The sequence below is a fragment of the Eucalyptus grandis genome, chromosome 3, assembly GCF_016545825.1.
Source record: "Eucalyptus grandis isolate ANBG69807.140 chromosome 3, ASM1654582v1, whole genome shotgun sequence".
Lineage (NCBI taxonomy): Eukaryota > Viridiplantae > Streptophyta > Magnoliopsida > Myrtales > Myrtaceae > Eucalyptus > Eucalyptus grandis.
In genome coordinates, this window is record NC_052614.1 from 70,982,827 (window position 1) to 71,122,294 (window position 139,468).

At 40.7% G+C, this 139,468-nt stretch overlaps 15 protein-coding genes and 2 long non-coding RNA genes across 20 annotated transcripts in view; 8 read left to right on the forward strand and 9 right to left on the reverse strand.

Annotated features, from left to right (window-relative positions):
* Nucleotides 1–13,332: 13,332 nt before the first annotated feature.
* On the forward strand, nucleotides 13,333–16,410 carry LOC104438413 (enhancer of rudimentary homolog). Its single transcript, XM_010051561.3, has 4 exons — nucleotides 13,333–13,614; nucleotides 14,021–14,114; nucleotides 15,094–15,214; nucleotides 15,992–16,410. The coding sequence occupies exons 1-4, from the start codon at nucleotides 13,612–13,614 to the stop codon at nucleotides 16,080–16,082; spliced, it is 309 nt and encodes a 102-aa protein (XP_010049863.2). The 5' UTR covers nucleotides 13,333–13,611; the 3' UTR covers nucleotides 16,083–16,410.
* Nucleotides 16,411–19,723: 3,313 nt separating this feature from the next.
* On the forward strand, nucleotides 19,724–28,943 carry LOC104438412 (protein RRC1). Its single transcript, XM_010051559.3, is given in 18 exon segments — nucleotides 19,724–20,052; nucleotides 20,159–20,294; nucleotides 20,506–20,551; nucleotides 22,718–22,778; nucleotides 22,876–23,028; nucleotides 23,200–23,319; nucleotides 23,404–23,569; nucleotides 24,101–24,213; nucleotides 24,414–24,485; nucleotides 24,933–25,154; nucleotides 25,280–25,338; nucleotides 25,449–25,533; nucleotides 25,779–25,916; nucleotides 26,318–26,542; nucleotides 26,654–27,054; nucleotides 27,056–27,454; nucleotides 27,806–27,972; nucleotides 28,329–28,943. Coding segments are annotated over 18 exon segments (2,886 nt in total). The 5' UTR covers nucleotides 19,724–19,977; the 3' UTR covers nucleotides 28,577–28,943.
* Nucleotides 28,944–31,228: 2,285 nt separating this feature from the next.
* LOC104438410 lies at nucleotides 31,229–36,164 on the reverse strand. The gene is given in 10 exon segments (XM_010051557.2): nucleotides 31,229–31,814; nucleotides 31,817–32,029; nucleotides 32,444–32,784; nucleotides 32,914–33,064; nucleotides 33,134–33,468; nucleotides 33,770–33,920; nucleotides 34,023–34,363; nucleotides 34,768–34,918; nucleotides 34,988–35,328; nucleotides 35,991–36,164. Coding segments are annotated over 9 exon segments (2,271 nt in total). The 5' UTR covers nucleotides 35,264–35,328; nucleotides 35,991–36,164; the 3' UTR covers nucleotides 31,229–31,502.
* Nucleotides 36,165–37,301: 1,137 nt separating this feature from the next.
* Nucleotides 37,302–40,598, reverse strand: LOC104438409 (ubiquitin C-terminal hydrolase 22). The gene is made up of 3 exons (XM_010051556.3): nucleotides 39,481–40,598; nucleotides 38,900–39,018; nucleotides 37,302–38,453 (listed from the first exon to the last, which is right to left on the reverse strand). The coding sequence occupies exons 1-3, from the start codon at nucleotides 40,245–40,247 to the stop codon at nucleotides 37,669–37,671; spliced, it is 1,671 nt and encodes a 556-aa protein (XP_010049858.2). The 5' UTR covers nucleotides 40,248–40,598; the 3' UTR covers nucleotides 37,302–37,668.
* Nucleotides 40,599–43,399: 2,801 nt separating this feature from the next.
* LOC104438408 (probable steroid-binding protein 3) lies at nucleotides 43,400–44,043 on the reverse strand. The gene has a single exon (XM_039308129.1). It carries the CDS (start codon nucleotides 43,947–43,949, stop codon nucleotides 43,641–43,643), a length of 309 nt encoding a protein of 102 aa, XP_039164063.1. The 5' UTR covers nucleotides 43,950–44,043; the 3' UTR covers nucleotides 43,400–43,640.
* A 1,084-nt stretch (nucleotides 44,044–45,127) lies between these two features.
* On the reverse strand, nucleotides 45,128–48,808 carry LOC104438406 (ER membrane protein complex subunit 4). Its single transcript, XM_010051554.3, has 6 exons — nucleotides 48,577–48,808; nucleotides 48,390–48,446; nucleotides 47,756–47,909; nucleotides 46,487–46,584; nucleotides 46,280–46,345; nucleotides 45,128–45,587 (listed from the first exon to the last, which is right to left on the reverse strand). The coding sequence occupies exons 1-6, from the start codon at nucleotides 48,703–48,705 to the stop codon at nucleotides 45,549–45,551; spliced, it is 543 nt and encodes a 180-aa protein (XP_010049856.1). The 5' UTR covers nucleotides 48,706–48,808; the 3' UTR covers nucleotides 45,128–45,548.
* Nucleotides 48,809–49,894: 1,086 nt separating this feature from the next.
* Nucleotides 49,895–56,063, reverse strand: LOC104438405 (monogalactosyldiacylglycerol synthase, chloroplastic). Its single transcript, XM_010051552.3, has 8 exons — nucleotides 55,158–56,063; nucleotides 54,280–54,452; nucleotides 52,880–53,041; nucleotides 52,665–52,806; nucleotides 52,095–52,319; nucleotides 51,541–51,603; nucleotides 51,391–51,465; nucleotides 49,895–50,407 (listed from the first exon to the last, which is right to left on the reverse strand). Exons 1-8 carry the CDS (start codon nucleotides 55,689–55,691, stop codon nucleotides 50,174–50,176), a joined length of 1,608 nt encoding a protein of 535 aa, XP_010049854.2. The 5' UTR covers nucleotides 55,692–56,063; the 3' UTR covers nucleotides 49,895–50,173.
* A 2,443-nt stretch (nucleotides 56,064–58,506) lies between these two features.
* On the forward strand, nucleotides 58,507–60,966 carry LOC104438404. The gene is made up of 3 exons (XM_010051551.3): nucleotides 58,507–58,968; nucleotides 60,419–60,568; nucleotides 60,677–60,966. Exons 1-3 carry the CDS (start codon nucleotides 58,735–58,737, stop codon nucleotides 60,755–60,757), a joined length of 465 nt encoding a protein of 154 aa, XP_010049853.2. The 5' UTR covers nucleotides 58,507–58,734; the 3' UTR covers nucleotides 60,758–60,966.
* A 1,136-nt stretch (nucleotides 60,967–62,102) lies between these two features.
* LOC104438403 (zinc finger CCCH domain-containing protein 18) lies at nucleotides 62,103–65,940 on the forward strand. The gene is made up of 4 exons (XM_010051550.3): nucleotides 62,103–62,296; nucleotides 62,922–63,233; nucleotides 64,365–64,425; nucleotides 64,700–65,940. The coding sequence occupies exons 1-4, from the start codon at nucleotides 62,165–62,167 to the stop codon at nucleotides 65,686–65,688; spliced, it is 1,494 nt and encodes a 497-aa protein (XP_010049852.2). The 5' UTR covers nucleotides 62,103–62,164; the 3' UTR covers nucleotides 65,689–65,940.
* A 361-nt stretch (nucleotides 65,941–66,301) lies between these two features.
* Nucleotides 66,302–68,992, reverse strand: LOC104438402 (protein TIC 55, chloroplastic). Its single transcript, XM_010051549.3, has 3 exons — nucleotides 68,388–68,992; nucleotides 67,692–67,794; nucleotides 66,302–67,585 (listed from the first exon to the last, which is right to left on the reverse strand). The coding sequence occupies exons 1-3, from the start codon at nucleotides 68,789–68,791 to the stop codon at nucleotides 66,467–66,469; spliced, it is 1,626 nt and encodes a 541-aa protein (XP_010049851.2). The 5' UTR covers nucleotides 68,792–68,992; the 3' UTR covers nucleotides 66,302–66,466.
* A 793-nt stretch (nucleotides 68,993–69,785) lies between these two features.
* Nucleotides 69,786–77,596, forward strand: LOC104438400 (lariat debranching enzyme). Its single transcript, XM_039310003.1, has 13 exons — nucleotides 69,786–70,142; nucleotides 70,594–70,751; nucleotides 71,122–71,243; nucleotides 71,475–71,668; nucleotides 71,823–72,005; nucleotides 72,067–72,185; nucleotides 72,295–72,431; nucleotides 73,114–73,233; nucleotides 73,395–73,488; nucleotides 75,177–75,513; nucleotides 76,147–76,326; nucleotides 76,414–76,579; nucleotides 77,012–77,596. The coding sequence occupies exons 1-13, from the start codon at nucleotides 70,020–70,022 to the stop codon at nucleotides 77,425–77,427; spliced, it is 2,349 nt and encodes a 782-aa protein (XP_039165937.1). The 5' UTR covers nucleotides 69,786–70,019; the 3' UTR covers nucleotides 77,428–77,596.
* A 6,981-nt stretch (nucleotides 77,597–84,577) lies between these two features.
* On the forward strand, nucleotides 84,578–88,797 carry LOC104438399 (aspartyl protease family protein At5g10770). The gene is made up of 3 exons (XM_010051545.3): nucleotides 84,578–84,831; nucleotides 86,922–87,371; nucleotides 87,632–88,797. Exons 1-3 carry the CDS (start codon nucleotides 84,657–84,659, stop codon nucleotides 88,456–88,458), a joined length of 1,452 nt encoding a protein of 483 aa, XP_010049847.2. The 5' UTR covers nucleotides 84,578–84,656; the 3' UTR covers nucleotides 88,459–88,797.
* A 3,072-nt stretch (nucleotides 88,798–91,869) lies between these two features.
* LOC104438398 (protein ENHANCED DISEASE RESISTANCE 2-like) lies at nucleotides 91,870–93,366 on the reverse strand. Its single transcript, XM_010051544.3, is given in 2 exon segments — nucleotides 91,870–93,118; nucleotides 93,121–93,366. Coding segments are annotated over 2 exon segments (918 nt in total). The 5' UTR covers nucleotides 93,197–93,366; the 3' UTR covers nucleotides 91,870–92,276.
* A 2,077-nt stretch (nucleotides 93,367–95,443) lies between these two features.
* Nucleotides 95,444–98,634, reverse strand: LOC104438395. Its single transcript, XR_724635.3, has 3 exons — nucleotides 98,329–98,634; nucleotides 98,102–98,194; nucleotides 95,444–95,756 (listed from the first exon to the last, which is right to left on the reverse strand). It is a non-coding gene; the product is annotated as an uncharacterized LOC104438395 (long non-coding RNA).
* A 7,745-nt stretch (nucleotides 98,635–106,379) lies between these two features.
* Nucleotides 106,380–110,951, forward strand: LOC120291499 (aspartate--tRNA ligase 2, cytoplasmic-like). Of its 4 annotated transcripts, none has more exons than XM_039308951.1 (5): nucleotides 106,380–107,096; nucleotides 109,655–109,734; nucleotides 109,846–109,960; nucleotides 110,422–110,536; nucleotides 110,625–110,951. In XM_039308951.1, exons 2-5 carry the CDS (start codon nucleotides 109,694–109,696, stop codon nucleotides 110,780–110,782), a joined length of 429 nt encoding a protein of 142 aa, XP_039164885.1. In that variant the 5' UTR covers nucleotides 106,380–107,096; nucleotides 109,655–109,693; the 3' UTR covers nucleotides 110,783–110,951. The 4 variants fall into 4 exon arrangements, with proteins under 4 accessions (XP_039164885.1, XP_039164883.1, XP_039164882.1 ...); XM_039308949.1 differs by lacking the exon at nucleotides 106,380–107,096 and adding an exon at nucleotides 108,618–108,858; XM_039308948.1 differs by lacking the exon at nucleotides 106,380–107,096 and having other exon boundaries at nucleotides 109,093–109,734.
* Nucleotides 110,952–112,598: 1,647 nt separating this feature from the next.
* LOC104438397 lies at nucleotides 112,599–117,638 on the reverse strand. The gene is made up of 2 exons (XR_724636.3): nucleotides 113,553–117,638; nucleotides 112,599–113,401 (listed from the first exon to the last, which is right to left on the reverse strand). It is a non-coding gene; the product is annotated as an uncharacterized LOC104438397 (long non-coding RNA).
* Nucleotides 117,639–136,870: 19,232 nt separating this feature from the next.
* The window catches only part of LOC104438394 (uncharacterized protein slr1919), an 8,009-nt gene continuing 5,411 nt past the window's right edge, over nucleotides 136,871–139,468 (forward strand). Inside the window, exons 1-7 of the mRNA XM_010051542.3 lie at nucleotides 136,871–137,082; nucleotides 137,851–137,977; nucleotides 138,083–138,329; nucleotides 138,651–138,692; nucleotides 138,802–138,873; nucleotides 138,992–139,127; nucleotides 139,247–139,404. Coding sequence (XP_010049844.2) covers nucleotides 137,022–137,082; nucleotides 137,851–137,977; nucleotides 138,083–138,329; nucleotides 138,651–138,692; nucleotides 138,802–138,873; nucleotides 138,992–139,127; nucleotides 139,247–139,404 — 843 coding nt within the window. The 5' untranslated portion in view covers nucleotides 136,871–137,021. The remainder of the gene's footprint in view (nucleotides 137,083–137,850; nucleotides 137,978–138,082; nucleotides 138,330–138,650; nucleotides 138,693–138,801; nucleotides 138,874–138,991; nucleotides 139,128–139,246; nucleotides 139,405–139,468) is intronic.

Below are 139,468 nucleotides of genomic sequence, written 5' to 3' on the forward strand. Positions count from 1 at the left end.
TACAACCACACTAAGCAGTGTTCTACTAGGAAATATACGTATCTAGTCTAGGCAATATTTATCGTGATTGCAATCAAGTATTAAGAAATGACAAGAAAACCAACGGAATGTGATTTTTCCTCAATCAAAATATCATTAGCTCGGGTAATAGTTTGATAAAGTGAAATTGAAATGTAAAACTTCAATAACTATAATACTAGATATTTAATCCATCGGGAAAAGTGCACTAAAAGTCTTAGACCTTGGGTACATAATAATTGAGTCATAAGCATTTTAAAGTGCGTTTAGTACAACTTTCCTAATTGGCTTTCGGTTTCCAAAGTCCTCTGGGAAAATGTTGGGGTATTTGGCAAGTTTTTCCAATAAGCTTTCAACCAAATTTCAACCTTAAGAAAGCTAAAAGCTTAATACTAGTTCTTACTAGTATTTGGTGTTTAGCATTTGGCAAAATGCTTAAACTAATTCATTCTTTCAAAACCACCCTCGTCAAAACTTCAAAATTTCAACTTTGTCTCTCGTCATATTTTTTATAATTAAAAATTAAAAACCAAACCCTTTCCTAGACCGAAGATGAAGTGATAATCACTAACGAGCTAGATCTGGCACCAACGGCACACAACCCCAATGACCATTGCCTGGGTCTCGTGACCTCAAGTAGCCCTTGCCTAGGTCTTGCGAGGGTCACGTGATCATCATTGGAGGTTGCTTGACACCTTAATTGATAACCCTCGGTGCTAGATCTAGCTCGCTAGCAATCATAGTCCTTCAAGGGTTTTGATCCTTTTTAAATAAACAAAAATAAAAATATCCAAAGGCTATTACAATTTTTATTTTTGCCAAATATAAATTAAACTCAAAGTCCATTTGCAAAAAATTTTTACCAAACATAATTTGCATTTTCTCAAATAACTTTGGCTTTTAGCATTTGCATTGTGCTTAAAATCCATTTGTCAAGCTGAACCAAATACACCCTTAGTCGGTATAATTAAGTCCAAAACCTTTATCAAGAAATGCAATTGAACCATAAAAATTTTAATTAACATAATTAAATCATAAATATTTATTGAAATTGTAATTGAGTACTAAAATTTATATAAGAAATTACATTTTAATTATACCATGTAACCAACTTTTTAGTGACTCATAGAATATCTGAAATATTGTTAACCAAAATGATTTAATTTCACTTTTTTACAAAAGGTTCAACGCTTAATTGAAATAATAAGGTTCAGCGCTTAATTTTCACATTACCGTCACAAGTGAACATGCTCTGAGTCTCTTATATGATAATTTTTTTTTGGCATGAAAATGACATAGGCATAGATTATACTAGGGCACTATAAAAAGATAGGAATGATCAGCCGATGACCGAATTTTTTATGAATATCTTCCTCCATGTGTTCAGTTAGAAGAAATTCTTTCCAACTTGGATCGAAGAAATCATGACCCTTTCGATGCCATGTAGCAATCGAATGCCATTACAAAACTAAGAATTTCAAGTAATCGCACAGGATGAGACAATATTACTATTAATTTTGATTTTTTGGTCAAATTCCTTCTCAACCATTCAATCCAAATATGGAGATGGTGTTTCTCCCTTTCTCTACCCTTTTTTTATGCTAAAGCCTCGTCGTTAAGAACAGACAAGAATTTTTAAGGATGCAAATGTCTGCAGACTTATCATATTTGACCTGCCCTTGCTGTTTTTACTTAATAGATTAAATACAGTAAATGCTCTCTGACATCGATCGCTTTACACTCTTTTTTTGCATCGTCTTCCCCATATTTCTAATCTCCTCCTGAAATTTTTGCAGAGATCTCCAACTACGGTGAACATCAAATTCATGCAACCGTTCACCATCTCCGACAAATACATCATCGCCGGCTGAAAACCGAGGCATCTGCAAGTGAAGAAAATCTTGAAAACACCCTTAAAGCAAATGATGAAAAGTATTTTACTTTATCATCTGCAGGAACAGGGACTTGAAGAAAAAAAAAAAAAAAAAACCTTTCTTGTCAATGTTAAAAAGCCCAGAACTCAAACGCAACTGTACAGAACCAGAGGGCAATTTGAAAAACGTGCGAAGAAGAGAACCCAGAATCTCGTGATGCAAAAAGAAGAAACCAGCCATTGACGCGAGACAAAACAGGGGGGAAAATTAACGAGAGAGAACAAGAAAAGAAGTGAAAATCTGGTACTGGCGAAAAGGGCCGATAAAGATCCTACCTTTCTGTCACATCAAAACACAAGAAAGAACTCGTCATCAAAAAAGATTTAACAGATCTTGAAAAAAGAGGGGGGTGTGGAAAAAGAGAATTAGGGGCAGAAATTGTTGGAAGATGGGGAGGCTCAGACTCGCGTTTAGATCAGACAACTGAAAGGAACCCCGCCATGGCTGCGACCGGTTCTGGCCGCCCCGCCAAGATACGGCCGGTTCTCGGTGCCTGTCCGTGGGTTTCATATTTCTCTCCTCCGTACACCGTGCGAATCATCACAGCCTCGTCATTTTCTTTCTTTCTTTCATACGCATTCAAGTTCTTTTCCGAAGCGGAATCCCCAGACACAGATGGAGGAGAAACAGGAAGAGGATATGGGGATGAATTCTTTGGGGAGTCGTCGATGAAGATGACGATGATGATGAAGTTATGCGAGGAAAACGAAAGCAAAGCAGAAACCAGCGTCATTTCCCCTGATCATTTCATCTTTCTCGGCCTCCGCTTCTTCGTCTTCTTCTCTTTTTTTTTCTTGGGTTGGTAGATATATAGATACATACATATATAAACATACGTACACAGGAACGTTCGGCGGAAAGGCCGTCGTTACGGGGTGGCGAAATCATCGGCTCCGCCGTCGACCGGAGAGGGGGCGGCGACCACCGCCGGCGGCGGGGTCACCCAGGACCCTCCTCTCCGGGGGCAAAGCCTCCTTCCCACTGATTAAACATAAGGCCCAAGGAGCCTCTCCATCTTGTACAAGTAGAGCAGTGGGATGGAGGTTGTTATTACTCTTTTGCCCCTACCGATGGTGTTATTTGCCGGATTGCACACGGGCTTGGAGGGGATGGCGGCAGGGCGAAAAGGTGAATTCACCGTCCTTGCTGATTCGCGTGTGGAGATGGGTGAAATTGGGTTGAACGAGGTGCGTTGTGCTCTGTTTTCTTTGTTTCCCAATAAGATTTATATAACTCGCTCCTTCCCAATGTTCATGGTGTTCCAAATGAAGTTTTTTATATCTCATCCCCTTCCAAATTAGAAAATTGTAGATATTTATTTCTTTCTAAAGTTATATTAATGTTTTTTTTCAAGTTGACAATTATGAACCAATGTCGTGATTACTTTGACATTGCAAGTATATTAACGGAAAAAGATTGTCTTTGAATTTTGAAACGTGTATGCATAGCAACAACTCTCGATTAAAATTGGCTAAGTATTTCTCCATTGAATACATGCAAAAAAGACATAACCTATCAAAAGGCTCTCTTATTAACATATTTAAATTTTGAAGACATGAAAAATTAATATTTCATGTAGTAGAAATTACTAGGTGAATATGTACTGATTAGATTTTGGACAATTCATGGTCAGTGAATATGGAGATCTAACAATCCTCGCTGACATTGAGATAAGTAATTGTTCATGCACAACATAGACCTAGTATCACTAATTCTAGGAACATACCCTACAAAATAAGTTATGACCAATGGCCATGGCCAATTCTATTCTTAAGGCATATCACATGCTATGAGATGATGAGGGTCTAAAATAAGACCATGGCTTCTATTTTTTTTTTTTTTTTTTTTTTTCGTTCTTTTGTTCATCGGAATTAAAAAAAAATAGAAATATGTTTAGTAATGTTAATTAATTTTCTATTCCCGAAATAGAAAAATGACTGCAGAATAAATATGAAACAAAAATAAAAAAAAAAAAAACTTCTTATTCACGTGAATAGTTTCTAAAAATAAGTCATTTTTTAATTATCTTTTTTTCTTCTTCATTGTTCGTTGCCCCTCAACCAAGAAAAGAAAAAAAAAGAAAAAAAATATTAAAAGATTAAAAAAATCTATGTTAAAAAAATTATACATTATAATAAATGTATTTATATTCTTTTTTTATTTCGAAAATAAAAATTTCACGTAAGAAATTATTCAAAAATAAAAAAAAAAATTATTTCTAAAAAGAAATTGCTTCATAGGATATAAATGTTATCAAGCACACCATAAATATGAAGATTTTCTCTACCAAATCTTTTTTTCCCAGTTAAGATATCATTATCTTACGCAATAATTTGGTAAATGAAAAACAATCTAAAAATGAAGTAATCTCAATATAATATATTCGAAAACTATGATGCAAAACATTTAATCCATCCAAAAAAAGCGCATTAGAAATCCTAATCCTTACGTATAGAATACAATTGAGTCATGAATCTTGAAATCAATCCAAGCAATTCCCTAACCTTTATTGAAAAGTTCAATTAAATTTTAAAATTTTAAATCGTCACAATTAAGTACCTAGACAAATTTAGAAACATATATATGTTATTCTTCGTTTTCTGATAAGATTTCTTTACACTATTAGAAAAAAAAGGTCAAGAGTTAGTTGAAACTTGAAATAATTGAACGATTTCAAACCCAATTAAGGTCTAACTCGAGGTGCAGTTTTGCTTAAATAGACAAAAAAATTTCCAATCGGTACATATGGAGGGTATTCATTATAGTTTTATACCAGTTTTTTTTTTTTTTGAGCAAATAGTTTTATACCAGTTAAGGACCGGCAAAAATCTTCAAGAAATGCAAATGTCTGCATTTTCATCACATTTGACCTGCTTTACCGTTTTGCTTAACTAATTACGTACCATGAATGCTCTGATGTGATCGCTTTACTCGTGTTGGATCATCTTTCCCGAATTTCTAATCTCCTCATATTGTTGCTACTAGCTCCGACTACCGCGAGAATCAAATTCATGCAACGGCTCACCATCTCCGGCGAGAGGACATCATCGCCGGCCAAAAACCGATTCATCTGCAAGTAAAAAATTCTTGAAAACTCCCTAAAAGCAAATGACGTACGTACATCATTTTGCTTCTTATGCTTTTTATATTTTCGCTTCCAGGTGTATCTTTCCCGTGAACTCTTCAGACTCGATCAATCTGGAAACTCGTCCATGGTTAGTTTTCGTCGAATGAAGTCAGAAATTTCGAAACACAAAGGCAAACTCGGTACCACGAAGTAAGAGCAGTCAGAGAATGCAGCTTCTGCAGGAGAGAAGAGACAGGAAAAGGGACGAGCCCGGTCCCTTTCTCGTCGATGCAGAAACCCAAAACCCAAACACAACTCAAAAGCAATAAAAAGATAATTTCGAAAAAGTCATCGCCCGTCTTTTCTCTTGTGAAGGGAAGAGAACCCAGAATTCTGCAGGGCAAAATCAAGAAAAGAGGCTAAAAAAGAACCCACCTTTTTGTCACAGTAAAACACAAGAACTCAATTTAACGAGACAATCAGATCTGGGAAACAAAAAGAAATCAAGGGCAGAAATCGTTGGAAGACGGGGGAGGCTCAGATTCGCGTTTAGATCAGACAACTGAAGGGAACCCCGCCATGGCTGCGACCGGTTCTGGCCGCCCCGCCAAGATACGGCCGGTTCTCGGTGCCTGCCGCTTTAATTCTCTTCCTCCTCCGTATGCATGCGAATCATCACAGCCTCTTCTCGTTCTTTTTCACAATGGAATCCGCAAACATTGGCGGAGGAGGATTATTGGAGTTGGAAGTTCTGGGAAATTGTCCATGAAGAAGATGATGCTGAAGATTCCGAGGAAAATGAAAGCGAAGCAGAAGCAGAAGAATTTCCAATGATCTTTTTTCTACCTTTCTCGGCCTCCGCTTCTCCTCCTTCTAGTTTTCCTTCCCTTTTGATTCTCGCTTCTTTTTTTTGGGTTAGGAGAGAAGCATGTACGAAGATAGATAGATACAGATACATACACACACACACACGTACACATGAACGTTCAGCCAGAAGCCGACCGCGACGGCGACAACGACGACGACGTAGGACGGCGGACGGGGGTGGTGAGATCATAGGTTCCGCCGTCGGCCGTAGAGGGGGGCGACCGCCGCCGTCAGCGGGCCGCACCGGACCCTCTCTGGGGGCAAAGCCTCCCTCACACTACCCACCGAAAGCTCACGAAGGCTCTCCATTTGCTATAAGCAGAGAGCCGAGGAGGGGACTGGAGGTTTTTATTACTCTTTTGCCCCTCCCTGATTGTATTATTTGCTGGATCAAAAAGGCCACTTCATCGTTTTTTTAATGCGGGCGAGAAGGACGAAGTAATGGGGCCAATTCCGTCACGTCAGACGAGATTGCAGGTGGGAGTTGCTGGTTTTTTTTTGTTTTTGGTCGGAAGGTTTGCTGGTTCGGTCTTTCAAACTCTGACCTTTTTGACCGAATTGAGGGGCGTAGTTACATTGGAAACCTTCAACATTACTTTGCAATTACTCTGTTTTACAGTGAAAAGGGTGCGATTTTGATTGATTAGAGCTGCATCGAAAAGGGTGCGATTGATTCAGACGCACGTCTTGGGCACTGGTATATTCATTGGGGGAGAAGAAAGCGGAGACAAAGAAATATTCACCCCCAAAAGAAAAAAAGCTTTAATAAAAAACAGCTCTAATTCGAAAACTTTTAATTCCAAAAATACTAACTTTGGGAAACATGGAAAAACAATGATGCATCAAGAACAGCAAGATTCAAGCTTTTTGAATTTTCTTTTCATCTCCCCCTGAAAAAGAAAGAAAGACGAGCAGCATCATCATCTCCCTCGCTACCTTCCAAAGGGTTTTGACCGAAGCACAGTCCAGAGCAATAATGGCACTGCGTAAAAAAAAAAAAAAAAAAAAACTCAATAAGAACAAGAAAAAAGTCGAACGCTTTTCGCCATCTCTTTTGGGTAACCAAAAAATGACTTGAATTTTGATCAGACGAGTGAGGCTCAGATGTGAAGTATACTTTCTTTATCAGGCAAAAGCAAGAAACATGGAACCCCGCCATGGCTGCGACGCGCGCCATGCCAAGATACGGACGGTTCTCTAACGCCTGAAAAGCTCCTTTTCGTTCTACTCTTTCCAGTAAAATCTTCATCGCCTCGCACAGCTTACCCTTTTTTTAACTATAATTGTCGGAGCGGAGGAAACGTCTCGACCAGAAAAACATACCCATCTCTCTGTCTGTCTAAATATATATATATATGTATGTTCGCAAGTACAAGTACAAGCCTGCGAAGAAGGCCGAGAAAGCGCATCGTCTTGCTTTCTATCCGAAGACGGAAGCCAAAAACGCTTTCGCGAACCCAAAAAAGACGGAGGAGAACGTGTGTTGGAGCGACCAAGAACGAAGGGAAGAGATCGTCGGCTTCGCTGCCGATCGGAGAAAAAGGGGCAACCTCCGGCCGGAGGCCGCCGCGCCTCTCCGAGAGCAAAGCCGAAGCCTTCCAGCCCTTGATTTTCGCAGCAATGGCTCTCTCTCTCTCTCTCTTCTCTCTTTCTGTTCCGATCCGTGGCATTTGCCCATTTAGAGTTCCCAAATCATTGTACCCGAAATTACCAAAGTAGCCCGGCTACAGTGGTTTGGTGACTGGTGCTTCTTTTGAGACTAATCGTGCGGTCCCATCTTTCCTTATTGTAATTTCGAAACGTCACTGCCTGCCACCCAGCTTTGCTTAGGATTCCGATGAGTAATTTATGAATGAATGCCACGACAACCTCAAAAGCCGTGACCTTGTTCATTTTTCAATGCTTTCTCTGTCTCGTGCCAGGTCAGAAACCTCATCCAGTGTTCCCCATCAGAAACCCTTCATGCATTTACCACCGAGTAATTCTTGAAAACAGGAAAGATAAAATCTTTTTTTTAAGGGAAATGAAGAAAATCTTGCCTTACTTTGGCAATTGAAAGAAAATTTGTTGAAAAAATGAGCATCGATCTCTCGACCCAACAAAAATGGGAAAGACAGATGAATTCCCAAGAATCCTGACCGCCGATCGAAGATGCCGCAACGAGCATCAACTGGCGGAGCAGATCAACCAGCAATCTCGAGATCTCTTTCTCTGCCTGACCAAACAGAAGAAAGAATGGCAAAAAAAAACACAGAAAGGACACCACTTCAACTTCGAAGCAAGAAAAATAAGAGATCTTGGGAGGCTCAGATGAGAGTTTCGTATCTTATCAGGCAACAGAACGAACGAAAGAGCGGAACCCCGCCATGGCTGCGACACGCCCCGGGATCGCCACGCCAAGATACGGACAGTTCTCCAAGAAAACCGAAAGCCTGAATACCCCATAACTCATTCCTCATCGCCTCATCATTATTACTTTACCTTTTCTGCCATCGAACGTTGTCTGGGGAGGGGGGGCGATTTTTCTCGACGACGATCGAGCAAATGTTTCTGGTTTTCCCTGCTTCGCAGTTGCTGCTGCGACTGCATATGTGTGTGTATGTATGCATGTCTGGAGATACAGAGACAGAGAAGACTTTGGCCAAAACCAATATGATTTTCCCCAGAGAGAGAGAGAGAGAGAGAGAGAGAAGAGGGACGGGATCGTCCACTTCGCCGCCGATCAGAGAGGGCAACCGCCGGCCGGCGGCCGCCGCGCCTCCCCGAGAGCGGAACCTCGATCTCCAGCCTCTCGGGTTCTATTATTATTGTTATTATCAGTATCAGTTTGGAGGGAGGCTTGAGAGGCAGAGAAATTTTTATATGCGAGTATAGAAGGCTTGGCCTTTCGAGGTTTGGGCTAGGTAAGATGGCCCAATGGGCTGGGCCTTGTATATATGAATACAGATGTTTTCTATTATGTATCGTGTGACAGGATTACAAATGAACCAGTTTGTTACAATTGTTCAGAATACAATTTTTGGCTTCTTACTAATTCAGGATTCCTCTTAATGATGTGTCGCGACCAAATTTTTCGGGTGAACCACCTAGGGTTTGGCTAATGAATTGTTAAGTCTAGACTTAACTCGGGCTCTCCCAAGCCCATACTAATTCGCGACTTGGGTTTAAGTTTTTAACATGGAAGTGGATTTTATCTAGGAGTTGCCACTAATCAGTTTATAGTAGATCGATTAGACACCTAAGTAAAATAATTTGAGAATTATTTTACTTCTGCAAACCAGAAATTTTGAATTTAGGGACTTGATTACGTTAGATTTCTCTAACGTCCTTTTGATACATTTCTTTTTATTTTGAAAAATGTTTGGCAAGCAACTTGAATTGCTTTTAACTTATTTCCCTAACATGTGAGATTGCACCACCAATTTAACACCTAGATAAAGTAGTGAATAAATTGCAGGACTTACCTCATAACAACAAAAGCATCTACGTTATTAGATCAGAATTCACATCAACAATCATAAATATGATTTATAATTAACACGCAAACATTCAATTTTTGTTTTGACTTTATTTAATGAGAATCTAACCTACATGCAATGCAATGCTACTAATCTAACATGTAATGATATGGCATGGCAATATGACCTACGCTATATGACATAAATAAAATATAAGCATGCAGTCTATCCTAAAGAAAACTATCTAACCTAGATACTACATGCATTTAAAAAAAAAAAAACTATTATATCATGCAACCTTATCTAGAAAAACAACCCTAATCTACATGATATGCAAATGCAATTTTTTTTGTATTTTCGGGATAAACAAAACAAATAAAAAATAAACATCAAATCATCCATGGTCATCAAAATGTTATCCACCATTCAAATTGAAATTCAAACTTGATTATTTCGCTAATAAAATCGATAAAATGATCTTAAGCCTTAAAAATCAAGATATCAATTTTACTCCCACGTGAATAATTATTCCATCTAAAGTCTTATAGATGGAATAAAAATTTGTATGATTGCGAATTGGATACTACATCAAGGATTCCAACCATGCATCGAGAAATAAATCAAACAAAGAGACAAAATATCAAAAACTAAACAAGATAAAATAAATCTTCCTAATAAACTAAATCTAACAAATCTACCTAATAAAATAAAATAGATCTCTACCTAAATTTGAATTTTTCCAAAAATCCAATCGGTAGAATGGACCAATGGTGGGTGCGGCACGACATGGCTCGGCTCTAGGGCAACGACTGTGGTGGTATCTCGGCGTGGCTCGACAAAGCCGCAACAAGTTCGATGGGCTATAAAGGATGATCGGCAAACTAGACCGGACTTATGGTTCTGTTTGGGAACCACTTTGGAAAACCTCTTGGGGGTCCAAAGCCCATTTGCTAAAATATTGGGTGTTTGGAAACACCCAATGAAACTTGCATTCAAGGAATATTGGCATTCCAAAGGCTGAAAACTCAAGGCAGTTCCTAGGCTGCCTTGAGCTTTCAGCATTTTCGAAATGCCTATGTTATTGTTCATGAACTACTATTCATCATCTTCTTCGGCGGCGTAGACGAGCTTGAGAGGTCGGCGAGTCACGGCTTGAGGTCGGCGAGGTCGCGGCGACCATCACCGGCTAGTCGTGCGACCCCGGTGAGTCACATCGCTGCGATCTCGCGGCGACCAGATCTGGTCGTGTGGAGGTTGGGCAACCATATTTGGTCGTGTGGAGGTCACGTGACCTCCGAGGTCACGCGACCTCCCGGTGACTAGATCTGGTCGCGCGACCTCAGGCGCGACCTCTGGCGGACCTAAATCTAGGTCGGGTGACCCTTGGAGGTCGCCTAACCCTGAGATCGCCGGTGGCCGCTTGCTTGGCCAGTGAACTTTTTTATCTTTTATTTTATAATTTTTTTTAATCACCAAAGTTCTTTGTAAATGTGTAATTCTCCAAACACCATTTTACTCAAAGATACTTATAAATAGCTTTCAAACTATAATTTACCAAATACAGTTTGTATTTTGGAAAACACTTTTAACTCAAAGGTTTTTGCATTTTCTTAAAAACTTTCCCCAAAAGTCTTCTAAAAGGCACCCATAGAACGTTTAGGTAAATATGTTAATATGTATATTAATATGTATATGTAAATATTAATATTTAATATGCTTAATATTCATATTAATATTGACATATTAAATTAAATAATTAACATATTTAAATAATTATATTAACATACACATATTAATATTTGGTTCAACATAGATGAAATGGTACTTGGTTCATATTTGCCAATAATTCGGTAGTTGTATTAATTGACAAAGCCGCGACAAGTTCGATGGGCTATCGTTGGGAACACCAGAAAATCTGTGGCGTCGAGTTGAACAGGGAGCAGCAAAGATCGTCGAGTTTCACCAATGTTGGACTGGACCGTGATAGGCGCGATTCAAGGGCTGAGAAACCGGCGGACGCTTCTGCACCAATGGATGGACGCTGGAGACGATGTTGTTCAGTCTTCTTTGACGCACACCTGGAGCTGGACCATTGGCGGGAGTTGGGTTGCGGTGGGATATGATCACGAAGCACTTACGCTTAGCAACAAAAACAGCAAATTAATTGGATGTTGGGCGCCCCTCACGGACACGATCCCAGCACCCAAAAGAGCTGGCAGGCACACGTGGAGATCACCGACGTCGATGGAGTCCCATTGCTCTCCCGATCTGCACCCCCTTTCCTCTTGATTTCTCATGCGTGTTTTCTCAATTTCTTCCGTCGTCTACTCAATTGTTCCCCCCTCTGCCAAGTGATCCCCAAGAGAGGACTCCCCCTTCGTTGACTTTTAAACACCAAAAACAACCCACGACAATTCAATAGAAAGAAAACCCCTCACCATTTCTTCTCTTTCGCACGATTTTTCTCTTAATGTGCCCTTTTCTCAATTGTGGATTATGGTCGGTCCCCCCTCACGATTTCTTCTCTCTCTATGCTCTCAATTGTGCCAGTATGTTCAATGTCTGGCCTCCCAAACCCTATGCGAAAAAACCTATTTATAGGCCACCGATTAAGGTTTCAATTTTTCCAAATCGATATCCCATAAAATTTCAAATTCTTATTTTCTCACGAGATAATTTTCGATCACTTAAAAAAAAAGGGTTTTTGCCAATTTACTCTCTTCGTGAGCTTAGTCTAACCCGCCAAGTTAAAGCTTAGAACCGCTAATTCCAACTCATTTGTCATTGGTCTAATAAATAAAATATAAAAAATGCAAATTAAAAAATAAATGCACCTAAATCTATATGCTATGCAATTAATATTTTTTCAAGGATAAAATTAACCCATAATTTTCTATACAATAAATAAATGATCAGATCGCTAAAATTTAGGTGTCAACATGATGGAATTAAAAAAAAATTAGTAGATCTATTCCACCCAAAGTGAGAATGGCCTGGGGTTATGAATTTATAATCTATACTATGATAATCAAGTCGATTCTATAATTATAAGTTTGTTTAATGCTGGACTAGGCTAAGATATGATTATAGACGTTCTAATTATGAGAACCATAAAATTAAGATTCCTCTTAATGATGGAACTTAAAAAAGAAAAAGCAGATATGTCCCACCCAAAGTGAGAATGGCCTGGGGTTATGACTTTATAATCTATACTTTGATGATTGAGTCGATTTTATAATTATAAGTTTTTTTAATGTTGGATTGGACTAGGATATGATTATAGACATTCTAATCACGAGAACAGGTCAATCATTATCAACTAGGTTTGCCTTGTGTTGCGTCTTGAGATTTGCTTCTCACGTCATTCTTTTTAAAAAAAAAATAACTCAAGCCAATAGAGAGTTTTAATTGATTTAATCCCATTTTCTAGAACCCTAATCTTGTGTCAGGGCTTACGAGTTGGGAGGTAATCTTAGGTAAGCAATTCCTATGGAGTGTAGGCCTTCCCAAAGGTAAAGAAAGTGCGCAAAAGTTTTCTTGGGCAGGAAGAAAATGAGCCATTGATTGCAAAAGCAAAAGGTAGCTTGACCATAAGACCAGCGTGTCAAATAGGGATGAAAGTAACCGGCCTAAGTAATCCGATGGTGCCGAATAAAAGAGCTGTTGCTTAAAAGAATTAAAGTTACTCTAGAGGTAGCCGGCCGATATTCCTAAAGACTTCACGTCGACATCGACAGCAAAATTCGGCACATTGAAATCGGCTCTTCGCCACTAAGGTAACGTAAATGATCCACCGACTTTACTCTCACCCGACAAAGGCACTTGATTTTTCACGGACAGCCGCGCGTCCGAAAGGCGACAACCTTATTGACTTGAAGTCAAAACGAAAGAGGACAAAACGTTCAAAAAAGAAAAAGAAAAAGAAGAAAAAGCTTCAGGTTTCGCAGAAGGCCCAGCGTCTTTTTCGTACAAAGGGAATAAAAATGAATTTCGCGTTAGCTTCACAATCTGAAAACGGGAAAAAGCAGTCCCTCCTCCCCAATCCCCGAGGTCTTCTTCCTCTTCCCTCCTCCTCCAGCTAGGGTTCCGGATCAGTTCCTTCCATCTCTCTCCTTCCTTCGTTTTCTCTCGGCAGGATCGCTTGCGTACGACGCCGCTCCCGGCGGACCAGATCGCCGGCGATCGAGCGGTTCCCGATCGAGTTCCCGTTCGCGTCCGGCCGGCGCCTCGGTTGGGAGCTCCGACTTCCGGAAAACAGGGAGAGATTATGGTAAACACGCGCCCCCGCGGCGAACTCGATTCTCGTCGTCTCGTAGGTTCGGCTTGAGTAGGTTTCGATGCCGTACGGCGGGTTTTGAGTGAAATTCGAGTGGATACTTAGATGGTCTCGGTGTTGCAATGATTGGAAATTTGTCTTCTGTCGTAGTGGTTGTCCAGTTTGCAGTTCGTACGCGCTTTCAAAATCCGTACTTTGAATGCTCGATTTAGAGTTCCGATCGGTTTATAGCATAGGAGAGAGTCTTGCGACCCATAGGGAAATGGCTGCTTATGCTGTTATCGTTGAATGTGTAAAATGGGTCGGCGGTGATGGTATTTTGCGGATGTTATACGGTTTCTGAATAAGCATTGGGTGTGCTGAATGCTGATGGGCGGTTCTTCGTGCTTTTCCGTGACAGGCGAACAGGCACACGATCATTCTCATGCAGACTTCTCAAAACAGGGCAAGCAGGACTTTCATGGACTATGGCTCTGTGAGTCAAGCTATGGATGGTAAGAATGCTAGATATCGCACTGATGTTTCTTGATAGTTCTAACCACCATCGATCTTCCTTTATTAGATGAAGAAAAGTGAATAGCTTTCGACGAGTTTTTTATCTGTGTTTTTTGCATTAAGCATCACCAGAGACGCTGCTTTATCTTACCAGCATAGCTTGTAGATTTTCTCTCATAATCTCTGTATGTGCAAAGCGCATGTAAGGGATAAGAAACAAGAATTTGATTCTGCTTGTCCTGGGATAGAAGGCATTTGCTAGTCCTGTTTTATTTTGTCATCACTCATTCATCGGCAACTGATTTAAGGAAGAGAAGTTCTGAGACTTGGAAATATCTTGTTTCATGCATTGATTGTCTATGATGCCAAGAGTATGTGTCTGCAATTAGAAGTGGAGCTGTGAGTTTGTTGAAACTTCCAGCAAACAGATTATCTTCCAGCAAGTTGACAACGCATCAAAATGGTGCATATTTCTCATTCGAGTCTGAAAGATTAGGGTGAAAGATGCTTATTAGAGCAGTATGATTTCAGGTTTTGTGTACTTTGCTTTTCTAAGTGGGTGAATGGGCGAACTTTGCCCTCTCGAGTGAAAATCATTAAAGTGGCTGATACCTGATTGAAAGAAGGGTCAAGTTTGTTCCAATATTTGTTGTCCAGCAAGGCCTGCCATAGTATTTATTACAACCAAACCAAATGCATGTATTTTAGGATATAAATAGATTGAAAGCAATGCACAGTGTCAGTGTCCTTGATGGAGCTATGTTAAATAGGCTGCCACTCATTAGTCATGCACCGAATTCATAGTCAGTGGAAATCTATAGTTTAAACTCACACAGGTGTGGTCAAGGAAAGGGCCAATTCCTCTATTTTCTCCCAACACCACCCACCTCCAAACAGAAAATGAAAATTGAGAACATTTCACAATATTAGAGGGCTACTATATAGTTAAATACTCTAATTGTATGCATTTTTGTGCAGGTATATGTGGATTATATGAAAGAAAACTCAAGGAGCTAAATCCTGCCATCAGAAACATCACTTATGATATTACAGATCTTTACAATTTCATGGATGGTCTCACGGACTTGAGTGCTCTAGTGTATGTATCTCTCTCTCTCTCTCTCTCTCATGCTTTATGCACCATGCAGTATGCTTTCTCATCTGCCTAAAAAAGGATTGAAATACTTGTTCTGTTGCTGAATAGGGCTTACCTGCTGAAAAGAAGTTCTAGGATTTTGCATGGAACAACAGAAGAGTTTTAGCTATTACGATATTGTTTCTCCTTGTTTTAAGTTTTCATTTAAATCTCTTTTCCTCATAAATCTAGAGAAGGGACTTTCTTTTTATGTTTGTCTTTTGTTGTACCATTGAGAAGTGCTTTGCTTGTGGATACTTTAATATATGGGACGTTCTTTTAAAGAAACCTTCAATTGTGTACATTGACTGTGTGCTTTGCAATAGAAGTGATTGGTTAATTGGATTTGCCTTGGTTTCTCCATTCTATCTATTTTTCAGATTTAACACTCTGCCTATTTTTCCAAGTAGAACAATGCCTCTTCTATTTCATGAATTTATCTTGAAATTTGTCTTCTTTGATTGTCTATACATCATTCTACTGGCCACCAGTAAATTTTGAACTTCTGCTAATCTAGGTGAAGTGTTTACCGGCAGAATACATCCTAGAAAATTACTTTCATATGTTTACAGAAAGGAATGCCAAGAGGCTTCTGTGAATATTTATTACTCAACCTCTTATGTTACCAGACTCCATCGTGCAGGAACAGTGGATGTTGTGTTAATCCTATTATTTTATGTGATAAGGCCTTATTCTTTCGTCATAATGCTAATGTCCTTGCCTTTTTATTTGGACCTGCAGTTATGATCATAGTACCCAGGCATATCTGCCCTATGACAGAGAGTGGATTAAACAACGCACCTTTCAACACCTGAAGAAGATGGCGCGATGAGAGTCTTGCTCGATTTGGCAAAGCAGTATTTGGTAATCGTCTGTGTAATATGTAGAATTTGGTTTCAGGAGAGATGGTATATGCGCGAGGTTCTTTGAGAAGTGTTTTTACTGCCTTTTATCATGAAGATGTATGGCTGGTCTCAAGCCCTGATCACGACTTCCTTTTCCATGGTTTATACTCGAGAATAGCAAGCGATGTGAGATCTGGTTTCCGATTATTCTATTACAAGGTCCTTAAGTTGCCTGAGGAGTTGGACCTTGGATTTGAAGATTGTAAACTCGTGTTACTAGAAAACTATATGATATTGTGAGAATATGGCTCTCTCTCTCTCTCTCTCTCTCTCTCCCTCCCTCTCTGTGGGAGACTCCATTTGTATGTATATCGAGATAGTTATTGAACCATGTGCTTGGCATTACTGATACAAAAGGTGTTTCGCCAGTTGATCGATCCAGTGTGCGAGTTGCCGGAGTAAAATTTGCAGATTGCGCTCCAGCTTATAAGCTTGTCCACATGCTGAGGTAGGAATGGCTTCAGCTCGTGAAAGGAGTAACGCGAAGCTGATCCTGCAGTAACAAGGCACTGAATCCGCTGGCTCCTGGGTGTTTTTCGATGATTGCATCTCGCGAGTTTGCCTCGTCCAGTAGAAGCACCGGTAATTGCATACTTCATAGCCCTTTCGAGTCAAGTACAACCTAAAGATCCAGAATTTGCAGACAAGAAATTCATCTACAAAAGTGGGCAGTCACTTCAAACTCCCTTAGCCAAGCAAAACATCGTAGGGGACAAAGGAGCTAAAACCGATTTGAGTACTAGCACAATAGTCCTGCATCGACTGTACCTGTGCCTCAAAATTATATGTAAAAAAAATATTGGTTAGCTCTATGTCATGGCGTACTGACCAGATCTGTCTGAGTTTTGGGCTCTCCCAGTTTTGTTAAAAATTACACTGTGATTAGGACAGATGCGAATTGTTTTTCTAGTGATGCTATCAAGATTATAAAACGTCGCTCTGACCAGAATGGGAAGCGAGGCTTGTGTAAGCTTGGTTACTTACGACTCACGCTTAGGGCTTCTCAAGGCCGATGCAGGTTTTTCTGATACGATTGATCCTCGAGCTGCATTTTCCAAAAACCAAAATCCTCGCTGTTGACCTGCTCAATCTTCACCTTCCCTTTGTGTATCGTTGCACTTTCGCCATTCCTACAAATACCATTGTCAGGAATGCGAAAGTAAAAGAGGAAAGTAAAAAATCATGGTGCTGTACTAAGCAATTTCTTTACCATCACTATCAATATTAGAGTTATAAGTTATCATTATAAGTAATATCGTCTATATATATATATATAAAATATATAATAAGTATTTAGGGCATACAAAGCTAAGGTTGAAATTACATATATGTTCTTAACAGTTAAAAAAAAACTTTCCTTTCATATAATACTTTCCTGGTCAAGACTCCACAATTCCATCAATCATAATTTGGCCATATGTGCTTTTGTGCTCATCTAACAAGCGAACGGTCTATGTCAACGAAGATTGACCGACAAATGAAAATGTATAAGAGATTGACTATGTCGTAATATTTTTAAAAGTAAAGAGACACTTTTGATAAAAAGAAAAAAGAAGAGTAGAAGAACACTTCGGTGGATCTCCGGTGCCGTTTTCCTAAATGTTATTAGTCGTTTTTTTCCCTAAAGGAAAATGCTATACTGCCAAGAGACCTCACTAAAACATCCTTATATCATGGCAAGATTTCTATCGGACATATTTAAGAAGTTAATGATTCAATGCACGAGTCCTACTAGTTTAAACACATAATTGAAATTTGCCATGGTACTTAGAATATTATAATAAGAAATGACTCTATCAGGTGGGAAGAATCTCTCCACTACTATGGTTTTCATGGCGATAATTACTTCCTATATGGCAACTTAATAATCAGATAAAGATTAATATATTTTTCCAACTAGTGATAAGTTAGAAACTCATTTTTTTATATATAAGAAAAAAAGACAAATCGTGTTTAGTTAGAGAAGTTTTCAGGATCCCTCCGACTCCAAACAAGGTTGCATTGCTTGTCAACCTCTGCCTGATGATCTGAATATTTAAGCAAACTCCTAGAGCTCAAATGTTTTTATGTACTTTAAAAAAAAAAAAGGAATGAATTCTCCGAAAATCCATTCGTTAAAAGCCAGTTTCCATGCAAAACACCAGAAATTATAAATTTTTTATTGAAAAATGAATTCTCTAAAAATATTTTTCATGAGTATCAAATTTTCCGCAAATCATAAAGAGTTTGAAACCTTCGTGCCATCTTTGTTTGGCAATTGCAAAGGATGCTGAAACAAGCACAACATTCATTACTCGGTTATGAAATAAAAATTAAAACCCAAAAGAAGATAATCATCAATATTAGGAGATTCTCATGGATATGGATGGAATATTTTTGGGCATCGTTGAAGGTTAAAACTTCAAAGAGTGCTAAATTTATAATACGAGTAAGAGGGGAAAATTTTTTACTGAGTTAAATTGCTTGAATTGCTCTAGATTGTCAAGTAATGAAAAGCCCCTTTTATATGAACTAAGACCGACTCTAAATTTTTATGATTTAACAGGTCGATAATACTCCTTAAATTTTTATGGCTTTGTAACCTTTATGTGTGTTAACCACTGGGGTTCGCCCTAAGATAATACATTCTCGGGGAGATGGGGTAAATGCATTTTCGAGAGAGGTGGCTTTGTAACCTTTATGTGTGTTCATATTGTTTTATCATGTTATATCAGTAAATCAAATTTAAATAAGTAAAATTTATAACTTACATAAGGTAAAATTTCAAATAAGAACTTGAAGTATTATCATTTTTTTTCAAATAAGTATTTAAAGTGGATATTATCTCAAATAAAAACATGAAGTGTCCTCATCTTTTTAAATAAGTCTCAAATAAGAATTCGAAGTGTCATTATTTTCTCATATAAGGACCTAAAGTATACTTTATTTCAAATAAGTGTTTAAAGTGATCATATTAGTTTCAAATAAATGTTTGAACTTATTATTTAGTGAAAGGATAATTTGGTTTTTAAACTTTTTTCATTTTTTTTCCAAACTGAAAAAAAAACACACGAAGAGGGAGGACTCCGTCCTTGCTTGTGGCTGCCACCCAATCACTAGTGAGGTAGTGGCCATGGGGCGACGGTCACAAATGGGAGGGATGACTTCCTCTTGGATCTATTTCAAGCCTTTATTTAAGAAAACAAGGGTATATGGGAGCCCTTATTTGATTTTTTTTTTTGGTGACCCAGAAACTCACGCACCATATCAATATGGATAGCCCGAAAGGCCCGGGTTAACGAGGCCGGGTTAACGGGAGTAAACACTGGGCAACACGTGCTAGCCACCACATATGTGCCATCGGGTAAGTCACCTTATGATGCCCTAAGAATCAAGCTCCTACCTTTGCGTTAGGGGGAAAAGCTCGCCGCCAATAGCGCTAACTAGGTGGGCGGTCCCTTACTTGGATTTTTCACTTTGTGTAATGCAGAATTGCAGGCCAGCGTTAATTAGTCAAAAAAAGAAAAAAAAGGGCCAAAGCCTTTCTCGATAATAAGCTTTTAAAAATCTCGAAACGGTAGAAGAAGCCCAAACCCGTGAGCTTCCTCTTCCCCTTCCTCTTCCTCTCTTCTTCTCCCGCTGCAGCTGCTGGCCTAGGGTTTCCAATCAGTCGTCTTCCTCCCTCCTCCTTCTCCTCCTTCTTCCACCAGTCGAATCTCTCCAGAAACGCCACGTCCCGGCGATCCGGATTGCTCCAATCGCCGGCCGACGAACGATTCTGGAAACCCTGATTGACTCCGAGTGTCCGCCGGCGACACGTGGTTCCGGCATCCTCATGCGAGGATGAGCTCGTTCTCCATTACCCGCAAGAAGACGCCCTTCCAGAAGCACCGCGAGGAGGAAGAGGCGAAGAAGAAGGTGACTCCCCTCTCCCTCTCCCTCTCCCTCTCTGCGGAGCTCTGTAGAACTTCTCGAGTTTCCGTTAGCAATCTGGTGTTTGCCTCATCTGATGAATTTCTTGCAGAGGGCCGAAGATGAGACGGCTCGCCTCTACGCCGAATTCGTGGAGTCCTTCCAAGGGGACAATGCGCCCGGGTCGAAGGCGTTCGTTCGAGGAGGGCTGATCAATCCGAACGAGCGGGCGAAGGCCGATTCCGAAGGTTAGCTCGGCAGTCTGAATCTGGTTTTTTCGACGTTTTTTTTTCTTAAGTTACGGGAAGCCTGTGTTAAATGTCAGTTTTTTTTTTTTTTATTATTATTATTATTATTACTTATCCATGCGATGTATAAGTAAATGAGTGATTTTTATCATCTAATCTGGGGACAAATTAATAAAAGTATGGGCCTTTTTCATTCATTCACGGATGGCAGGTGAAAAGTCCAAAGATGGGATGCCTGTTCCAAAGAAGGGAAGTAGGTAAACAAGTACTTTTTAACTGACCGTGCACTACGATCCTCTGTCGTTGAAGGCATCATAAGTAGAAAAAGAGACACATGGAGATGACATTGTCATGTATGCCTTTTTCGTAATTATTTAGGTCCTCAAGTGTAAGATTATTTGTGAGTGGCTTAGTTGATGTTATTTCCATTGATATGTATTTTTTGTGTTCCCCTCTTTCCTATGCCAATTGCCTTTTGCTTGCGCTGTTGTGAAGTCGTATATCTCAAGACGAGATTAGCTTGTAATCTCAGTGTTCAAGAAATAGTTCTACATTATGTGGTTGCTGCATGTGAGCTTGACCAGCGCTACCTATCGTGTTTGTCATTCTTGAGGGACATTGGATTGCTATGGTCAATTTCCATGTCTTGTGACCTGATTGCATACTGGCATTTAAAAGATGGGGGTTAATTTTGTTAGCTATTGGCATCGCGCGATCATTGGGTTTGTAATATCAACATTGAAATTGCTATTACATTATGTTTTAATCACGAATGAACTTGGAACATCTTTTAGTGTGCATGAGCATATTTAAGATATCTATACTCTTCGCAATATCTAAACTTAATTTGGTGCTCTACCTATGGGTAATATGTCCCTTGGTCATTGGTACTACTGTGCTACTTAGTCTCAATAGTTACTGGCATGGTTTAAGCAAATACTTGAATTTCGAGGAAAATCTACACATAGGGGAGAATCTTATATGGGCCAAAAATTGGATAGATGCACGAGACTACTGAGCTTAAAAACTATTTCCTTCTGCTTTTATTTATTTATTTATTTATTTAAATCTGACATGATTTAGAATTGTTTCCTAAATTTTACTCTTATGCCATGTCCCTTTTTTCAAAATAATTAGCCAATGCAAGGAATCTAATGGTTTATACATATTTAATAGGGTTCCGATTATTAGAGCTTTGTTTCTATGGTTCTGATCTGGAGAGGTTGCTAAACCTTGGATTTGGGTTTATTTGTCTTTGGGTGCTGGCTCTGCTACACAAACGTAAAAATTGTAGATATCCTTTATAATAATCCCTTGGAGCCTTCCTTTTCTCCTGGATTTTACACAAGAGATGATATTCTATGCTTGCATTTGATTTCCTCTATTAAAGCAATCTATGCTCTAGCTGTTGAAGCTTGGTAAGATGGCATAAGGCTTGGACCAATATTAACAGTCTTTGATGTGATGAAGCATGTAGGGAATCTCTTCATAAGTTGATGTTGCACTGTTTCTGTGTGTTCACTTCTAATAGTTGAATGAATGGTTTATATTTTTTTGCACAGTGCTTTATATGACGTCATGTGCTGGTCAGATAATTCCAGGTGCTTGATTTCATTTTAGGACTGCCAATGAGCTTGTAAATTTGAAAATAGTCTGTTACTCTGGGTAGGTGGATGGCAATGTAGGTTTTGTATATGGCTTCATTTTCAAATATTAGAGGGCGTAGTTTGGAAAAAGTGACTGCAATCTTCGCTTTGCATTCTCTTTTCTATCTAGTTTTGTGAATAATTTTAGATTCAGTCGTGAGCAGGCTTAGGAACACTTAAATGGTTGGAATCATAGTATGCAAAGTGTAACTATGCATACAATATGGGATGGAAAATATATGTCATTATTTGTTTGATGAAAGAATAATTCCCGTGTTTAATAAGAATTTCATTTAGCTTTGGGCAATCTATGTCTTTCTCCATTCTCTTCATGGGTATTATGTGTTTAGTTTGCTTTTTCTTAATCATGCGGTTGTTGAACATACTGGCACTACTTTCCTGGGAAGGTTCTATGTGGGTACCACTCGTGTTTAGCCCAAAAGAAAAAAGAAAAAGGCAAAAAGAAAAGATGCATTACTGTCTGGTCCTTTTTCAATGCACCAAGTTCTTATGCAAATGATAGTCGCTTCTTTCGTGTTGCTTTGCTATTATGCTTATGTTTCGCATTATACTTTGAACTTCAAAATCTAATTCTAGCTGATGTAGTACACCTGGAGAAATTCCCTTATATTATAGTTTTGACTGAGTCAGCATCTCACCTACTTCTTGCAAGTGATATTGTTATTGTGATATTCTGTTCTTCTCTTCTGCAATTGTTCTAATAATGTGACAGAAATGTTTTAGTGGACATAGGTATTGATATATCCTTCTTCTCAGGTATGTTCCTTCTTTCATACCACCCCCTCTTTCATCCAAAGGAAAAGAAACTGAAAAGAAGGTATCTGTTATGGAGACTCTTTTCCTTTTTCTTGATTGTGATTTTTTGATTGACTTAATTCAAATATTCTGCATTAATATCTAATTGAACATTTTAGAAAGACGAGGAGAAGACAAAAGAGAGAGAGAAAGGGAAGTCACGAAACATAGATCATTTCATGGAGGAGCTGAAGCATGAGCAAGAACTGAGGGAGAGACGGAATCAAGAGCGTGAACATTGGCGCGATGGCCGCCCGAGTGAAAATTCTGCTGTATGTGCCTTTAATTTTGGACCCACTTTCTGGTGTTCTTTAGCTGATACAGTTCATTTATCAGAATGGAGCGGGTGCAAGAAAGAGAGTGATGAAAAAATTGTGCATTTTTCTCGGATTCTTCGTTATGCTCGTATTTAGCTTTTGGTGCGATTCTCTTTCTCTTTACAGCCATCTACCCGATTTGATGAACTGCCTGATGATCTCGATCCAAGTGGAAGGTTTCCTGGATCATTTGATGATGGTGATCCACAGACGACGAACCTCTATGTTGGTAACCTTTCACCTCAGGTATGATATGCTTGAACTTTCTCTAATATTCAGTGCTATATTTGACCAAAGCTAATAGTGATTTAACTTATAATGTTGTGATAGGTTGATGAGAACTTCCTTTTACGGACCTTTGGAAGATTTGGTCCCATAGCAAGTGTAAAGATAATGTGGCCTCGGACAGAAGAAGAGAGAAGACGGCAGAGAAATTGTGGATTTGTGGCTTTCATGAACAGAGCTGATGCACAGGCCGCAAAGGACGAAATGCAAGGTCCGAAATTTGTAGTTCTTACTTATGATTGGTGTAATTAATGCAGTGGTTAATGTGCTAAGGAGGATATCTTGGTGCTTTTCTATCTGTTCTGTCCCCTTCTGTGCATTTTATATGGCAAAATAGAATGTTATGGCAGTTTAAAGAGCTATGCAAGGGCGATCCAAGCGGCCATGGGGACCAAATTCGTTCTGTCACACTGCCAATTCACCAAGCTTCTCTCATTTAGTTGCTGGCCTCTCTCTTAAAATTTAACTTCGTCCATCATATGGTTCTTTGCTTCCTCATCTTTATGTTTTGTCATGGCTATACAAATGGACTTAAATAAATAAGTATGGTTTTTATCAACCCGAAGGCAAACCAAATGTATGACTAGCTGCTATAACAAACTGTTAAAGCCCCAGCATATTCATGACGTATTATATTCGTTTATAGGGCCTGAAGGCACGTTCATTTTTGAGTTAGTGTTAGTATTGCATGGAGCTTTATAGTTTGCTGTTTACTCATATATAATAACAAATTCTTGTGCAGGTGTCGTTGTTTATGAGTATGAATTGAAGATTGGATGGGGTAAATCTGTGGCTCTCCCATCACAAGCTCTTCCTGCTCCTCCACCAGGGCACATGGCCATAAGGAGTAAGGAGGTCTGGTTTCTTACTTTTGCTTCAAAAGCAGACCGGTTGATTTGCTTGCTGTAGATTTGGTGCTGATATTCCTCTTTGAGCTTGTACTTGAAGCCAACATCTTTCTCGATATAAGTCTTGAAATTGCACTATTGAGTAGCCTCATAGCTGAAATTGTTGAAGGCTGAGAATGAATAACTATTCTATTTCGTGCTTTACAGGGCGCAACAGTGATTTTGTCTGGTCCATCAGGTCCACCAGTTACCACAGTCCCTGCTCAGAACTCCGAGTTGGTATGCCTTTATTATCCTGTTCTTCAGTGCAGTTAAATCATTTGCAATATTTGCGTGGGTCATGTAGGGAACTGCTCTTTCATATGCTCATTTGAGCTTTCTGGTTGTTTCGTACTTGTGACTTGGGAAGGTGCCTCATCTCCCACGAGCCTCTTTCATGTGATTGATTACTTTTTTTTTCTTGCCCTGCAGTAAAAAGACCAATGGTCAATTTTAATCTCTTTTTGTGGTTTAATTTGCTTTTGTTGGCATTTCATATTTGTAGTCTCTTTAGTATCAGGGTGGATTTGCTTAATGCTGAGAAACCGTGTTGCTAATTATATGCATGTTCTTGACTGTTCCGTTTTATCCTTCTCACAACCAATTTCTCATCGTGCTTCCTCTTCTGATTTGATGAAAAGCTGGACAGACTTAAAAGTATTTTTCGATGCTTTGGTTTCTCTGCAGGTTTTGACTCCTAACATACCTGATATAACTGTCGTTCCACCGGAGGATGATCATCTCCGGCATGTGATTGATACAATGGCATTATATGTATTGGATGGTGGATGTGCGTTTGAACAGGCTATTATGGAGAGAGGTCGTGGGAAGCAACTTTTCAGTTTCTTGTTTGAGCTTGGATCTAAAGAGCATACCTATTATATCTGGAGGCTTTATTCTTTTGCTCAGGTGAAACTTACTGATATAGTCTAGTTGGCATATTAATCTGGTTTTGAATTGAGAGGCAAACATTAGGCTTCACTTTTCTGGCCCAAGAGAAGAACTATAGTCATATTCTGTCTTGTCTATTGCAGGGCGACACTCTTCAAAGATGGCGAACAGAACCTTTCATCATGATTACTGGTAGTGGAAGGTAGTAAGTTGTGCTAGTACATGCTACCATGTCACTGCCTGTGATCTTTTGGTTGTTTGAGAGTAATGAACATCCTGGAATTTGATCACATCACTTGATTTATTTCCTAGATGGATACCTCCACCCTTGCCTATTGCCCGAAGTCCTGAACATGAAAAAGAATCTGGCACGACATTTGCTGCTGGGAGAAGCAGGGTATCATCTCACTTTCCTGGGTCTTCAATCCTTCTCTCTCTTCCTTTGCCTTGTTTCCATGCTGTTTGTGCTATTGGGTGTCCAGCATGCCTTTCGTTTTTCATGAATATGCGAACTGCCTCTTGCTTGTGATTGTGTCTGAATCAATTGAAAAGATAGCTGGAATTGGGGTATGTGCACATTATGGCATTCAAAATTAATTCTTAATGTGAAATTGCTCATTGTCATTTTCTTTTTCTTTGCAGCGTGTAGAGCCAGAACGTACACTAACTGATTCGCAGAGGGATGAATTTGAGGACATGCTGCGTGCATTAACGTTGGAGAGAAACTTGATAAAGGAGGCAATGGGTTTCGCTTTAGACAATGCTGATGCTGCCGGGGAGGTGATATGCCCATTAAGCGATTCATAATTCTTTTTTTGTTTTTTGTTTTTTCACTTTAGTTCTCTTTCTAACTAATTAGTGGGATGGGGATTAACTGTTTATCATTGTTGTAATGCGTGCCTTCAGAGGTCTTTACTCATTACAAAAATGCTTTTAAGTATGAATACCTTCTCAAATGATAATCTGTTAGTATTTCATGTGGTGGCTTGTGAGCATATTACTTGTTACGTCTGTATTTTACTTATGTTGCCTTTTGCCACCTGTTGTTCTCAACTCACCACTTTGCCTCTGTTTATACCTGTGTATGACATAAGATGGAGTGAGATTTGCATCCTACCTAATTTGGAGTTTATTTTATGATTATTCGTTTTGACTCGCCTATGATGATTGTTGGAATGCAGGTCGTTGAGGTTTTAACAGAATCTTTAACACTTAAAGAGACACCTATCCCAACTAAGGTTGCAAGGCTTATGCTGGTTTCTGATGTCCTCCATAATAGTAGTGCTCCTGTGAAAAATGCTTCTGCATACCGCACTAAATTCGAAGCGACACTGCCTGACATAATGGAGAGCTTTAATGATTTGTATCGGAGTATAACTGGAAGGATCACTGCCGAGGCCCTTAAGGTAATTGTGATAGGTTGCTTAAAATTTGTTTTTTGAGGAAATTGTTGACCAATTCTCTTGATGCGTTTCTTTAGGTGTTTTACCTGTGTGATTCCTTTTTGAAATCTGCAGGAACGAGTCCTGAAGGTTTTGCAAGTATGGTCAGACTGGTTTCTGTTTTCTGATGCTTATGTGAATGGATTACGGGCTACTTTTCTCCGATTGAGTAATTCTGGGGTGGTCCCTTTTCACTCTCTATGTGGTGACACACCTGAAATAGAAAAGAAAGCAAACTCAGAAGAGTCGGGTGATGGAGTTAAGGTCAACCAAGATGCTGCCTTGGCAATGGGCAGAGGAGCTGCTACGCAAGAGTTAATGTCTCTTCCCCTCGCTGAGCTTGAAAGACGCTGTAGGCATAATGGATTGTCTCTTGTTGGTGGTAGAGAAATGATGGTTGCAAGGTTGTTAAGTCTTGAAGAGGCAGAGAGACAGAGGGGCTATGAGTTAGATGAGGACTTGAAATTTAAGCAGAGTAGCGAGCACTGGGAGATATTCAAGTGGTCAAAGAGATAATAATGTTGATGCTGGGCCTGTAGGATTAACAGGATGGGGTCGTTATGGGGAGGATGAGGTGGCTGCAAAAGGAGAAGAATCTGTTACATTGGCTTCAACCATCCCAATTCCACCACCTGAGCTGAAAGCTTTCACGAGGAAAGAGAAAAATGATCTTGTTTTGCCATCTTCAAAGTGGGCTCGAGAAAATGATGAAAGCGATGATGAACCGGAAGGAGGTTCTAGAGGCCTAGGGTTAGGCTATTCATCATCTGGAAGCGAGAATGCTGGGGATGCTCCTGGCGATGTTGATGGGATTGAGTTGGCGGCTGATTCAAGCATTCCATCTCAGTCAGACAGCGGAATGAGTGAAGAGCAAAGGTTATCTCTCACCTTAACTAGGTTTGAAATTCCATTTATATCTTCTTTTGGAGAACTTGTTCTTGTATGTTTGCTTGAAAAGTCTTCCTCTAAGGATTCTATAACTGTTGATTGTAGACAGCAGTGTAGCTTCTCTAGTTAATTTCTTTTACTACCATTAATGTTTTCCTCTGGCAAGGAGAAGATGTGTGTCCACAAATAAGATTAGGATTTGCTGTATGATGCCTAGAGAAGAAAGTAGGTGGATTTGTTTTGGGTACTATGGTGCATTGCTGTTGATAGGTCTTTGTTACCTGTACATATCTTGCTTTGATCCATTTTGTATTGGTTGATTGACTTCTCCTATTACAGACAAAAATTGAGGCGTCTAGAGGCTGCTTTGATAGAGTATCGTGAATCTCTGGAAGAACATGGAATCAAGAATGTGGAAGAAATCGAGAACAAAGTTGCCTTGCGCAGGAAACGGCTGGAGGTGGAATATGGATTATCAGGCTCTAGTGATGGTGTTTCTGGGAACAGTAAGTCATACTGCCAATTAGCCCTTAACATACACGCTTTCCTTCTCCTTTGCTTTATGTTCTTACTCTACTTGTCATTGATCTGTTGGAGAATTTTTGTGAGGGTATTGTTAAGGAGTTCCCCTGGGGCATTTGTTGAATATACTTTATTTGAAATAATTTAATTTTTCTGGGCACTGATGGTGCATTACGCTAGGACTATCAAATGTAAAAGTTTAGTTAATTGGTTGCTTAACAAGTGCCCAGTACTCTCTAATAAAATACTTGGTGCAAAGCGTCGTTTATTGTAACTACTAGATTTTGGAAGAGCTACTTCTCTGCCCCCATCTAAGGTTATCCTGCCTCGTTAACTCCAGGGAGATCTTCATCAGAGAGGAAGGACAGAAGAGATAATTCCCGTGACTCTTCCAGAAAACGTCATCGTAGCCGAAGTCGCAGTGCTAGTCCACCTCGAAGATCATCTAACCGTGACAGAGATGGTAGGATGCATCACTTAGACAGTGAAAGAAGTAGAGATCGTGAGAAGAGTGGCAGCAGAGAGAGGGATGATTATGACAAGGATAGAGGTAGAGAGAGAGAGCGTGATAGGAGAAGACGGACGTGATCAAATGGCAATTTATGGGTGGACTGAAAAATGACAGCTTGGCCATTAATGACGGGCTAAATTTCTGTCACAAAGTTGGTATGCAGAATCCAAGCGAAGTGGAGATAGGACTGCATTGTCACTTGACGCGTTTCGTATCTTGTCCATGTACAAGGAAAATGTTAGGTCTTTTTCTCTGCAGTGGTTTGTTTGAAGAAGAATGGTTTGCCATTGAAAATCCTGGTGTAGCCCTGTCATGGGCCCTGTCATGGGATTATTGCATTTACTGAAGAGCACAATTTAGTGAATGGAGTCAAATTTTGTATAATGTAAACTGCGGATGTTCCGTGTTTCCCCCTAATGAATTGTTAGGATTTCTTTTTCAGTAGAGCCGCTTGACACCTCGTTCTTATTACTGCTTTTGATGCTGAAAAGAGAATCCGAAGCATAAGGAGGAAACGGTCTTATTGTAAATCGAGACCCTGATTTTGAAACCCGTTCTTTCCCGCTTCAATGCTTCGTATACTTGATGCAGGAAATCTATGCTGGACCTGAAGTGTAATTGTACCCTTATGGATAACTCTTATCATCATGTACAAGACATTCTCTTGTCGAGTTATACCGATCAGTTTCCGGGCAATATTATCTTTAGCTATTAAGAGTGAAGAAAGGTCAGTTCTCGGGCCTTGACAGAAGTTACTTCAAACTGAAAAATCTTTCATTAGCCCCTGCCAAGTAAAAAAAGGGCAAAAATACAAGCAAAAGAGGAAGGAACTCAACGAGTGGACTCGGCTTTTGCCGCTGTTGGTATGGAGGGTTCGAACCTCTGGCCCTTTTAGTTTTCAGATATATCTTGCAGTGTGCAATTTTATTCCTACATATTTTTTTAGCCAATCAACCACATCGGGAATACCAACGAAGGCTATTCTTATGGCATCTTATCTCCCGTAAATTTTTCGAAAGACGACGAATGAAACATGCATAACTGGCCACACCGATAAGTCCAAAAAATTAAAAAGAAAAAAAATACAATCATGACAGCAAGGAATCAAAAGGGCAATCATGTCAGCATCAGCAAATCAAAAGGTAATAATGACAGTAATGGATCAAAATAACAATTATGTCTGTAACTAAATAAAAAGACAATCACGTCAGCACATTGTATCATCACATACCAATCACTGTACTATGGGACCTAAGGCTGATTGCACTATAAAATAGCATAGATTTTCACTTGTATTAACAGAACTTACTATTGTGTTTTAAAAATCACACTTGTTGTATTCCTCTACATTATAAATTTCTCACAACCATTTGCAATCTTTGGCTTAAATTCACAAGTTTTCATGCATTTTCATTTGTTTCACTTTCGGTTGAGAGTTGGTAAGTAAATTTTTTTCATAGCTTTTGTCTTCTCTTTTCTTTTTGATATAAGATGTGTTTAGCGATTTTCAAAGGTTATTTCTTTTATGTCCGATCCTTGAACAATATAAGGAATTTAACTCTTGCTATTGTTATTTTTTTTTTATCCATCTGAAAAAAAAAAGATAAAAAATTTGGTTCTAATGAAAATTCTTCAAGTCTAATATCTCCTCGAATGTTGTTGCGAAATGTTCAAACAATTGAACATGGGAATTTATTTCCAAATGAATTTAAACATTATCATTATGTTGCACTCTCAAATTTTACTAGGTCACGTATATGTATCACATTTCAGAGTTGATTTTATTTAACCAAACACAACAATATATACGGATATGTGGCCATAGTGCAAGGGATGATTCTTTTTATTGATATAAACATTTATCATTCAAAAAGAGTAAAAAGAAACATTTCATATGAAAATTGATTTTTTTTGCGAGTTCAAACTTAAAAGGTTTTACGGATGATTCACTCATGACGAGCATTGTGGACGGTCTAAGTAACAAACAACTTGTTTACCGTTTTTTTTTTTTTTTTTTTAATAAAAAATTGATGCAGATTTATTTTGTAGTCATCTAGGCCCATAATTAGTGAATCTATGTACTATACAATAAGTATGTGGACTTTTCTACACATTTATAGTCTTACTTAATGGATTTGTTAAAACTTCTTTTAACAATTTGGACGATGTGAGTTAATGGAATCTCATTCTTCTCTAAACATTCAGTATTTTAGAATCTTAAGAAAAAATAGAAAAAAGTTGATCTTTTATTCCCGGAACAAGTTTACCAAACGAAGGATTCTTTGATCAATTAATTGTTTGCCTAATTCTTTCAAAGTTCAAAATGATATAATTGTTTTCCTAATTCTTTCAAAGTTCAAAATGATATAAGCGAAAAAGATGGGTTCATGTGATCCAAAAAATTCCATTTCCAATTGTTTTATTTTGCTCGATTTAGAAATTATTTTGAAGGGATATAATATCAAATAAAATAAATAATACTGACTCTAACAAGATAAAAGAGTGTATTTCTTAATTGCTTTTTAGAAATGTCACAATTTATTACTTGATTTATTGTCTATTGTCATGTTCCTTGCATCGCACGGGCTCAACTCTAGCAAATGTGAAACAAGATGAGATTTCCAGAGAGCAAATATTCTTTTATTTTACGTGCCATACAACCTCGTTCTTAAAATAATTATTTTAAAGAAAAAAATTTTCAAATTATTTATTTTCCGTGAAATACAATGTTTTTCTTTACCCCATTGGCCTGGTCTTATCTCAGTAAACCTATTATCATGAGCAACCAAAGCTTCAGAAAGCTTAAGCTTCCAAACCTAGACTAACATCATTCTATACAAACTGGAGGCAATGGTTAGTGTGAGTTTCCTATCTATTAACATTCCAGATCCTGCTCCTAACAAAACTCACCTCCAAAAGAATTTGAGTCTCAACCATTTCTGCCTTCATCTCCCAAGTTCAGGACCATAAACCATCCGTAACACTCAAATTGAAGAGCGAGGACTATGGCCGCAGCTTTCTTAACAACCATTTCTTCCGCAGTGGAGCATCGAGTGCCAAGAATGTCCTGGCTTTTCTCTCGTCCTCCAAAAGATCGCAACCATCCAGCAGGACATCGTCGTCTATGTCCGGTATCTCCTGAAGTGCACTAATAGCACCTTCAATTGTATAGCTCTTCTGCTCACTCCGACCCAAAGAAATAGGAATTTTGTCCCCAGTAGCACCTTCAATGCCATGGCCTGAGAGAACTCCCTGCATCTCATCAGTTTTCTGCAGTTTACTAACAGGACCAGGTTCATGGGATGGCGTGCCTGGTCGCTTGCTCAGTGGATGAGAAATGTGATAATCCCTGATGGAGAGCGAGCATCTGTACATCCAGCATCTCCCTCCAGATTTTGCGCATCATGTATACCACATGTTCCAGGATCCTCACCGATGAAGTTTCCATCCACCATATTAGAGTAAATCTTGCGTAAATCGTCATAGCAACATAAAACTTTATCTCTGTATGCACAAGCATCTGGATCAACCTGAAAATTTCACAACTCACAATTAAGTAGCTCACAATTATGGCTCACAAAGGAGCACCCAATTCAATACCTCAAGTATAAATTTCTGCAAAGTTTTCTCTGTTAATATTTCATTTTAGATGGACTGACAAAGATTTCAATTTCCCTAAGTTAAACATGCTATTCTAATTTTGAGTGGGAATAGTTAGAAATGCTCCCCATAGTTCCAGAATAGAAACCTTTGCCAAAAGACAAATATTTCTCAGTCTTCTGTGCTACATTCCTGAGATTTTTACCAAGAGATCATGCGAAGAACTGGGAAGTGATTTGCCAAGAAAGAGATGTAAGCAAAGCTGCATCATGGCTGAATGCTGGAGCAGGAAGTCAAGTGATTAAAATAAAAATATTCCAAAACACTCATAAAAGGAACTTTACCTTCATATAAGCTTCCCAAACCTCACCATCTGCAATTACCATCTTCTGCATTTCATCCCATGCGAACCCACCATGACTAAGAAGTTTGCTGATCTCATCATACTGCTTCATCAAGAAGATATACCGACTTTCTAAGTCAGATCTGCCACATTGAAGTCCGAATTGTTTATTGAAAGATGTAATCATCTGAACCCAGGCTACATCATCCAATGTTGAACCATTCTTATTCCCTCCATGCGTCATCTCTATCAAAAGGTCAGTAAAATAACGATCCATTTGTTCTGTCCACTCTACCAGTGAAGATTCATTCCTTGGGGAGTACAAATCATTAAGCTCGTCACCTACAAAGAGCAAAAGAGGCATCATTTAGAAAATCTGATTTGATAAAGTGAAATGCAAATCATTTGTTATTCTCATCACTAATAGAACATCAATGGCGAACACACTCCAAATTCCCAAGAATTACATACCGGTCATCAAGATGGGTATTTCACAGCTGGGATCTGTACTATGAGTGACATGGTTATATCTTCCATCAAAACTCTCTTCTCCAAAAATCACACACAGTTTGTGATAGCTTGGGACTGTTCTTACTCTATAAGATCGAGCATCAGGGTGTTCCTATAATTATGCACATAAGAGACTGCATAACAGAAAAAGACAATCTGATATGATGAGCATTAAATTCACCTTGATATAAGCATCCCACAACTGGTCATCAGCTGTTATCATTTCTCTTGCTTCATCCCATAAAAAGCCATCCTGTTTGAGAATATTTCTTATTTCATTGAATTGCTTCCTCAAGTATTTGTACCGGTTCTTCAGAATATCTTTCTCATAGTTAGATTGAAAATTTGCATTAAAATGAGCAACCATGATGGTCCAAGCCTGTGTTATAAACGTCTGACCAAGCTTATTTCCTTTGAGAGCCTGGTCCAGTAGCAGGTCAATGAGGTAGCGGTCCATAGGTGGTGTCCAGTATGTCCTTGTGCGGTCACTAGTACAGGATTTGTCCCTAGCTTTCCCTTCACCAAAAAATAGGAAGACGGGTCATATAGACATTCTACTAGTTACAAAAGAAACCATGTACACATCAACCAGATATTTCAAGCATTTTGATATGTATGAACTACAGACATATATATCAATGAGATTAGGCACAACATATTGGCAATTGAAAAAATAGGCATATGAGAAAAAAGCAAGCTGTAAAAGGAGACAAACAAGTCAAGAGTCTCCTTGAGTCTTCATATGGACCAAAGACCAAACCTCATAATTACTCTAGGAGATGAGAGAAACTAATAAGAAAGAGATAATCCGTCTTACCGGACTTTCTTCCGATGTTGTCATCTTCAGAGTTCTTTTGCTGATCAAGTCGACTCTGAGTCCCATTGTCAAATGCACTGCCATAAATTAGGACCAGATCATCATAGTTGGGCAGGACCTTGGTCCTATATGTCCGTGCATGCGGGTTCGCCTATAGTCATTGTATGAACATCAATTATTTTGAAACAGAAGGGAACACAAGAAACAGTGAAGTAAGGAGAGAGAACCCTGTACTCATCTGAAGACCACGTACCTTGATATGGGCATTCCATACATCATCATCAGCAGTGATCATTTGGCGTGTTTTATCCCATGAAAATCCATCTTCTTGAAGAAGAAGGGTGGCATCGGAGTAGTAATTCCATAATTTCTTGTATCTATGCCTCAAAACCCTCTTTCCATACTGAGGACCAAATTTTTCATTGAACAAATGAAGCATGTCCGTCCATGCCTGCTTGGTAAATGTATCACCGGACTTATTGCCTCTCCCTACTTGGTCCAGCATAAGCTCAAGGAAGTACTGGTCCATTGATGGGGTCCAGTCTGTTCTTGGACGTTCATTATTTGATAGTACGTGACTACCCACTCCATCTCCTAGAGATTGAGATGTAGAAACTTAGTATGAGTTTGACATATTCTACTAGTTGAAACAAGATTTCTCTGAGAAAATAAAAATCACTTTGACACGGCCATCTCCTCACCAAGAAATGTTAGATATTTGCTTAGTAAAAGCATGATGTGTCTCAAATTTAGTCTATTGACTGCATACTAAAAATATAAAACAAAAATATACGGTATTTAACATTGAGCTGAAAGATTTTGTCCACATCACAAATAACCAGTCTGAGGCATCCAAAGTTTTTTTTTTTTTTTTAATGTTAAATGACAGTTAAATCCTTCTGAAGGTAAATCCCAACATAAACCATTGTTGCTCCTACACACTGAGGGATGCTGCATGAGGTAAATTGACCATAATCACGAGGTGAAAAAGAACCAACCCATATTTACTCTCTGGATTTCATCATCAAAGTCCACGTCATGGCTTGACCGGCTGTATCTTCCATCAGCGGATGTATATCCATAAATTAAACATAAGTCATTAAAGTTCAGAACTGATTTTGTCTTGTAAGTGCGCACTTCTGGGTGAACCTGCATCATTTGAATAAAGTTTCAAATCAAGGCATAGACCCCTACTAAGATGTAGCCGAGGTAATTCACCTTGAGATAAGCATCCCAAACATAGTCATCAGCAATCACCATCTGTCGAGTTTCATCCCAAGAGAATCCATTCTGACCCAGAAGATTCTTTACATCGTTAAATTGCCTCCAGAGATTTGTATAACGGAGTTTGAGAGCATCTTTATCATATTGAGATCCAAATTTAGCATTGAATACGGCAAGCATGTCTGTCCAGGCTTGCTTATTAAAAGTATGGCCGATCCGGTTTCCTCTGTGCATGTGCTCTATCATAAGATCAATAAAATACCGTTCCATTGTAGGTGTCCAATATGTCCTTGAACGATCATTGCTCACAGGGATTTGACAGTCCATTTATCTTCCTAGATATTGGATAGACAATGAGAAACCTCATCAGAAGCAAAGAGAGGCATAAGTGCATTTTAAATCGACTCATAGATATTAAAAACAAGCATGGAGGAGACTATGGCAAAAGAGTTAGCTGTAATAAAACTCTCTGGGTTAAGCTCTCTTGAAGGCAGCCTTAACATAGGAAATTCAAGTGACAACAGTGTAGCCACCGTATGGATACTAGACACCGAGATGCCTCTGGAAATAATACCATAGAAGAATGTCCAACGACATTTTGCGCAAGACAAGAATCTTATTCTGATCTCGTCATCGAAGTAGGCGCACTAACTCAGCCCAGAAGCACATGGTTCAGGGAAATGCAATGAAGTCGACTGCCATACTACTCCGAGATTAAATTGAATTCAGGGCACGTCAGAACCACACCAACCCATCTCACAAGACATTTCATATTTTACATTGGAATACAGTCACGAAATCAACAAGGAGAGCAAAGGAAACAAACGAAAAAATCCGCTCGACAGACACTCCGACGCTGCACAGATATGATCCTAGCATCACGCATTGTTAAAAAAAACCACTTTTTCTGTAAAGGGTATCGAGAAAGATTGGATCTTTTCACACGCGGGAACGGGAAACGTTGAACGCACTCAAGGGATGTCCTGGTTTTTTTTACCTGGACGATACAGTGGAAGAGGAGGGGGAGGAGGTGATTGGGGAGTGGCACTTCTGCGGAGTTTTGGCGCCTAAAGGGACCCTGCCGTACGAAAGCGAAGAGGAGTTAACCCTAATCCGGAATAACGCCCCCTCAACAGCTGTTTGGTTACAGACGCAATCTCCTTCTCTCTCTCTCTCTCTCTTACCAATCCAACGAAAGAGAACGCAAATTGCAGTCTTTAGGGCGTTGGAACAATGCTGGGCCTGAAGCCCAATATGGAGGATGTAATCTGATAATCTATAGTTCATATACAGTTAATATCATGAAAAATTCTAAATTAATATATTTATAATAAATATATCTCAAATTAATTTTTTTGACAACTAAAAATCTCAAATTAGTATAATTTTGATCAATTTACCCCAAATTGGTATTACTTCCGACAAATTTATCCTATGTTAGCTTTTGTTAAATTTTATAATCAAATTGCCGAGTTGAATGACATTTAACATTTGACTAATGTACCAACCGTTTATTACAATTATATCTATTTTGTGGTTTTTTGTATGGTATTAATCCAATTTAAAAGAGGGTATATTTATCATAAATGTATAAGTTTAGGGTTTTTAAAGGTAAAAAAAATTAATTTGGGATTAATTTGTCATAAACGTATTAATTTAGGATTTTTTTTTATGATAATTCGACATACATTTGTCACAGATATATCGGTTTGAAATTTTTAGTGGTCAAAAAAATAATTTAAGGTAAATTTATTATAAGTTTACGAATCTAGGATTTTTCGTGGTATTAACACTACTTCATACTCATTACTCTGTTCTTTCCTTGTCATAGCCTATTTCACCTCTCAAGCCGGAAAAGAACAGAGAGAAACCATCAAAGGCTTGATTTCTGAAAACTGAACTGAACAAAGATCCAGAATTTTTACCTATGTCTGTAGATTAGGTACATGCCTGCGCTGTAAGGCCGTTTCCCCGACTCATTTTGGGAAAAATTTGTAGAAAGATGTGTATAGTTTGCAATAAGCATGTAATGCACTAAAAGCATTTGGCAAAGAGAACAGGAACTAGAGAAAAGCAAGCGAAACACTATATGTTCTGATCTGAATGCTTAGAATGGTTGTTTCGTTTGGCCTGAAGCGGAATGTGAGTTTTCATTGCTGAGGTAAATAAAATCGACACATCCTTGGACGCTATGCTGTGCCTCAGGTTGGAAGGCGCGGAAGCAGAAAGCCAGAAACCCTGTGATATGTATCCGCAATGTCTGTGCATGGGCAAAAAAGCGCGCGCACGAGAGAGAGAGAGAGAGAGAGAGAGAGATCTTGGAGACATCAATAATCAGAAAGAAAGCGGATGAAACATGGAAGCAGAGGGGACTTAGTCATAATGTTGCTGTGTATTAGTAGTGAGGACAGAGGACACTATACATGAATGAATCCCATCAAAGAATACTAAGCACTTAACAGTGAGTCTGATGAATCTGATGATCACTGTCCAAGCAGGGGATGCTGTTAAATTATCTTTGCATCTTTTTCCCATTTTGGGCTCCACCTCCATCATTTTATTGAAGGGCGATCTACATAAACCTCCGTCCGTCCGTCCTTTTGTCAACCATCACATGCAATTTGTGTTGATCTCCACAACCACCCTATGAAAACACCCATCAACATGGTCTTTCTCTAGCAGTAACCTACTACTGACATAAGTGAATCCCTCCGTGAGGAAGTTGGTGCACAACCAATTTCTTCATTGGCTTTGTGGTACAGCATCTTCTGCACGTAGAAGGTCATGTAACATTGTGAAGCTCGGACAGTCGCCTCATCGACCTCAGTTATCCAAGCATCGTCACATTTATACCATTGGTTTCTTAAGCGCAGATAAGTCACATAGTGTCCCGATTCCAGCATGCCAGAATGTGTAACAACAGCAAATATCTCATATTCAGCTGAGACATCAGATTCGTCGCCATCAAAAGAAATCATTCTATTCCCAAGCCTCTTTCTGATGATCGAGGAGGACAAGTAGGGGCTCATGTCCAAAGAGAATGGGAACTGTAAATGCCAATCTATTTTCCTTGATGTTTTCCTTATGAATGAGTGCTCAAACCTTTTTACCTGAAGACACAATGCCAAAGGGAGCCTCCCAATGGACAGTTGCTTCGAAGAATCTTGCTTTTCTTGACAATTTTGGCAGTGTAGTTTCTGGTCCGATCCCAACTTTTCCGGTTTCGTGAAAAGATCCAAACATCCAATGAGGGTTGATGTAGATATGCTCGTGCTTCCATTCAATTTAGAACCTTTGTTAGTTGTCTCTGTTGATGAACAAGGACTCGAATCCAAGTGAAGTGAAATGTCCATAAAAGGGTCATAGGTTGTGGAAGTGAATCCACAAGTCAGACAGGTGACATCTGATCTTAAGAGTCCAGAAAATACCCTGTGAGCTATACATGGGCAATCTCCAGCATCTGAGAAAAAGAAAAGTATCATTAGCATGCAAGGGATAATACCTAGGCAACTTCATGACAGTGCTGATTTATCTTCAGACCATTAGACCAATCTTTAGGTGAATCTGATCTCTGCTTGCCACTTGTAATATGCAAAATATGCAGAGAACTTCATATGTGCAGTCCATAATGTCATGCTAATTTTGCGGATCCAGGTATGTATATAAGCACTTACGTAAGACAATGTCCATATGGAATTGACAAACATACACGTGCACCCAGCTCAGAGCCAAAAGTTTAAAGCATATTAATCAGAAACTTCTTATATTGCCCTCATGAAAGACTGCAATTTAACACTCTGTATTGATGCTCCCAAATTCTACTGCAGCTAGCATGAATCTGCATTGTGCACGGATGAATAACAGATGGCATGACCAATCAAGCATGAGTGTGCAAAGCTACTATACCTTTGTTCGTGTCCCTTAGTTTGTTCTCCTTTTCATGGATACCATCCAACAGCGAAATGAAAAACTCATGAGCATCTTGCTGCGTGTAACTAGCTAGATTTGCTGAATGCTGCCACCAGCTGCAATACAACAGATTCAGTCATGAAACATTAAACAATGTCATGATTAGATCAATATTTTGAAGAATTAGACACTATACATAAGCTGTGGAACTGATGAGGAAGAACACATTCGAAACACCACAATCAATCCTTCTTAACCAAAGTCGAACTAATTACATTCAAACCCCTCCAACCACAAAATGGCACCGCCACATTTCATTCAATCAGGGAACTAAATCTAGTCAGAGTGCTGCACACAATCCATGCTTCATCAAAATTGCTGATTTTCAGCTTTTATCTTGAATAAGTCAATTAATCTGATGAGACACAACCAAGAGTACTAATTTGAGGCACAAGTGATGATATCACAACCATACACATGAACACAACTGGCAGATCTCTCTTCAAAGATTGATTCTTTAGGAGCTGGAAAATTGAGCTAAATCCAAAGGATATCATATGCAGATAACAAGTACACACCTGTAAAGAAATTGAGCTGGGCTATATGGACTCCGATCACCCGAAAACATGGCCGAGAAGATAATGTCAATGTCACAAAGCAAACAGAATCCATCTAATGATCTCCTCTGGCAAGTTTCGCGGTTATGCCTACCGCTAAGGAAGTAATTCCTCAACGGAGGGGCATGTAACAATGCTTGCAACACAGAATTCATGAAACAGGTGTTCCCCAAATTATTCAATCCTCTCAACCCAATCGGATACCAAGACTTGGCCCTCTGATCTCTTATACAAGGCAGCTCCTTCCACTTCTTCAAATCCAAATCTATCGCAGAACTCAATCTCCTCCTCTTACTCGATCTCTCCCCAATACTCTCAAAAGCATTTCTGCAAACTATCAGGTCCTTCTTATACTTACTCACCACAGCAGTGTCAAAATCAGCATCATAGACCTGATCATGACATTTCCCACAGTAAAGCTCGGATCTTTTGACGTCGACAGCTATGTCGTTTCCACAATCAGATCGGGAGTGCAAGAGGGTGTGATCCAAGCAAGAGACCGAAGAGCAAACTAAGCAAAGGTAGAGCCTTTCGCGATACCCATCACAGAAAAAGCATCTGGGTATCTTCCTATCGGGCGTACAAACGATCGTCTTCCCATTCGAGCCAGTGACGAAGTTGTCCTGGAGGGAATCGTAGCCCGCCAGGCCGTATTTCAGCTTGTAATCAGCTAGGTGATTGCAGGGTTTGGGGACGGAGCATCGAGGCTTGGCTGAGGACGGGTCCATGGGTAGAGATCCAAAAATCGGAGTCGTTCACGAGATGGGTACGCGCAGATTAATCGAAAAAGGAAAGAAAAAGGGTATCTTGAAGGCGTGAATCGGCGGCAGGCAATGAATTTCAACAGCGGACAAAAGGGGGAAAAACGCAAGAGGCGATCGAGACGATGCTAAGAAAGAATGATCCGAAATGGATAGGAAGAGTTGGAAAAGGAAATGGATTGGATTAGAACTGCTGCGTGTAGTTGCTGTGGATTTGAGAGAGAGAGAGAGAGAGAGAGAAAGAGAGAGAAATCAATTCTTTGGGAATGACTTAATGGAGGGGAGAGGAAGGTTCTGCCTTTTTTATTTTTTGTTGATCGATAGACGAAGACTGACTTTGCAAATGCCACTGTCTCCACAGTGATTGAGCAGGCCGGTCTTTTTGCTTTTTCTCCCGCAACAACGTCAAAAGCGTCTTGTGCCAACGAACCTTTCCCCACGGCTAAGAAAATCACCAACTAAAGTTATTAAAGTGATCGATCCTGGAATTTCAATTCAAGAATTTTTAGAATTTTCCTCACGGAATGATCATTTCATTACATTGGTCACCCAAAAACCATTTATAAAGAGTAATTGCATGTACCATATAAATGATCATTTTGGATATTTAGATCCAATGTAAATCAACATAACATGCATGTTTGTTAACAACAAATCTATGTAAGCTATCCAATTTGAGACACTAGTATGTGAACATGAGGTGCTAAGCTCGTTTGTTGCCAAGGAGAAGGGATCAAATTTATGTCTTTTGTTTCAATGTTGAATGCCGTCAACTCAATGTAATTTGATTGTTTCTACGATGGCAATATATGTAACCATCAAAGTGCTATGTTTTACAAAATTTATGGGCTATATAGATTCCAAAAGTTTCTTGGAAAGAGACTTTAGAGTTCAGCCCTCTTTATTTCTCTTACCAATTCATATCTTTAAACTCAATTCGGTATCTCCCTTGAATAGTACTTGTATTGATCATATGAATCTGATGTATCGTAGGGAAGCATCGCCACATGCTCGTATCATCTTACATAGGAGCATTGTCAACGAAAGGAGCCATGCTATTACAACATAATCTATCGGATGGACACCGATTTGGAAAACAAAATCTGTTGAAAAGGCAAGTATTTTGGCAATGGTGAGTCTCTCTGAAGCTTTATAGTATGTAAGGTATTGATAAAGGTCCTCATCGGCAGGTGTTGGATTGCCAAAAGCTCGAGACAACATTAAAGCTATCCAATCATGATGTCTCGACGTGGAGTTAATGAGTGTGGATGTGTAACTAGCGGCTGGAAAAAGGAGAGACACAAGCAGTATCTTCTTTAAGTCAGCTATGGCCAACAGAATCGATGGAAGTTCATGCGCCTTCTTGCAGGAAGAAATTGGAGATGGCATGACAGTGTAGTGATACTAGACGATTCTGTACCAAGATGGTCGATCCAAAGCCTGTGCGCCACATCTCAACATCAACATAGCACCACATATGCCCTAGCAAAGGAGGAAAACTGAAACATTCGCCGCTCGACTGTCTCAAAAGATGCGCATATTCAGGAAAAATGACGCATATCTGTGCAAAGCAGCAAAGTAAAGAACAGAAAATGAACACAAATAGCCAGAAATAGCCATCGCTCATCTGTAAAGGTGGACCCATGTATGCGCAGACAATGTCAAAAACTTAGACACGGGGTTATGGCTCTCATTGGATCTGTGTGTAAAAATTGAATAAAGGTCACGGAAGATCTCCTGAGAAATCCAATTCCCAACAGTCCTTACATGGTAAAGTCACAAATAGTGAACACTTTATAAGAGTACATACAAGGGTGAGGTTGCTTACTCATCCATCACAAGAATATACTGTGAAGGTGGGACATGTCATTGCTTTCTTCCAAAAAATTGAAAAACTGAATCTGTTGAAGATTTAAATACTAATCTGGTGCGGTTTTGGTTACCAACTCAAGCATTAAAAAAATGCTGTCCCAGATCCAACCAAATCAAGACATTGACTCCAACTCTAGGCATAATCAAATCCCAATTGGACATGTAGCTTACATGCTATCCACGATTGAAACACTCAAGCACAGGTGCACCTGCCATGGCAAATTTACTTTTTTGGGAATTAGCTAGATTTAAGCTAAAACAGGATATCATCTCCACTAGATCTCGGAGAGAAATCTTGGTTGAGAAACCGGATGTCCAGATTCTCTGGTTCTTGGGGAGGAATCTCGGACAGGCACACTTCATTAGGACGAGTGTACCAAAACATACTCTGGCTGTGTAGTTAGAGAATCCTCTTTTGCAACTCAAAAGAGAATGATCTCCAACATAGATTAGCTATACAAAGATTTTATCAAGCTCTTAACACTCCTTGGTCACAGCAATACCTTTACAGGCATGGGGCACACATCTATTGTCATTAGTAGTCCAGCATGTGAGGGTAACTATTAAATTTCCCCACACTTCAGAGATCTCTGTCACGCTCCTCTCTTTTCTGGATTTTCCATTCCTATAAATAATGGCAGAACATGCAAAAATGAGGTTAATGGCCGGTGAGCGACTAACTGACATGACTTTGGAGGCGTGTGGGCATCTAAGAGTTGTTCTCTCCTGAAAAGGATAAAGGAACCTACCATAAATGGTCTGCTGACATCTAGGCAACACCGCTAGATGATCATCGCTATTTAAAGAAGATGAGGGAAGATGAAGAATACAATCGAAGTTCATCTGAATGGATAGAATCATTCTTTATAGCAGACCGACAGTGACAGTAGTCAAAAGGAAGATCACTCCTACCATACTCAAGCAAACTTAGAGGCACCTGAGACATTCATTACCATATGCGCACGCGAAGGCCAAACCCAGGATCACACAGACCTGAACCAGCACGGCACAAAAGAACTCATCAATGCACTGGATAGCTTCCCTATGAGATGATGCCGCCATTTCTGCTACCAATAGACAAGCATCAGACAACATATTGCAACAAACAATCTCAGAGCCACAGACCACATAAAAGGGCTTCAATTCTTTCGAAACCCAACAAAATCTTTCATCTCGAGTTAGGCGATACCCAGAATCCCTTCAACTACCGACAGATATACGGCGAAAGTATAACGCACTCGGGCACAATCAGACAACCAACATCTTCTTCATTTTCCTTACTAGCGCAAATCTTACTTAACGGTCAAAAGCCTTAAGACATTACAATCCATATCGAATATCCATCCGTCATATTCACCCAAACGACACAACGGAAGCCTTATTATACCATACGAGGAACTCCAGTAACAACAAGACAAGACAAAGAGAGTAATTATACATAACGAGCATCAGCATCTAATATCTCGAGTAGAGATTTTCAAGGGACTTTCAAGAGGAGGCGACGACGCGGCCGACAACCGGGTACTTGGCCTCGAACTTCTTCTCCCAGTCGTCGAGGACGCCCATCTCCTTGTCGGAGAGGCCGTCGAGGGAAGCGGAGACGTCCTCGTCGTTCTTGCTCATCTTGGCGAGGGCCCGGCTGGCGTCCTTGCCGGAGAACGCGGCGTAGGCCCCGCCGGGGCCGTAGAAGGACTTGCCGGCGGTGACGTCGAAGACCCGGCCCTTGATGGCCACGTAGATGGGCTTGGAAGGGTCGGTGCCGTTGAACTGGATCAGCTCGCTCGGGGTGAACTCCATGGCTACAGCTACAGCTCGATGGATCCGAGGATGATGTTGGTACTTGGTAGGTGAGAGAGAGATTTTGCTCTTCGAAGATAGAAGAGATTGCTTGGAATAACAGCTGCCGGCAATAATGAAGCGGAGTGGGGGCCAGTGGAATCTGACGAACGGATCTGATACGGTAACGAAAGTATACTGTAATTTCGGTCAGCGACGTGAACGCTTCTTGAGTTTGAAGAAAAACAGAAGTACACTTCCTCATTTAGGAAAAATTACCAGAACCAAATATCCTAAATTTATTATATTTATGTCATTACAAACAATTTCAATTTAGTCAATTATTTTTTAGATATGAGCTTTTTGGTAATTTGTTGATTTTGGGCAGAAATCAATAAAGTGAACATGAATGAACGGCGGACGTGAATATTTTTTTTTTAAATTTTAATGTTTTGCTAAATTTTTTACAATTTTTTTATTTTTATTTTATGTTTCTTTGATTCCCTTTTTTTCTTCCTACAAAGTCTAGCAAGGGTGGCGGCCGTCCCTCGCTAGGCCGCTAGGCAGTAGGCAAGATCTTGCTAGGCTTTGAAGAAACGAAGGAATAAAAAGAAATCACAAGAACGAGAATAAAAGAGTTATAAAAATTATTTATATTAGCAATGGCCTTATCACGTAGAATGATTAATATACATGACAGCAATTTCTGATTAAAATTGGTTAAGTTGACTAAATTAAAAAATTATTTAAATTTTATATTTAAATTAAAAAATAAAAAATTATGATTGAATCTATATAAATATAAATTGTTTAGGACTTTTTTAATTTTCTCCTAATGATTTTCTGAATTTTCAATTATTCGAACTAGGCCCAGTGTAGGGATCATTTAATTCTCACATTTTGCAACTTTCTTCATGATTCAACCCATTTAAAATCAGATTTCCTTTTTCACACATAAGTAGAAAAGTCCCCCACTTTTTCTTTTATCATTTAGCATTCCAACACACTGATTTATGAGAGCACCAAGCCTTCAATAAATTCATTTGAGTTATGCCAGAAAATTTACCATATTGGGGATTTACTCTCAGCCTAATTTGAGTTTATTGGAACCCTTTGCCAGAAATCCCAAGCCATCATGATCGGCATCTGCCTAAAACCACTCACAAAATGCATACATCCATACCGGCAATTGCTTTTGCTTAGCCCATATATCGTGCTTACTATAAGATCAATAATCTGTCACATAAGGAAATAAGAATCTGATGGATGCTTGATAAACTACAGTAATGGCAAAAGGCCTGAACAGAGTTAAACCATCCTGACAAAAAAAACAGTCTTAAGAGTGATAATAGATGAAACAGTTGATGAACCATCATTTTCAGATGGCGCCTTCTTGATGCAAAAGTAGCATTAACTGGGGAACTAAATTTAGCATCAGTCACCATCCAACTAGTTTACTCGACAACTACAGCGATGCTGACAAGACCTCAGTAGATGATCGACCAAGACTGAACCACTCTGCCAGCGATGGATCCAAGGATCAAAATGGATAACAGAGAAAAATTCATTCCAGCACTTCCATACTTGGAGATCGATCTTGAAATTGTAGGCCCTGTTGCGTTAATGTAGAGGGATGCCCCCACCTGAGTATTCGACCTCCTAAAATAAGCAAAACCTTTTTCACATTAGCCTTCATCAAAGATTAATACCATGTAGTGGCCAAAAAGAAAAGGCATATCATGCAGGAAATTAACATTCCCTTTGGCCATCTATGTTGAGCAATAAATTCACGGTAACATAAATAAGTAGATTAACAAGCTAAGTCTGCAAAAGCCAGCTTTCAGGGTATTCAAGCCCCAACATTCTGGGGGAAAAAACCCAAGTCATATCCTACTAGTGTCTACTTGGTTTAGCTATGGTTGTGGTAGACTGAAGTAATGCCATGAATTGACATAACTTGTATGTATGATGAGATGTGTTCTAAAATTGAAATATCTAAAGGCTGGGCAACACAGCTTCCTACAAAACATATGTAAGCTAATGCAGATGTGTTGCCCAACACCTCCCTGAAACTACAACACCTCGTTTTACAGCTAAGGCTGCCTCTATGATCCTATGATTCCTACTACACTGGTATGTAACAATTAATGTTATGCAAAATTCCTTACAGGAAGGAAATCAATTATAAGCTAAACATTTTCGAACTTCTATGATTCATACTGATATCTCTGCCACTGACTTCCTATGAACCATAGACTTTTGTTGAGAAGACAATACAGTACAAAGGTTCATCCAAAATGAAATTTTCAGTCACAGTTTCCTAAGCAAGTGCATAATTAGTGGAACCAAACCTGTGCTGGAGGTAAGGATGAGACCCAATCTGATGCATGTGTAGGAAGTAGGCCAAGTGTATTAAGCTGCAAAGAAGAAACAAATTAGCACAAGGAAACATGCCCCAGATCTTACTGTTCTCCACATCTGCAGGACCAAGAAAGGACCCTCCTCAAGAAATGCTTCTGTGGGTACAGCAGAAGAAGTCCCTAATATAAGCATCTCACCTTCCAAACACCAAGTGCTAAACCTCCCAGATTAAGGGCTATATAGAGTAACTTTGGTACAAGAAGCTCAACCTTATTGTCCTTGTATGGCTCAAAAACTGCCAAGTGACAAAAAATGAACTTTCCTGAGTATGACAACCAACTAAAATAAAATACAACAACCAGAATAAGTTGAGAAAATTAAGGTCCTTTGCAAACAGTCCATCCGACAATCCACTTTCAAAATAGTTTCACAAACCATTCATGTACTCAAGCAGCAACCCCAAGTAAATATCCACAAGTGGCAATTTGATAACCATATTTTTAGTAGCTTGACCTTGTATTGCTACTGATTCACCTGCTACTGGATTCATGCCCATCTGGCAACCCTTTGCAACCCCATAAAAGCATTTAAATCAGAAGGAAAAAAAGAAGGGGGGGGCCCTCATCAATTTTTATGACTACACAGGCAATTCACTTCACAATATCGACGCAAGGGTAGATCAGCCCCACCAGATGTTGTCAGGCACCTGACTTGCTACCATTGATTACTATTATGTCTTGTAACAATATTATCCAGAGCTCCATCACAAAGGTCAACTTCTTGCGAGTTGCTGATTTTGGATAAAATCACAACACATTTAGTAGTCAGAAAACCAAATCAGCAACTCGCAAGAAGTTGACCTTTGTGATGATGTCGCATCTCTAACTTAGCATGCGATTGAAAACTTACAGAGTCATTTTAAAGGCTATTGTTGTATGTTTTGACCATATACCAAACACATATTCAAGCAGACAGTACAAGTTTGACACAAGCTAAAAAGAAAAGAAAAGACTTGAGCAGAACTTATGCAAGATTCATTACTTGCACATCCTGCTGGGCCATTCAGATGTTAAGGCATCAGTTAATCATGTTTGATAGTCCATGCATCCCCGAGTCAATGCGAACAAACAAACGTTTAGCCCAATCTGTTACTTGAGATTTGTGCACATTTAGTACTTCTTTCCACGAAGACAATAAATTGTAGTGGCAAATGTAACAGGAGTACTTCAAGCCATTAAAAAACCACATGCCAACCTATCTACTTGGCACGTACTAACTGGATTCACATACATGGAAACTAAAAAAGAAGAAGAGGACAAATACATAGGATTAATACTAGTTTCCATATGGATTAGGAGTATTCTTGTGTAAGATTAATAAAGAAATAACGTCATAATCTAGACCCAACAGTATGCTTTGAGCTAACTGATAAGGAGCGAATCATTCATGATCAGTAATAAGCTCACCTTTTCCAACTCCCTGAAGAGCGCTTAATGGCTGCCAAAGGGCCGAAAACGTGATACCAATGCTAAAGAGATGGACAGTGCTTCCAGACATCCACATCATGAACCCCATCATCATCAAATTCTTGAACGGGGCCTGCGCCACCTCCCATGCTTTCTGTTCACAAAATCACAGCAGCACAATTCACAGCTTACCTCATCGATCCTTGGATCAAAACTCCTCCCCCACATTAAATCACCCCCCCCAAAAAAAAAAAAAAGAAAACCAACCTTTTGTTTGTTTAATTTGTGTAAGACTAAAATATGTCGACTTTTTCTTTCCAAAATATGATCTTTTCTATATCCTGATGCCGAGAAAACCCAAAAATAATAAAAAAACCAACCTTTTGTTTAATTAATTTGTCTAAGACTAAACTGTATCCACTTTCTATTTACAAAATATGGTCTTTCTTCTATATCCCGATGCTTAAACTGAGAAAAGAAGGGCCGAAATCTACACGCACAAGCGTCAGAACTGAATCTCAACACTCACACCGGAAATAGTGGTCCAAACGACATCCTTCTCATACAGTTTCAAGATCCGAAGATCCACACAAGACTAGTAATAGCAGTCCCGGAAGTGGAAAAGAGGATTTACCTGAGATTTCCAATTAGCCTCGGCGTCCTTCTTCTGTCGGGAGACTGCAGAATCATCCTGCGAACGAAAGGTAAAAAAAAAAAAAAGAATGGGAATTGATTGAAACAGAATAAAGAAAACACACGAATTCGGTGCCCAAACCGGACAAATCAGGAACACGGGAGAGCTCAATTGCGGGGGGGGCTACCTGATCGAGGGAGGCGCGGGAGAAGCCGAGAGGATCGGGGACGTCGCGGGAGGCCGGGGAGGTCGAGTTGTCGGTGAAGTCGACCGCCCACCGCCGCCCCGCTCCCATAACGCCTTTCCCCTTCTCCATCGCTGCTGCCGGCGGCCTCGGTCGCTTCGCTCTCGATCTTCGCCGCCGATCTTCGCTGGTCTTTCTTCTTCCTCTTTTCTCTCTCTATCTCTCTCTCTTTCTCTCTCGTGCAGTGGCTTTTTCCTTGAGAGGGAAGTCGGAGCAGGCCTTGCTGATTTTGATGGGCCGAACGGAGAAGATGATGGGAGGAAATCGTTGAGGCCTTTTTCGGCCCAACGTCGGCGTCTCCTTTCTATTTCTTATTTATCTTTTTCAATGTAGATATTCAAGGTTTCTATTTTAAGGAAAAAAAAAGGATTTCATTAGCGAGTTATTTGGGTTTTTTTTAAATATAAATAAATAAAAAGTTTGAGATTCTCAGCGTTCTTCGTGTCAGTGTGAATAAGATTTTGGAAATCGAAAAATTGTCTGCTAAAATCGATAAAAAAAGGATTGAGATTCCTCTTTACCATTTAGGCATACTAAAATGTTGTATAATAAGATAGATTTGCTAATTTGTGGTTTAAATTTGAACTGGGTTACTTAATGAAAATCATGAAACATCTAAGCAATATTATGCTATCAATATTAATGTGAGTTAAATGGGTTAATTTAAGTTGGATCATTTTCTTACGAGCCCTGACCAAAGAAGGTTAATATGGGTTAATCTAGAAACCTCTGGTTTTTAACAAAACTAATATCTTTATGCTAATTTTTCTATCTAGCCATCCCCCCCCCAAAAAAAAAAAAAGCTAAATTGAACTGCCCAAAACAATTAATGTCCTTCAGGTGAGAAGTAAAATCAATTTGGAACTTGAGATTTATTTTTCCTAGTTACACATTTTCCTTTATTTTCCTAAAGAATAGAACGGTATTCGAAGATGATGCTGAGAAATCATTAGAATCTACATTTCGGTTCACTAATTAGGTCTTTCTTAATATGTTCTAAAGTGTCCTTGAATGATGACATTTTGTTAGAATCATGGACAGGAGGTTAGAATATATTCCTCTGGTGAAAAACAGACATGAAATCCAAGAGGCTGGCCTCTTTGTAAGCCATTGTTTCCAGGCATGGTAGGATGACCATGAAGGGCCTGATACCAGGACAAACCTTAAAAAGAGTTCGAAATGTTTACCTAGTCAAAACAGAAAGATTTTCTTGCTTCTTCTCATTTAGTTCTTCAGCATTGAGTGAGAAATCTGCATCCAGTTAAGATGGAAATCCGCTATATTGAACTAACTCGGCAGTACAATTGGGTTCTTGCTGCACTGTCTATTGCATGTATCCAATGCTTTTTGCTTTTTATTGGTAGGAGGATAACTCACTCCTCCCTGAAGGATTACACGGCGTATGATTCGGCGATGAATATGAGACTCTACTACTGTTACAATGAATCAGTATTGTGGCAAAAATCTACAATATCAAAAAGCCTCTCGTCCATGTTTTCCATCAAACCATCCCGCTTAGAACTTGGTCCAGGAGATCAAGCTATGTCGTGTTGTACTGAGGTACGAAGCTTCTTTGCTTGACCAACTCGTCGAGATCGTGAACGATCTTAAACACGGCATCAGGCCTAGCCAGCTTCAGTGCATTTTGTGACATGGCCTTGAGCTCATCTGCTTTTGGGCCAAACCATTCTGCGACGATGTTGGCTATCTCTTTTGGTGATTTCGAGAACTTCCCAAATCCGTTTTCCACCACATACGGCACATTTCCCACTTCCTGTCATGGAGAGGTTTTCAGAATTCAGCCAGCAATCATTAAGAAAGTGCCATGGAGATACGCTCACAGGGAAATGGATTTAAAAAAATTCACACATTCTGCAATGGCAACATATAAGCCGGGTTTCAAACCCCAGCAAAAAAAGAAAAAAAAAAAGATTAAGCTGGGTTTTCATGGAAAACCAGGAGCCTTCAGATCATCAAGACCATTTGGTCCTTCAACAATGCCCCACCATGTTCATGAGCGTTTCTCAGTCATTCCCTCGCAAAAGACAACCACCTAGTGTGCCCTCTCAATCCATTCCCAGTCGGAGCTACTTCCAATTCCCTAGGCAGTAGGAAGTGCCCACACATTCATTTTTCAGTAATTCCTTTACTCAGACAACATTTTCATCTTTGTCATCAGATAAAAATCACAGCAGTATGGTTTTAGCAGCACTAATTTTCTGAATATAGCTTTCTTCAAGCACTTGATATTCAACTCCGTAAAGCATAGTTCCTATTCTGACAGAAAAAAGAAAAAGCATAATTTTCTGTCTCGAAGGTGATCAACTCAGAGAGGCCCTAGAAAAGAGGTACAAAATATTACATCTGAATGCTATCTATATAGTTCATGTTGTCCAATGAGCATCTATGCCACTTCACAACCTCCAGTCGTTCATTCATAACCATGTCAAACATCCACAGACAACATAACAAAGTAAGGAGATCCTTGCATGTATTTAGAAAACTTACATATTCACTTTCTAACTTTATATCTGAAGAACAATTTTTCAGAAGAAAGTTTCAGCATTCACTTTCATGATTCATTTGTCTATACAGAAATGCTGCTCCTATGCTGTGAAGTAAGGTTCCTTCGATGGGACAATTGAGTGTGACTTAAATCAACCACAAGATGCACAATCGATTCCGAAATGAGGATACTTTGAAAAGATGCTGAACTGAATAGGGAAAAAGAACATTTTACTTCAAGCCAAGAATTACCTGCCCTGCTATATAATCATTAAGAATGATAGGAAGACCTCGAATCATCGCCTCTGCAATGGTCCCAGGGCCCGCCTGAAAAGAGACTTATCATTAGACAGTTAACATACAATAAGAGAATCACACATTCAATGGTCCTGACAGGTTTACCTTTGTAATGATGCAATCACAAGCACCCATGCATTCCTCCATTTTGGTGACAAACCCCTTCACCTGAATAATTAAGCAATTTCTTTAGCACATAATGCAAAAACGCACGGAAGAACAGAAGCATGCCAGTTAATTCACGTTTCTTTCATTTCCAACAATCCTATTACTTGACCTTCTGCATTATGCATTGCAATGAAGTCATTTTAACAGTGAAGAAAAGGATCCACTGGTAGCATATAAAAAGGGTAGAGGGCAAGAAAAATGTAAAATTAAGCTTACAGAAGGACATAGAAATATGTCAAATCCAAGGGACGTTATTAGAAAATCAAAACCAGTTTTCCTTCATTTCAAATTTACACTTGAAAAGTTAAAAATAATCATAGCATGCGAGGTTCATTTGCCTGATAGAATTATGGCTACAAGCATGAAAAATGGTGGTAAAAATATGCTATGCTAGTATTTTCGTTTCAATTGTACGCAGTAGGCAACACATTGACAAAGGCAGATGTGATCAGGGCTCTAGTAGTGACTTGAAGGATTGACACATCAGATACCTGCACAGGAATCTTCCAATCAATTGAAAGCAATCTATTGGGGAGTTTTTTGTTGCGGCCACAAATGACGAGGATCTGACCAATTGGCTTCATAAGATGCTCATCATACAATGCATCCCCTAGTGCACGAGCAGTGGCTTCAATTGGACCCATTCCTTCTCCTCCTCCCATTAACAAGACAGCTGGAAGATCCTCATCCATACCCAGTTCTCTCCTTAGTTCATCCTATCGTTAAAAATGAAAATATTGAGTTTACGGCACATGGATCTTCCACAGGAATCAAAATTGTAGTGAAGCGGTTTAATAAAAAAGGCATGTACTCAACCCATTTTCAATTGATTAATCATAGTTTAAAAGAAAAAAAAGAATATAACTAAAGTTCAAGACTCCATGTTACTGTCAACAAAAGCCGGGGCACATTCATAAATGAATGTTCCTAAAATATTTAAATGCAAACATAAATTTTTTAGGACACAATCCAGATCCAGAATATAATTACAGATACAGCCAAAAATGCCTCAAATCTGTCAAGGATATAAGGCAGTTAACATATGGAACCAAGTCACCAACCTTTGGCCTGACAGGCTTAACGAATGAAGGTCTCACAGGAAGGCCATACACCTTAATCTGTGAAGGCTGCAATCCAGCTTTTAAGGCCCTCTTTGCTACCTCTGCTGACGGGCAGTAACACCTAGTCACAAGCTTATGAAACCTGGCAATAGAGAAATCCAAATCAGAACCACCATGAGAATCTGTATTAACAAGAGCAACAATATTTGACAGACCATGTAGGATGGCAAGTGCTTAAATCTGTGATAACCGTGGTAAAAACAATCTTCTTTAGAAGACCCTTCGCCCTTAGAATACGAAGCGGAACATGTTGCATAAGAGGATGTACACTAATAATAATGTCAGGTTGGTACTTCATTAGTCCTTTGGCAACCTCTCTGCAAATAAGCAACAGAATAAGATGAGTATTTATCATTGTCACGACATAGCCACAAAAGACCACATAATTAAATCAATAGAAACACTCTTCTAACATTATGCATGAATGCTTTGTCGTAAAACATAACTGCTTGGTCACCAAGCACATCTGATTATCTTTCTTCTCTTCTTTAAGTGAGTTTGAACAGGTTTCCCTTCACATTCCAAGCCAAATAGGGCTCCTCATTTGTGAGAAGTGATTTGGAGGTTTGCCTTTGGTTACCATAATTCAGCCACATACTCAAATTAATTGGCAGCAAATGATTCTATCAATTGACAGGACATGCTCTAAAAGTAATTAACCTTGTCATCTTTAATTCTTCAAACCTGAAGAGTTAGATTTAAAGGATAGTGAACAACTCCACCATCAGCTGAAGTAACCCATTGCAAAAAGAAGGATGGTCAAAATTAATAGATTAATTACAAAGGATCCTCCCATTGTCCGATGCAACTCCTAAAGGCCGACCAATGGCTTACAGCAGGACTTATTATTACACCAGGGCTGTGACTTTCAGTGGGAATGAGGAGACTTAACCTGCTACTGTCCAAAGAGGGACTTGTACCATGGCTAGAAAGTACTGCTAACTGTATGGACGAGAAAAGGGCTCAGCTTGAAGAGGATTGTATCATGAGAAAAGAAAGGAGATCAAACTCTTTCTTTCAAATATAAATATACAACATGGATTATCTTGTGAAGTTACCCATATAAACTAGTGCTGGTTGGGATAAAATCTTTTCTACTCTTGCTAAAAATGCAGTGTTAAAATTCAATTTATAATGCATCTTGCATAAACAACTCAGGTGAAATTGGCGAGAAGAGGCTAAAGGAGAACCATGATGCCATACTTCTATGAAGCAAAGGAGTAGGACTAGGAGAATTAATGACAAAATAAATTCTGCTAAATGAATGCCATTTATATGTCACAGTGTGCCTGTACATGAATTTTGTAGAAAATACAGCAACAAAAAATTGAGGTACTTCCACAAAAGCAAAAACTTGCAAGGCCATAATTACTAGTTCTACTCCTAGTACATCTAGATATGGGCTTTCACTGAGTATGAACCATATCTGCAGATGCCTAGTAGTAGTGGGACCAAGGGCTCAGCAAGAGTAAGTGTTAGCACGTATTAAAGAGATTAAGTGAGATAAAGTTGAGAAGGGGAATATTGGCAGAACATGCCTATGACAGAAGCTCACCGAGCTATAAAGGTTGAAGTTGCAGCAAAGTTTGATTGATGAATAATTCTTGGAGCACTTGCATAATAGGTCATCTTCCACAAGGGCCCGTGTTTCACCAAGAAGTTATAGCTTCTAGGCAACTGGTTAAATGGCCAAGGTGTATGGTCTGACCACAAATCAGTAACAAATACCTGCAATGAGAACTCTTCAGAACACAACATATTTGATCAACTAATCTGCCATTTGCAACACACATCATTTTCCCTAAAAATTATTTTGATCAGCAAATTTGCAAGCCGGTAAAAGATTGTGGATATGAAGAGTGAAGAAACGCATAAAAACTTTTGTCCACTTTTGACTTAAATCCCACATGCAGCTTTTGTTGTCACTAAAAGATCTTTATTTCTTTCGTTTTCATCAGATATACGAAGTGCCTGCCACCTTGTTGAGCATTAGCCAAAGTCTATAGTTGATTTTAGACCTCATACTTGGAGACTCAACAATCTAGAATCATGTCAACCTTACTTTACATTCCTTCAGCAACTACCATAATTCAACAAAATGAATCTTATGCATATGCTAAACTCCCATGATTCATTAGCCATTCATTTTTATCAACACTTCCTGTGTAAGAACTTAATCCAAATAAAATCAGACAATCTTTGCAAGCACAATTAAATTTAACATTAACAGGAATAAACTTGACAGCGTTGTAACCTTTTTCCTGTCATGACAATATGAGCCAGACGAGTGCATGAGCTTCACACCCGCTTATTTAGGACAACAAGAAGTTGATCAGGCAAAGGCATTGTTCATGATCCCTCGGCAACTAAGCAAAATCTGGATAATGAAACTAAGTCCTAAGAGTTCCTAAGAGTTAATCCACCGAAACTGACCTGATAATCATCCCCAAATTCTTCGTGAAAAGCTGCCTTGATAGCCTCTGCAGAAGCCCGATGGCCGCCGCCGGTATCACTCATTAAAATGAGAACTTTCTTCGGGGTATCAGCCTCAACGCCATTGACATGTACCCCATCATCCACCAAGACACCACAGGCATCATCTCTCAACCCATTATCGTTATCCCCATTATTAATACTACTATCCCCATTACCGTTCCCCGAATCAACCCGAACGGAAGCGAACCCAATTGGTATTCTCTCACAATGGAACCTAACAGCCTTATTGAAGTCGCTTAGGAGCCGGCGAATGCTCGAAGCACTGCCTCTGGTGCTCAAACTCAAGGAAGAAGAAAGCTTCGGCCTCTTAAAACCGATTGAACCGTCAAAGTAGAGATAGTTAGACAAAAACGAGGAGTACCCTTCAGAATTCAAGGCGCGGGAGTTCGAGTTGAGCGCGAGGTGACCCAACTGGGACACCAAATCAGAGAGAACGCGGGGTTCTTGACGCACGGTCGAAGGGTGACTCATGGTCGGTCTTTTCACCGATTCAAAAGGTCTCAAAACAGCAGCTTTTTTCACTCGGCTTGATCAGTCCATGGTGGTCCTTTATCAAATGGGAATTAGCCGGAGGCACGGAGGAACAGAGTGGGAGAGCTGGGGAGCCTGGAAGAGAAGAGGGTCGAGCGAAAGGAGGGGTTTTTATAACTGGGCATTCAAGAAGAGTAGGAAATGACAGGAGGAAAGAAATTTCACAGAGGGGTTTGTAGCCACATGGAGAGGATTTAGGGAGAGGGAGAGGAGATTTGGGAATTGAAGAGATAAAAAAAAAGGGGACCTTTATTTAAGTGGGATGGGGAGGAGCAACCAAGGTAAAAAGAGCAAAAGAGCAAAGAGCAGGCCGAATCATGGAGGATTGGGTTCGGTTGTGTTTGGCTGGTAGCCTTTTGAGCCATTCAAAACTTGTGTCTGAATTTGGTGGGGGAGCCACCACGGTCTTGTCTCTGGCCGTGGGGAGCAAATGGGTGCACACCACGTCAGACACCGGCTCCATTTGTCCTCTCGGTGATGGTGATGGTGATGATGAAGACGATGAATGACTCGAGACCTTTCTTGGGTCTGTTCGATGGTGGTGCGGTCTATGTTGCGTTCGATTATCATTTTCGGTCAGTTTGAAAATGAAATGACCACGGGGGACGTGCTTGGAGAAGAATGAATGCAATGCCCATGGACATCTCACTCGCGATGAAGGAAGTGTGACTTTCCGTTGAGGAGTTTGAAGGGAAAGGAAAAGTAGCTTTTGCCAATTATTTGTTATGGCTTTTCATTGGGGACTTTGCATTCGATGATCTTCACATTAAATTTTTGCAACAATCAGATTGCTTGGACAACGGTAAGACTTTGGTCGAGAGATGAGTTCGCATTGATCGGACCCATGAGCTTAACTTTGAAATCAACTCGACTTTGCAAGAACCGAAAGATGATCTTACAAACCCAACTCATTTGGATGCAAAATAAGAGAAAGAAAATCTGCTCCACATTCAAAACAAACACAGATCATCTTGCATTATGTATTTTCCTTTAAACTTAAAGTAGGTGGCTAGGTGAGGATTGCACAAATACCAATGGTCAAATAAACAAGCAAAGCGAAATGATCTTGCTCAAACTTAGTACTTCGTAGTGCTTCATCAATTTTTATTTTATGCGATGTCAGATTTGATATGAAATGCACGCCAATGTTAGGTGAAAGGAAAGTTTAAAAAATAATGAGTAACATAATTAAAGCTCCTTTAATATATCCTCGGCTCTTTAAGCATCTAGACTTTTGGTTTTGCATATGATTCAAAAGAATATCATTTTCATTTGCTTCGATAGGCCTAACACTCAGCATATCAGGAAAGACCACAAGAACCAATCAGCATTAGTTCAACTCTCCTCCAGTCATGGTCATACTGGTCGACCTCTTGGACCCATCTCTTTTTCTTGGAAGATGATGGTGCAATAGCACTTGGAATATGGCATGGCGTGAGAAAATTGCAAGCACCACGCTTGATCCACGATCAACCAATAGCGCAGAAGGAGAAGGGGTGAATTTTTAATTTTTTGCATTGAACACGCGCATGTGGTACACATGCCATGGACTGAGACCTCTTTTCATGGGGAATTTGAAAATCTAGAATGGGATGACTCACCGTCCATTCCATGATGGTCAACTGAATTTGGCCTCTTATCCACCGTCCTAAAGCTCTAGGTCGTGACCCTCGTTTTCATATGCGTGCTTAGACAATAAAACGAGACTCACATCTTCATTTCTTGCTTTTTTTTGTACATCCCCCCTCAACGATAATGCAGAAGAGGGGAATTGGAAGTTAAGGAAGGCGAGTGATTGGGATGACACTTTTGTTTATGTGTGCTCAAAAATGGGAATGAGTGAACATTACAACCTAGAGATTGATGGGACCTAATTTGATGAAATTGGCTCAATTGCCATACTTTGGAATATGCTGTATATGAAGCGTCGAAACTTATTTTTTTAATTATTATCAATATATAGAGATTTTCTTTTTGCTGAAATTTTTTGTAGGTAAGAGTTAGTTGTTAGAGGCACTTACCAAAGTTTCCATGAATGATGTCCTCGGGTGAATTCGGACCTCTCCAATGTAGGTGGGTCTGCATTTCCACTCTCCTATTCCCTTTTCAGTCTCAAATGTAGAAATGAAATCACACTGGGCTTGAATCCATTATCCAATCCACTCACTTGGAAGGTGGATTTGCCCTTCATCCCACTCTCCCTCCCTACAAGAAACAGTATCACCCAAATTCAGAGGGGAAAGAAGATTGGATATTATCATCAAAAAAATATATCTCACATCACTTAAATTAGAATCACACAAGCCTGCACTATCCACATGGAGTCACTTTGCGTGAAATAATTTGACAATTTGTATCAGATACACAATTCGTGTGACTAAAATTCTACATCAATCTCGCGAATTCACGACATATGTTGTTAGCAACAACTTTTGGAATCATACACGGCAAATTTCTGTAGATTTTTATGGGCTAGAAAGAGCGATCGTTGTGACTACTTTCTCATACGCATTAGATCGTGCAAGAACGAGAAATCCTAGCTTGGATATTTCGTTAGGACATTGCGACAGACATGGACCGAATCTTTTCAAAGCCCAAATCGAACAAGTCCATAGGATGTGAAATGCGTGAAGCATGAACCCACCATGTTGTCGTTGAACGTGTCAAGTTTTTCGGCTTTCAACTTCCTTCCGGCAAAAGCCCAAATTGTGGAGAAGAAAGATCGTCGCCGCACTCCGAAAGCTTTGATTTTTCTAGGAGGTCCGAACAAAGGTGGTCCCGAGGACAGCGTTTGCGTCCGCTCGCAGTTAAATCTTCTGTCTTGGCAAGGGAAAAAAAACTAGCAAACATTCGTTAGGATTTCACCTCGTTCGCCCACTGGAATCGTCCACGCAAACCCATCAAGAAAGTTTTGATTTTTCTGTCGTTCTCTGCTATAAATTGGCTTCTTCGAGCGAATTCTGTAGATTTTCGAGAGACCCAGATGATGAGCTGCGTCTGCAGTTGTAGTTGCGGACCCTTAATTGTTCCCAAGTCATCCGTAGGTCGTGGGAGTTCACGGGCCCGTCGAAATGCAGTCGGTGTAATTTCTCCTCACGGTTCGACGGGGAGGGGTGAGAGGTCTGGGTTCGTCGGTGTGAGAGCTTCAATGGTGGATTCGTATGAGAACTCCTCTGATTTCGCTAAGCGCATGGAGCAGGCCTGGTTGATTTCTCAGGTACCCTTTGGTTTCGTATGTTTTGATTTTCTTGTATGCCTGTATGTCTATGCGTATGATCTTTTTACATATACTGTTTGATTTTTTAGAGTGATTGAGCATGTTAACTATGGGCCTTTAGTGTAAGATTGAGAATTCGTTGAATAATATATATCTCATTTTTTCTATGCTTGCTCAATTGTTTTGGATGTTAGAATCGAGTGGTAATTTCTTTGCAGGGCATATTGCCTGGAAGAGTTCAGAATAATGAGGGACCGCTTATGTTGAATTGAGCATGCTGAAACAATGAATTGAATTGATCGAATGAGTGGGATGAATTGAGTATCGAGTCTACTCGAATTGTTGTTGTTTTTGCTTAATGGGTTGTGTAAGTTAAACAAATTTGGAACTTTCATACTGGAGTATTGCTAAGGTCTCTGGATGTGTAAGTGCTGTCTAGTTTATTGAGGAGTTAAATGGTCTTATCTCCCATTGAATTGTGCAAGCAACACTGTATTAGCATTTAGCATGAACAATTCTCAGTATGTTCATTCATGTCAATGTCCTGGAGAAAGAGCTGCAATATCAGCATCGAATTACCCTTGCCAAGAAACCACATCTTGCTTTGCTCGAACAGAAACCTCCTCAATAGAAGACCAAAAACTCCTTATGTTTGCGCCTCATAGATCCTGCTGTGACTAGTACTTCGTTCACTTTATAAGTTAGCAGTTGATGGGCAAGTATGCTTGAAGAGCTCTTTAATGATTCTCAAACACCTTCTTTTCACAACTGTTGCAGCAGTACACGATATATATAGCCATGACTCATACAGATATTTTATGATAGAAGAGAGTAGTTTTCTAATCTAACTTTGAATAGCCCTCAATTTATCTATTAACGATGTCATAGTTCCTGTCCTGTGTTTGTTGCACCATTGCGCATCAGTTAATTGATTGAGATTGATTCTTGTGCTTCAGCGTTATGGCATTTGATTATGCTTCCTTGACTTCTGGGACTGTACTTTCTACTCTTCTAGCTTCATTGGAGCCTTTGTAATGGATGAAAAATATCAAGGGCAACTTGCTGCTTTTGGATACTTCGTGCACTAAGAATGTTACAAACTTGGTTGAACAATGGGTATATCTGGGGACAATTTTATTGGTGATGGGCAAGAGAGTCCCTTAGTCCCCTATGATGCATTTTTGTTAAAGAAGTCTAGTATTCCATGACTTCCGAAGCATATTAGAAACAAGTTGTCTGTTAGAAAGTTTGCTATATGTAAGAATATGTGCTTGAAGCTTTTCTCATTCTTTGTAAGTTAGAGGATTTGATGGTTTGTCTGAACAAATGCAGCTAAAAGGTGTTATGGTGTTTCTTAATAGTTAATCAGATACTTGTGATGTTTGACAGAATATAAGGAAGAACAATGTCACCTTCAGATCTTATAGTGTTGTTTCAATAATGCATGCAGCAACCTAGGCCGGTAGCTTGTTCCTCTTGCAACTCAAAGGGGCATGTAGAATGCAAATGGTGTGCAGGTACGGGTTTCTTCATCCTTGGAGACAACATGCTCTGCCAAGTCCCTTCAAGAAACACAAGCTGCGTCATATGTGGTGGAAAGGTAAGTGCATGGCTCAATTAAAAGAACGCTAATTACAGAATCTAGTTTGTGCAATATCAAAGGGACAATCAAATACAATTCTTAAGGGTGTGATCATGAATTTTATAGGGTTCAACGTGCTGCTCAGACTGTAAGGGGACAGGGTTTCGAGCCAAGTGGTTGGGACAGCCTACCACTTTGAAGGAGTGATGTGCTACTTGGTGAATGTACCGTCGCTTTATAAACTACCTCAGCTGTACTGTTTTAGTTGTTCTCTTTTCCCTTTTCACAGTCTAAATTCAGAGAGTTACGACACAGTTTTGTTGTTTTAAGACCTCACCATTCATTTCGGGTTTCACACTGACGTGTATCCTGTAAGATCTCTTGTTAAATAAGATGTATTATTCTTTCTTAGCGTATTCATTGTTGCCGGCGAATGGTCTAAATTTTTTTGTCTCGGAGATTGAAACTGAAAATCTGTGTACCAGTGTATGGAGCCTCTCAAGTAAAAGTGCTCATCTTGCCTGGAGAAGCAAAAGATGATATGTAGGTGTAGGATCAAAGTTCTGAATGAGGCATTGTGTTATCTAGTCTTATGGGATGGACATGATTTCTGAATTCATGTAGAAGCAAGCATCTCCCGTGGACTTGAAATTGCGAGGTCGGGTAGTGTAAGCCGGAAAGCTAGGACCTCGGTTCGGACGAGGTCATGCAGTCTATAGGGTAATCTAGATCCAGAGTTAATCCCAAGGGACCCTGACCTAGCAGTTAGAAGGTTGGGCCTCAACCAGCGCAGCCATGTGTGGGTGAGTGAGATTATGTACTGTTAGTCTCTATTAAAATGGATTAATCTCATGAAAGATCATAAATTGATACAAAAATTTATGACAAATTTATTTCAAATTAATTTTTAAAAAACTTATAAACATAGGGTAAAAAAAATTCAAATTGGTATACCTGGATCAACTAATACGATAAACCATCTAATTTAGTAAAATTTAATGAAAATTAATGGAAAGTAAATTTGTCAAACATGTAATGATTTTGGATTTTTGATGGTCAAAAATTCAATTTGAGGTAAATTTATCATATGTGTATTAGTTTGAGATTTTTTTTAATATTAACTCTCATGAGAAAAGTGGATGTATGATACACTAATGCACATGCATTAAAGGATTAGTTCAGAGTGAATTGTTTTCTTTCATGTGTCAGTTTTCATAGTTTTCCCTAAATATGGATAGACAAATAACATCATTTTTTCGGAATGCCAATTAGCGTATCAACGTCTAAAATTCTGTTCATGGATGATTTTGGAATTCATATTTCGGCCAATTTGATTGCTATTACCTTTTTGGGCCTCGGTTGTTCTTGATCATGAATATAGTCATATAATTTCCCTAAAGAAAATCATTGTTACGTGAATCATTTTTTTTTAATCTAAATTGTAAAATCATCGAAAATCCATAGGGCCATAAAACGGGAGAACGTTTAATCTCCCAGAGCCCACAAAGCTAAAGACGGCCCGTCGTTTCGTTCCCTTCTCCTTCACCTGGCAATCTCCGTACCAAGCGTTGAATCCATTTTCCATCCTCCATAAGCAAAAGGCAGAAAAGGCAAATGGCGAGCGACGAAGAAGAAGAGAGAGTTCTGGAGGTTCAGCTCGAGCTCCAATTGCAGGAGCAGAGAGACTCCCTTTCTTCGCTCAATGAAGCCCTTGCCTCCGACCCTGCCAACCCCGAGATCCTTGCGGTGCGTGCGCTTCTCCTCTCCTCCCTCGTTCGTGTTCTTGGTTTCGGTTTTTTTCCCCTTTCTGGGCACCGCTTTTGGCCCTTGGAAATTGATGTATTCTGGGTTTTTGAGAGCTTTCTTGATCTGGGTTTGGTTGTTCATTAGGGAATATGCGTCTTGGGGAGTTGCTTGTTATCTGGGCCTGTTTGTTTTGTGTACTCTATTGCTTTGCTTGTGATGTTTGATTGATGCTGAACTCAGTGGAAGATGGTGAGAACCCCAAGTTACGATTTTGATCATTTTTTCGATGAGTGCTTGAGAAACCCAAGAGCAATCAGGAGAGGTTTCATTATGTTAGAGGTACTGTTGTGTTGGGCATAATTATGATCAGCTTATCTCTAGCTGCGGGTTATGGAGGGAGTATGCATTTTGAGTTATGTCTATATTGGATAAAGATACTTGTTGGCTCTAGTTTCTGTGTGTTGCGTCAGTTAATTGTGCGTTAGCGGTCAATGCTTTAAGATGAACTCTATTTGCATGATGAAGTAAGTACATGTGTGTAAGGTCCTCATCCATGGAAGGGGGTGCTGGTGGTATTTTTTTTTTTTTTTTTTCCTTTGGGTTCCAATATACTCTACTTCCGCAGGTTCATGAAGAGCTGGTTTCTGCAATAAGAGATGTGGAGGAAGGGCTTTTTCACCTTAAGCGTGCACGGTTGTTACGGGAAGTTGATTCGGTGGTACAGAAGTCAGATTCTGCTGTTGAGGATGTTAAGGTGGAGTCTTTGGATCCAAATGATGTTGAAGCTGAGCCTCTGGAGGAGCAAAGGTACTCCATTGGGTCAAAATGTCGATTTCGCCACAGCGATGGTCACTGGTATAATGGTCAGATAGTTGGATTGGAGGGCTCACAGTTGGCCAAAATCTCTTTCCTCACGCCGAAAACTGAAAATATGCTGGTCAGTGCAGCTTTCTTTCTTTTCTCCCCCATTACTATAAGCATAGGCTTATGTATTAAGTTCCTTTCAGGACAACTGAAGAAAATACGATTAGTTGTTCATGTCACTATTTAAGTCCTTCATTGAGATCCTGAAGAAAATACGATTGTAGGATCTTCCTTTCTGAGATAATTCAAGCTGATTAACTGCTATCGCTGGCCACAGTATGAAAGCAATGGGGGATTCTGAACCTAGCCTCTGATTATCTTATGGGAAAGTTCTTGAGCAAGTGTTCACTGAAATTTTTTTCTTACCTGGATCAAATGAAACCAACTAACTGATTGTGAAGAATAAAGTGAAGCAAACTTCCATATGAGCAAGTATGGATAAATTAGACAGAGAGCTTTAGCCTTAATTGAAGCTCTTGCACAACCTGTATAATCTTTGGGATGCATAATTTGTTATTTGTAGATTTTGTTCATTCCTACTATGCATGAAAGTATGCTGCCGTTTTTTCAATCTTTGTGCAAATGGAATCATCAGCCATTCTAGGTGGTATTTCGCCAGAAAAAAAATGAATTCTATCCTATCTCTTCTTTAACACTTATTGTGACAGCGTCCACAATTTGTTGTGCTTTTGTGTCCTGTATTGTCTGGATCAGGTTGTACTTTGAATCAAACTAGTTAGGTAAATGGAATATCATGCCCACATCACATACTAAACATTAGAAAATATGTTAAAATGAGAATATGGGCCACTTCTTCGTCCTGGTTAAATGTCTAAAGTGCTTCTCAACTGTTCATTGCGAAGATTATGATGTTAGGCACTGGGTGTAGATTCTATTAACGCCCATCTTTAAGTTCCCATTGGCCATCTGCATGTCTTTTTATTGGGCTCGACACTATTCTAATAACTGCATTAATGATTCTCTCTTTTAGGTGTCTTCTCTATAAGTTTTCCTTTGATCTATCTATACAGCTCTCGGATGAAATATTATTTGCACGTTCTTTGGTGAATGTGCCAAAAGAACGATTCTTCATGTTTGCTTGACACCGTGATTAGTGTCACATAGTGGATCAAAAGCTCCCGATTATGGTGTGAAATTTGACTAGTTATTATGAGACCACTAATGCTAGACCACCAAAGTGCAGATATGCAAGTTCTTTCTGCAGCAACGATGTCGGTTTGGTACTAGCTGCCGCTTATCACATGGTATGTTACAACTAAAAGAACAAACACAACCTGCAAAGGGTCCAGAAAAATTATAAATTTCCCTTGTCTTTGCTACAGATTCTTGTCACCCTAGCCATCTGCATTTGTCTGACAGTTTTTCCATGTTGCTTCTTTGGCAAGATATGTAGTTCCTTTATTTTATTTTTCATCTTGTAGCTGTATCTTGTCCCAAATACGATACTGATCTAAATCCTGATATTTTATAGCATCTTTTTTGTTAGCATCTCCTACCTGACATTCATGTATGTCTCAGGAGTAGATGTTCCATTGTCATCCTTAAAGAAATTTGTCCCAACAAGTTGGGAGCAGTCATTGGTGGGGTCCAGTATATGGGCAACGTCAGATAGTAAAGCTGGTGTATGGAGAGAAGCTGAGCTTGAATCATGGGATGATGAATGTGGTCTTGGACAAGTTGTTTTCCGGGATGATGGAAGCTCTGCAAAGCTTGGCATTGATTGTATAGCGCTATCTGAGTATGCGGAAATTGGTGATGAAGAAGAGAGTGATTCAAGCTCAGAGCAATCTGACTCTAGTGACTATGAAGAAGAGGACCCTCAGGGTCTGGGATTTCTTGAAATCACTGCAAATCAGAGGGGTGTCCAGACAGAAACTGCCATCTTTGCTAAGTGGGAGAATCACACACGTGGCATAGCATCCAAGATGATGGCCAACATGGGCTATCGTGAAGGGATGGGTTTAGGCAGATCTGGGCAAGGAATGGTTGAACCCATTCCCGTGAAAGTCCTTCCACCAAAACAATCACTGGATGATGCCCTGAAGTCTAATGAACAAGACAAAGATCATGAAAGTCAAGCAAAGAAGCGCAGCAGAGGTGGAAAAAGGAAACGTGAGAAGAAGTTTGCTGCGGCAGCTCGGGCAGCAAAAGATGCCGAAGAAAGAAGACCAGATGTCTTCAGTCTGATCAATACCCAACTTGCAATGCATGGGGAGGCGTTGAATGGGAAGTCTGCAAAGAAGCAGCAACTTAAAGACTCTGGGGAGAAGAAAATAGATAGGCAGGCTCTTGTTGCTTATGATGACGAGATGAAAGAATTGCGAATGCGAGTGGAGAAGCTTGAGGAGATGGTTGTTAGGAACAAGAACGACAAGATAGTGTGTGAGGCGGCCATGAGGAAGTTGGCCGAAACCCGCAAAACTTTGGCTGAGGCTGAAGCAGCTCACGCTTCTGCATCTCATGCGATTATGTCCAAGGAGAAAGAAAAGAAATGGCTGAAGTTTTGATATTAGGTATCGTGTTCTTGTATACTACTTTGGTAACACGCTCTCTAAGATGTAGATTTGAAGGGGGGCCATGGTGCTTGTATTCATGCATTAACGAGGGGTTGTCTTTTCCCCCCTTGAAAATGATTCTCAATTATTCTAGTATGTTCATCAGACCAATGATTAGATGAGTATACACCTTTCTGCAGCTGTAAAATTGATGAGATGCTTGATGTGGCTACCGTTGAATGGTATAATCACAAAATCCTTAGAGAGAACCAGTAAAATCTGTGGAACTGGTAGGGGTTGAGTATGTTTGGGAGGATATTAGAGCTCGTGGCAGGATAGGTTTCACCATTTGGAGTTGCATAAAGCGGAATATGCTTTCATGTAAATTCATCTATTGAACGATGGGTGGAAGTCGATTTGGTTCTTTATTTTCATTTCCGATTGTATAATTTTAGGATTACAATACTATTCGTTCACGAGGTCCTTTTCCCCAGAACTTGTGGACAGTGATATGCCATTCCGCAATCTTCAGCCAAAAAAAAAAAAAAAAAAAACTTCAACGAATCAACCGTAACTAAAGGAAGACAGTCCCGATTAGAGTCGAATGGCACGACCATAACGGTAGTGAACAGATAATCAAGCATTTGGCAAGGTTTCATTGTCTAAGGAAGAGCATTACATTCATGTTCAAGTAACTAAATACAAGTTTGCTACAGCAACTACATTCTATATGAAAGTACTTCTTGTCATCCTAAAATAAATGGAGACATAATGTGCAACGATCAAGGACTCACAATCTCCTGTGAGTCCTGACGAAGTTTGTAGTATTCATAGCAATAGCTGTTGAACACACATAAACTCCACCGAAGCATGCCGTTGCTGTTACCAGGAGTATCACCTTCCACTGTCTAGCAGACGCTAAAATAGCCAATGCAGTCAAAGCAGCAGCCAAAGCAAAGAGCCCATTTTTCCAAGCTTCAAACGCTTTCACTACATTTCTGCATCCTTTGCAATGGATCACATGCCTGAAGTATCTGTTGGCCAAATTAGGAGCGTGCATTGTCCCAATACCTCCCTTGGCAGGTGACGACGCAGAGGCTCTGGCGACTAAACCAGCCGGTGCATGTTCCACCACAGCAGGCTCCTTCGGCAAGGAAATGGTGCTGTGCCCAAAATGATAAGGCATTCCGTGCCCTACTTTGTCCATCCACTTCCTGTACTCCGCTACCCATGTGTCTGAGGACCTCAAGTTAAGGTAGAGCTGCTTTGTGGGAACCTTTTCTTTTATCAAGACTTCATTTTGTGATGAAAGAAATCCCATATCTTGCTCGAATACTTTACTCGCGTTCTGGTGGAAATACCATTTAGGGAAGACTTTAGCCAGAGGAGATCTCATCGTCCCTCCAAACCTCACAATAAGCATGGACTTCCCTTGTCCAGTTGGTCTACAGAGGAATAGACCAGTGAAGTAGTGTTTTACTCCATTCTTGTCGACGAATTCTCTGTTGTTTTGAAGAACACATGGTGCTTCAAAGCGCAAAAAGTTAGGCAATGACTCATCTTTCTCTTTACCCCACCATCCTGCAAATCCTCGGTCCGTCCGTTCAGTTACTTGGAAACATAGGGGTTGGGCATCTTCCCTTTTCGCTGTCCAATCTGTTCTATCATGCGAAATGGGGATATGGGCTGGATCCATAAGGTTCTCCAGAAGTATGGAATGATCGTAAGGAAGCTCGTGGGTAGTTGAAGTGTCTTGAAAGCCCGGCCTTGCAAAATTCTCGAACCATGGTATCTTGCTGAAGTTTGGTGGTGTCTTCTGAGACATCCACACCCACACAACTCCTTGAGAATCCCTCACCTCATATGTCCTAACACAAGCTGATTGCGGAATTTTCGCGTCCGCTGGCAGCTGCAACATTAATAAAGAAACATTACTTTCATTTTCCATCAGTGGATAGTGTGGTACAGATATTTCTTGGAACGAAAGAACTAGGTCAACATAAGCAAGGACGAACCTGAGGTATCTTGACACATTTTCCCTCGCCCTCGAACTGCCAACCATGGTACAAACATTCCAACCTCCCATCAATCAGCTGACCTTCTGATAACTTTGCCAGCCTGAAGAAGCGATTCCCCGTCAAAAAATTAAAACACCAACGATCATGTAAGTTAAGTAAAAACTATTATCCTCATAAGGAGATGTAAGTTGACGCTAAAGCCTGTTATACCCGAAACACTTTCCTTGAACTGTAATTGAACATAGGATCTTCAAGCAATCTATAAATCTAGCTTAGCTAGATTGTAAAGACAGGAAATGCAGGAGCTTGTTCCCCACTTAATTAGCTAAAGCTCTATCTCGAGAGGCAAAGCAGACGAGAAACCAAGGCCATGACGAACGCTAAAACAGCTCACCTCCCAAACTTTTCACATTTTAAGAGCCACAATATAGCTAGAATATCCGAGTTAGCTCAATAGATCAAATGCTTCAAAACTAGATACACCACTCATGGATGATCATCACTCATCCCTTCTTCTCATGATATTAAGGAGAGAAGACTCAAATTTACCTCATCTTTAGCAAGTTGCACAGCTGGAAAAGAATTCCGAGAGACCAAATCGATAAACTTTATTATTCCCATCAATCAAGCTCAGAGAATGACAAACATCCACACGAATACCATACGATCAGGCCCTGAGAAAGACGGCGCTACCTGTGGGGACAGCGATCTTCGTAACACCGGAGCAAGCCGTCGCCGTCCCTGTAGAGCACGAGCTGCTTGTCGAACACGGTGAGGCCCAGCGGGGCGTCGTCGGGGACGTCGTTGGCGAGGTAGAGAGGGTACCACTCCTCCGTCCAGTCGTAGTCCGCCACCACTCTCTCCCCCCTCCGCTCCTCCTCGCTGGCGGGGCCCACGAGGACCTTGGCATCCTCGTCCTCGAGCGAAGAAGCAGCGTCCCTGAAGCCCGTCGAGACCGCATGCAGTCTGAAGCTGGAGGCGGGTCTCGAAGGAAGGGACTTGAGGGGCTGTGTTGGCAGGGGGAGAGGGAGCTTGGGGAGAGAGGAAGCGCCGGCGGTGGCGGTGGGGCGTAAGGGGTGGAAGCGGAGGAGAGACATGGGCGCGGACGTGGAGTGGAGATGCGAGAGTGGAGGAGGGAGTGGTGGAGAGAGGAAGGATGGCAGGGAAGGAGTGAAGAAGCAGGAGGAGAAGAAGAAGATGAAGCCATGGGAAGAGGGAGAGAAGCACGAGTAGACAGGACAGGAAAGGAAAGGTCGTTGGTCTTTTGCTTGGAGGATCGTTGCACTCCTCTCCTCCACACAAATTTTTGGCTGTTGCCTGTGTCACCCTTTCTCTTTTATTCGAGAAGGGCATTATACCAAAAATGGTTACCCTACACAATTATTAAAAAAAAAAAAAAGAAGATCAAATTTATTGAAAAGAATTAAAACTATAATAAAAGATGAAATGTCATTGTTCTTTGTACTTACTTTGATTGCAATATCACGCAGAGTTTCATCAATTATGGAAAATTATGTTGAAGGTCACTAGCTGCCGTTTCGAGGGTGATTGACATTTAATTAATTGTAGAAAAAGAAGATTTTGCAACCCGATCATGGTGATTACGTGTTAATCTTTTGAAGTCAAGTAAAGGCACAAAGGAACTGATATGGACAAAGAGCCTCGACACATTCAGCTGTCCTATCTACCAACTATATTTCCTATTTTAATGCTAGCCCACCAAACAAACCATTAAGGGATAATTATATAAAAAGTCCTTAAACTTTTTAATTTGATTGATATGGTCCTTGAACTTTACTTTAATGTGTAATGTTGTCCATAAACTTTAAATTTATTAAATGCAATCTTAAAATTTTGGTAATTATTCAATATGTCCCCTAAAATATATAAAAATACCAAATGTTATTTTCTTATTAATTTAAAGTTAGAGACAATATTTGCCATTTTTATATAGTCCAAGAAATAGATTGAATACGTACTTATAATGTTATGGATCATACTTACTTTTGTCGGACGACAAGACCATTGGATGATGTTCAAATTAACATTGTGATGGAAAAGAAGACGGAAAACAATGTGTTGGAATTCATTTTGGGCCTTTTGTATTGGTCCCTCAAGCAGGATGTAGGAAAAGCCCAATACCGGCAACGAAGACGAATTTCGCTCTCGTCTGCCGTTTCACCTCCACCGGGCGGGCGGCGGCGGCGGATGTTTCTTCCGTTCTCCCGAAACCCGGCCATCGACGGCGGCGATTCGGTGATCCCAAAGCTCAAACCCTAGACCCTCCACCTTGCCCGTGAATCCCGGCGACATCAGAAGTTCGCGATGAAGATCGCCGTCGAAGGTTGTATGCATGGAGACCTCGACGGTGTGTACAAGACCCTTCAGTACATCGAGCGTCAGCGCGGCATCAAGGTCGACCTTCTCCTCTGTTGCGGCGACTTTCAGGTAGGGCTTCGACACTCTCGAGCATTCTCAGTTCGTGTCCTGTCGTAATTCCCGCTCTGCTTAAGCTCCGTGGGAAAAAAATGGTTTCTTTCAGCGCAGATAAGTTCTGTTCTTGAAGATGAAAGTGTTTGAATTTGTCGGTTCTGGAACTTACCCTGTTTTTCCGGTCTGGTTTCAGGGTCTACCCAAGAACCTGTTTTATTTTTTATTTTTTTTCCTTTTTTTAGTTCATTTTTTACAGCAAAATCCTCTTTTACACGCGTGAGGTGAGCATTGTCAGTTTTGGTCCTGTCGTGATGTCAACTCGGGTGCCCGGTTGCTCTTAGCTCCGTGGAAAAAAAATTGTTTCTTTTAGCGTAGACAAGTTCTAATCTTGAAGATGAAAGTGTTGGAATTTATCTTTGGCTGAAGAGATGATTGACTTGATATCGTGTCGATGATGGATGTTCAGGCTGTGAGGAATGAGAGAGATTTAGAGAGCTTGAATGTGCCCAGGAAGTATCGAGCGATGAACTCGTTCTGGAAGTACTTTTCCGGGGAGGAGGTCGCACCCGTTCCAACTATATTCATTGGCGGGAATCATGAAGCTTCCAATTACTTGTGGGAATTGTGAGTGGATCTTTCTTTTTCAACATGAGATCGTTTTTGGTGTCTTTCTTCTTTTTACCCCTTAAATCTTCCACGGGAGAATGTTGACTTCTTGAAGTTGGCGATGTGTGAAGTGTTGTGAAGCAGCAGTTTCCCTTAGAATTTGATTAATTGAAGCTCGCTCATTTCAGTTGCTCTGTCTATCTAATTATAGGTGCAACTAAAAGTGGTGCCTGTACTGACATATTTGGTCTTTCCTACGTTTGGAGGCCTTTAGTCTTGTCTTTATTTAACTTCAAGTGTATGGCTGATTGTATTTGTTGCGCTGGTTGACTTGATGGTTTCACTCCTTCACTTCCAGACTATTCATGGTGGGTTTGTTGTATGCTAGGTACTATGGAGGATGGGCAGCACCTAACATATACTTCTTGGGGTTTGCTGGGGTGGTCAAGTTTGGGAACATCCGTATTGGTGGACTCTCTGGAATTTATAATGCACGTCATTATCGTTTAGGTCAGTTTTTCTTCAACCAAATCAATTGAGACCAGATGACAGATCAGTGCAGGAGCCACTCGTTTGCTCATGTGACTAATCTTGGTCATGCACTGCGTCTGCTTTTCAAATGAAGTAGGCATTTGAATGCAGAGTTTTAATAATGCTTCATATAGTATGGATTTGTACCCATAAACCCATAAACATCCAATTGCCCTTTACGATTGAACCAAATTAGTGTTTTGTGAACAGGACACTATGAGAGGCCCCCTTATAACGAGGAGACCATCAGGTCTGTTTACCACGTTCGTGAATATGATGTGTACAAACTTATGCAAGTTGAGGAACCAATCGACATTTTTCTTTCCCATGATTGGCCTCTTGGAATCACTGACTATGGAAACTCTAAAAAACTCATACAGCAGAAGCCATTTTTTGAGAAAGAGGTAACAAGACATTTTCATAGTGATGCCATCACGATTTAAAATGCCTTGAGGATTACTCTCCCTACCTCCCTCCCTCCCTCTCTCTCTCTCTCTCTCTCTCTCTCTCTCTGTGTCTGGAGAATTGCTTAACTCATGCTTGAGAATTGCTTTCCAGATTTTTCAAAGGACTCTTGGAAATAAGGCTGCAGCTCAACTGCTGGGGGAGCTAAAACCAGCTTATTGGTTTTCTGCCCATCTACACTGCCAATTTGCTGCTTCAGTTGAACACGGTGAAGGTGGCCCAGTGACCAATTTTCTTGCACTGGATAAGTGCCTACCAGGCCGCAAGTTTTTACAGGTATGATCTAGTCTTTGACCAGCTTTAACAAATTGGAAGCTAATGTTGCTGGTGTTATTAGATTGTTGATATTGAATCAGAGCCGGGACCACATGAGATTTTGTATGATGAGGAATGGCTAGCAATAACGCGGAAGTTCCATTCTGTCTTCCCTTTGACCACTAAAAGTGCAGATTTTGGGTTCGTGAATGTGTTCTTTTTGCAATTTCTTTACATAGCCCCTCCATGTGGGCAAGCATTGTTCTCTGTGTAATGACTAGCTGGTGAATCATTTACTTCACTATTACAGGGCCGTTCAACTTGACATGCAAGAATGTCAACAATTGGTCAGGAGCAGACTTCAAGAAAGAGGTGCTCGACCTTTTGAATTTGAAAGGACAGTTCCATGTCACAATCCCTCTCAATCCTCTCCTAATGGTTCTCCAGGTAGGAGTTCTGAGGTCATCAATATGACTTCTCTTTGATTTCTAGACTTTAGTTTACAGTAAGAATATCCTTCCATTTGCTTTTATGTGCTAGCTCAGTCTGAATGCAATCAGATTGTGTTGGAGAATTGCCTGAACAAAAATATTTAGCAGGCTTATTGGCTTATGATTTGACATTGGAACCTTGAGTTAATGCCACTTGATTTGTAAATAATCTGTCATGTTGAGTGTTACTTTACACCTTTAGAGTGAGCTGTTATCATTGATATATGAAATTTCCATGGAGATATGCTTGGTTCAGGACGTTTTGATTGCAGAACGGTAGTTTCTTCTGAAAGTTAAGGAATGTCTTGGCTTCAGCAAAGATGTCTTCATGAGGGTTAAGGGAATCCTGAAATACATATGCTAAGTGCAATGGCTGAGAATTTTTGGCAGTGGTTGTTACGTTTTTCAAATGCATGAAAATAGATTACTTTATTTATGCTATTGATTTGGTCGTATCGCAGCCATATTTCCTCATGTGAATAAGCCCCGGTGATCTTTTGACTCTGACCTACAGTCTATTGTTTTCTCCGATGACCACCATTTAAAGCGTATAAATTGATTTTACACAAGCAAATGTGATCAAGCTTTCATAGATTATGCTGACCTTTGGCTTTGATCATATTCATGTTCTGCTGCAGCATTGCCTCGAAACCCTCAGACAGAATCTTTATTGCAGCTACTGGAACTTCCTTATCTTCTTGATCTCACATCAGAATCGAGGGATCCAATCAGCAGTCCTGCTTCAATGATCTACCGAGGCAAGCATGCTCTATCTTATGTGTTCATACCATTTTCTGCTTTGTTTGCCAAGAGGGAGAGACATATTTTAATTTATATGGACTCAGTCTCAGTGTACATAACCTAGGCCACGCTTTACTGTGACTCTTAATAAATCTAAATTTGTTTTTATATGTCGTAGGTTCTTTGGGCGCTGATAGTGAAGAAATTCCTATTGATGATATTGATGAATTAGAAGAGCATGCAGAAGACAATGTTGAAACTGAGGATGAATAGTCATGAAGATCATGAATATGTGCTAACTTAAGTCCTCTGTGAAGTAGTTCACTCCTGGCCTCCTTATCCTTGGGCACCACATGTCAGCAGTAATGGATTTTAAGCTGCAGTTCCAACTACACATCGATTACGGAGGTTCGTCAGCCCAAAGAGGGGAAAGGATATCATGACAGGGCCCGTACTCTGGAGGTTGACAACTGGACATTTGCTTCACATCAATGTTCATAGTTAACTTTTCATTGAATATTCTAAATTTTACCAGCAAACCTTCATGATGAAGTGTTGTATATGTGCAAACTATTGTCTGGAAGTTACCGTTGTAACTTGCGGCGTATCTTCAAAATTTGAATTTGAATATGAGAAAGTACTCTCAATTGACTGAGGAAACTACTTTTGCCATCGTTATAATGTATACACCAATGATGTGAGTAATTCTGTTTCCCGCCCGAAGGGAGAGACAGCTCTTTATAACTGTCATGCGAAGGAGTATGTGACAAATCAATTTTGTGCAGATCTAGTGAGAAAGGAATTCGTAAAACCTGAGCCTCATCAGGATGCGAACTTTATGGAGCCAAGACCCAAGAAGCGCTGGCTTGATTTTGATTGAGGTCTTTACTCAACTATCCAAGGAAGTCATGGGGAAGAGCACACTACACAAGACTATAAATGAGCCTGTGTTACCATTGGCCTCTTTATCATATCAAAACCATACCTTCCACATGCACGCAAGCGCGGCTCTTTGAAACTGATTACATTATAAGGAATTGGTTAAAATAAGGATTTTATAAAAAGGGCCTCAGGGCATAGATGATAAATCAATACCTGAACAATTGAAAATGAAGCCAATTTATGTGAGGAAAAAGGTAAAGAATGAAAGTAAAACCAGAAGGTAAGAATGATGAAGAGGCAAAGGTGGCTTCACAGTTGCCTTTTGGTCGTTGAATAACCGTGCCCGTACGCTGGCCACGGTTCGCATTCATCACTCAGAATAACGGGTCCTACACGTGTATGCTCTATTAACTAGCCCTTTATAATCTTAGTTCTGTACGCCCTTCAGTGGATAGAACTTTTTCTGGAGCGAACATATCGTAATGATTTTCGTATCTATTTTCACTCATTCTATGATGTCTTGCAATGGATTTATTCAAATTAGTCTTAGCAACATACCTTCTTGAGTGAAGCAACAGAATTTTCAGTGAACTGGTGGATTCGTTAAAGTTGTCTTGCAAATGCTACCAGCTATTCAATCAACCTTGTAAATTAACACCAACATGGCAGTGAATGGCGGCTTTGTATTACGATTCAGAAGGACTCTAGGGGAAAGCACAGGCAAATCTTGGACGGTGCCCCTGGTTTACAAGACCCATATATCTCTCGCTAATATTGCTGCGTTGTCATGCAGTTGAGACTGAGAGCGCATTAATTGCACTCTGATGTTGTCAGAGTTCTTGACGAAAGCGGGTAGATAAACGTGGAGAAAGAAATTGCAAATGGCACACGATCATTCACGACCTAGGCGTGCTTCATTATGTTGTAAGGTTGATAGAGTGTCTTTAATGTTTGCAGGGTTGTCCTCTCTTCTCCAGTGTGCAAACTTGGGTTCCGGGCTGGCTCACATGTTCATCTTTCTACAAGCTGTTAATGCATGATGACCCCAAGAACCATCTACCTTCTGACATCACCCGATTTTATTAAATGCTGCTTTGAATGATGATAAAAATCAATTTCCTCTCTCACTCCGAGTAAGTTGTTTTCAGCAGCTCTTATCACTGATAATTTCTGTGCAGGATTCACCCGAAAGCTTCATGGAGACCAGAGTTTTCACTTTGAATCATCTCATTTTTCTCGTCATCTTCCTAGCTCATGTGGTTGCCTCTTCCGCTCAGCTGTCTTTTGGCTTCTATGCTGCTTCATGTCCTGCTGCTGAATCCATAGTCAGGAACACAGTGAGATCAGCTTCTTCCAGTGACCCCACAATCCCTGGGAAGCTCCTTCGATTACTCTTTCATGACTGCTTCGTGGAGGTTAGTCTTCTTCTCTCCACTGCTCACTTTAGAAAGAGACAGATTCTTGTAGTCTTGAAACTCGTGCAAAGAATGTACTTCATGCCTCCTAGTATCCAATGGACAGCTTCGCATAATGTTTCTCAGTAAAGGACTGAACCGTGAACTTTACTGGGTTCCTACGGACGGAAATTTTAGCCAAGTTTGACTTATGTTTATTGAATCTGTATAATTCCATTTTAGCCAAAGGAAATTTAAAGCTCAAGACAGCGACTCAAATGTTCCTTTGCTTCTAGTGTTTGGCCAAGGAAGAAGATCTCATGAACTTTATAGGAAGTCCTGAAGAAGTGAGAAATCTTTCTGAGGTCATAATGGATGAATTATCCGTGGAAACTGAGAAGATAGTGACAGTCATTTCAAATACTACAGGCTTACTTTCTTCAAGCAATCTATGTTCCTAAATGCAAAGAGAAGTCTCTCCATTCATCATCGTGTATGAAATTATTCACTTGTAAATTTTCCTGTGTGCGGTCTTGCTGACACTTCATGCTTCTCCTGAGTCTGTCTCCTAACTTAAGCCAAGAAGTTAGGCCTGTTTCTGAAGTGACTGTAATTTCAATATCAATTTGACTGATTACTATGATATGGTAGTAGGGTTGCGATGCATCCGTGCTTATACGAGGAAATGGAACAGAGCAAAATGATCCAGCTAATACATCACTTGGAGGATTTTCTGTCATAGACTCAGCTAAAAGGGTTTTAGAATTATTCTGTCCAGGAACTGTTTCTTGCGCCGATATAATTGCATTAGCTGCCAGGGATGCTGTTGAACTGGTAATGCAGATTCTCAATACTACCTTTTGCCTTTCCAAATTTTTTAGTACAAGGTTTTTGCACTGAATTATGCATGCTTCAATGCAGACTGGAGGGCCTGCAGTTCAGATTCCAACAGGTAGGAAAGATGGGAGAGTTTCTGCAGCTTCAAATGTAAGACCCAACATCGTGGATACAAGTTTTACAATCAACGAGATGATTAAACTCTTCTCATCTAAGGGGCTGTCCTTGGCTGATCTTGTCGCACTGTCAGGTATAACTGGAATATATCAGCTCCTAAAGGCAAAACAAGGTCAAGAACAGTTAGTAGTGCGGGCACCATGTTCGGAAAATTTCCCTAAGAGTAGTTGTTAACAAAAATATTGATTTTTGTGTCATTTCTTTTCTAATGAAATAATAACGACAAGGCAAAGGACTTTTCTTCTTATAGCTGGAATCACATGAACAAAATATTCGCAGGTACTTGCATTCCCCTGACCATCAGAAAAGGAAACGGATTCGAGTCAATGGGAAGTTTTGGGATTGATGGGTCAACGAAAAAGTTAGAATTGTGGATAACAAATCACTTAGGCAAATCCTAGTTGCTAGTTCATGAAATGGAGGAAGTAAGGTTTAGTTTTAAAGACAAGACCATTGGAGCATCCATTGCCTACAGTTGGTAATATTATGTGCTTTGAGGTGACAGGTGCACATACCATAGGAGCGGCTCACTGCAGTGCATTCAGCGACAGATTCCAAGCTGACTCCAAGGGGAAGTTCACCCTAATTGACTCATCCCTCGACAAGAATTATGCAGAGGAACTCATGAGACGGTGCCCTGCAGGTGCTAGTCCTTCCATTACAGTTAACAACGACCCTGAAACATCCTTGTCATTTGACAATCAGTACTACCGAAATCTCTTGTTGCACAAGGGGCTATTTCAGTCAGATTCTGTACTGGTAAAGGATAACAGAACAAGGGAGAAAGTAGAGAATTTCGCAAATGACCAGGACAGTTTCTTTGCAAGCTGGGCTCAGTCATTCTTGAAGCTCAGTGTAGTTGAAGTAAAAACAGGCAATGCGGGGGAGGTGAGACAATCTTGCTCACTTATTAACGGGTGAAAATGAAAGGTTTTGAAGTTTTTTTTCTCTTTCACTTTCTCAGAAAGAAATTAAGAAAAATGTAATTCCTCATAGTTCTCTGTCCAGAGCTGCTGTCACTTGAAGATAGTCCTATTATTCATAATGTCAGTTGCCAGGAAGTTTGTGTAGCAACGGGATCTTTCTTTTTAGAAGTTTCAAGTGTGCTTAATTTTATCTGCCATTATTTTCTTTTAGGAAAATCTAGAAATACCAATGCGTTGTTCCAGTCTCTCTTTTGGTAGAAGGTGATTAAACATTGAAGAATTAAGCTGACACTAGAATTTTACGAAAACATCTGTACTGCAACTCTGGTCCTCCTCTGCATGTGAAGAGCGAATAGCTTTGTTTAGGATTGAAATTACAGATTCCTCAGAAGTTTGCAAATGAAAGATGTGATGTTATCTCTCATATCCCTGTAAGTGACATCAGTTAAAACGTCATATAATCAGCTTCATTGATGGTTGAAACCCTTCTTAGAACGCATTGTCAAAAACTCAACTTAGAGCCTCCTACATCTTCCACTCTCTCGTCTTTCCCGTAACTGTAACACGATATCGTCACAATAACGCATAACATCGACATGGGAGCCCTTCCAAGGTAACAAGTAATTGCCAAAATGACATAAAAGTGACATTCTTGATCTCATCAAGCTCCCAGAAGAAAGAAGAATGTAAAGTTCCCTGCATCTCCAACGCGAGATCAATCATATTAAGGCAGAACTCTGCTTTTCCCTTTCCCTTTCCCCATCAGTTTTCACAGTCATCATCTAGTCCTCGCAAAATCTAGTTCGTGTGATGAAGAATTCCCATCAGACGAGGAAGAATTCCAGACCTTGTTTCTTTTCAACATCAGACGAGGAAGAGTTCCCAAACTATGATGAACTGGACATTTACAGATGCGATGCTCTTGTAAACTAGTGCAACTTCAAAGGTCAACTAAAGTTCACTTAGTTAGAAACGCGAATCAAGGGATATACAGGCTGAAAATGGAGTTTCTCCTCCGAAATCAAGCTGACCACCTTTAATCTCTGATCCTACGGTCTAATTCTTCCTTAAGGGAGTCTACTCTACGATTTCTCGCATACTATGCAAAGACAAGGTTCCTCTTGAAATATGATGTCTCTCTCGGGAAAGTATAAAAAAAGTCATAAATCTATTGATTTGGTGTCAATTTAGTCCTAAATATTTTAATGTCAATTTAGTCATAAACCTTTTGATTTAGTGCCTGTTCAATTCTAAATCTTTTAATAATGCCAATTTAATCTTAAACTTTTTGAATTAGTCTCAATTTAATCTAAATGTTTTGATTTTGTGTCGATTTAGTTATTTTGGCTAATTTTGGCTAGATGTTACTAACATGGACATTGGCTAGCTTACATGACACCACTAATATCTTGACATGGATGATTTTTAATAATATTATAATAATATTTCTATTTTTTTTTTTTTCTCTCTCCTTTCTTCTTCCTTTTGTCGATGACTCAATGGCCGATCATCAACAAAAGGAAGAAGAAGAAATGAAAGAAAAAATAAGAGGAAATAATAAAAATATAAACTTTATTAAAATTTTATTAAAAAATTGTCCACATAGTGCCGGTGCCAAATAAATTTGGCAGCATCCATTCAATAGTATTTAACTAAAATTAGTTGGAATGATTGAATTAATATCAAGTCAAAACTTTTAAAACTAAATTGACACTGGTTCAAAAAATTTATGGCTAAATTGGTACCATTAACAAATTTATGACTGAATTGACATCAATTCAAAAGATTTATGACTAAATTAACATCAATGCAATAGGTTTAGGACTTTATTAACACTTTTCTCTATCTCTCTCCATGTTCATCTTAGAGTTAACTCTATCCATCAAAGCTAGCATATCAAGTTTTCTTTAATGAATGATAGGTTTGACCTGCAGCTTTTAAACACCATCAGGTCATTCGCCATGATTCGGCGATGTTTCCTTTTCGCGAATATGGGAACAGCGAGATTGACGGTAACGATTTGGTTCATTCTGGTTAAATCCATCCGCGTGGGGGCATGAACATCGGATGGGTCAGCTCATCTCCAGTCTGACAAAAGAGACTAGTTACAGCGACCGTGTATCCTAATTATGTCCTTGCCTCAACGAAAGTAGTCTAATCCACAACTTCACGAGATATAGTGTTCCACGTGGTAGCAATAATGGAGCTTAAAATAACGCGTGAAAAAAGACCATAACGTGTGAACAAGGAGAAGATCTGTCGAAGACGACAGTGTGTGAACATACTGGAGCAAGCTTTAGAAAACGAAGGAAAGGAAACTTTGATAGCTGCCAATTGACGGTGTCTTCATCTGTCTCTTCTTTTTGAAGGAATGGTTTTCTATTCTATGATGGCCTTAGGAAAATCTATGCAATCCTTCCAGTTGTATTGACTGCTGTTGAGTACTTATAGTCAGAATGCTAAACTTCCACTTCAGCCTCGCGAACATTAATTACAAGAACAAAAAAGGAGCTTATTCCTATGATGGGAACCTACCACCTAATCCCATTTTGATTGATCTTTGTGCTTCACTCAATAAAACATGATTGAGTGAATTAAATTTAAAAATGGGGACCGTGGGAAAAGAAAGCGAACCCCCTTTACCTAGTTTTTTTCTTGTTTTTTCATTTTTTTTAAGTGTGAATATGTTGAAACCCATATCAATTAGGGAGGCTGTTAACCTATCAATTCTCTGCCATCTCCCTCCATATTCGATTGATCCCAGCTTGTCTCCACCGCCTGCTTGATTGAACTGAAAAAGTTAGGTCTCTATCGATGAAGATAAACGAGATTCTTCTCTCTCTCTCTCTCTCTCTCTCTCTCCCCCTCCCTTCCTCCCCCTCTCTCCATCTATCACATGCAAACATAGATTCTATGTTGTGGCCGTCTTTAATTCCAATAGAAATGACTCGCATGGGTCCACACAAGAGAACAAGATTCCAGAGCAACAGGAAATGCTTGGAAGGTCCACCACTAAGCCCAACTTAAGAGTGAATTTTGCTGGCCATAGCCGGCAATGAAAATGATGGGGCGGTTGAAGATCGCGTGCCTTGTTTCATGTTTATCCTAGAAGCCATTTTCAGACTTATATAATGGAGAAAGATACGTTTGTGGGCTTTGCACTTAGAGACTCTAAGTGGGTATGGTGGCAATGCATGAACAAAATTCTAGGGAAGTCATCGTGGTAGAACCGTACCTAATGGAGGACAAATACATGTGGTCCGTTCAAGACCACTCCCACTTCCAATTATTTTTTTCTCCATGTGGTCTTGCGTGGAGCCAATGATATTCTGTTTGTGCTCGACATTTGCGGTTTCAATAATGTGTAGCAGCAAATCATATTAAGCATGAATCTTGTTTGTGATTGGACGAAGGATGGAAAATCTTGGATCACTTCAAATTTCCATTAGGGACTTGTAAAATCTCGTTTGTAGAGATTGGAATATCTTAGTTTCACCTTTTCTGGGTTGGAGCCATTTGTGGGTTTCCAATCTCTGCCTTGGAATGGCCTCCGTTTTGGTGAGATATCAGCCCCAGAATTTGAACGCATAGGACATTGGATACGACCAAAAGTAACATTCTTTAATCTAAAGCCCTGTTGCAAACTGATATTTGTGCATCATCTGCAGAAAAATACAAGTTTTTGGGTCGTCTAGTAATTGTATAGTAATAGAATGCAGAAGATCAATAAGAAGAAGAACTCGTCATAACAAGGTTAGCATGAACAAGTCAATCCAATTAAACAAATAGTGATCTTTAAATGATCGCTTTTCAAGGTTAGAACGTGAGCAACGAAGAAGTTTTTCTAGATTCACTTCAGGGATTATTGTAGAACAAGAAATGACGGTCAATTCGCCAATGGTTAGGCACTTAGTGAGGTTCTTCAGGACTAGTTTTGCTTCATAAACAAAGAGCATGTTGGTTCCATGCCAGCTACAATTGTCAGATGAAACCTCAAAATCCTACTTTTGTCACGGGTTATGGTTTGGTGCTACCGTTGTTTACTACACGCCATGCCTAATCCAGAGGCTTATCTCCTAATCGGTTCCTTCTTAGGGGTGAGCATGGTCCGGGTTGGTCCGGGCCACCCCCTAACCCTGTGACCAACTGCATGTGTCGGTCCCTCAATTTTGGGACCGAGACCGACCCCTCGAGCGCAGGGGACCAGGACTGCATCACCCAATGGGTGGGTTCGGTCAAGTTCTGTGGTCAACCCTAACCGATCAATAATTTATTTCGTCTTGTTTTTTATACTCCCTAAACACATCCATCGACAATGCGGCATTGTACAACTAAACTATAAATACCAATACAAGATCTCAAATGAAGCACAAAGGGTGTGTTTGGAAAGACTTTTGGGGAAAGTCTTTGGGAAAATGCAAAGGCCTTTGAGTTGAATGTGTTTTCCAAAATGCAAATTGTGTTTGGTAAATTGTAATTTAAAAGCTCTTTGTGAAGTACCTTTGAGCAAAATGGTGTTTGGGGGACAAAGGACTTTTGTGAAAAAAAAAAAAAAAAATATCAAAAGAAAAATAAAAAAAATAAAAAATGAAAACCAAAGAAGGGCGGCGGCATCCGGCTGCCGACGGCGACCCTCGCGACCTCCGACGACCCTTGATCCGGGCCGGCGAGGTCGCGCGGCCGTCGCGACCTCCGCGACCCCGATCTGGGCCGGCGAGGTCGCACGATGCCGTCGCGACCTCGGATCTGGGCCGGCGGGTCGCGCGACGCCGTCGCGACCTCCGCGACCCCTGATCCGGGTCGGCGAGGTCGCGCGACGCCGTCGCGACCTTTCGGCGACCGGATGATCTGGGCCGGGAGGTCGCGCGCGTCGCGCGACGCCGCCTCGACCTCCGAGAACCTCGATTGGCCGTTGCGAGGCTACGCAACCCTCGCCCGAGGTCGGGGACCTCGGCGAGGGCCGCGCCCGAGGTCGGGGACCTCGGCGACGGTCGCGCGACCTCGGCGACGGCCGCGACGGGTCGCGCGACCCCCGATCGGCCGTCGCGAGGCTCGCAACCCTCGCCGAGGTCACGCGACCTCGGCGAGGGTCGCGCCTAGGTCGCGCGACCTCGGCAAGGGCCGCACTGGTCGCGCGACCTCGCCCGATGTCGCGCGACCCGAGCAAATTGCCACCGAGCCACCCTCGACGGAGAAGATGAACAAAGTGCTCCTCACAAGGGCAAAAACGGAAAAACAAAAAGTTCGTAAGGATAATTTTGGAAAAAAAAAATATATGAACAAATGACTCAGCTATCGGAAAGCCGAAATGCCCAAGGTAGGGGTACCCTGCCTTGGGCTTTCAGCCTTCAAAAGGCAAGTTTTGAGCTAAAGATACTTGCAAATTTTTTTGCCAAACACCCATTTTTAGCCCAAAGAGCTTTGGAAGCCTAAAGTCGCTTGGAAAAGCCGAATCCAAACGCAGCCAAAGTAGATATCACTAGTCAAGTTGTGTTTGGAAAGCAAGGGCAAGCTGAGCATTAGGGTTTCTAACTAGGGCTTCTTCTTTTTTCCTTTTGATTTACTCGGCAATAAGTGAGGCGACCGGCGCGAGTGACAAGCGCAAGCGTCAAGTGTTGAGTGGGGTGAGCGTCAACTGGCAAGCGGCAAGCGTTTAGTGAGGCCAGCGGCAAGCGGCGAGCGTTGAGCGAGACTAGCGGCGAGTGGTGAGTGGCGAGCGTTTAGTGAGGCCAGCGACGACAGCAAAGGGCGAGTGGTGAGTGGCGAGCGACACGAGCAGCGCGCACGGTCAAAGGTGAGCGGCGCGGGCAACCAGAGGCAAGCGGGATGTTGCTACTTTTGATTTTGGCAAATTGAAGAACAAAGAAGACAAAATGGAAGAGAACGTACTTTAGGGAAGAAAGCCGTGAGGAGATTTACGGCATAAACTTCACGCCATTTTGGACGTCGCGAGTCCATGACTATGAGGAGTCCTTGGTCCTCACGGTGAAGAATGTACTCTGGAGTCTAGACTATGGAGGAGGAGGCCGTGAAGACCTTTACGGCGTAAACTTCACGCCATTTGGAATTGGATGCCGTCTGTCCATGACTATGAGCATGAGGAGTCAACAACTTTAACATCATTTTACTTAGGTTTGAATATATAAAGAATTATATATAATATAATATAACATAAATTTTACTTAGGTTTGAATATATAAAAGAATTATAAATAATATAATATAATATAATATACGGGGTTGGTCTCAGGTTGAACCGACCCAAACTCTGGGACCGGCGACCAACCCGCATAGTGTTGGTCCCCAGTTTCAGACCAAGGACCACCTGGAGCCCTTGGGAACCGGGACCAGACCGAGGGTTGTGGCCGGTCCAGTCCAGGTCGGTCCAGAGTCGACCCTAAACCACTGCTCACCCCTATTCCTTCTTCTTTTTGGCTTATGTTAGTTGTTTACTACACGTCATGCCTATTGTTTACAACTGTTGTTTACAAATTTGAACTATGTAGGTGGACCCAATTCCAACACAGATCATGCAAACATACATTACTAGCATCGTGCTAGCAAAGCATTACGGGATGGGGAGAAAAGTAACGTTATGAAGCCGAAGGCCATGCTGTCTCGTAGTCCACTTTGGTTCCATCGTATATACCATATGGAACCTCCATTAATCCATGATATGAGAGCAAGTAAGAAGACAAGAATTTTAGATTAGGAACGTTAATGTTTATCATGCTTGTTGCAATACCATATTCGGATATCAACAAAGTTGCTAAAAATTAAGTTATCTATGTGGGTTAGGTAATAATGCACGAGATATAATAATATCATCCCTGTCCCAATGGGACAAAATCATCATGGTGGGGCTTGCTTAGTTAGTGCAAGCATGTCAAATACTGTTCGATCCGAAGAATCGAGCCATAAAATAATATAATAGACACAGTATGGTAGGGATGAAATGCAGGTTTGACAAGAAAAGATAGTAATAATAATAGTAGTTACAGTAAATACGAATGTGTGGGGAAAAGAAAGCCAAAGCTGCCAATGATGGGGGTGACGTGTGATGGTGGAAATGTTTACCATGCAATTGGCAGGGTTGTATAGATGTGGTCTCCTTGAAAAAGCTTATAAAGGCAAGCCAAGATACCACATCTCATCAGAATCTGTGCTTAGAACTGGGGTAAGAGAGAGCAGCACGACAGAGAGAGAGAGAGCGAGCGAAAGAAAGATGGCGACTGCGCCGCATCATTCGATGTCCATTATTTTTCTGTTTTGCGTGGTTGTGCTGAGCTCTCTTTTTCTCGGCTGCATCTGCTCTTCTCTCGACGACGTTCATCACACCATTCAAGTCAGCTCTCTCCTGCCAGAGTCTTCTTGCAAATCCTCCCTCACCCCTCAACAAGGTCTCTCTCTCTCTCTCTCTCAGCCAGTTTGTGTGGTTATTAGCTTTTTGCAGCTTTTGTCGGGATAGGTGATGGAGATTCTTGGAATTGCTTGCTTTATCTGTTCTTATTATTGGGATATCACACTCCCCAGATTTGATCACAGAGAGGGTGGTGAGTGACAATCCAATTAACCAGCTACCATCACATAGAGTCCATGAGCAGATATATATTTACGTAGTTCATAGGAGGAAGAGGAGCCCAAGCACTTCTCAGCAATATAAAAACTTTGGAAATCATCTGTTTATAAGAGCGACGAAACCCGTTGCATAGTAGTTTAATATGAGCAATGAATTATAGTGTTAAACACATCGAGTTAAAACTTAATCATCATTTGATCAGTTTTAGTAAATCCCAATATATGACTAGTGGTGTTGTTAGTGATGGATTGAACATGATGGCCTACTTATTCAGAACTTTTTCAATTTTGAGATTTAGAAATTATCCTATTAACTTCCCTATAAAGGGAATGAGCACTTTGGTGTCAATCACGAGAGCCGAAAGGAAAATAGTCCGTGTCCACTTAAATTGGAAGGAATAAAAGGAAACAACTTTTAATTGTCTTTTTAACCCGCTCCTAAAAGTTGTCGGTTCTTAATGGTTCAAAAAGTGAATTATGAAGCTTTTTATTTACGAAAGATTTAAATCGAATGGTTGGTAGGAGTGTAAAGAGGATGGCTAAATCAATTACCAAATCTTTTAATTAATTTGCTAATTTTCTCGGCCAATTGGTCTTTTGTTGCGCACTCAGTTCTATAGTTGGGACTTTTCGGGTGCCTACTTTCCGTGGTCAGTCTCTCAGTAAACAAAGTCTGCTGCCGGTAGACTCCTTGTCCGGCGCCTACCACTTCCAATTTTCGTTTGTCAAGCTAGCAAATTCAATGTTGACAGCACAGGCGCAATAATATCACTAAATTCACATCTAAGAAATTCGTAGTGAAATCACAGATTACATGTGCATCACGTCAGCAGGGTTAGAAACGTGCCTACCCTACAACATCAATTTCTCTAGCTCAAAATTGGATGCATGTTGATTATGAAGTTGATTCACAAGTACAACGAAACTCAACTTACATACTTGGTCGAAACTCAACTTATATTGAACTATGGACTTTTTGATGATGATACGCGGGGTAGACATCATGAGTACGATCGTGGTATCTACATAAATTGATTTGACTCAATATTGTTCTTGTTTTGTTCCTTTAACTATGAAAATGACCAAGTTTAGGGTGATCTTAATGTTATATAATAATTACGTGCACACACCGGTAAGGAGTAATTAGTAATTGTCACATAAAAGTCCATTCCAAGAATTCAATCAATTCCTGTCCTTTTCATAAAGCAAAATGTTCATGTGAGTAAACAATAGGTTTCATTGGACAGATGCAGAAAAACTATAGTTATACTTTCTTGGAGGGATCGTAGGACTCTTGTTACCTAATAATCCTGCCAAAAGAAGTTCACATGCGACGTTCCTACGTTTAAGCCCAAAAGACCTTTCACTGTCAGTTCGAAAAATGAATGGACAAAGTGCAGAAAAAGGAAGAGAGAAACACTTGCACAACCCATCGAATCGCAGAGAAAAATTTCCCACTCATTTTGATGAGAGTATCATCATCAAGGAAGACGCCAGATGGAGAATTCAATGCATTGCGTGACTAAGCTCGTTTGACTAGGAAAATAAATAAAGTTTCTCAGGCTGTGGATGGTCATCCACGAAGAAGCCTCGTTCTTTTTCTGTGATGGAACTTCTTATGGTTTGAGTTCACCGAACTTCGGTGGAGGAAAAAATCTTCACAGATGGCCGACTTTATTATTGAGAACTAATAATCGAAGACTTCCTAAAGAAATGTGAATTGATATGGTCGCGTGTCTTTAGAGAATTGCGTTCTGTTGGATTCCTCGTCGTCTGTGTCCCGCTAACAAGTCCAATAGGTCATCATGTCTAGGTTGTCTAGCAAACATGTATTTATTTAATTTCAATCACAATCGGAAGCTTCCTCACTCCATGTGTTTGTTCATTGTATGAGCTCATTTTTTTTTTTCAGATGATGACAAAAGATCAAAGCTCAGAGTGGTCCACAAGCATGGCCCTTGCAACCAACTGGTTCAGGACAGAGCAAATGCACCAACCCATGAGCAAATCCTCCTCCGAGATCAATCAAGGGTCAAGTCCATTCAATCAAGGTTCTCCAAAACCACTAGTACCATTACCAGCGACACCAATCGCGTGAGGGACTCGAAGGCTAATCTTCCAGCGCTATCGGGCAGCACAGTCGGCGCGGGCAATTACATAGTGACCGTGGGCCTCGGCACGCCGAAGAAGGACCTGTCCCTCATTTTCGACACGGGTAGTGACCTCACTTGGACCCAGTGCGAGCCGTGCGTGAAATACTGCTACAAGCAAAAAGAGCCGACTTTTAACCCTTCACTGTCCGCATCCTATACCAACATCTCTTGTTCCTCCTCACTCTGCTCTGCCCTCATTTCTGCCACAGGTGACTTTTTTTACCGTCTAATGAAAATCTGGTGATCAGAGAAGATTCGACTATCTTGAAAATTAACTGGAAGAGGAACAAATATGTCATCAAGAGACAAGAATGTGTTTAACTAAACGAGCTCACATCCCTGAAGTGAAAGCTTAGAAATTGATCTTAGCCCTCAAAATCTTGACAGAATTCTGCAAGACTGATAACAAGTTTAGGGCTGCACCTCTCCGCTGAATTTATGAACTTTGCTTCTCCATGTTTGTGTGCAGGAAACACTCCGGGGTGCACATCGTCGACGTGTGTCTACGGCATACAGTATGGAGACTCCTCGTTCTCAGTTGGGTTCTTCGGAAAAGAGAAATTGACATTGACGTCCACGGAGGCATTTGACAATTTTTTATTTGGTTGTGGCCAGAACAACCAAGGCCTCTTCGGCGGGGCTGCAGGGCTGCTTGGACTCGGCCGAGACAAACTTTCTTTAGTGCAACAAACCGCGAGCAAGTACGGCAAGTATTTTTCGTATTGCCTACCATCGTCATCTAGCTCCACCGGACACTTGACCTTTGGCAGAGGCAGTGGAGCATCTAGTTCCGTAAAATTCACGCCCTTGGCTACAATCTCGCAAGGTGATAATTTTTATGGCATCAACATAGAAGGAATAAGTGTAGGCGGGACTAAACTGCCGATCTCCTCAAGTATTTTCTCGAATGCCCCCGGGATCATAGACTCGGGCACTGTGATCACTCGCTTGCCACCCACTGCATATAGCGCACTCTCTAGCGCTTTCAAGAAATTGATGACAAGATATCCAACGGCACCTGCTCTTTCGATCCTAGACACCTGCTATGACCTTAGCAAGTATAAGTCGGCGACAATACCGAAAGTCAGCTTCCTTTTTAGCGGTGGAACCAATGTTGACTTGGACCCTTCAGGAATATTGTATGCTGCGAGTGCGTCGCAGGTCTGCCTGGCATTTGCTGGAAATGGGGATGATACGGACGTTCTGATATATGGGAATGTGCAGCAGCAGAGTTTTGAGGTGGTGTATGATGTCGCTGGATTGAAGCTTGGGTTTGGTCCAAAGGGTTGTGCCTAAAGACCAGTTAGTGATGGGGAAAATCCCTGCACTAGCTCTTGATGTTTACTGATACTTACAACGTTAGTAGAGTAAGGTTTTAGAATAATGACCCGCATGCCAAAAGGAAGCGGTGTATAGATTGTTGTCGTGAGCTTGGAATCTGGTTTGGCTTTCATATATATATGTAGGTGCAGTCAAGACTCTATAGTGAAAAGGCAAATTAAAGAAAATGAGCGATAGGAAGACACTGTTACAATCAATTTGATCGCTATGTAAGACACTGTTATTCATCATTATGATGAGCCACACAGCTTTGAGATTTTACATAAATCAGGAAGCTGGAGCTTTGTGCTATCACTGCCCATTTTATTTCTCCACTCTGGCGTTGAACTATAGAGGGCATAAGACCTCTCCTGAATTTGGCCATTTTTGTGTTGGCTGTTACTTGAAATTTTCTGCTCAGGTGTTCTTGTTACCGGTCTGAAGCGAGGGCTAACAGATCAATCTCAGAGCAAGTTGGTTTCGTGTCTGAAAGCATTTGCGAAAAGACAGCGGCACAGTTGCTTTAAGATCAGCGATTGTAACAGAAAGAGAAGTGCCCAAAGTAGTTATGCCATTTTTATAAGCCTTAGATGTCGTGTTGATGTCCTTTTTCTTGCCCATTACTCCTCATGAATGGGCCACTATCGATGTGGAAGGCCATAAGCTGACAGAGGATTGTCCATATCAGTCGGTTAAATTGGAATTCTTTTATGAAAATGACGCGTATGCATTTAGAATGGAGTGGAAAAAGATAAGAAAATGATGGGTCTAGTTAAAACAAGGGGCAACCGGTTGATGATGCATCATCGTGAATCGACTTTGTCATGTCTTGATCTAAAATCTATCACATGAAACCATTATGATGTAGGATTTGTTTACTGTCAACCATGAAATTATCAAATTCAATCTGCTCGGCTTGCTGAAAACCTGGAACTCCAATTGGATGGACTCCAGGTAGTTTAGCTAGTAATTCTAGGATTCAGAACGTGTTACAAACAAAGCATCAGCTCGAGCTTTCAGGCCAATCAAATCACTCAAAACTCCCCAAGATCTCTCCCACTGAGCTGCGTCTTGTTTTGGGCAGCAGAGAGAATAACCTTGTTGGGGTGGACGCATGATGAGAAGATGACTCATAGCGGGTCAAGATGGTAAGACCCACCAGTCACCACTAGATATTTCTTAGTGTGCATGCGCGTGTTCGCGTGCTGTCGATGAAAGCCAAAATCTAATATTGTTTGCACTGAGGATAAGAGTGTCGCTGATTGACAACGACATTGCAGATTTTTGGAGTGGAGCTGGGTTTTTCAAAGGGACAAAGTTAGTGCAAGCATTCATATATTGATGGAGAACATAGAAATGGTGAGGTTCGCCCACTTTCTATGGAAAGTCCCACGATTCAGTTCATCGCCCACTTCTGGTGGCTCTTTAGCTGCAGAATCGGTTAATGGACCGGTCCTGGTTGAATCGTGCGGATTGCCCAATTGGGCTCTATTGAGGCGGGCTCTTGCTCACATTCATTTGGGCTTTGGGTTGAGGTGAGCTCGCCTCGTTTTGCTGCTTGGCTTTCTTGATTTGTTACTTGTCGAGATGGGACTCCATCAAACTCCTGGAAACATATCTCCTAATACCATGATACTTACTGCAGTGAATGTTTAGCCAATCCCAATCGAACAGTCGATGTAATTCAAACTCTAGACCGAGTGGACATACGATGCCCTAGTTTTCAGTACAGCAGTTTTGGATCTCAGTGAACTAAACCCGGCATACCACTTTGCAATCCTTCGAAACGGTTCTTTGATCGATGCACTTTGAATACCTGGTGATAGCAGCATATGGCCATAAAAGGCTTGGAACCCAATTCTTTTCTAGGCCAATTAGTATGCAACTTTCTTCTCTTGAGAATAGCAATAGCAGCACATGGCGCTTCAAAAGTCTGCTCTTTGATATGTTGGAAAAGGACGAATAGCGGCTCCTGTTTCTTGACTGTCATGGGAATAATACAACTTGCTCAAGGCATAAAAATACTGTCCATGCATTCCTTTTCAAAGTAGGGGCCGAAAGAAAAGAGAAAGAGCATGGAAATCTTGCGAAATTTGGTCTAAGCCTTTTGGGCCGGTAATGGGGCGTGTGCATCTGAGAACTGCCAACCGCATGATGACGAGGAGAAAAGCTCGGAAAAAGCGAATCAATAATGCAATGCCAAACATTATTTGTCACATAGGAATAATAATATTGGATTTGCCTTTGGATTTGTCATGTGAGTCCAGACAAAGTGGCCATCGCACTTGAGTTGGGATCAATCATTTGAGTTCGTACAATTAGCTCATCGAGAACTACCATGTTACGTTCGGTGAAACACAGTAAACAGAATGATTATGGAAAAAGAGAAGGAAAATGAAAGCTATGCCCTCGTGTCCGTACCGCATGCAAATTTGGTTCTCGCACGATGAATAGGTATCACCTTCTATTCGGACCGTGTTCGACAACACATGAACCGAGAATGAGCCGTGAAATCGATAGTTGGGTCTCGGACCCATGATCCCTGAGGCAGGCACTGTAGCAATGCCTTGCCAACTTATGCAACGGTTCATCAGTCCGCCAGAGAAATGAACGTTATGGAACAGTTCCAAAAATTCCTGCTCCCCTTAAAATAATCAACTAACGGACAAGTGATCAGTGAACCACCACGTTTCTAGGAGATAAAATACTCCAGAAATGAAACCCCCAATAATTCTAGTCCGTCCCAAATCACGACATTTGGATGATCAAGAGCCCATTACTAATTTTCTCAAGCCTAGGCATCTAAATGTTGAAGCTTGAAATGGGAGTCACGAGCTCAGCTGGCGCTCTTCGCCGGAAAATTGATCCGGAGCAACACAAACCGATCAGGGCGTCCGTGCTTTGCGCCCGCATTTGCCCTCCGATGCTTAAGTTGACACTGGAACGCGACTGTAATCAAAAGTCGGGCCAGAACGGGACTCCTGGACTGTTTCAAACAGGAATTGCCGTTGCTAACCGGGTGGGTTTGATAACTGAGGGGGTCATTGTCTAATCATGCGATGCCCCCACGCCGTGTACCAAGAACGAGACAAGAAAGTGTCCGGAAAGCAGTACAATGAGTTCAGGGAAAATGGGAGGAGGAGGTCCCGGGTCACCAAAACGTACGACCCGAGCCAGCACACACTTCCAAAGCCTTTCCCTTCCTAGCAGGGTTCCGATTCCCAACCTCCTACCGAAACCCACCAGCTAACAAGAATCAAAGTTCGGTGCTTTTTCGGACATCGAGAAAAAGGCACACGACCCAGATGAGCAGACACCATCAAGCATGCTACCCCCAAGCCCCCCCTAGCTACCAAAATCACACAGCTGACAAAGGAAACATCAGTCTTGTCAAGAAGACAATGCTTCTCTTCTCTCCTCACATTTCCTCGTTTTGTCCAGAGATTGTTCGATGATAAGCGTTAAACCAGACAAAAGGTGGTGTTACATCGTCTAAAACAAAGATCCCAGGAAGGAACGAGGGAGCTTTTCCCAGAAGCAAGAACTGGGCATTGTTATTTCTTCGCAATAAAAATGAGATTCAGCTATCTACAGATATCAGGGCGCCCCCACCCCACCACCCCATCGAAAAAGGGTCAAATCTAATTTCACATCATTCGATGTTTTCTTTCTTCTTCTTATTTTAGCATCAAAGTCAGCCGCGGAGGACGATCCTACCTGAACGCATAGTGCATTTCGAGGGGCTCGAACGAGGAGGGAGTTTCGCCTCTGCAGTCTTCCTTCGCGTTTCCGAATCAATCGTCGTCTTCGTCGTCGTCCTCGTCGTTTTCGGAGGTATGGTGGTTCACCCTAGCTAAGCCGTGCCCGCGCGGCTGCTGCTGCGGCGGCGGGTATGGGGCGTCCACCACGTGCGCCGACGACATTTCCATCTGGCACACCCTGACGGCGCCGATCAGCTTCTCCGGCAGCTCCTCCTCGGCCTGGGCCTCCACCACGAACCCCATGTCGATGGTCACGCTCGTCACGTACCCCAATGCGAGGTGCAGGATGGCGCTGGCGATCTTGGAGCTCGCGATGTCGACGTCGATCTCGAAGTAGTTGTCGCCCCGGTAGTAGTTGCAGGTCAACGCCTTGCCCAGGAGGCACGCGCTGTAGTTGCCGACGGCCTTCTTGACGATCCAGGGGCCCTTGACGATCCGGTTCACGATCTTGAACCGGCTGTTGCGGAAGCCGTCGTCCTCGTTGACGAACCGGTAGAGGAGGGAGCCGGGGGGGAGGGGCTCCTCGGCGGCGAAGTAGAAGACGGCGCTGTGGGGGTCCTTCCCGGGGACCTGGAGGTTGACGGCGAAGATGAAGGACTTGACGGAGCGGCCGGCGGCCTGGGCGCGGCGGAGGGCCTGGGCGACGCGGTTGTCGGGGCGGGCGAGGACGTTGTCGAGCCGGGCCGGGGAGCGGAGCCAGTCCATGCCGGCGGGGGAGAGGAGGTAGTCGCCGGGGGGGGACTTGAGGCGGTTGCGGAGGTAGGTCTTGGAGCGGAGGGAGAAGGCGTCGCCGGGAGGGGAGGCCCAGCCGTTGGCGCCGGAGTGGAGGTCGACGCGGGGGAGGGGACCGCCGCGGATGGAGTCGGCGATCCAGGAGGAGTGGGGGTCGGGGAGGCGGATCTGGAGGAGCGGCCGGGGTCGGAGCTCCGGCGGCGGTGCTTGGTGGTGCACATTCTCTCTCTCTCTCTCTCTCTCTCTCTTTTCTCTCTCTATACGCAGCCTTGAAAGCTAGAGAGAGAAGAGAAGGGAGTAGCAAAGGGGGGAGGGAATGGGAATGGATGGAAGTGGGGAATGGACAGTGAGGTGACCGGGGAGGAAAGATGGGAGGCGAGACGGTGAGAGAAATTGGGTTTGGTGTGGTGATATTGATATATCGCTGCGGTACGCGGAGGAGACACCCCTTGCTTTTCGCTGAAACTACGGAATTGCCCTTCCTCCTCTTTACATTCATGCGTTTCAAAAGGGTTCTCCAAAGAAAAAAAGAATTATGAATTTAAAACTTATTATACTTATATTAATTTAGTCAAATATACTTTGATTGTATCAATTTAGTTTTCAATCTTTTTACCTTTAGTCGTGTTACGTTGCATAGGCACCACAAAATGTAAACATTTTTTTTTTCTTTTTCTTTTTTCCTTTCTTTTTCTTTACTTCTTTTTTTTTTGTTTGCACTGAGGGTCGAGATGCCCAGGATTGTACGGCCTTGTTGGATTTGGGTCTTGTAGCCTCACTCGAGCTAGCGAGGGCCACAGCGCCCTAGCCAAATCTAAGCTAAGGACTATACAGCTTCATTGTGGTTGGCGAAGGTGTCATGGCCCTCACCCCGGCCTTTACTAGGCATAGGGAGGGTTTCGTGGCTCTCAGCAGATTTGGGTGAGGGTCACAAAGCCCTTGTTGTGGGCGACAAAGGCATTGAGTGGGGGTTGTGACATCCTTGCCTTGTGTCGTGCGAGGTATGTTGGGCCTTACCTGTGACTAGTGACTCTTGCCAACCCCCAGTCCAAAAAAGAAAAAAAAAGAAGTAAAGAAAAACCAACTAAATTACCTTTAAAAAAGAAAGTCCGCATCATAAATGCACATTTCTCGATTGTGTGTGAATCGGCTTTAAAAGGATAGAACATGCGACCATTATTATTCGACGGAAAGAGATGCTAAAATCGGCCATGTAACTATCAAGGGCATGCCAGCTTTGCTATCGCTCATAAATGATCCGATATCAAGGACGCATTAGATGTCAACAAGACCCACGAGCGCCCCCTTGCTACTTAAAATATGTCCTTTCCCCGAGAGCTAGCACCTTATTTTCGCAAAAGTAGCATGTGAAAATAAAAAAAATATACGTACATACTCTTTTGCCCTGGAGATTCGGGTTTTTGTGTATTGGCACTTCACATTAGCACGGGTCGAAAAGGAATAAAAAAAAAGAAAATCTATCCAATTATATCGACCGAAGGAGTCATACATGGCGTGCTAAAAAGCCCAACTTTCAAAAAATGAAAAATAAAAAAGGGCACAAATTTACGCAAAATTCTCATCGATGGAGATGGAGAGTGGCAAGTTCCGTAGATTCTCCACCCAAGGAGTGGCAAACCCGCCCGGCTGGTGGGAGGGTTTTCTTCACATACCTTGTTGACTCCATCGATGTTGACGATCGAGATGGGGAAGCGTGGCGGAATAAAGACAAAAACGACGAGCGCATCCACGCGTTCTCGTTTTGCCAAAAGCCATGGGGGCAAGAGCCGACGTCGCGTCATCCGTCGGCGTCGACCTGCCGCCCCGTCCTTTTGCAAAATTCGGGGCGGTGCGTTTGGAGTGAACCTCCGCGAGGAGACAAAGGCTGAAATTTAGATACGTAACTCGTTCACAGGTGACGTCGGCATACTTTCAGTAAAGTAAATGGTATCGTAAGAGCGCATACAAGTTTTTAAAAGTAACATGCCGTTTCTCGTTTATCTCTTCGGTTTTCTCCAATGGGGTCGTGTCGATTTCACGTCATAAAGATCGAAGTCTAATCCCATTCTTGGAAGGAAGTGCAAGAGAAAAGGGCGCACACGTTGGATTTTTCTTAAAGGCTAAGGAGGATGGGAGAGCAGAAAAGGCATGCCCGGAAATGGACTTTTCCATCCCTTTCCACCATATTAACCTTCACGAAAAGATCACTTCTGCTCCTGTGCTACTGTGGAAAGGTGGACCACATCGCTGGCAACTACTATTCCTCCACTATAAAGTCTTTCCCAGCTCTTAAATCAGTAAGCCAAAAACAAGAAAAAAGGAGAAGAAAGATATATATCCTTGCCAGGTCAAGTAGCATTTGCCTGCTTTCACCTTAGTGGGTATAGTTCATATGGTCAGCAGCCTACCAACTCAAACATTTTCAACATTCAACCAAACAGCTTGAGGCTGCCTAATGCAAAAGTCAGTACCCTGAAAGAAAACTTCCTTCTTCACTCACAAATAAAGTATGCAATGTCAACCGGTTGGCTGGCTGCAAAGGTCAACAGAATGACACCAGACTAATTGCATCCAATAGACCAGCCACTCAGTAACCATCATCTAACACAAGAAAGGAATCTGGAAGTCCAAAGTACTCTGTACAAAGTAAGAGCAATGACCTTGAACGTAATGAGAAGGTATGGAGTTAGAAAACATGTGTGAAAAGTTCTCGCCCCGTATATCTAGCAATCCATCTTCTGAATTTTCCCCGAGATGGACCATCTTTGAGCTGTAACCTTCCTGTGTATAATTAGAGTACTGTTAGGTTCCTCATTACTGCAAGGAGACTATCTGTTCAGTATATGATAAGAGACACTAGTGTGAGCACACTGAAAAAGTACAGAAGGTATCAGCATCTCCCACAATATATCCATTTGGATCATAAAGCTTAAAGTTAATCTGAGAAATTCATTTCGAGCCTCTCAGAGACATAGACCTAACTATTTAGATCACCTTGGCATATGAATCACTATCCACCATGATAACTATGAAGGTAAAGCAGCAAGACATATCTAGGAAAAGAAATAAAAAGACAGCAGGCACGTAACGCAAAGATCCACTCTGCTAAGGCTGTAGATAGCACAGATAACTCCCCTAAACAGTACATTGTGTACAAATAGCACGAGATAAGCACTCTCCTGAGAAACACTGTATCCACCTTCAAGACCAAAAGGTTCAAATTTCTTAATCAAGATGTACAGATAAAGAGTTCAGGAAGTCACTAGCCCGATGGAATTTAAATATCCAGAGTGTGATAGGAAACACTACTGCTAAACAAATCGGGCAACGTTCTGCACATCGGAGAATAAGAAAAAGGCCGGTTCAATTTAAGAGACCAAGAAAGTATTCTCCCTGTAGTATCTGTTATTTTGCAGTAAAACATGGCAAAAGCAGTTCACATGCATAAAGAATCGACAGAAAATGTCCTCTGGAATGACTATGCTAGTTATATTACAAAAGGAGAAAAAATGAGAATCAACAAATTGGTATTTAAGAAAAGGAGGAAGTGATTGAAGTCAATCTCCCAGCAGTTTGCATAGTTTTCAATAATCACCCAAGAAACAGGGGGAAGGAGACTTTTCACTATCAGTAAGGACTACCATTAAAAAAAAAAAAAAAAAACAGAGGCTTTTCCCTGTCTTCTCCTCCCTCAAGAACAGGCAGGTGATTTCTTGCCCGTGAAGAAAGCAATCATACCAGGCCTCTAAGCATTTTGCATCAATACATGGCCAATGAGACCGAGAAGGAGCAGATCAAACTGTGTTTGTTACTTTAATGGATAACAATCTAACATGCGACTGATTCCTTCCCACCATAATCACTGTATTCCCCTGTGACTTTTACCTGAACCAAAGCTACTTCTAACCAATTCAAACAAAATTGGGTGTTACCACAAGTTCCAAATCAACTGCCTTTGCAAGAGGCCCCACCGCTGGTTCCCAATCTGTCCCACAAGCGGATACCACTGACTTTAGCAATGACCAGACCCTTACAACTACGTCTCAGCTATGGTCCTATTTCTCAATCTTTCTGTCTTGCTCCTATGGAACCAAGGTCAAAAAGATTGAAAAAAAAAATCAGTCATTCACAACCACTGATGAATGATTCCTCAAAAAGTTAAGGATTAGTAATCCTCTTTAGAAATTGAATGGATTCGGTCTATTTACCTAGCAATGCTACGGCCTTTAGAGCAGATAATCAAGACGGGCTATTTCCTCATGAGGCTTATCTTCAAACCAAAAAGAAAATATACAGATTTGCCTAGACTTGCAACCAATAAAACTGCATCCGCAAAAATTGCCCTTCCTACTCTAACATACTTAAGATATACAAACAGTATCACTAAGATTGGAAGTAGGGATCCTCAGGGTCGGCGAGCATTTCTAGCCCCTTGTTTCCTAGTGTTTAATAAAATTCTTAATGTGTAATCACCAACTTTGGGACTCTTCAAATTTTCCACAAAGAATCATAATCCAATGATTATGTTGTCAGCCCTCAGATGTGCCTTCTCAAAGCACCTCAGCACCTATAAAACCTCGGGCAACTGTTCATAAAATATCATAACCCCGTTTCCCAAATGTTTGATCCAATTCCTAATGTGGAATATCCAACCTTCACACTCTTATGACTTTTAACCGCATAACAATAACCCCTTGCCTCTAATGTTGATTCTCGGAAGTGCCTTCTCGAAAGCACTCAGGCACTTTTAGTGTGTTATTGCACAATAGGAAGATCACCGCAGATTCGCAACAGTCAGAATGAAATTCTCCAGAAGATAAGCTTATTGATGCGAGCAAATGTCTGCCCACATGAACTAATCGTAGAAATTGCTTTCACTAACCGAAACAAACAATTGTCGACATGGCAGGGTTACATTCCTCTCTCAACTTATAACAACTCCAAACAATGGCAACAACAGCAATGAGCTAACCTCCCTTCTAGCACTTTTCTTCAACCTCCTAACAACATCAACAAAATGCACGGACGATACACGATGGCAAAACAGTTGCGACACCGCGATGAGAATGCGTTCCATCACCATCAAGAGGAAAACGGGTCGGATCAATTCAGGGTTTTCGACAAACCTTCGGCGCATCAATAGCAAATGGGAAAGTTCTTCAGTGAGCCTTTCTTCTCTGAGGCTGCTTCTCAGTAGCCAATCTGTATATCCAGTATACCTTAGGGACGAACAATTTAGGGGCTTAAGCATCAACAACACTTGAACGTCGAATGTCGAAATACGAAAGCAAAAAAGAACCCAATAGAAGATGTAAAAGGAAGGAAAGATGCGGGGTGGGGTGGAGAGAGTTACCAAAGCGAAGACGTGAGCGGCTATAAGGAGCACCACCAAGTACGGCGCTGCGTCCATGATCCACGGCCTCGACGGCGTTTGCTGGTTTGCCATCGGAAGCGGGCGATGCTCCGGCTATTCGGAAGCTCCGGAATTCGGTCTAGGGTTTCCCACGAATCTCCGACGGCTTCGCCGGCCGAGGGATTGGCGATCCGGCGAAGGGAGAGGGTGTGGTCGTCGTCGGGATCTGCTCGTCGGCGGGAAGAACGGTATTCGAGCTCAACAGCTGGTCAGTCGCTGGGGGGGCTGTACCCGATGGGGCACCATCTGCTCCTTTTTTTAATAATTCTCCAAATGGTCCCGAATTTTCGTTAAATATATAATGTAGTCCTTGAGTATTTAATTTATTTGATGTGATCCGTAAACTTTATCCTAATATAAAATATGGTTTATGAACTTTTCATTTATTCAATTTTTTATTCAATGCGATTCTTGAACTTTTGATAAATATTTAGTCAAGCTCTCCTAAATTTTATGAAAATATTTAATATTATTCCAAAACTTGAATTAATAGAACGATGATACTTGATATTTTCCTATCGTTTATGGATTAAATTAAATATATACCAAAATTTCATGGACTATATTGAATAAATTAATAATTTGGGGATTACATTGCATATTGGGTTAAAATGAAATAAATTAAAAGTTTATGAATAAAATTACACATTTGCCCATAATTGAGAGATCATTTGTGTAATTTTTCCTTTTTGTTTTCTTCATTTACCAAAGCGAAGCTTATCTTGACATATTTTCCAAATTTTCAATCTCTGTTTTTTTATTTATTTATAAATTTGTAGAGTAGTGCTCTAAAACATTTATTTAATTCCATTTATTGATAATATTAGACAGGATTTTAGACAAATATTCCGTAAAAAAAGTTATATTTATTTGAAAATTCATTTAACTATCGAGTAAATAGGAACATTCATTAACGTTGACGCGACAATCCTCTATCACGATCTATCTATAAAGTCAGGTATCATCCCAGAATTTCCTTAGCTTCCAATTCCCTTGGCATTACTTGGAAATCATTAACTTTTAGAGCAGCTAGCTGGAAGCTTGAGCATTTTGGGGAGGGAAAATGTGCACATGCATACGATTAGGGTTAAACTCAATGGCCTTATCCAATTGTACTCTATATGAGGAGTGTTGACACATAAATTTTGTTTAAATTAATTAATTAAAAATATGATTAAAGGTTAAGAATTAGTAACAAAAAAAAGAGAATTTTTTTAAATTAATTAAAAAATTTAAAAAAAGGAAATCGGTCGGGTCGGGCGGATCCGGCCTTGGCCCGACTCGCCCCTTTCCTTTTCTCTTCCCCTCGCGCGGGCCCGACCCAAATTTTTTTTCCCTTCACCCGGCCCGCGAACGAGTTGGACGTCTCCCTCCACTGGTCTTCGCGCACTGCAGAGGAGCAGGAGATCGGGTGGCGGGCGGCCGCGTGATCCGCGGGTCGGGAGCGGCTCGGCCCGCGGGCGCACACGGGCAGGGGTCTTCGCGCGACGACCCGCGGAAGAAAAAGAGAACAAAATGGGAGAGAAAGGGAGGACGGAGGGGGTTGGACAAACACACCAAAGACAGAGAGAAAAACACAGAGAGAACCGAGAGGGGGAGAAACCGGGGAGAAACCGGGGAAAAAAGGAGAAAAAAAAGGAAAAAAAGGAGGGCCACGGTTCTTCTTCTTGGCTGAACTCCCTCGCCTCCGAACGCCGGTGTCTCCTTCTGCCGCCACCGCCGCTCCGCTCGCAACCCAACGTTGCCGCAAAGAACCTACGAGCCTTCTCACCGAGCCCCGCCGCGTCTCCGCCACTGACCGTCCGCGCCGACCACGCAGCTCCTGCGACCAGCCCCGATTGCGACTACAGACGCCACTCCTACCGCGACTCGCCTCTGCCAGCCTCGCACCAGAACGCTGCACCTTCCGCCGCGAGATCTGCAACGTCTGTCGTTGCTGCTCCTAGCCACCGCCGCTCCGTGCTCGCCTGCTGACCCACGACGACTACCAGGCGTTGTTCACTGGCCCGACGAGCTGCTGCTGTTTGCCGCCTCTGCTCGCCGCCGTTGCTGCCGTCGACCTTGCAACCCGACGCCTCCGCCTGCGACGCCGCCTCTGCTCCAGCCCTGTCCGTGACCCAGCGCCGACCCCCACTGCTGCTGCCTCGCCGCTCCGTCTCTGCCTGTGCTACCGCCGGAGTTCCCCTTCGCCCGCCGTTGTCCGCCGCAACTCTTCCCCGAACGAGCTCAGCAGAAGAACTCCACAAAAACAGCAACACAGGGACGGGGGCAGAACACAGAGAACAGGGAAAGAGACCGAGAGGGTTGGAGAGAGCTCGAGAGTAGAGGGCGAGCCAAAGGGCGAGCCAAAATCTCTTGAACATACTTCTTTTGAAACATAAAGATTCCAGCTGCAGATTGAATTATTTCTATGCCTAGAATAAATGCATCAATCCAAGATTAGTCATATCAAATTCATCCATCATAGACTCCTTGAATTTGTCAAACATGGCACTATCACTCCCAGTAAAAATAACATCCACATATAAGCATACAAGAAGCAACTTTCCACCATCACTAATTTTAATAAAGAGTGTATGCTCATATGGACATTTTCTAAAACATTTCTTCAAGAAATAGGCATCAATGCGACTATACCAAGCTTGGGGAGCTTGTTTTAATCCATATAGTGTCTTTTTTTTTTAATTTATAAACTTTATGTTCACTACCGAGCTTCACATAACCAGAAGGTTGATCAACAAATACATTTTCTTGAAGATCACCATGCAAGAATGCTGACTTCACATCCAATTGAAAGATAGGCCATGAATTCTACGCTGCTAATGCAATTACTAATCTGATTGTGTCAAGTCTTGTTACAGGTGCAAATACTTCTTTGTAATCCACTCCAAATTCTTGATTGTAGCCTTTCGCCACCAAGTGTGCCTTATACTTGTCAACTTCACCATTCTTGTTCAATTTTGTCTTGTACACCCACTTGACTCCGATTGTTTTGTGTCTTTTTGGAAGATCTGTTAACTTCCAAATGTTATTCTTCTCAATAGCTACAATTTCTTCATCCATTGCTATCCTCCAATTTTCTTTTTGTACCGCTTCATCAAAAGTTGTTGGATCACAATTTGAAAACAAAGCAAAATGGATAAGTGGATCTCCATATTGATCGACTCCTGTTACTTCATAATCACTCATCCATGCATGCCTCCGTCAAACACGATGAGGCCGATTTTCAGGTTCCACAGCTACTGCTGTACTCTGGACACTGCCCGTGGCGATTTGGGTTGTTGTGGATTGCTGTACCAGCTCATTTTCATCTTCAAAATTCGTTGGAATTTGCTTACCAACACCTTGCTCACCCCACGGCCAAGTTTGTTCTTCATCAAAAATCACATCACGACTGATAATGATTTTCTTGGCCATAGGATCATAAAGTTTATAGGCTTTTGATTGATCACTAATGCCAAGAAAAACACATTTTACTCCCTTGCCATCTAGCTTCTTCCTCTTTTGGTCAGGAACATGGGCGTAGGCAATACACCCAAAAATCCTGAAGTGATCTAGTGCAGGTCTTTGGCCGCTCCATGCTTCTTCCGGTGTCATATTTTGAACAGTTAGAGTGGGACTTCTATTTAAAATATGAATGCTCCAATTGACTGCTTCAGGCTAGAAACTTTTTGGAATTCCACTTCCTCACAAGAGACTTCGCACCATATTCAAAATGGTACGATTCTTCCTCTCACATACGCCATTTTACTGTGGTGTATAGGCTGTTGTAAGTTGTCTCTTGATGCTATGCTTCACACAAAAATCTATAAACTCAAGTGAGTGGTACTCTCCACCACGATCCGTGCGAAATGACCTTTATTTGATTTCCTCCATCCTTTTCAACAAGTGCTTTGAAGTTCTTGAAAGCTGCAAAAGCTTCAGATTTTTCTTGTAAAAAATACACCCAAATCTTCCGGCTAAAATCATCGATGAAGGTAATGATATACCGTTTACCTCCATTGGAAATTGGAGATATTGGTCCACAAATATTTGAATGAACCAACGCCAACAGACTTTTTGCTCTCCACGATTTTCTTTGTGGAAATTGAGCACGATGTTGCTTGCTAACAACACAATCTTCACAAATTTCCAAAAAAGCAAAGATTTGAGGAAGACCCTCCACCATCTCTTTTTTATATAGTGTTCGCAACCCACCGAAATTAAGATGCCCATAGCGAAAATGCCATAACCAAACTTCCTCCTTCAATCTTGCAGAGAAACATGAATTTGTAGTGTTGTGGAGATACAATGGTAACATCCGATTGCCCGTCATTTTGACTTCGGCAATTAAATCCAACTTCTCATCTTGGATTCTACAAATCCCACCTTTAATAAAGATTTCATATCCCTTCTCTTGCAGTTGACCAGCACTTAACAGATTAGTCTTCAATTCAGGGACATACAATACATTTGAGATAGTTTGTACTGAAGTCCCTTTTGAATGAATTGCCACTGTTCCTTTCCCCATCACCGACATAATGGAATTATCACCATACTTTACGGTGTTGTTGTACGTTTCATCTAGATCAAAAAACATTTTCTTGTCTTCACACATGTGATTGCTACAACCAGTGTCGAGATACCACATGTTTGGTTGAATTTCTTCATTCTCATGGCACACCATCAAAAGAGATACTTCTTCTTCTTTTTCAACAAAGTTAGTTTTTTCAATTATTTGTTTATTCAAATTAGGTCAATATTCAGATTTGTAATGCCCATACCTATGGCATCTAAAACACTCTACTTTGGATTTGTCTGCTGACCTTAGCCTAAAACCAGTTGAATGTCGTCCTCCACGACCTTTTCCTCTCCCTTGGAAATCACGATAGAAATAGCTTGCAGACTTTTGATCAAAGCTGAAGCTGCTGCGATCGTTGTTCTCCCTTTCTCCGCCTCTTCCTTTGTTCACCCTTGCTGCTGATGAAGAATGATCTCTAGTTGAGACCTTCAAAGCTTGCTCTTCCGTCTCTTGTTGTAGGAGTTTTTGTTCATGAATTAACAAGGATCCTTGCAACTCATCAATGGAAAGTTCTTCAATGTCCTTTGCTTCTTCTATGGAACAAACAATAAAGTTGAACTTTGCTGTCAAAGATCGAAGAATCTTTTCAATGATGATGACATCCTCCGTCTTGTCGCCATGAATCCACATCTTATTAACTATTGCCATTGTCCGAGAGAAGAAATATGTGATTGTCTCTCCTGACTTCATTCGTAGCATTTCAAACTCCGAATGAAGCGTTTGAAGCTGCTACCTCTTTGCTCTTGCTGAGCCTTGATACTTTTTCTTCATGGAATCCCATATTTCCTTGGAGGTATCCTTGCAAAGAATTGTCTCCAAAATGAATCTGTCAATTGCTTGGAAAACTTAGTTTTTGGCCTTGAGATCCTTCAATTTTAATGCATCCAAAGCCGCTCTTTGCGCTGCCGTTAACACAACTCCTTCATCAAGTTCGGCAACTCTCGAAGAAACATCCCAATACTCCTTGGACTTGAGAAAATTCTCCATGAGCATGCTCCAATGATCATAGTGACCATCAAAGTGTGGAATAGCAGGTTGTATAAATGCTTCTAAGGCCATTACTACTGCTGCAAAACAGAACCACCACAAAAGCAACCTGCTGCTGCTACAAACGAAAATAACCTGCTGCAATACTCTCCTTTGACTACTGCAAACGAAAGTACTTGCTGCAATAAAACTCTCTTTTGGTTCTCACATTTTTCCAGCACTCAAACACACTTTTCTTCTTACCCTCTAATACCAATGTTAAAAAAACAGAGGAGATGCATATATGTAGATATGCACAAGAGCAGCGTTAAAAATAGAGGAGAATAGAGGAGATACTGATATACACAAAAAACAGAGGAACCGTCTACAGAATCACCCACGTAAAAAACTTACGCCATAGCCTTTATATAGGCTTTACAAAAACAAATAACCACCACAGCTCACTAACTTCACACGTACAACAACCAATCCACATAATAGAAGTGCTTAATAGACTATTAACACATAAAAAACAAACTAGAAACATTGACTCGTTCAACAAATATTCATGCGTGTTCGAGTCGATGACGTTTTTCTTCGCGCCGAAAAATGGGATTGTGATTACTGGAATGGGTGTCCAACAGTGGTCATTGTCGGTCGGAACGAATGACCGGTGCCAAATGGTAGCTTGGCGACCTTCCAAACATCGGTGAGGGTTCGCCGCGGTGTTGTTTTTAGTTCGGTGAGGATGGCGCAAATTGAGGAAGAAGCTTCGGGGGAGAAGAAGAATGCCAAAGGGAAATAAAAAGAACAAGGAAAAAGAAAAACCAGAAAAAAATAATAATAGAGAAAAGAAGGCAAAAATGACTTCGGGAAGGAGGAGTCGTGGAAGGGGAAGGTGCAGGGAAGGGATGAAGTTAAAAAAAAAAAAAAAAGAAAAAAAGGGATAAAGAATAAAAAAGGAAAAAAAAAAACAAAAACAAAATAGAAAAAGAAAAATTACAGAAAAAGTGAAACACAAAAGGTGGCTTCGGGAAAGAGAAGCTGAAGAGAAGAGAAGTAGTAAAAAGACGAAATAGGGAAAATATAAAAAAAATTGATTAAAATATTAATATTAATATAAAAACGAAAAAAAGAAACAAAAAAGAGGTTTTAAGAAATTGGTTTTTTTTTTTTTTTTTTAAAGTTTTAATCCGGGTTTGTGTCAAGCCAACAGACTGGATTAAGTTTACCGGTCCAGACTTGTTTTTTTTTTTTTTCTGAATATAATAATATTAAAAATATATTAACAAGAACATTAAAAAAATTCAAAAAAATATTGAAAAGTCGAGTTTTTAATTAAAAAATTGATAAATAAAAAAATTGAAAAAATGTAAGGAAATTCAATTTTTCTTTCGAAAAGTTCTACAAAAGATTTTCTGAGTTTTTTTTTTCTAAAAATAAAAATAAAATTTTCTTAACTATAGAGTTGTGTTAAAAATTAACTAAGCCTTTAGGGCTTTACCTTAGGTTTCAACCGTCCTTAGGACAATTGTCTTTGAGTGCACAATATTGACACGTGGAGTTTGGCTTCTCTTTAGTTTAGTTAGGATTAGCATTTGTCTTCTCTATAGTATTAATTCTTTACTTTCCCATGCAATTTATTTAACATTTTTCTTGGTTGCTTATTGTTATTTTAATGATTGCATACCCGCATGATCACCTTACATATTAATGGATAGGTGTAAAATCAATCCAAACTATTTTACAAAGAAAATTTCTTTTAAAATGAACAAGATTAGATACCGAAAGAGCATTAATTGGTTAATTAGTGTAATCAAGTTTTCGATCCTAGATTTTCTAATTGCATATGAAGTGGGGTATACTACCATGCCTCACTTAGTTTCTAGCTGACCTCAATAGGTTAATGGCGACTCATTTTGCAAAATTCTTAAAAAATACCCAAACGTTACGCAGGGTATGGGCTTGGGAGAACCCGCGCCTAATCATGGGCCTTAGGTCGTGACAAGGAGTAATTTTAGTTCATGCAATGAAAAGGCTAAAGAACTTTTTTCTAGAAGCGAGTGGGTATATTTGTCATTTAGCACCACCAAATATCTTCTTTAAAAATATGCATGCCAATAGGTTTCCATTGTTGATACTTAAATTTTGCCAATCTGTTTAATCATTTATTAATTGCACTAAAAATTGTGGATTAATTTTTAATTCCTAAAAAAAGTTCATTAAATTGAGTAGCATATACATTTTAGGATCATTTGCATTACTAGTAATAGGGTTTACTAAAATTTATACTAAAAAAACTATAAAAAAAAAAGGAGATATGTGAAACCGGGCTTGAGGGCTGGATTGGCCCAACCACCTCCTTTTTCTCTCTTGCCTGTGCCCGGCCCAGCACTTCCCTTTTCCCTTTTCAGCGTTGCCCGTTCCTTTTTCCCTCTTCTTCTTCACGCTCGCGACAGAAAAGCGCAAGGACGGTACGCGGGGCAGAGAAAACAGGACAGGGGGCAGAGCGTCGATCAGGAGTTGGTAGTCCGGGCGAGGCCGGCAGCAGCAGCTGGCACGACAGGAGGAGGCATGTGCGCCGAAGCTTAAAAGCGAGAGAGGAGCGAGCTGTGGTTTTTTTGGGAGGTTCGTAGAGAAATCGGTGGAGAGAGAAACCGTGAGAGAGAGAGAGAGAGAGCGACTGAGGAGAGCGAGAGAGTTCCTCAGTCGCGCGGCGACGCCTGAGTCCCGTTCGACGACCCCTGGCCACTATCGTCGTCCCGACCTCGCCTTCTGGGTACCCACATCTCCATTGAGTGTCTTTTCTGTCCGAACTTCCCTCGCCCCAGAATATCGACTCGGGGACATCACAAGGCGGTCGGCCGTAACTCGAGCGTCTTGAGCTCGCCCTATAACCGCCGTCTCTGAGCCGGGTAGGGATCTTCGCAATTAAACACTCTGTTCCGACGGACATCTTTGGCCCCCATTCGGTTCTCGTTGAAGTCGACATCCGCAGCTGCAGAGATCTGCCTTTCCCGACGAGAGCTCGATCCAGAGCTAGGGTTTCAGGAGTCAAAGCAGAGTCAGCCTGAATGGATTCGGCGAGGCCAGCTACCATAGCTCCGCTACCATAGCTCTGGTGAAGTCGCGACACACACCAGCCACCGCTTTCCTCTGTCTGGTGGTTTCCATCTTTCAGGTACGATAGCTGGAGCTTTGCTCTGTTTTCTCCATCTCATATAACTCCTTGTGCTGGGCAAGGGCGTTCAACACAATCGTTGGCGGGTCTGGTATCCGGCCTCGGAAGATTCATGCGACGAAAATGCTGAAGGAAGAATTTTTTTAATAGAAGCGAGTTGGTATTTCTATTATTTAGAGCCGCGCCCTATGTCTTCTTTGAAATATGCATATCGGGACACTCGGGATGCTTAGGACCCTGCATGATGGGGCATTCACGATGCTGGTCTTTGGGATCATCCCTCCCAAAATCAAAATCCACAGACGCCTCCTCCCGTTCCGGCGATCAGATCACATTCTCGTGCAGTCCTTTCATCACTGTCCCATAGGTTTTATCATGTAGAATCCGACTGGTCGATTTCTCTCACAAAATGCCTTCCGTCCTCTCGATCAATTTCCTTTTCTCGTTCGAGAACATTCTCGCTCAGTCGATTTCACCTATAACCAGCACGGAGGCTCGGGTGGAGGAGGAGGATGGGAAGGTGCAAGTGACTAGGTCGATGAGAAAGAAACCGGTATTCCTCGTGTTGAAAGATACCGCCTTCTCAATTTAGTGCATCGTCATGGTGACAGTGGCTAATGGGCCTTTGTCGGTGAAGAGATGGTACAGTTTGCCTCCCCTTATCTCCGGAATCTCTGCTTGTCGTAATGCGCCTCCTCACCGTTCTTGCCGCCCCGTCAGGAATGCTTTCTAGCAGAGCTGGAGATTCAGGTTCGCAAGATATTTTGCATCAGCGGGAGGTTCCCATCTCTCCCCTACATCTCTCCCCTATATCAGGAGGTTCCCATCTGATCATCGCTTCGGACGGTGAGAATGTTGGGGATAGATGGAACCTCCCACTGATGCAAAATATCTTGTGTTGGAAGCATTCCTGACCCGGCAGGGATAGTGAGGAGGCCATTTACAACGATCAGAGATTCCGGAGACGAGAAAGAGGCAAACTGCACATCTCTTTACTAATATAGGCCTCATTTGCTGCCGTCGCTGTGACATGCACTGAATCGAGAGGGCGGTATTGAGGAACACCAATTTCTTTCCCATCAATCTAGTCACTTGCATCCGCCCTCGCACGAGGACTATTTGCCCCTGCATCTCGGGGAAAGAGCACCCACCTTCGAGTAATCCAAATCAATCTCTTCCATCGCCAGTAACTTCGAAAGCAGGAAATCCCGATAGTTCCCATAGGTCCCATCCTCCACCAGAGCCTCCATGGTGGTTAGGGTTGCTTGAAGGGGGAATCGATGGATTGGGTGGCATTGATAGCGCGAGAATGTTCCGGAACTGGGGAATTGATCGAGGTAACGGGAGGCATTTTGTGAGAGAAATCAATTGCGACTGCGCGATAATACACTTTGATCGCAAGGATGGGAGGAGGAGGCGCTTTGATCGCCGGAGTGCGCATAGGTGTCTAGGGTTTTTTATTATTGAAGAGATGGTCGAAAAGGGCACCATCGGCAGCCAATCATGATACAGTGCGCGGCGCTCGATAACAATTCTTTCCTATCGCATTTCACTTTCAGAAAAAGTGAATCTCCAGCAGTCAGACCAACCATCCTACATGGAAAAGGGGAGGTGGGGTTCGAATCCCCAAGTCAAGCGATAATGCACATAAACACAGGCAATGTTTTACCAAAAAAACCAACTCATGGGCAGTGACTTTTAATTGCAGTACTTGAGAAAGACCTTGCTGCTTACATATCAAGAAGGCATTCAGATGCTCAAGGTGAGGAGATATTTTTCAGCAGCTCTTATGATTGCCTTGCTTAGATTCTAAAAGGAGAACGGACAGAGTGGCAAGATATAGGTTCGCTGGCCCTTGTGCACACATGAATAGAGAAGGATGCGTGTAATTTGGGCAGCAATTCCATGGGACGAGAGCTGTAGATTCTAAAAGGAGAACGGATTTTTCCTTCGTTGCTGTTTTGGTCAAATAGATTGGGATAGCTTAGTATCATCAGCCACTCGTTTCCTTGATGTCTGCGGGTCCATCCCCACAATCATATTCATCTCTGTAGTCCTTGATGTTTATAAAGGGGCCCGATACCTTGAGCCTATTTTCTCGGGCAGATATTCCATTTGGAAGTCCATTTGGAGCGGCAAGAGAAATATCTAGTTCTTTTACTCTGAGGTTTTGGTTTTTATAGGCGGTTTTTCTAGATGAAGGACCCGAATTGCGTTGAAGATAAAAACAAACCTCGAGATGATTCTTAAGTTATTAATCATTTTGGTAATCGAGATGATCAAACATTGTTGTAACTGCAGTTTTCACCAAACAAAAGTTTCTCTTAAATGGACTGGGAAAATACTATTCACTATGCACTCAACTACTTTGATCGGATGCACCTTTGGTCAAATCCCCTTCTTTAAACGAGCTTTCCAAATGTCTAAGCATTCCCAAACTCTCCCTTATTCCCTAGCCCGGAGCATCCTGGTTAATGAATAAATTGGCCGTGAACCTACATGCTTGCATATGCTCTAAATTTTTCCCGTGCTTCTCTGACATTGCTATGCTTGTACAGGATGCTGGCATCGATATTTATCCTCTCGAAGACTTGAACATGGAAGAAGAGATGAATTTGGGTCAGCTGGTTCGAGAAAAGTAATAAGTTAAAATAATCTTTGATGTGCCTTAAGTTCTGAGTTAGGCTTTTGATTGTTATTCAATTATTTTCCGCAATGATTAACCTACCAAGCTTTCTCTTATTCTTAGGTATGGCACCGAGTTTTATATACTTCACCGTCATCCTTGGTTAATAAGCCACTCCACACCATGCCATGCTATGATGATCCTGCCTACAGTAATTCATTCCATGCTTATATTAGAGGTGAAGTTTTGGACCATTCTTTACCTTCAGCAAATTTTCTCTACTTGATGGTCTGGAAATATGCCCCTGTAATGTTTTATATTTGGGTTTACGGTTGGTTTGGATCGTTTTAAATCTGTGTTCAAATTGTTCAAAAAGAAACATAGGGAGGGAATCGGATGGCAGAGGATTTTAATCTTAGGACAAGTGCGTGTCCCATCGATTCTTTTATTCTGCGAAGTCTTGTCGAGAGACGTGTTCGCTAACTCCCACGTAGTTTAGAACTTCCATGTATTCTGAGGCTTCTCCTTTCTCCTTTGCATGGCCTCTCTCATAAAGTTGCATCCTGAGGCCATTTACACCCAGTGAATCTCACGCGTATTGTGCGATGGATGCTTGAGAGTTGCCCAAATGAATCCAACAATTCTTGCATTAAACCCATATTGATATGCCAACTTCTGATTTGTATTACACTCTTTCAGGCAAGAGGATCATATCAGGAGCTCAGCGTATCGATAATTTTGAAATGCTCATTGCGCGTGCGCAGATATGTGGAATTGACATGGGGGCCAATCGAGAATACTTTGATGTTTTCAGGTAATCCAGTTTGGTCATCTTTGTTCTCCTAAAAACGCTCGGTTTCTTCTGTTATTATCATTGAAATCGATGCGTGAGCTAATCACAGCCTTGATGATCCAAACTCGGGACGTTGTAATGGTGATTTCGTGCGGGGCTGCTGCGCCGCCACATGGGGGCTTCCGAGCGGCACTGGAGGATGTAGTTATGAGCTTCTTGGGTATCGATGAAGACACCTATGTAAAAGCAACAAGTATAGCCCCTTGAAAAGCAACAAGACCGCAGCAGTGAACTATTTTTTTTTTTGGGTCGAGCATCATCAGTGAACTTTGCTTTCCTCCCTCTTTCGCTCTTATATATATAAATTATGTGCCAGACGATGTATAGTGAGCATTCCCCTACCTATTTCGATCGCCAATTTCATGACTTCGTGTTAGTCTCTCTTGTCCTTATATTGCTATTTTTTCTTATTTGAACGTTTTTGTTGGTTACCCACACTTAATATTTTTATGGACACTGAAAGAGATCGAGAGAGTTCACGAATTGGGTAACGTGCTGTCCTAAAACAGAAGACTCGTAGGTTGCTTCTATGCAGTGAGATACGCGCGGGTTCAATTCAGTTCTCACTTACGTTCACGAAAAGCATAGATGGGATGAATTGAAGAGTGACCGTTCTGACCTCTATCATTCGGCTGTAAAGTCTTCGTAGGGAAAACACGGGCTTGCAAATTAGAAAAAGCATTTGTGTGTGGAACTTCCATGAAGCATTGGGGAATGATGTCGGCAAACGTATTGAGTGCCCGGATGCCGTCGTTTACTCTCGAGTACATAAACAGCATTACCGAAGCATTTGCCCCGACTTGCGAATAACAGCTCTAGATATCTGGGTGAGTCGAAGAGGGACAAAGCTAGTCTCAAATCCACAGAGCATTTATGTTGAGTTGTCTGTATGTAGCACCAATCACGATGACCTCAGCTCCATAAATCTGGGAACTCGTTGTTTGGCGGTGATCTCGGAATTGGTCACGATGCTTTTGTTTTCCCCAAGAAAAGCCCTGCAACATTGCTGTTATGGGGCCAGCCAACCACTATCGCGAGACTAATTCCTGCTTTTTACAATTCTCATAAGTCGATCTAATGCACAATCAACTTCCGAAAGAAAGGTCAGGTTGGTGCATCGTAAGGGAAGGTAATGTTTTCTTTGATGACGCAGGTGGATTACATTCGAAGTTGATAGAGTCGATGGATTTTCTCGCTCCCGATAGTAATTGATTTTAGTGGCCAATTAGCCTATGATCGGCTTTGAACGGTTTTATCTTTCAAATTCACAGCCATAGGACTCCCCTAAGTCAAAAGTTAAGTACACACCTTATTTCTTTGGCCAGTCAAGTCATATTAATGCATGGCCTTTTTTAATTTTCTTTTTATAATTGTAATCTACGACGCGTCGACACATTGAAAGGTTAACTTGCCCCATATACCTAGCAGTCCATCTTTTGGATTTTCCCCAAGATGGATCATCCTTGAGCTGTAAACTTCCCGCGTATAATTAGAGTACCCTTAGGTTCCTCATTACTGCAAGGAGACTGTCTATCTATTTAGCATATGATAAAGACACTCGTGCGAGCACATTGAAAAAGCACAGAAGGAACCATCGTCTTCCATAATGAAAGCTGAAAGTCAATCTTAGAAATTCATTTTGAGCCTCTCAGAGATAAGACCTAAAGTATATTGAGATCATCTTGTCATATGAATCGCTAACCACTCTGATAACTGTGACGGTAAAGCAGCAAGACATATCTAGGACAAGAGACAAAAAGACAGCAAGCACGTGATGCTAAGATCCACTATGCTAAGGCTGTAGATTACGCGATAACTCCCCTAAACAGTCTATTATGTACAAACAGTACAAGATGAGCACACTTCTGAGAATCACTGTATCCACCTTAATCAAGATGTACATGTAAAGAGTTGAGGAAGTTACTAGCCCAATGGAATTTAAATATTCAGAGTGTGATAGGAAATGCTACTGCTGAACAAATCAGGCAAAGTTCTGCACATAGGAGAACAAGAAGAAGGCCGGTTAAATTCAAGAGAACGAGGAAGTATTTCCCTTGTAAGTATCTATTATTTTGCAGTAAAACATGGCAGAAGCAGTTCACACGCCTAAAGAATCAACTATGCTAGTTATATTACGAGAGGAGATGAAATCAGAATCAACACATTGGTATTCAAGGAAAGGAGAAAGTGATTGAAGTCAATCTCCCAGCAGTTTGCGTAGTTCCCAATAATCATCCAAAAAACAGGGGTAAAGAGACTTTTCCTAATGTGCAATATCCAACCTTCGCACTCTTATGACTTCTAACGGGACCCATTGCCCCTAATGTGGATCCTTGGAAGCGCCTTCTCAAAAGCACTCAGGCAATTTTAGTGTGTTAGAGCACGATAAGAAGATCACCGCAGATTCGCAGCAGTCCACCCCAAAAAAAGAAAAAAAAAAAAAGGATAAGATTTCTTCACAAGATAAGCTTACTGTTGCGAGCTAGCAGTAGAAATTGCTTTCACTGGTCGAAACAAACAATCGTCATCATGGCAGGCTTGCATTCCTCTCTCAACGTCTAACAACACCGAACAATGGCAACAGCAGCAACGTGCTAACCTCCCTTCTAGAACTTCTTTTCAACACTTCCAACATTATCAACAAAATGCACGGACCATACGATGGCGAAACAGTCACAAAATCGCGACGAGAATACATTCCATTGCCATCGAGGAAAACGGGTCGGATCAATTCAGGGCTTTCGACCAACTTTCGGCGCATCAATAGTAAATGGGCAAGTTCTTCAGTGAGCCTTTCTTCTCTGGGGCTGCTTCTCAGTAGCCAATCTGTACATCCAGTAATAGTATACCTTAGGGACGAACAATTCAGGGGCTAAAGCATCAACAACACTTGAACGTCGAATGTCGAAATACGAAAGCAAAAAGACCCCAATAGAAAATTGAAAGGAAGGAACGATGTGGTGGTGGAGAGAGGTACCAGAGCGAAGACGTGAGCGGCCATAAGGAGCACCACCAAGTACGGCGCTGCTGCGTCCATGATCCACGGCCTCGACGGCGTTTGCTGGTTTGCCATCGGAAGCGGGCGATGCTCCGGCGAATCGGAAGCTCCGGAATTCGGTCTAGGGTTTCCCACGAATCTCCGGCGGCTTCGCCGGCCGAGGGATTGGCGATCCGGCGAAGGGAGAGGACTGGGTCGTCGGGATCTTCTCCTCGGCGGGTAGAACGATATTCGAGCTCGACAGCTGGCGAGTCGTGGGCGTGTTGTACCCGATGGAGCATCAGCTCCTCTATTTTTAAATTTATTATTTATTATATTATGCTCCTTTTTTTTTTATGATAATTATCCGAATGGTCCCGAATTTTCATTAAATATAAAATGTGATCTTGAACAATTAATTTATTCAATATGATTGATAAACTTTATCTTGACATATTATATTTCATTTATTCAATTTTTTATTCAACGTGATTTTGAACTTTTGGTAAATATTTAATCAAGAGCTTAAACTTTATGAAAATATCTAATGTTGTTCTAGAATTTAAATTAATGGAATAATAATATTAGATTTTTTTTTTACAGTTTATGGACTAAATTAAATATATGTCAAAAGTTCATGAATCACATTAAATAAATTAATAATTCGAAGACTATGTTGCACATTGGGCTAAGGTGAAATAAATTAAAAATTCAAAAATCACATTACACATTTGACCATAATTGATAAATCATTTGTGTAATTTTCCCTTTTTTTTTTCTTAATTAGGCAAAGCGAAGCTTACCTTGACATATTTTCCAAATTTTCGGTCTTTATTTTTTATTTTTCGTTTGTGGACAAGTAGTGCTCTAAAACATTTTATTTAATTCCATTATTGATAATATTAGATAGGAATTTGGACAAATATTCTATGGAAAAGTTCTACTTATTTGAAAATTCATTTAACTACTGGGGAAATAGGAGTATTCGTTAACATTAACGCGGCAATACCACATCACAATCTATCTAAAAAGTTAGGTATCATCTTAGAATTTACTTGGAGATCATTAACTTTTACAGTAAGCTAGTCGGAAGCTCGGGCATTCTGGGGAGTGAAAACCCGCACATGCGTAGTATCAGGGTCAAACCCAATGGAGCTTATCCATTTGTATTTCGCATGAAGAGTAATTTTAGTTCATGCAACGAAAATATTAAAGAATTTTTTAATAAAAGCAAATTGGTATATTTGTCATTTAGCGCCGCCCTATATCTTCTTTGAAAATGTGCATTGCTACTAGCTAACCCATGATGCCCCTTTCAACCATCTCTCCCACAATCCCTAGACGTCTCCTGTTCCGACGATCAGAAGACATTCTTGCGCGAGCGCAATTGATTTCTCTCACAAAAATCCTAGATGCTTCCCCTTACCTTGATCAGTTCCCTCTTCCAAAACATTCTCTCACAATTGATTTCGCCCAATCTGTCGGTTCCTCCTTCAAGCAACCATGGAAGCTTAGGAGGAGGATGGGAAGGATTAGAGAAGTTACTAGCAATGGGAGAGCTCAATTTAGATTACTCGGAGGTGGGTGCTCTTTCCCTAGAGACGGAGCGGCAGATAGTACCTATGCGCAGGAGGGCACAACTGACTAGGTCAATGGGAAAGAAATTGGTGTTCCTCATGTTGAGGGATACCGCCTTCTCGATCTAGTGCATCTGAATGGGGCACTCTCAGCAAAGAGATAATGCAATTTGTCGCCTCATTGTCTCTCGAATCACTGGTTGTCGTAAATGGCCTCCTTAAGGACACTTCCCAGTTGAATCTGGAGATTCAGGTTCGAAAGGTATTTTGCATCAACAGGTTCTCGCCCATCCCCTACATTCTCAAGGATGCCACTCAGAGCGACCATCAGATTGACTCGGTCTCTCCCTCTCTTGATAGTGATTTCATCTAGGGTTAGGGTATCCTGTTAATATTTCATGCTTACAATATTTGCAGGTCCTTGGTGTCCATCCCAAGAAGACATTCAACTCGGAGTATTTGTAAGGTGAGCTTCCCCGTATTTCTCGTCCCCTATGCCTAGATCAACAACTAGTCCACGGAAGCAAGGTGAACAACAGTAAATTAGTTGATATGTCAGGAGGATTATTCTTGTTAATAATCATTTAGATGATGAATATTGATAGAAAATATTTGGATTTGTTCATTTTTTATTTTTATCTTAGAAATAAAGCTGATACAAAAAGTGATACTACTAGGCATAAGATCACTAATCAAGTAACACGTGTTTGTTGTATGTTTGTCTTAAGTACTATGATTCCACATTGTGCAGGTGTTTAGGGAAATTTTGTTGTCGCTTTATTGAAATACATCCACTGAAATTTATGGTTGGAACGAATCAAGGTCTACTGCTTTTAAGCTGAATTATCATAGGATGGAGGCATACCTGGCTCAATCTCCACTATTTCGTAAGTCCATGTCTATCTATACTGATTTTAAGTATGCCTTTTTGGTCAACAGTGCTTTTAGGGTTGAACCTTTTAATACATTACACTTGACTGAGTTTACTATACTTAGCATTTGAAATGGAAATAATGAAACAATATCCTGAGATGGGTTTGACATTTTTGCATTAATCTCGTGCTTCGCCTTAGTTTAGTGAATCATTTTTGTTTGTGCAGATAATTGATATAGTTGACGAATTATTCGTCAATATTTGATTCTTTGAAAGAGACATGGGAGAAAATCTCAATAATATATGGTATCCTATTGTGCCATTGAAGGTTATGATAGGATCTATTTTCTTTTTTCCTTTTTTTTTGTTGTAATCCAAAAATGTAAAATGCAATGCTATAAAAAGAAAAATCTTGTGATTGACATTTCAACAAGGGCTTCAAATGCTCAAGATGATGATGGATTATCAGTTATTGCTTTTTGGATGAGTGCTTTGGAAGTTGCTTGCCTAGTTCTGAAACAACATGTCTTCCTAAATTTTTCCCTTTGCTCCAAATCAAGATGCCAACACTAAAATTGATCCTATGAGGACCTGACCACTGACGCTGCGCCGAGAGAGAATTCGATTGACTAGTTCTCCAAGATAACATGTTAAATAACTACCCGAAGTACTATGTTCGTTTTTTTATTTATTTATTGTTATTGCCATTTTTTTGGGTATGATTAACTTAAGTTTGGCACTGGATATTTTGTACTTGATCGATTTCCTATTGCCAGTCGATCATATTGCACCATGGCTTGCTCGGATGATCCAAAGTTTAGCAACTCATTTGATGTATTTTTCAGAGGTCAAGTCGCATGCCCTTTACCAACAACCAATAAATCTCATACCATCTTTAGTTGCAAACTTTTTGATTTGTATTATTCCATTTTAGGCGAGGAGATAATGTTCGGAGCTATATAATCCTCAACTTCTTGCGGAGCGTGCAAAGACAACTCGTATTGACTTGAAGACTATTGAGTGACTCAATAGTCTTCAAGTTCATACGAGCTGTCTTCGCATGCTCTGCAAGAAGACGATGATTATATATATGCTCAGCTCTAGATATAATCTTCTCACCTAAAATGAAATAATACAAATGGATACTAGATTCACTGGGTTTGTTGGTAAAGACCACGCAACTTCACCCCTCAAAAATACATTCAACGAATTGCTAAAGTTTGGACAATTTGGGCAAGCTATGGTGGAATATGATTGAGTGGTAGTAGGAAATCGATCATGCACAAAAAAGTTAGTGCCAAACCTAAGAATAAAAGAAAGCTCGATAAGTTAATCGTACCCAAAAAATAACAATAACCATAGAAAAACTAACTAAAATAGTTCTTCGGGCAGTTATTTAACATATTATTTTTCGAGAACCAACCAATTTAGTTCTCTCTCGGTGTCAATGGTCAGGTCCCCATGGGATCAATTTCAATACCGGCATATTGATTTGGAGTAGAAGGAAAAAATTTAGGAAGGCATATTGTTTTAGAGCCAGGCGAGCAACTTCAAGAGCACTCACTATTACCAAGAGAATCCATCCTCATCTTGAGCATTTGAAGCCATTATTGAAATGTCAATTGCAAGGTTTCTTTTTCTAGTACTGCATTTAAAAGTAGGCTATATTTTTGCATTTAGGATATCATTGAGATCCTTCTCGCACGTCTCGGATCGAATATTTTGACGAATAATTCGTCAACGATATCAATTATCTATGCACAAACAAATGGTTCACTAAACTAAACCGAAGCACAAGATTAATGCAAAAAATGCCCAATCCACCTTAGAATACTACTTCATTATTTCCATTTTAGCACTAATTATAGTAAACTTAGTCGAGTGCCTTAATGTCTCAGGTTCAGCCCTAGAAACACTGCTAACTAGAAAGACACGCTTAAAATAAGTAGAGATAACTATGGACTTATGGAACCATAGAGATTGAGCCAAGTATGCTTTCATCCCATAACAGTCCAGCTTAAAAGCAGCATGACCTACTTGACTTGTTCTAGCCATAAATTCTAGCGTATGTATTTCAATGAAATCTTTGGACAACAAAAATTCCCTAGACACGTGCACATATGTTCTATTGGTATTCATCATCTAAATGATTATTAACTGTCATGACCACTCCCTTGCGAGAGAGGGAAATATATTTAAATGTACTCGCTTATAAAGCATAGGCTCTCCCTAAGTCTATACCTTGTGTGGCATTGATTTTCCTAGTCTACGTTTTCAAAAGGAGCCACCACTAGCCATTATTGAGGATAGGCTAGAAACCTTAATCAAGACATGAGAGTGTCATCTTGATGCATGCGTAACCAGAGATTTCATGATTGGAGACTTGATTGCCCTAGCTATTTAACTACAACCCCTTTTCAATACTTAAACTTCACCATCTGCTAATCAAAGTGTCAGGGTAGCCTATTGAAAATTTTAAAGTTCATCATAACTATTCTAAAAATGAAATAAACAATCAATATATTAAAATCACGCAATCAAGTATAATCAAATTAAAATGCGCAAACGAACTAGCATCATCATCTCTAAAAGAAACGATACAAAACAACCCGATTTGTGAAGCCTTAAAAGGCTCGTTCAATTTTGGAATACAATTTTTTATGAAAGGATTTTCACTTTTTCTATATTAATTTAGTTTTAAACTAGAATTAACACTAATAGAAAAAAAAAACTAGTTCAAATATAATTTCTAAACTTTTTCCAATTTTTTTGAATTTGTTATAATTTTTTGGATTTTTAGTATTTTTATAATAATTTTAATTCAGGAAAAAGGACTGCGGAACGGATCGGATACGGATCCTAATGGTCCGGGTAGGGTGTGATATCCGGGCCTACCTTCGGGTCCGATCCGAATACACTAATTCCCATTTTAAAAATCACCCAACCCACAATTTTCAGCCCATTTCTCTGCCATTTTTATTCTCAATCCAGCCCAGCCGAATTAACGGCCGGCTCAGTCCACTCTCTAGGCCCACTCACTTAACCCTCCTTACCCTGATCCGAATCAGATTTGTTATATTTGGAAAAAATTATTTTCTTATTCTTTTTTTCTTTCTGTTCCTTTTCCTTTTATTCTTTTCTCTGCATCTTCTTCCCCATTGCGAAGTCATCTTTGCCGGTCACTACTCCGGCTAACGCCGGACTCCTTCCCGCCACATTAAGCTCACCGGAAGCATACATAGATAGGGAAAAAAGAAGAAGAAAAAAGCAAACTCCGTAGCAACAAAGCATGCACATATATGCCCGCCGAGACAAAAAGAAAGGACTGACTATAGCGGCCTCTAACCGCGGGCTCCTCCGGCGAAGGGCGTGGATTTTCCGACGAGAAAACGTTCGTCTATGGCCGACTCGGGCATCAAACGATATGCCACAAAATCAAAGAAAATGCAGATGTCAGTGTCAGGACAGCAATATTAGAACAATCACGTAGATAACATAGATCTAAGCTTTAGTTTTAAAAGATTCGAGTTCGGTTCTTCATTGACACATTTTATCGAACAGGGGATGTGCGATTCGGAAACCACTTCTAGATTCGGATTTAATGCCGTTCGTGGCATAAACCCAACATATTAAGCTCCAAATCAACGTTATTGGCAACAAACCAGTTTGTAGTTTGTACGGTTTGCTCAAAATCTCGTCGGTTTGGTCTCACGTTCTCAAACTTAAAAAGCAAGGGAGAGGTGGAGCGTTTCCGGGGTTACCTAGTTCAGGAGTTTGCTGCGACGAAGGGCGACGGGTCAGTTGGCTTCTGCAGAAGGTCAAGGCGATTCAGACGGACCACCGGCGAAGGGGGAGAAAATCTCTCTCTCTCTCTCTCTCTCTCTCTCTCTCTCTCTCCGCCCCCGCTTCCTCTCTATCTCCAGCGAGCTCCCCTCCGAATCCCGCTTCAAAGAAGCTCCTCTCTCCCTCTTAAAAGCAACCGGCAAGGGCACATGGCTTCTGCCACTGCCAGTTTGCTGGCCGGCCTGATCCCGACCAGCGGATCACGGCTGCTTTTGCAATGGCTGAGACTATTATTGATGTGTTATTGGTAAGTAATAATGTAAATCAGGTCGATGCATCTACCTCTATTTGAAAGTATTTAATTGATTATGTTATCGAGAGTTCTATCGGGTGATGAGACTCAATAAATTGGACCCCATATTTGACTTTGCTCTATCAGCATAATGCAACTTTCTATTTCGATTCTTTGTTTCCGAGCTCCTGACGAAAGTTAAGCACAATATGATGGGAGTGCTGTAAAAATCACGGGAAGTTTGAGCACTTCAGTTTCTCGCTGAACAAGCTTGAGTTTGATTTTTGTTACTCATAGTTGCATGTACCTCATTCGTAATTAAGCCGCAGATATAGACAGATACCTCTCCTGCTCATCGTTTTTTAATTGAAAATTTTGCCGTTAAATTTTAGAAATAGCGGGGGATTGGAGGATCTTGACTTCATGTCTTATATATAACGTAAATATGTATGTGTGTGAAAATATCATTATATCATTTTTAGCGGTTGAGAGAAGATTAATATGATATTGAACTGGTGACAGGCCATCTGTTGAGTATGCAAAATTGAGGAAGGAATCATTAGAAAGTGAATTTGGCCATGCTCTTGGAACGTATAGCTCCAGAAGCTTCTCTACAGTTTATCGCTTCGGTCCCTTTTTAGCATTTATTCAATTTTTTATTCCAACCCGATTCTTGAACTTTTGATAAATATTTAATCAAATTCCTAAATTTTATGAAAATGTTTAATATTGTTCCAAAACTTGAATTGATAGAAGGATGGTATTAGATATTTTCCTATCATTTATGGATTAAATTAAATATATACCAAAATTTCATGGACCACATTGAATAAATTAATAATTCGGAGACCACATTGCACATTGGGTTAAAATGAAATAAATTAAAAGTTTATGAATAAATTACACATTTGGCCATAATTGAGGAATCATTTGTGTAATTTTTCCTTTTTGTTTTCTTCATTGACCAAAGCGAAGCTTACCTTGACATATTTTCCAAATTTTCGGTCTTTATTTATTTATTTTTTCATTTGTGGAGAAGTAGTGCTCTAAAACATTTTATTTAATTCCATTTATTGATAATATTAGATAGGAATTTGGACAAATATTCTATGAAAAAGTTCTACTTATTTGAAAATTCATTTAACTACCAGGGAAATAGGAGCATTCGTTAACATTAACGCAGCAATCCCACATCACAATCTATCTAAAAAGTTAGGTATCATCTCAGAATTTTGGCTTCCACGTCCCTTGGCATTACTTGGAGATCATTAACTTTTACAGTAGCTAATCGGAAGCCCGGGCATTTTGGGGAGTGAAAACCCGCACATGCGTAGCATCAGGGTCAAACCCAATGGAGCTTATCGAATTGTATTTCGCATGAAGACTAATTTTAGTTCATGCGACGAAAATATTAAAGAATTTTTTAATAAAAGAAAATTGGTATATTTGTCATTTAGTGCCGCCCTATATCTTCTTTGAAAATGTGCATGCTACTAGGTTACCCATGATGCTCCTTTGGACCATCTCTCCCACAATCCCTAGACGTCTCCTGTTCCGGCGATCAGAAGACATTCTTGCACAAGCACAATCGATTTCTCTCACAAAAATCCTATATGCCTCCCATTACCTTGATCAGTTCCCTCTTCCAGAACATTGTCGCACAGTTGATTTCGCCCAATTTGTCGATTCCTCCTTCAAGCAAGCTTAGGAGGAGGATGGGAAGGATTAGACTAGCTACTAGCGATGGGAGAGCTCAATTTAGATTACTCAAAGGTGGGTGCTCTTTCTCTAGAGACAGAGGGGCAGATAGCACCTGTGCGCAGGAGGGCACAATTGACTAGGTCAATGGGAAAGAAACCGGTGTTCCTCATGTTGAGGGATACCGCCTTCTCGATTCAGTGCATCATCACGAAAGATGGGGGCACTCTCAACAAAGAGATAATGCAATCTGTCGCCTCATTGTCTCCCGAATCTCGATTGTCGTGAATGGCATCCTTAATTGTCCTTGTTGCCCCCATTAAGGATGCTTCCCAGTAGAATCTAGAGATTCAGGTTGGAAAGATATTTTGCATCAATAGGTTCTCGCCCATCCCCTACATTCTCAAGGATGCCACTCGAAGCAACCACTGGGTCTCTCCCTCTCTCGATAGTCATTTTATCTAGGGTTAGGGTATCTGTTAATATTTCGTGCTTGCAATATTTGCAGGTCCTTGGGGTCCATCCCAAGAAGACATTCAACTCGGAGTACTTGAACTACGAAAACAAAATCCTCAAGGAATCATTAAAATCTCCTCTCACGTTTGTAAGGTGAGCTTCCCCATATTTCTCTTGTAGCCTATGCCTAGATCAACAACTAGTCCATGGAAGCAAGGAGAACAACAGTAAATTAGTTGATAAGCAAGGAGGTATTATCCTTGTTAATAATCATTTAAACGGTGAATATTAATAAAAAATATTTGGATTTGTTCATTTTTTTAGTTTTATCTTAGAAATAAAGCCGATATAGAAAGTGATACTACTAGACGTAAGATCACTAATCAAGAAAGAAACTTGTTGTTTGTTTGTCTTGAGTACTATGATTCCACATTGTGCAGGTGTTTAAGGAATTTTTGTTGCCGCTTTATTGAAATACATTCACCGAAATTTATGGTTGGAACGAATCAAGCAGGTCCCATTAAACTGAATTATCATAGGATGGAAGCATACCTAGCTCAATTTTCGCTGTTTCATAAGTCCTATCTCTGCTAATTTTAAGTGTCTTTTTGGTCAACCATGCTTTTAGGGTTGAACCTTTTAAAACATCAAGACACCTGATTGAGTTTACAATACTTAGCATTGAAATGGAAATAGTGAAATAGTATATTAAGGTGGGTTTGACATTTTTTGCATTAATCTTGTGTTTCGGCTTAGTTTAGTGAATCATTAGTTTGTGTGCACATAATTGATATCGTTGACGAATTATTCGTCAATATTTGATTCTTTGAATGAGATGTGGGAGAAAAATCTCAATAATATTTGATATCCTATTGCGCCATTGAAGGTTATGATAGAATCCACTTTTTTTTTTCTTTGTTTTGTTGCAATCCAAAATTGTAAAATGCAATGTTGGAAAAAAAAAACTTATGATTGACATTTCAACAAGACTTCAAATGCTTAAGTTGAGGATGTATCATCTTGGTAACAGTTACTACTTTTCGGAAGAGCGCTATGGAAGTTGCCTGCCTGGTTTTGAAATAACATGCTTTCCTAATTTTTTTCCTTTTGCTCCAAATCAAGATACCAACACTAAAATCGATCCCCACAGGGACTTGACCACTGACGCTAAGAGAGAATTTGGTTGGCTAGTTCTCCAAAAGTAATATGTTAAATAAGTACTATGTTAGTTTTCCGATTGTTATTGCCACTTTTTTTGGGTATGATTAACTTATCGAATTTTCTTTTATTCTTAGGTTTGGCATTGGCTATTTTGTCTTTGATCGATTTCATACTGCCAGTTGATCATATTGCACCATGGCTTGCTTAGATGATCCAAACTTTAGCAACTCGTTTGATGTGTTTTTCAGAGGTCAAGTTGCATGCCCTTTGTTGACAACTCAGTAAATCTCATACCATCTTCAGTTGCAAACTTTCTAATTTGTATTATTCCGTTTTAGGTGAGGAGGTAATGTTCAGAGCTGAGCATATATATAATCCTCAACTTCTTGCGAAGCGTGCAAAGACAGCTCATATTGACTTGAATATTATTAAGTCATTCATCTTCTCCAAAGGGTCTACTACTAAAGCAAGGATATTGTCTAGCAAGAAAGTCTGCAACTCAAAAAATATCCATCTTTAACTGTAGACCTTTTGGATTAGATAAATGGTGTTCAAGTTCATATGAGCTACCTTTGCACGCTCCGCAAGAAAATGAGGATTATATATATGCTCAACTCTAGATTTCATCTGCTCACCTAAAATTGAATAATACAAATGGGTACTAGATTCACTGGGTTGTTGGTATAGACCACACAACTTCACTTCTAAAAAATACATTAAACAAATTGCTAAAATTTGGAGCACAAGCCATGGTGCAATATGATTGAGTGGCAGTAGAAAATCAATCGAGTACAAAAAAGTCGGTGCCAAACCTAGGAATAAAAGAAAGCTCGATAAGTTAATCATACCAAAAAAATAACAATAACAATCGAAAAACTAACTATAATAGTATTTCGGGCAGTTATTTAACATATTATTTTTCGAGAACCAACCAACCTATTTCTCTCTCGGTGGGTGGTCAGGACCCCATGGGGATCAATTTTAGTGTCGACATCCTGATTTGGAGTAGAAGGAAAAAATTTATGAAGGTATATTATTTTAGAGCCAAGCGAGCAATTTCAAGAGCACTCATCCGGAAAGCAACAACTATTACCAAGAGAATCCATCCTCATTTTGAGCATTTGAAGCCCTTTATTGAAATGTCAATCGCAATGTTTCTTTTTCTAGTATTGCATTTAAAAGTAGGCTATATTTTTGGATTGCAACCACAAAAAAAAAGAGAGCAAAAAAGCAAAAAACAAAGAAAAAGAAAGAAAAAAAGTAATCCTATCGTAGTGCAGCAAGATATTGCTTTCGAATATCATCGAGATCCTTCTTGCACGTCTTATTCAAAGAATCGAATATTTTGACGAATAATTCGTCAACGATATCAATTATCTATGCACAAACAAATGGTTCACTAAACTAGACCGAAGCACAAGATTAATGCAAAAAATGCTCAACCCACCTCAGAATATTACTTCATTATTTCCATTTTAGCGTTACTTATGCTAAACTCAGTCGGGTGCCTTGTGTTAAAAGCTTTAGCCTTAAAAGCACTGCAAACTAGAAAGACTTAAAATCAGCAGAGATGGCCATGGACTTATGGAACAATGGAGATTGAGCCAAGTATGCTTCAACCCCATAGTAGTCCATCTTAAAAGCAATAGGACCTACATGACTCATTCCAGCCATAAAGGCGTATGTATTTCAATGAAACCTTTAGACAAAGAAAATTTCCTGCACAATGTGGAATCATAGTACTCAAGACAAACAAACAACAAACACGTGTTTCTTTCGTGATGGGTTTGACATTTTTTGCACCATTGAAATAATATGAGGTGGGTTTGACATTTTTTGCATTAATCTTGTGCTTCGGCTTAGTTTAGTGAATCATTTGTTTGTGTGCAAATAATTGATATCGTTGACTAATTATTCGTCAATATTTGATTTTTTGAATGAGATGTGGGAGAAAAATCTCAATAATATTTGATATCCTAGTGCGCCATTAAAGGTTATGATAGGATCTACTTTTTTTTATTTTTACTTTTTTCTGTTGCAATCCAAAAATGTAAAATGCAGTGTTGAAAAAAAAAAACTTGTGTTTGACATTTCAACAAGACTTCAAATGCTTAAGGTGAGGATGGATCCTCTAGGTAACAGTTACTACTTTTCGGATAAGTGCTGTGGAAGTTGCTTGCCTGGTTCTGAAACAACATTCCTTTCTAAATTTTTCCCTTTGCTCTAAATCAAGATACCTACACTAAAATCGATCTCCATAGAAACCTGACCACCGACGCCGAGAGAGAATTCGGTTGGCTAGTTCTCCAAAAGAAATATGTTAAATAACTACTATGTTAGTTTTCCAATTGTTATTGCCACTTTTTTGGGTATGATTAACTTATCGAGTTTTCTTTTATTCTTATGTTTGGCATTGGCTATTTTGTACTTGATCGATTTCCTATTGCCAGTCGATCATATTACACCATGGCTTGCTCAGATGATCCAAATTATAGCAACTCGTTTGATGTGTTTTTTAGAGGTCAAGTCGCATGCCCTTTGTTGACAACTCAGTAAATCTCATACAGTCTTCAGTTGCAAACTTTCTGATTTGTATTATTCCGTTTTAGGCGATGAGGTAATGTCCGAAGTTGAGCATATATATAATCCTCAACTTCTTGTGAAGCGTGCAAAGATAGCTCATATTGACTTGAAGATTATTAAGTCATTTATCTTCTTCAAAGGGTCTACGACTAGAGCAAGGATATTGTCCAGCAAGAAAGTCTGCAGCTAAAAAAACATCCATCTTTAGCTGCAGACCTTTTGGATTAGATGAATGACTCAATAGTCTTCAAGTTCATATGAGCTGCCTTTGCACGCTCCGCAAGAAGACGAGGATTATATATATGCTTAGCTCTAGATATCATCTTCACACCTAAAATGGAATAATACAAATGGGTACTAGATTCACTGGGTTGTTGGTAAAGACCACACAACTTCACCTCTCAAAAATACATTAAACAAATTGCTAAAGTTTGGACAATTTTGGCAAGCCATGGTGCAATATGATTGAGTGGCAGTAGGAAATCAATCAAGTACAAAAAAGTCATTGCCAAACCTAGGAATAAAAGTAAGCTCAACAAGTTAATCTGACTAAAAAAATGACAATAATAAAAAAAAAAACTAACTGAAATAGTACTTCGGGCAGTTATTTAACATATTATTTTTCAAGAACCAACCAACCTAGTTCTCTCTCAGTGTCGATGGTCAGGCCCTCATGGGGATCAATTTCAATGCCAGCATCTTGATTTGGAGAAGAAGGAAAAAATTTAGGAAGGTATGTTATTTTAAAGCCAGGCGAGCAATTTCAAGAGCATTCATCTGGAAAGCAACAGCTATTACCAAGAGAATCCATCATCATCTTGAGCATTTGAAGCCCTTATTGAAATGTTAATCGCAAGGTTTCTTTTTCCAATACTGCATTTAAAAGTAGGTTATATTTTTGGATTGCAACCAAAAAAAAAAAAGAAGAGAAAAAAAGCAAAAAGCAAAGAAAAAGAAAAAAAAAAGTAGATCCTATCGTAATCTTCAATGGCGCAGGAAGATATTGCTTTCAAATATCATTGAGATCTTTCTTGCACGTCTCATACAAAGAATCGAATATTTTGACGAATAATTCGTCAACGATATCAATTATCTATGCACAAACAAATGGTTCGCTAAACTAGACCGAAGCACAAGATTAATGCAAAAAATGCCCAACCCACCTCAAAAACTACTTCATTATTTCCATTTTAGCGCTACATATAGTAAACTCAATCGGGAGCCTTGTGTTAAAAGCTTCAGCCTTAAAAACACTACAAACTAGAAAGACTTAAAATCAGCAGAGATGGTCATAGACTTATGGAACAACGGAGATTGAGCTAGGTATGCTTCCATCCCATAGTAGTCCGGCTTAAAAGCAATAGGACCTACATCACTCATTCCAGCCATAAATGTTGGCGTATGTATTTCAATGAAGCCTTTAGACAAAGAAAATTCCTTAAACACCTGCACAATATGAAATCATAGTACTCAAGACAAAGAAACTACAAACACGTGTTTCTTTCGTGATGGGTTTGACATTTTTTACGACATTGAAAAGTATCCTGAGGTGGGTTTGACATTTTTTGCATTAATCGTGTGCTTCGGCTTAGTTTAGTGAATCATTTGTTTGTGTGCAAATAATTGATGTCATTGACTAATTATTCGTCAATATTTGATTCTTTGAATGAGATGTAGGAGAAAAATCTCAATTATATTTGATATCCTATTGTGCCATTGAAGGTTATGATAGGATCTCCTTTTATTTTTTTTCTACCTTTTCTTTGTTGCAATCTGAAAATGTAAAATATAGTGCTGGAAAAAAAAAACTTGTGTTTGACATTTCAACAAGATTTCAAATGCTTAAGGTGAGGATGGATCCTCTTGGTAACAGTTACTATTTTTCGAATAAGTGCTGTGGAAGTTGCTTGCCTGGTTCTGAAACAACATTCCTTCCTAAATTTTTCCCTTTGCTCCAAATCAAGATACCTACATTAAAATCGATCTCCAAACCTGACCACCGACGCCGAGAGAGAATTCGGTTGGCTAGTTCTCCAAAAGAAATATGTTAAATAACTACTATGTTAGTTTTCCAATTGTTATTGCCACTTTTTTGGGTATGATTAACTTATCAAATTTTCTTTTATTCTTAGGTTTGGCATTGGCTATTTTGTCTTTGATTGATTTCATACTGCCAGTTGATCATATTGCACCATGGCTTGCTTAGATGATCCAAACTTTAGCAACTCGTTTGATGTGTTTTTCAGAGGTCAAGTTGCATGCCCTTTGTTGACAACTCAGTAAATACCATACCATCTTCAGTTGCAAACTTTTTTATTTGTATTTTTCCGTTTTAGGCGAGCAGGTAATGTTCGGAGCTGAACATATATATAATCCTCAACTTCTTGTGAAGCGTGCAAAGACGGCTCATATTGACTTGAAGATTATTAAGTCATTCATCTTCTCCAAAGGGTCTACGACTAGAGCAAGGATATGGTCCAGCAAGAAAGTCTGCAGCTCAAAAAATATCTATCTTTAGCTACAAACCTTTTGGATTAGATGAATGACTCAATAGTCTTTAAGTTCATATGAGCTGCCTTTGCATGCTCCACAAGAAGACGAGGATTATATATATGCTCAGCTTTAGAATCATCTTCTCACCTAAAATGGAATAATACAAATGGGTACTAGATTTACTGGGTTATTGGTAAAGACCACACAACTTCACCTCTAAAAAATACATTAAACAAATTGTTAAAGTTTGGATAATTCTGGCAAGCCATGATGCAATATGATTGAGTGGCAGTAGGAAATCAATCACGTACAAAAAAGTCAGTGCCAAGCCTAGGAATAAAAGAAAGCTCGATAAGTTAATCATACCAAAAAAACGACAATAGCAATTGAAAAACTAACTAAAATAGTACTTCGGGCAGTTATTTAACATATTATTTTTTGAGATCCAACCAACCTCGTTCTCTCTTAGTGTCGGTGGTCAGGTTCTCATGGGATCAATTTCAGTGCCGGCATCCTGATTTGGAGTAGAAGGAAAAAATTTAGGAAGGTATGTTATTTTAGAGCTAGGCGAGCAACTTCAAGAGCACTCATCCAGAAAGCAACAACTATTACCAAGAGAATCCATCATCATCTTAAGCATTTGAAGCCCTTATTGAAATGTCAATCACCAGGTTTCTTTTTCCAATACTGCATTTAAAAGTAAGCTATATTTTTGGATTGCAACCAAAAAAAAAAAAAGAGAGCAAAAAAGCAAAAAAAAGAAAAAAGAATAAGAAAAAGAAAAGTAGATCCTATTGTATTCTTCAATGGCGCAGCAGGATATTGCTTTCGAATATCATTGAGATCCTTCTCGCACGTCTCATTCAAAGAATTGAATATTTTGACGAATAATTCGTCAACGATATCAATTATATATGCACAAACAAATGGTTCACTAAACTAGACCGAAGCACAAGATTAATGAAAAAAATGTCCAATCCACCTTAGAATACTACTTCATTATTTCCATTTTAGCGCTACTTATAATAAACTCAGTCAGATGCCTTGTGTTAAAGGCTTCAGCCCTAAAAGCACTGCAAACTAGAAAGACTTAAAATTAGCAGAGATGGCCATAGACTTATGGAACAACGACGATTGAGCCAGGTATGCTTCCATCCCATAGTAGTCCAGCTTAAAAGCAATAGGACCTATATGACTCATTCCATCCATAAATTTTGGCGTATGTATTTCAATGAAGCCTTTAGACAAAGAAAATTCCCTAAACACTTGCACAATGTGGAATCATAGTACTCAAGACAAAGAAATAACAAACACGTGTTTGTTTCATGATCTATGATCTTACACCTAGTGATATCTCTCTTATTGACTTTATTTATAAGATAAAAATCGAAAATGCATCAATCCAAATATTTTCTATTGGTATTCATCATCTAAATGATTACTAACAAGGATAACACCTCCAAACATATCAACTAATTTACCATTGTTTTCGTTGCTTCCATGAACTATTTGTTGATCTAGGCATAGGGGACTATCATAACCTACTCCTTTGTATAAATGGTTATAGGTTTAAGAGTATTACCTAAAGGACGGCCCTACGGTCCTCGTTTTAGATGAGGGCTCTTCCAAGCCTATTGTGACATCCCGATTTTCCTATCTTATTTTCAATAAATTGATACGGGCATTTCGTTGGCACGCATATAGTTCTTTTCCTTGAGTTGGCCACTCATGTGGAAACTAGTCTATCGGGGGAAAGCTGTTAAGAGTTTCTAATGCATCAGACTCGAGAATTTGACCAGGAAGCGACATTTCGACCGAGCTAGTCTGCAAGGGTCATTACGGCACAATTAAATCGATTAGAGATCGGAAATAGGTCGACTCGACAGAGGCATGTGATCAGGTGTGGGTGATTCCACCAGATCGCACAATTCTTGTCGATCAATACTGGACCGACTTTTCTATCGATTGGGTACCCTGTGTTCGTATTTGAAACCTTGAGATTAGCCCGACAACCGAAAGTCGCCAATGTTTCAAAGATGTACGTTGTGGCTTGAGATGATCAACCACATGTCAAATGCATGAAAATTTCTAAAGGCTACCCGGTAGGTTGGGCCGCGCTAGTATCGTGCCAAAGTGAAATTAACCGTGGAATTGAGATCGGATTCAGAAATTGGAAGTCTGGGTGTGTCACAAATCATTTTAGGATCATTGACTTATCGTCGGAAGATTTTTCATGAAACTAGAGTTTTTCAGCAATTAAGTCAGAAAATGGCTAATTTGGCTCGAGAAATTAGTAGGCTTGTCTTTGGTCGCGCTTTTGGGACTTAAGTTGGTTCTACGGACAAGTGAAGATGTGAATTGAAGTGTGGTGACATTGGATTAATTTTATGGACTTCAATTTGAACTCAATTGGAAGAGAATTGATGGGAATTGAAGAAATTGGATGTACAAGAATGGATCCAGGGCGGAAAATGAAAGTGCAACCATTGGAGAAGTTATGGAAGGGGTTTGAGTGAGTGGAAGATGGCGTAGGATGATGTCGTTGTGGTTGGCGCGGGTTGAGATCTTGTGAATGGAGGGTGGAGATTGGCTCTTGAAAAGGTGGGCTTTCACTTCATCTTCAACCTTGGGAAGGAGAGAGAGAGGAGGGGAGAGAGAGAACCGGCGAAAGGGAGCCGCCCGTCGACCGGCCAGCCGTGCGCCTCCTCCCTTGCCGTCCATCGTCGTCGTGCCAAGCCGCCGGTGCAGCCGCGTCGTCCCGCGCCTACCAGCCCCGCGACCGTCTCTCCCTCCGCTCAGCCCCTCCGTCGCCGCGCCAGCAGCAGCGACGATCAACCAGCAACTCGCCGGCCTGCTCTCACGCCCAACCGACCACCCGCTCGCACACCGTCGTCGCCGTCGCAGCTCGCCGCTCGTTCGCGCGCGTCGCCCCGCACGCCGGCTCGCCGCCCCGCCGCTGCCCGTGCAACCCCGAGCCTTTAGCCCTCCGTCCAGCTGCTGTTCGGAGCCGCCGCACGTCGCCGGAAGCCCCCCTAGCTGTCGTGAGTCACCGCCGGAGTTGCCACCTCCTTCCTCTGCCGTTTCTCCGCCTGAACCGCCGCCGGAACCGCCCATCTCCGCCCCTTCCAGCAGCGAACCGAGAAGACAGAAAATGGGTTTCTCAGCCCCTTCTTGGCCCGTTTCGGCCGCCTTCCCAAGCCCGGATGCTTGGCCCGCTTTGAGGAAAGTCGATCCTCGCGTCGTCCCCGTCGTTTTGGTCCGCTCGGCTCGCTAATCCGGTGAGTTTCTAAGTTAAGTAAGATTAGGTTGGTAGATTAGTTTATTTAATTATGGATTATATTAAGTTGTTTAATTAAAGTTAAACATGTTTAGTTTAAGGGTTAAGCAGGTTTATTTTTAAAATAAACCTTGATGTGACTTAAATGAATTTATTTATGATTTAAATAAATGTTTCGAAATTGTTGGATTATTTAATAATAAATCATATTCCGAAATTATTAAAAATATTATTATTTAAAAACAAAAAAACAAAAAAATTATTTTTGACCCCGGTTGCTCAGAATTTCGTGCCGATCGCTGCCGTGTAGTTGGATTTTGAAATTGATGATTGGATATCATAAATTGAGCGTGGATTGTGAAAAATATGGATATTATTATTAAATTAATTTTCGGAATAAATTTAATAAGTTAATAAATTCGAAAAATTATTTTGGGACCCTAAATTCTCAGAATTTCGTGCCGATTGCTGCTGTGCATTTAGAATTTGAATTTGATGAATGGATGTGGCAAATTGAGTGTTGATTGTGGTAAATAAGGATTTTATTCATAAAAACCCAAGTGTTGGGTTTTGATGCAAAAATTGGATTTTAATAATTATATTAAATAGTGGGATTTGAAAAAGTGAGATATTGGTCTTTTGATTCGAAATTAGCGTGTCCCCACACACGTGAGTAATTTCTGGAATATTTTTAATATGAAGAAAAATAGTCGGGATCACTATTTTAAGTGGAAGCGTTGAGTGAAATGCAAAGTGTCCTGGGGCCGAGTATGATTTGGCTGTGTGATAATTAAGAGGAACCGTTCTGGGCTGTTGAGCCGGACTTGCCCCTATATGGGATGCCCACGCGGTGGTTGCGAGTCGCAGTAGATTCTGGGCCCATGCTCCTTCGGGAATGCCGTCGACGTACTGACGAAGCCGCGCTCCATGGGGGGAGGCGATGCCTGGCATTAGTGTCAGTAGATAGCCGAACTGCGAGTAGATTATGCCCTTGTGTGGCAGTGAATAACAATTGGAATGCATGTTGAGTGTTGTTGATGTGTCGGATTATGAGACGGAATTGTGTGGCATGGAATGGGACGTGTCATAACGATTTAGTCTTATAATCATGACCCCCGCGGTTGTTGGTTATATGAAAGTGAATACGTTCCAGTTGTTTAAGTTCCCCTTACTATCTGTGATTGAGTGATTTGAATTACGCTAATCTGCAGGAAGGAACTGAGGCGAGGTAAGTCTTCTGTGTGATGTGGCTAGGCCACCCGGGGTGTATTTTCTTTCTAATAGGGGTTTAGGGGGTTGAACTTGCTGAGACATCGTCTCATCCCGGTTGTGGGATTAAAATTTCAGGTCCCTGGTAGATGGAGCAACCAGATAGCTTTGGTTGGCATTGAGGAGTTGCAGAGGTGAAGTCATAAGGATTGGAGAATGTGTCCGACTTGTAGGTCGTAGGACAGTTCTTTTTTTTAAGAGCCGGTGTTTTGTAGACTTTTGGCCGTAGGCTTCATTTGTAATTACCCGTTGAATTATGAATGTGTTATGTTGTGGTTTTGCTTCCTGCTTTTCTATCCCGTATTTAATTGTCAGGGGTTTTATAATACGTTCCGCTTGCGCAATAATAAATGAATGGGGTCGGCGACGTATCCTGGGATGTCGCATATTTGATCGATCGCAGTGGGATGTGCACGCGCTCGAGGTTCGGGGCGTGACACCTATAGCTCGCATGGTGTTAGTATTTAAATCGACACAATGAGAATTTTCTAAACAGGAGTTATCACTAAATTATTAGGGTTGAACAAAAACCAAGTGAGGTATTGGAGTATGTCTCGCTTCCTACGCAACAAGAGAATCTATGGTTGAGAACTTGATTAGTGTTATTTAGGCACCTAATCTTGATCATTTTAGAAAAAAATTGTCAGGTAATTTTAATTAATTTTAAATTGATCCACTAAAATGTAAGGTGACCATACGAGTGTATAATTATTAAAATAACAATTAGGGGCCAAAGAAAGTGTTAAATAAATGGCATAGGAGAGCAAATATTCAACGTTACTAGCTAGAGAGCATGGCATTTCTAACTAAACTAAAGAGGGGCCATAGTCAACGCAATGAAAATGCACAATCAAGGTATTTGTCCTTAAGGGCAATCAAAACCCTAAGATAGAGCTCTAAACGGCTTGTCCAAATTTTGAGCACAATTTCCAAGTCAAGAGACTTTCGCTTTTTTTTAAAAGGAAAATTACCCAAAAAGGCTATTTTTAAACTTCTTCAAGGAATTCTAATTTTTAGAATTTTTTTGTAGTTTTTTTTTTTTAACTTTAGGGATTTTGCAAATTTTCTAATTTTTTATGATTTTTTGAATCTTTCTAAAATATTTTATGATTTTCTTAAAAAATTCTGATTTTTAAGATTTTTCTTTTTAAATATTTTTCATTTTACATATATTTTTATGAATTTTAATACTATAAAGAAAGGAATTCGGACCGGGTCAAGAGACCCGGCCCGACTAAGCCGGTTGGATTAAAAAAACCCGGGCCACCCTAGGGCCCACTTTAAAAATAACCCGAATTTGACCAAGCCAACCCAAGGAACGCAATGCCCTCTCTTTTGTTCTCGACCAGCCCGCTTTTGCTAAAAGCACACGTGGTGCGTTTCTAACTAAGACAATATCTAGCCCGTAGTTAATTTACAAAGCTTAAACCCAAGCCGATTTCCTATTTTCTTCTCTCTCTAAGCCCTCTTCCAAGCATAGCGCATCCCCACTGCTCCCTCGACTCTCCTTATCCTGCCCAGAACACGAGCCCTCCAATTTTCGACATCAAAACTTAAGTCACCAACACAAAACGTCTGTTATGGATCACAATCTTGGGCATTAAGTGAAATTTTCACCACTGTCTAACACCCGCACGTCATTTGAGCACCGCGCATCCCCGATCATGGCTCGGCACCACCGAACGAGACTTGCATGTTGAACCGTGGTGACACAAAACACATTTTGAGGTTAGAGAGAGGTCACCAACAAGCGTACCCCATAGCTAACACGTTCGAGCGGCTCAAAATCGGAAGAAAATACATACGGCTTGGACGCAAACATTTTGTCAAACCAGTGGTGGGCGTCAAATGAAGGGAGACCCGGACAAGAACAAGACTCGAAACCGGATCAAAGCTCACCTCCTCCGAATCTCTCCAAAACGAGGCCCCCTCGAAACCAGCCCCCCGGTCTCCTCCAGACTCACGCCGCTCTCTGCCACTGTCGTCTCTTTTGCTCGTGCCAGCGTCCTTCACGGGAGCAGAACGCGTGAGGAAAAGCGGGAAGGAGGAGGAGAGGGCCGGGCTTGGAAGACAAAGGGATATGGGCTGGACCGGCCCACGTAGAGAAAAAGAATAGGAGGGATAAAAGAGAGGCCGAGCCAGCCTGCCCCCGGCCCGGTCTGCCTTTTCCCTTTTTTAATTAATAATAACTATAAAATTATTTTTTTGACTTTAATAAATTATATTGCTATAAATGTAAATGCTCATAAAACCTATATGCTTATGCAATTTAATGGAACTTTTTTCGGTAGGGGTTACAAAATTAATTCCTAATTTTTCATGCAAGTAATGAATGATTAAATTGATCACCAAAATTTATGTCTCAATAACTGTCTTTCTTTGAATACGAGATTTAACATGTGATATCTCTATTAAAGCCAAAAAATAAAATAAAAATCGGTACCCAGCACATAACTTTTTTATGAAATATTAGACTCATGTGTTTAGAGACATTAAAGAAGCATGATTTCGTAGCAATATAGGACTTACATAAGACATCTCCAACCAAGGTGGTCTTTATATATGGCCAAGTTTTGTAAGCGATCGAACCGCCGGGAGGTACCAACCGACCCAAGTCATCACCAACAATGTATGTCATTGGGACTTAGGGTGGCATTGGGGTCGGAGCTCGCGGTAGAGGGGTCAGACCGGTGAAGGGCCGCTTTTGTCCGAGTAGCAGTGCCTATCCATGGAGCCGATCAAATAGTACTCGCCGGCAGCATGCAAGGTGGAGTTGAATGGGCCGTTTGTTTCTAGGAAAATGGGGCTTGTGGAGCTGCACGAGTCAAATGCCTCCTTTGTGACCCTGGCCGCATTTTGCTCTCCAGTTGTGAAGTTGAACACTAAAAAGTTCGGGAGCCACGATGAGACAAAAAGTTGGTCAATGATTATAACAGTGCCACGATCGCAACTCGGGATGGAAATGGGGTCTACTTAGGCTCGGTTCACCGAATTACGAGTTGTTCCTGAGCTTGAATTCGAACTACTCGAGTGTCTTGTCGACTTAACGTCAATCTAAACATTCGTAACCTCGACTCCTTCTCTTGAAAGCAAATTCCAATCCCACGAATATTTGGTAAATCGTGCTAAGAAACTCTTAGAATAAAAAGTTTAAGATGACAAGCAAAGCTAAAAGTACAATTAAAGCGTTAAACACTTTTGTTTCAAGTGTGCTTATCGAGAACAATGTCGACGACAAAGGTTTGCATGTCGGCCCATGTCTAGTAGGCTATCTAATCGCCGAGCGGGACCAACCACCTTAGGCTATCCCTAATAATGTGCACGTTTCGTGTCGGAGCAGCCACTATGGCTACACACATTTTGGCCGTGTCTTTAGACCCTCCGATGGCTTTTTTATCTTGTTTCTTTGCCTTTGAATGTTGTGGTGCAAGAACTAATCTTGATGAAGTGAGTGCTTAATCGAATTAGGCGTGGAATTTACTAAAGTTGGATATACGAAGTGATGGCTCATAAAAATATTATTTATGGAAACGTTTTTTTGATATTCAAAATATAGTCTTGACCGCCTATAAATGGAAGTTTGAATAGATTTTAGCATTGGATATACTCGAGAGTAGCCTTGGCTACATGAAGACTTTTTTCGGTTGATGGAAAATATCTTTCCCACCCCATTCATCCTGAAACTCTTCATCAATTATCGAGAAGGAAAAAACGCAAAATTTCTTTCTTGCGCACCGACCAAAACGACGCCGGCGAGAGAAGGCGGCTCGGCTCGGTCACCCCGCGAGGCGCCAGGTGGACTGGAGATCGTGAGACGTGGCAGTTTTCTCACTCTCAATCAGATCTCTCTCTCTCTCTCTCTCTCTCTCTCTCTCTCTGTCTAGTCTACAAAGCGGGGGCCGCTTCGCACGTTCATCTTCACTGCGGCAATTCATCGAACAAGTGCTGCGCACGCAACGGACTCGCGAAACTCACTCCCAATGGCTTCTCACCCGGCCTCAGCCTCATGAGCTCCGTCTTCGCCCGCGCCTCCCGCCGCCGCCGCAATGCCGCACTTCTCTCCGGGGGTAATCTCCCTGCTCTCCGCTCCATCCGCGTCTCCGATGCTTCTTAGATTAGTGCTTGATTATTCACCCTTCACGTGCCGGCGGTGGACGTTCGGGATGGGGAGTTTCGTGGGTTTTAGCTGACCTGCTTGTCCCTCGGAACGGTTATTTGCAGTTATGTGTTGCGCCGTAGAGCGGTTTGATCACGTTCGTACGCTGTTGTCTTGTGGGTTCTGATGACTAGGGGGCGTTTCGTTTGTCGAAAGACGTGGGTGTATTCGTGAAATGTAGTACGATCGTCCTTGAATTACTTCGCTTAGTTTGCTTATGCGATCTTATAGCGACGTCGCTCGCTTTTTCCTCCCAATTCCGTCAGTGCGGGGATGTTGATAGTTTGAACGGACTCAGTGCTCGGTAGAGAATCCATGTTTCGCTTGTTTGCGGTTAGACAATAAGTAGTTATGGATATTCCAGTGCGCCCTTCGCCCCTTACCGAATGTTACTTGAGAAAGTCGTGTCTTTTAGGGCTGGCGTTTGCTGTGGAGTTCTTCATTCTAATGGGATTGAGATCATGAAATGGTTTCGTTTCATGGGATTTGCGTTATGACGACTGTATTATCGCGGGTAGTGTTCCGCATGCTATTGTCTTGGAGGAAGTGCAAATATTCCGGTGCTTTTAGTGAAGTTGATTTTTGGTATGTATGGATATTACTGCTTGTAGCAATCGTCTCATCCTCCGTGGAAATTACATTATTCCCTTGCATTTTGAAATTGGCAATTGCCTAGCAGGTTTGTGCCGTTGCAATGGGACTGAGAGCCCAGTGGGAAACCTTATTATGATTGGTAGCACAAAGGACATTGGAATTTCAACAAGACAAGAAATCTGTTTTCTGCCGTTGTTCTCACGGCAATATTCGTGAGTGGAATGTTTATCTTTAGCATTTAGGCTTTTAAATCGATAATGATCATATATGCCCTCTAAAACGTATTGCTCACACCTATCACGATGATGTGTGTGAAGGTCCTCTGCAGGATTTACCAGCGTGCATGGTGAAGGGCCATCTGCTGAGTATGCAAAATTGAGGAAGGAATCATTAGAAAGTGAATTTGGCCTTGCTCTTGGAATGTATAGCTCCAGAAACTTCTCTACAGTTTATCACTTCGGTCCCTTTTTAGCATTGTACAGAGCAGCAATTATTTCATTCCATGTGTTGCGGTTAACCATTTGGCAGTTTTTTGTCCAAGACACGAAGAAACGAGCCATTAAGGTATTGTCATCATCACTTAATACCCATGCTTAGGCCCTACGATATGGTGAACTGGGCATTTTTGTTATTCATATGGCCTTTTCACATTGAATTTAAAATCTAATAAGCTTTATTTGGGCTGATGTGGACTAGATTTCTGCATGTTTGTTACTCTGACGCCATCATGCTTAAAGTAACTTCACTTTTCATGAGCTGGGGTTTTTACATGGTAATAATATATGAAGCTTTGGATCTATATGATAATAACAGTGATATCTGAAGTTCTTCACTCTCTTCCTAATTGTATCTGATTTTTATGGAAATTATATGTGATTCCTGCAGTTTCGTGAAACTCTTATACGCTTGGGTCCATTTTATGTCAAGGCAAGTCTTTTCCACCCAAACTCTGTACTTGTCTGGGTAGAATTAGTTTTCACAAGTCAAAATTTCGTGACATGTGATTGGCTGAAGTCTTACATTTAACATTGTACAGCTTGGTCAAGCTCTGAGCACGAGACCAGATATTTTGCCCAAAATATATTGTCAGGAGCTGGCTAAGTTACAGGTAAGTATTTTTTTTTCCCATAATTTTTTTTCAAATTGTTAACTGAGGAAGCTGTTCCCAATTTTGATGATTCATTGGAAACTGATCATACTACAGCTGAAATTTTCTCTTGTGCTAGGATCAAATACCACCATTTTCAACTTCTGTTGCTTATAAATCTATTGAGACCCAGTTGGGAGCACCTATTTCAAAGATTTTTTCTGACATCAGTCCACAGCCAATTGCAGCAGCATCTTTAGGGCAGGTGTACAAAGGTCAAAGAATCTATTCTATGAGTGGAAGGATTATTTATCTGCTTATCTGTTGCTTGGTGATCTTTCTTGGACCTGAACTTTAACATTTCCGTCTCTTTTTGTTGTGCCAAGTCCTGCAGCTCACCTTCTATCTGGAGAGCTGGTTGCTGTTAAAGTACAAAGGCCTGGAATGATGCTTTCATTGACTCTTGATGCTCTTCTATTCAATATGATTGGTGGTCAGTTGAAGAGGTTTGCAAAGGCACGCAAAGATCTTTTAGTAGCAGTCAATGAAATGGTGAGCATTTTCATGCAAACGTCTGAAAATGCCTTCTGACTTTCTTGCTAGTTTCTGTTTCTTT

Excerpts from the sequence above, each read along its gene's own strand:
- LOC104438413 (XM_010051561.3), top strand. Across the intron at positions 14,115-15,093 it reads TGTGAGTCAAGCTATGGATG|GTATATGTGGATTATATGAA; the intron begins GTAAGAATGCTA and ends ATTTTTGTGCAG. Across the intron at positions 15,215-15,991 it reads ACGGACTTGAGTGCTCTAGT|TTATGATCATAGTACCCAGG; the intron begins GTATGTATCTCT and ends TTGGACCTGCAG.
- LOC104438406 (XM_010051554.3), bottom strand. The coding sequence starts at position 48,705 with ATGGAGAAGGGGAAAGGCGTTATGGGAGCGGGGCGGCGGTGGGCGGTC. Across the intron at positions 47,910-48,389 it reads AGGCTAATTGGAAATCTCAG|AAAGCATGGGAGGTGGCGCA; the intron begins GTAAATCCTCTT and ends TTTTGTGAACAG. Across the intron at positions 46,585-47,755 it reads TCTTCAGGGAGTTGGAAAAG|TTTTTGAGCCATACAAGGAC; the intron begins GTGAGCTTATTA and ends GTCACTTGGCAG.
- LOC104438405 (XM_010051552.3), bottom strand. The coding sequence starts at position 55,691 with ATGAGTCACCCTTCGACCGTGCGTCAAGAACCCCGCGTTCTCTCTGAT. Across the intron at positions 54,453-55,157 it reads AATTTGGGGATGATTATCAG|GTATTTGTTACTGATTTGTG; the intron begins GTCAGTTTCGGT and ends TTCTCATTGCAG. Across the intron at positions 51,604-52,094 it reads ATTGGAAGATTCCTGTGCAG|GTGAAGGGGTTTGTCACCAA; the intron begins GTATCTGATGTG and ends TTAATTATTCAG.
- LOC104438409 (XM_010051556.3), bottom strand. The coding sequence starts at position 40,247 with ATGGACCCGTCCTCAGCCAAGCCTCGATGCTCCGTCCCCAAACCCTGC. Across the intron at positions 39,019-39,480 it reads CCAGCTCAATTTCTTTACAG|CTGGTGGCAGCATTCAGCAA; the intron begins GTGTGTACTTGT and ends GTTGTATTGCAG. Across the intron at positions 38,454-38,899 it reads ACTAAGGGACACGAACAAAG|ATGCTGGAGATTGCCCATGT; the intron begins GTATAGTAGCTT and ends TCTTTTTCTCAG.
- LOC104438404 (XM_010051551.3), top strand. The coding sequence starts at position 58,735 with ATGATGAGCTGCGTCTGCAGTTGTAGTTGCGGACCCTTAATTGTTCCC. Across the intron at positions 58,969-60,418 it reads AGGCCTGGTTGATTTCTCAG|CAACCTAGGCCGGTAGCTTG; the intron begins GTACCCTTTGGT and ends TAATGCATGCAG. Across the intron at positions 60,569-60,676 it reads GCGTCATATGTGGTGGAAAG|GGTTCAACGTGCTGCTCAGA; the intron begins GTAAGTGCATGG and ends TGAATTTTATAG.
- LOC104438402 (XM_010051549.3), bottom strand. The coding sequence starts at position 68,791 with ATGTCTCTCCTCCGCTTCCACCCCTTACGCCCCACCGCCACCGCCGGC. Across the intron at positions 67,795-68,387 it reads GAAGATCGCTGTCCCCACAG|GCTGGCAAAGTTATCAGAAG; the intron begins GTAGCGCCGTCT and ends TCGCTTCTTCAG. Across the intron at positions 67,586-67,691 it reads AATGTGTCAAGATACCTCAG|CTGCCAGCGGACGCGAAAAT; the intron begins GTTCGTCCTTGC and ends TTAATGTTGCAG.
- LOC104438408 (XM_039308129.1), bottom strand. The coding sequence starts at position 43,949 with ATGGAGTTCACCCCGAGCGAGCTGATCCAGTTCAACGGCACCGACCCT.
- LOC104438403 (XM_010051550.3), top strand. The coding sequence starts at position 62,165 with ATGGCGAGCGACGAAGAAGAAGAGAGAGTTCTGGAGGTTCAGCTCGAG. Across the intron at positions 63,234-64,364 it reads CGAAAACTGAAAATATGCTG|ATATGCAAGTTCTTTCTGCA; the intron begins GTCAGTGCAGCT and ends ACCAAAGTGCAG. Across the intron at positions 64,426-64,699 it reads TAGCTGCCGCTTATCACATG|GAGTAGATGTTCCATTGTCA; the intron begins GTATGTTACAAC and ends TGTATGTCTCAG.
- LOC104438399 (XM_010051545.3), top strand. The coding sequence starts at position 84,657 with ATGGCGACTGCGCCGCATCATTCGATGTCCATTATTTTTCTGTTTTGC. Across the intron at positions 84,832-86,921 it reads CTCCCTCACCCCTCAACAAG|ATGATGACAAAAGATCAAAG; the intron begins GTCTCTCTCTCT and ends TTTTTTTTTCAG. Across the intron at positions 87,372-87,631 it reads TGCCCTCATTTCTGCCACAG|GAAACACTCCGGGGTGCACA; the intron begins GTGACTTTTTTT and ends GTTTGTGTGCAG.
- LOC104438400 (XM_039310003.1), top strand. The coding sequence starts at position 70,020 with ATGAAGATCGCCGTCGAAGGTTGTATGCATGGAGACCTCGACGGTGTG. Across the intron at positions 71,244-71,474 it reads TGCACGTCATTATCGTTTAG|GACACTATGAGAGGCCCCCT; the intron begins GTCAGTTTTTCT and ends TTTTGTGAACAG. Across the intron at positions 71,669-71,822 it reads AGCCATTTTTTGAGAAAGAG|ATTTTTCAAAGGACTCTTGG; the intron begins GTAACAAGACAT and ends ATTGCTTTCCAG.
- LOC120291499 (XM_039308948.1), top strand. The coding sequence starts at position 109,571 with ATGAATAAATTGGCCGTGAACCTACATGCTTGCATATGCTCTAAATTT. Across the intron at positions 109,961-110,421 it reads ATTCCATGCTTATATTAGAG|GCAAGAGGATCATATCAGGA; the intron begins GTGAAGTTTTGG and ends ACACTCTTTCAG. Across the intron at positions 110,537-110,624 it reads GAATACTTTGATGTTTTCAG|CCTTGATGATCCAAACTCGG; the intron begins GTAATCCAGTTT and ends AGCTAATCACAG.